This window comes from Benincasa hispida, chromosome 10 (genome assembly GCF_027475165.1).
Source record: "Benincasa hispida cultivar pf3 chromosome 10, pf3_genome.v1.1, whole genome shotgun sequence".
NCBI classification, from domain to species: domain Eukaryota; kingdom Viridiplantae; phylum Streptophyta; class Magnoliopsida; order Cucurbitales; family Cucurbitaceae; genus Benincasa; species Benincasa hispida.
The window spans coordinates 28,800,178-28,931,219 of NC_143487.1; the positions used below are offsets into that span (position 1 = coordinate 28,800,178).

Consider the following 131,042-nt stretch of genomic DNA (forward strand, 5'->3'; position numbering starts at 1 on the left):
GTTTTTGAAGCTGATTGTAACAGTTAGGTTTTTGTTTTTGTTTTTGCCAAAACTAAAACCATATCAGTCAGTGTTTAATTATTTATACATTTGATGTATGTTATAATTAAATAAATCTTGTATGTGCATATAGTATGCCATTTAGATTTAAAATCTCACCATAGAAGTATGTTACATGCATTGAAAGTATGTTATAATTGTTATAATATATAGTATGCATGTTAGGGTTTCTTGTATTTAATATAAATGTTATATTAAATGTTGAATGCCTCATGTATGTTATGGATGTATAGCACGTCTAAAGTTTTATAAGTTGTTATAAAATTTGGTTAGACATTTAAAATCCATAAATAACAGCTGCATGCTCACGTAGATTTACCACCTGTTTTAATTGTTAAAACTTATAAAACCTAGGTTACAAACTCAACCGGTATATAATTCTGTCTAAGACTGGGGGTACTTAAGTTGACGGTTTACAGAACACCTCCTACCTAGGGATTATGGCCGAATTATTGAGCATTGGTAATCGGTTTTATGAGCATACATGAGTGATGTGAGGTAATAAAATGGTTTATCACCTAGACATCATAGGTTAAAATCCAATTATAAGAGTTACATTTGGATAAACTACTTAGACTTAGGGTTATTTTATTAGCCGAAAAGAACCTAAGTATAAATTTACCCAAATAGAACACTTCAGTGGCAGTTTAATAACTTCTATATGATAGAGTTATTAGAAAACTTCAGTGGGAGATTAATAACATATATGATACGTTATTTTTAGCTCTCACGTCTCTAAGAGTTCACAATCCAGATTTAAGCGTTACTTCGTGTCACCCTGGGTGTGACCTCTATTCGGAAAGTATTTTTTAGCTTAAATCTAGATTTCGGTGAATAAAAGGAAGTTGTTCAAATTTCTTCTTTTATACGATATATATATTTCAACTACCACATCTCCACATAGTTTACACCGTAAGATTCATATGACGCTTGTGTCACCCTGGGAGTGACCTCCATTCAGAAAGTGTTTTGTATGAGTCAATATCAAGGTAAACGGAGGAAGTAGTTCATAGTAAGTGGGTGAAGGATATGTGTCAATATATCCTACGGTCTCCTCTATTAGTCTGAATTGTGAGATTCCTATGTTGCGCCTGCTAGTTTGCTTTAAACGGCCCTTTGCTAGTCGTTTAGCAACGGCTATCCTCTCGGAGGGTCGTAACATAGGATTCGGAACAACACAGGATTCAGTAAAATGAATAGGGTCTTATAGTTCCGTCTTGGATGTTGTCTTCTATTTCGGAGGCAAATTCATATCGTTCTATATGATCTGAAAATGACGGGTTACACTTACAAGAATTACTAAGTTGATAGTAAAGATCTTGACCGAAAATGATAACTAAACGACTATAGGAATAAGAGTTATTCCGGAGAAAATAGGAATAAAAGTTACTCCAGAGATAGTGTTTGGTCAAAATTGTTTGTTTTAGTGAAGGAGTATCTGACTATCCCTCGGTAACACATATTCTGACTCACTAAAATATCGTTGCAAATAAATAATGGTTATGGGTACATTATTACTTTTTGCTAAAAACTTGATTTTGGATTTAGTTACAATTTGCTAATTAGAATTTGTTTGAATTTTATCAGCATGTCGTATTCTAGAATACTCGCTTTCGATGTACATAATAGTAAAATCAAATCAACAAACAAATTACTAGCAGTTGATTATATCAAAAGAGTTTTTAACAGAGGATTGTCCTCTATCTCCCAACTCATCTAAAAGTATGAATTATGTAGTTGAGAATGCACAATTCGAACAAGAAGATAAATATGATTTACTTGTTATCGAAGCATGTTTAGTGAAAAACGATAAAATATGGATAATTGATTCAGGTGCCGCCAATCATGTATGTACTATTTCACAGGAAACAAGTTCCTAGAGATAGTTGACCGAAGGTGAAACAATCTTTAAGGTAAGGACCGAGGAGATTGTTTCTCGAAGATATGAAGTTATTTATAGGAGATAAATACATTTATTTGAAAAATATATATTATATTTCTTCTATGAAAAGGAATCTAATATCTATCTCTTATTTGCTAGAACAAAATTATAAAGTTTATTTCGAAAACTGTGAAGTGTTCATCAAAATGGGAAATAAACATATTTGCTCTGCAAAATTAGAAAATACTTGTACATGTTAAAACCAACTGAGGTCAAAATTGTTTTGAATATAGAGATGTTTAAAATTGCTGGGACTCATAAGAAAAGGAAGATTTCTCCAAATGCCTATCTTTGGCACTTAAGACTGGGTCACATAAATCTCACTAGGATTGAGAGATTGGTTAAGAACGGTTATCTAAATAAGTTGGAAGACAGTTCATTACCACCTTGTGAGTCTTGTCTCGAGGGTAAAATGACAAAAAGATCTTTTTCTGGAAAAGGTTTTAGAGCCAAAGAACCCCTAGAGCTGATTCATTCAGACCTTTGTGGGCCTCTAAATGTTAGAGTGAGAAGAAGGTATGAATATTTCATCTGTTTTATAGATGATTATTCAAGGTATGGGCATGTTTACCTAATGCACCAAAAGTCTAAATCTTTTGAAAAGTTCAAAGAGTATAAGGCTGAGGTTGAGAACCAATTACGTAAAAAGATTAAAACACTTCGATCGGATTAAGGTGGTGAGTATATGGACATAGAATTTCAGAATTATTTGATATAACATGGAATTCAATCTCAACTCACAGCCCTTAGCACACCTCAGCAGAACGGTGTGGCAGAGAGGAGAAACAAAACCTTGTTGGACATGGTTCGTTCCATGATGAGTTACGCTCAGTTACCAAATTCTTTTGGGGACACACAGTTGAGACTGCAGTGTATATTTTGAACATGGTTCCCTCGAAAAGTGTTTCTAAAACACCTTACGAGCTCTAGAGAGGACGTAAAGGAAATTTATATCACTTCAGAATTTGGGATTGTCCAGCACATGTGTCGGTGCAAAATCCTAAAAGGTTGGAACACCGTTCAAAATTATGCCTATTTGTAGGCTACTCAAAAGAAATAAAAGGTGGTCTCTTTTATGATCCTCAAGAAAATAAAGTGTTTGTATCGAAAAATGCAACCTTCCTGGAAGAAGATTATATAAAGAACCATCAACCTCGAAGTAAGCTAGTAATAGAAGAAATGTCCAGAGAAACAACAAATGTATCAACACGAGTTGTTGATCAAGCAGGTCCTTCAACAACAGTTGTGGATAGAGCAGGTCCATCAAGTTGATGAAATTGATACTCCACATCCTTCTCAAGAGTTGGGAATGCCTTATCGTAGTGGGAGGGTTGTGCAACAGTCTGGCCGATACATGGGTTTAACTGAAAATCAACTCATCATACCAGATGATGGTTTAGAAGATCCATTGTCTTTTAACTAAGCAATGAACGATGTAGACAAAGACCAATGGATTAAAGCCATGGACCTTGAAATGGAATCTATGTATTTCAATTCTGTTTGGGATCTTGTAGATCAACCTGAAGGGATAAAACCCATCAGTTGTAAATGGATCTACAAGAGAAAACGAGACCAAGCTGGTAAGGTACAGACCTACAAAGCTAAACTTGTGGCAAAAGGGTTTACCCAAAGAGAGGGGTTAGATTTTGAAGAAACCTTCTCTTCAGTTGCCATGATAAAGTCTATTAGAATACTCTTGTCCATAACCACATTTGATGATTATGAAATATGGAAAATGGATGTTAAGGCAGCTTTTTTTAATGGCTGTCTTGAAGAGAGTATCTATATGTCTCAACCAGAAGGGTTTATACAGTAGGGTTAAGAGCAAAAAGTTTGCAAACTTAATTGATCCATTTATGGATTAAAACAAGCTTCTAGATCCTAGAATATGAGATTTGAGTTGTAATCAAATCTTATGGCTTTGAATTATATTGACAAACCCTGTGTATACAAGAAAATTGTCAACAAAACTGTCGCTTTTTTGGTGTTGTATGTTGATGATATTCTACTCGTTGGGAATGAGGTAGAATATCTAACTGACATTAAGAGATGGCTAGCTTCACAATTCCAAATGAAAGATTTGGGAGAAGCATAGTATGTTCTTGGAATCCAAATAGTTTAGAATCGCAAGAATAGAACATTGGCATTATCTCAAGCATTTTATATAGACAAGATGTTATCTAGGTATAAAATGCAAAATTCCAAGAAAGAATCTTTACCTTTCAGGCATGGAATTCACCTGTCTAAGGAACAAAGTCCTAAGACACCTCAAGAAGTTGAGTAGATGAATCAAATTTCATATGCATCTACAGTTGGGAGTTTGATGTATGCAATGTTATGTACTCGTCCCGATATATGGTATGTCGTAGGAATTGTCAGCAGATTTCAGTCCAATCCTGGTCATGACCATTGGACTGCTGTTAAAAATATTCTCAAGTATCTTCGGAGAATGAGAGATTATATGCTCGTGTATGGTGTTGAGGATCTTATCCTTACTGGATACACTGATTCTGACTTTCAGACCGATATTGATTCGAGGAAATCAACTTCGGAGTCAGTATTCACTCTTAACGGAGGAGTAGTTGTGTGGAGAAGCATCAAACAGAGTTGTATTGCGGACTCCACAATGGAAGCTGAGTATGTAGCTGCAAGTGAAGCAACAAAAGAAGCAGTATGGCCCAGAAAGTTCTTGACAGATCTGGAAGTAGTTCCTAATATGCACCTGCCTGCCACTCTCTATTATGACAATAGTGGAGCAATTACAAATTCAAAGGAACCTCGAAGCCATAAAAGGGAAAAACATATCGAACGGAAGTACCATCTCATCAGGGAAATTGTACACAGAGGAGACGTCATTGTCACTCAGATTGCTTCTCAAGACAACTTAGTTGATCCATTTACGAAGGCACTCTCGACTAAAGTGTTCAAGGGTCACCTAGTAGGACTAGGTCTATGAGTTTTGTATCACTAGGGTAAGTGGGAGAATTTATGGTTATTGTAATACCCTAGTTTATTGTATTTGTACATTTTATTCTCTCCATGTAAACTCAACATTGTATATATTTGTATATATTGATCCACTGGAGTTTTAGTCCAAGTGAGAGTATTGTTGGGTTTTATGTCCTAAAAACTCGCAGTTTGTAAAATAATAAACATCTTCTATTATCAATATACTTGTTATTGATTTCATAAATTGTACGAAAGTCTAAATCCAATAAACTAAGACCCATGACTATTGTATGAGTACTTGAACTTTATGTGGAGACATAAGAGTGGATTAGATTCAAATAAATAGTCAAAATGATCTATGGTACATAAATAAGGTTCCTTATTCTGGTAACACCATTGGATGCAGCCTACTCTGTAGTTGTTACAAAGAACAAAGTGCTACGTACAATGTGATCCTAATTCGTACATGTTATGACATGAGGAGTGGGGGCATCCTATAAAATGAGTTTGTATAAGATCAGGACCAAGAAATAAATCATCTTACTTTATAACGCTATTTACTATTTAAGATTGACTATTTCACCTAGATGACCTAGGTAACTCGATCTTAATCCTGAGCTAACTATGAACTCCTGTTTATTCGGAATTGCCCTTAGATTTGCATAGTTGAGGGTTGGCTCAACAGCGCCAACTCAATAAGACTCCCATTTTAGGGGTAAGACCAGATAGATAGCTGGGGACATGGAGTGCAAGACGGAGTTCATGTGTCGCACCCCGTTCCAGATTTCCCTTCACTTCTAGAACGAAGTGTGAAGACATTAAACGTCACTTCTCTCTATGACATCTAATGTCACAACTCTTAACATATCCTGTACTCAAGATCAAACACAGACTTCCAAACCCATTTCCAAAAATAATCTTCATTGACAAAGTTTAGGAATTTGATTCAGTTTAAATCACAATACTGTTTAAAGAGATTTACAAACCAACAGTAAGGATTATTTTGAACAAAACCTCCCATGACCTGTAACTCACAAGTTTTAGATTCTGAAATACTTTCAAATACATGCACATACAGTACAACAGATGTTTAACAACACTAGTGGCATTTAACGGCTCAGCAGGCACCAGGAACTTGTCGCTACTTGGGGGTGGGGAAAAACATAAAACATGCAAAGCATGAGCTAAAGCCTAGTGAGTGGTAGTTTAATATAAACATAAATTTTCTCTTTCCAAACATCAACGAATTATAAAAAACATTCTATAAATTATTGGAAACGTATATAAGATTCATTAATAGCTCAAACTCGTATTACTTAGACAATGGCATGATCATATTTCATATAAATCACATTATAAAACATTTAAGCGTCATCAGAAAACCACACCAACTCTGTACCCAAATACTTATTTACAACGGCGGGTTACTCTGGACAAAGAATGCCCTCCGCGGTGTAAACCAAATCACAAGGTCATATGTGCACGCGGAGCTGCCTTAAGGCTAAGCATAGATACACACCACAGGCTAAGGTTACTCTGGACTCTCCGATATACTCTGGCCACATTTGACCCCGGTGGTAGCCCCCTGATAGCCTAGGTGGCGCTATAGGTACAGGTTCCTCTGGACTTCTCGGTATTCTCTGGCTACATCTGACCCTGGTAGTCCCCTGATCGCCTGAGCAGTGCTACTAAAACACATTCAAATAGCACAGGAAAATAACCGTCTCTCGGGTACAAGAATTAGTAGTTTGAAACCACTTTCACAAACATTCAACAACCTTGATGCCACCATCAAGAGGTTTTCATAAAAACCATACAAATCACAAGTACGTAAACTCTGATTTCAAATTACATTTTGATAAATCAAGATCGTATAAAACCATCGGGAGTTTAGAAATCATGATTTAAACATTTTTGAAATATCAATCAAGTAAAACAGATCATGCCATCACATTTCTTAAATCATAACATACTATAATATATAATTAGTTTCTATATCAAAATATTCGAAAGTAAACCATTCACTGTTAATCGACTCCTCCTCATACTTTCGGTTTCTCCATCTCCCGTTTATCCTGAAATTATATTGATAATCATCTAGTTATCCTTCACACGACCATAATCCAATTATTTGAAAACTAAACTTCAAGTATAACCAATTTCACTAAAACTTTTTCCCAAATCCCTAATTTGATCCAAGGTAAGTTTGCTTCGTAGTTTGGTCCTTCAATTGCTCTAAAATTAACTCAAGACCTTAAAATTAATCTTCAATAAAAATAAATTCTATTCCAATTTTTCTCATTAATCCTAATTAGGGTTTATTTCAAATTAACCCCTTAATCAACTTCATAGTTGACTTAGGAGCTCAATTTCTTTTAATTTCAGGTTTAAGTTATCATAACAATACCAATTAGATCCCCAATTATGCTTGAGAATACCTCAATTAAACTAAGATTGATTTTCCAGCTTTTAATGGCAGACAGTAGATGACAGACAAAAGTCAAACCAGGAAAGTCAACTCTTTCTTCAACCTCCAGCCCAAAAATTTCCAGATTTGACCTCTGTTTTAACGGTGAGCGTTTTAGACTTAAATTCATCATTTTTCGGCCATTTAAAGCTTAATTAGCCTATACAAACCTTTTACCCATCATCTTAATTAACTTAACTCAAAGTTTGGATGTCTGAATTTCCCTAGAATTCCCAGAATCGACCAAACTCTCCACGGTACCCCTGTTTTTCCGGCGTAAAAATACAGAAATTTCAGAACTTAAAATCCAAAATTCCAACCAATAACGATCAAACTAAAGACCATAGAACTATAGAAGGACCCTATACGTAACTTACCTTTAAATTTGGAGCTTTGAATTAGCCTCTAACTCCACAAATTTGCTTAAAACCCGAGCATCCTCTGTTTTCGCGATAACTATAGCGCCACTATTTTTCTTCGTTTTCCTTACTTCTTCGGCCAAATATCTTCAAATCAAGCCTCCTACGAGATTCTTATTTAATTCCTCTTTAATTTTATTTCATTTTGCCCAATTTTCCTTTACAAGAACGGCTCTAATTCGAAAACAACTCTTTCCTCTTCTTCGGTCGGCCAAACTCAGAAAATTTGTAATTCCCTTTCTCTCTTCGTTTCCTAGCTTCAATTTCCGGTTTAACACGTGCTCAGATGATTAATCCTTATCCTTAAAGCCATCTAATAAGAAATTTCATTAGAAAACACCTTAATTTTTCCAAAATCTCTCAAATTCTTTTTTTTCCTCTTTCTCTCGGTTCTCATAATTTTCCCTTAATTTCTTTTAATTTCCAGTACATTTATGTCCAATAAGTCTTCAACAAGCAATTTACCTTAGAAATTACCAAAATTTCACCACTTTTCAAAATGTTGACTCTTTTTTACTTTGACTTTGACCATATGATCGTTGACTTTGACAATTGACTTTGACCTGTCCCGAGCATGCCAAATTCATCATTGAATTTACTTTACATGCTTAACTAGGTTCATTACCTCAAATTATTCCTCAAACCCTTATTTCCTCTTCCTAAATGAAACAAATGTCAATCCAAATCTTTTTATTTTTAATTATAAATCTTAACAAAAAATCCACATCAAACTTTATCTCGACTCCCCGAGTTTAATCTCAACTATATGCTTCCTAATATTCTAAGAAAGAGTAGAAGAAGAGAGAGCTTACATCACGCCTACCCGATTTAGGGATAGGAGAAAGGTTTTTCTTTCAAGTACTGAATCTAGGTCTTGAACAAGGCTCTACCCTCTCACTAGGCTGATAGAGTTTGGTTTAGTGATTGGATCACAAATCAGTTGTTCATTAAAGGATCAGTAGAGACTTGAGGAATAAGACGTAATCTCGGGGGTAAAACAAATATTTGACCCAGTCGTTATTACAAACAACTTGTGAAGGGTCGACTTGTCGATTATGGTTAAATCATGTGGACATGATATATCTACAGTGAGGGTAGTGCAACTATGGGTTTTAGTGGAGTGACCCATTAGTTAACGAATGGAGATTAATTTGGTCTAATGAGTTTAGCCAATTAATCTCGGATCGTTTGAGCCCATGATCTGTAGGTCCGCGAGATCTCCCTACTAGCTCGTAAGAGACTAGCTCTAGAATAACGTGATAAGTTAATTTGAAACGTTCAAATTAGAATTAAGGGAATTAGTAATTATATGAGATATAATTATGTGTTTAATTTAAGAATTAAACGGAATAGGATAATTTTTATATATTTAAATATGATTTAAATAAATAAAGATGGATATGTGTTAAAATTAATTTAATATTTGATATTAAATTAATTAAGTTTTATTTAATAATTAATTTTTCTTTTTTAAAATCAAAATTGATTTTTTAAATCAAAATTTGATTTTATGATAAAATTGAAAAGGAGAAAAAAAAAAAACAAAACACTAAATTGGAAAAAAGAGATTTTCCATTATCCATCTTTGAAGTTGCTCACACATGAAGCATTCAATCTTGCCTTGTCTTCTCCAAGTATGAGCTGCAACTCATGCAACTCTTTTCTTTGTATGTTGATATGCAGTATAATGAAGAGATTGTAGTGAAAATCGGGCATGCAATCTATAGAGATTTTGAGAGAAAATTTGGTTTGAAGAAAGAGTTCTTCAGCTAGTTTTCTGCAGTGAGCATTTCTCCTTCTACCTTGATTCAAGCTTGTTTTGAGTTCCACAACTCAATTTAGAGCACCAAAAGAATAGTGGGTCTGCAACAAGATTCGGAGAAGATAGCAGCTGGAGAAGATGTTCTACAAGAGGTATGTCTTGAAACTCACTTGTTTTATGCAAGAACATGCTTTATATTTTGTGAAAATTAGTGGATTTGAATGCTTAGATGATCTTTGTGCTTCCGTTGTTGCTGATACAATCCTACAGCTTAGAGATTGAAATTTTATATTTGCTTGTTTGTTACTTTGGTTTGATTCAAGGTTTCGTTGGGCAAGGAAGAGGCTAAGCTTGCTAGTTTCTAGAGTTTGCGATTAGAGGTAAGTAATCTTACTACTGGAATAGCTCACGTGCCAAGCAATATAGTTATGACTTATTGAGGATTGTTGATGGTTTGATGTTTATGTATGTCTTGCTGAGGTGAGGATTTAAAAGATTAGATACGCTTAGAGATATTTGAATGCTAGCATGATTTGAGTATATTATTATTCTATGAGATTATATTTGATCTGAGGATAGAACCATGTTATAATTATGTGATGTTGAAATAGTAATAGTGTCCTCAATATTAGTTAAATACCCACTAGAGGTTGTGTTTCCTTCGGAATTCACTAGAGATGGTGATTTCCTTCGGGATAATCCAGAGGTTGCATTTCCTTTGGGATTCACGAGAGGTGGTGCTTTCCTTCGAAATTCACCAGAAGTTGTGTTTCCTTCGGGATTCACTAGAGGTGGTAGTTTCCTTTGTGATCCACTAGAGGTTGTGTTTCCTTTGGGATTCACAAGAGGTGGTGTTTTCCTTCGGGATTCACTAGAAGTTGTGTTTCCTTCGGAATTCACTAGAGGTGATGTCTCATTCGGGGTTCACTAAAGGTTATGGGTCTTATGGGACTTACTAGAGGTAGTGGGTATACTTAACTACAGTAGGATGAAATTCAGATATTCATGTATATTGTGTCCCATGAGGACTAGGGGAGTGCTTACGTCCCACCAGAGGTAGGCATCTAGAGGACATAGATGCCTAGTCTGACCCTAGTAATGGGGTTACTTACTGAGTATTTTATATTCATCCTTTCTCATGTTGATGTTTTAGGTAAGAGCAAGGACGCGCAGGCGAATGACAAGCGGAATCCATGATCAAGCCACTGGGACCAGTTCTAATGCTTCTACTCATATTTTAAGAATTTTTTTATGTTTTTACTTTCATTCTTGTTCTTTGTGGAAGCTTATTGTTAAGATTTGTTTTCAGACCCACTTATTTTCATTTATGATTTATGGGTACCCTATCATTCGATTTTAATATTCGAATTTAATGAAGGTCTTTTAAATTTAACTTATTTGTTTAGCATTTATTTCTCTATAAAAAGGGTGTCGTTTTAAGTTCCACGCATGCATGTATTTAGTAACGGCCTAGCTTGAGTCCCAGGGAGTGGGGTCGTTACGACACTATTATTCTATATGAAGTTATTACATCGAACATGTGACAACAATTTTGTAAATGTAAGATGCCTGAGAGAAGTTTAACATCATGTCTTTAAAACCTGTATTTGGACATCTAATATACAAAATCATTTCAAATCAACCATTTGAAATTGGTTAGATAATCAAACTTTATATTGAAATTTTACTTCATTCATAATGATTAAATATCATATAAAATAGATAAATACCCACTTTTCATTTTCTTATCTATACAAGAACATTTTCATTTTCTTATCTATACAAGAACATTGTCATTGTTCAAAGTTATGGGTTATGATACTATATATAACCCTTATATTTAAAGAACCTAATTGTGTAAGTCATTTCTCAAATAGACTTATACAATTCTGCAAACCTTTTGCTATTAGATCTTTGAAAATTTTCTTGATTTGTGTAGATGCATTGAACTTCTTTTCACAAAAGCAATCATTCATTTTTCCATATCTTATATGCAACAATAAATCTGGTTAAAGACTTCATTCAAGTAACAAGAGTAAGAAAATTGACTCAAAGTCTAATTTCTCTTACTGGTTGTGGCGATGGTTTTCACCCTTTGTCAAGAGTCTTACTTTGAAGATTTGTATCTTCTATTCCATGCTTTTAAGTTTCTTTTGTAGATCAATTTATATCCTATAAGTTTTACCTTATCAAGAAAATCCACAAATCAAGACTAAGATGAAGTACACAGACTTTATCTTTTGGTTCATGACTTTGACATGTTGCCTTCTTTCAACACCCTTCAATTCTTGTCATTAAATATGAAAACTTTGACTTCCATTAGGTCATTGTAAAGGTTGAGTTATTTCATAACTCTCCCACTACTTTTGAGGTTAATAAGTCTTCATCTTGTCATCTCACATAAAAATGTTAACTTCAAGTAAGTATTTGTAAAAGTTGATTCATCTCATAACTCTCTCACTACGATGAAGATTTATCTAATTGACAATTAATGTAGCATCCCGAGTTTTTAGGAAAATTTAAGTTATTATCTCAAATTGTTGAGCTTTAGTTTCCCTAATCTTTGAAATTTTGAATCAAATCGTTCCAGTTGAAGAAGCTTTATTGGTTAATGTAACTTTTTTAGTAGAGTTTTAAATTAATTGGAATGGATAATTGAATTATTTGGATAAGAAATTTTGAGATTTTGTGAAATTTAGAAGGGAAAAGGGAAAATTGTGATTTTAAAATTTTACCCTCTTTAATTTTGAAATTTTGATCCAAAATATAAGAAAAGAATTAGAAAAAGATAATTGGTTTATTTGGAAGTTATTAAATCATGTGTCTAAAAAGATTTGTAAATTTGGATTTAAGTTAATTTGGAAAAGTTGAATTTAATTCTGGGATTTAGAATTTTTGGAAAGAAGTGATTTAAAGTTAGTGAATTTATTTTAAGGTTTATTTAATTAATTTGAAAATAGATGAAATATTTGAGTTTGATGTGATATATAATAAGGAAAGGAAAAAGAAAATATATGTCAAAATTAGATTCAATTTGGAGGAAAAGTAGTTAATTTTGAATTGGAATTAAGAGATTGGATGGTTATAAGTGTATTTGGAGTTATTGTCAAACTTAAATTCAAAATTATGCAGGCTAATTATCGGGTTGTTATAGATGAGAAGAATATAACATCCCGTGTATTCGTAATTTTGAATTAAATTCACATGAATTTATGTCATGTGGTTTTAAAATTGGAGTATTAAATTCACATGAATTTATCTCTTCCCTCCATCTCTATCCCTCACACGCGGCACAACCCTCCCCCCCCCCCCCTTCGAATTCTCTCTCTCTCTTTTGTCTTCACGAAGTTCCCCCACCCTTTGAGATTTTTTCCTCCCCACCATTCATCCCTTCGCCTCCAGCCAGTGCCTCGCCGCAAACTGGAATTTTGATTTAATTATGATAAAACAAAATAACAATACAAACAAATGTAATTTCAGAATTTAAAGAGTGTTCTAGGGTGTTTGTTGTCATTACATACTATGAACAATACTTAGGTCAATCATGGAATTAAGCAATATAGTTTATCTAAGTCTAGAAACTAAATTCTGAATTATTGTCTTTCAAAAACAATTCTTTCTCATGTGATCCTAAATGATATCTAACGTCATGATATCAAATTAAAACCCAGGACATTAAACATTGTCATCATCAACTTTTACTACTCTCCTAACTACGCACATGATAGGCTAATAGTGATTTAATGTTATAAGTCCGATTAAAAATGCAATCTACCGAATTGAACATTCAATCTAGATTTATTGATGCCAACCAATATAGATTAAAACAATAACATTAAAAGATAAAGAGTTATGCAATTTCATAAATTTCCTAAGTATTAATTCAAATCCATACGTAATTCCAACAACACTCTACAACAAAGAGTCTGGTTACTCATGGTTCTCAAAAACATATTTTCATATAGTATTGAGGCCATTCAAATAGAAAGAAACATCTCAAAGAAAACCCCATTCGAAATGCTCCTCCTTTGGTAGAAATCGTCACTCTTCTCTCTGTTAGTACGTCGGGAACTTAAACACTCTGCACAATCGGTCTTCATTCTCTACTCTTCGACAAAAGCTCTCTTTTTTTGGTCTCAGAATTAGATTTAAATGTCTTCTTCTTAGGTCAGAATCGTCCCCCTCAGTGTTTAGAGACATCAATTTAATTAAAGGATTGGAAATTTTGAACAAAATCCTTTCCAAAATTATCAAAATTTTCAAATAAGGAAAGCCAGCGCCACGACGCTTCGACACAGCATTATGACGCTAGTCTAATTTTGTGGTAGCATTGTAATGCTCATACACATCGTTGCAACGCTGCCTCCTCAAATGTAGCTATTGCCTTCAAGCGTTTATCATCACTTCAAGGCATAGCATTGCAACGCTCCTCTGCCTTATGGTACATTAGCATTTTTCCTCTCTTTTCTTCACTTCCTTTGGTCTATTACTCGATTTTGACTCCTTTAAGCCCAATTTTTAATTTGGCTTATTTTGAGTATAATTCACTCCTCGATCATAATTCTTGGAAATCACTAGCAAACACATCAATCTAATAAAAACACATTAAAAACAATCCTAAACCTAAGACAAATAATGCACATTTTGTGTTTCAATATATAAGTGAAGGTATCCTATAGAGTGAGTATGTATAAGATCGACTACGAAATATAATCTCTTTTTTTTTAACACCGTTAATTGAAGAGATTTATATTTCAAACAATAACCATGTAACTCAATCTTAATCCTAAATAAGTTATGAACTCCTATTCACAGGGGTCATCATTTGATTTGTATGGGTGAGAGTGGCCTTAGCTACTCTAACGACTCGACCCCCTAGGACTTAAGTTAGGCCATTACTAAATACATGCATACATGAAACTTAAAACGACAATCTGTTATGGCAAAATAAATGCTAATTAAATAAGGTAAGTTCAAAAGAGTTTCATTAAATTCAAATGTTAAAACAATAGTAGGGTACCCAGAAATCATACAGGATAGTAAATAAGTCTAAAAACAATTCTTAAAAAAGTAAGTTTTAAACATCAAAACTAAAAGTTAGGAGAAACATGAAAAGAACTCTAAATTTCATGATGCGGAAGCGTAAATACTAGTCCCAGTGGCTCGATCACAAATTCCGCTTGTCCATCGCCAGTGCATCTCTACCCTTACCTGAAACAACAACATGAGAAAGAATGAGTATAAAATACTCAGTAAGTAACCCCACTACTAGGGTTAGGCTGGGCATTTATGTCCTCTAGATACCCACCTCTGGTGAAACATATTGCCACACCCCGCTCAAGATTACCCTCATAACTTGGATGGAATGGTGACTGCAGCAGTTACCAACCCTTTTGCTGGCACTTACTGCCTATCTAACCGGTTAAATTTTTCTCAAACCCTGAATACGTATATATCATCAATATACGAACATATTAACTCAGAATTTAACACATTTACATTACACTATTTCGCAGCATTGTTCATACATGAATATTACAACTTAGTGAGCCCCATCAAGAATACTAGTCACTAGACAGACACTAATTAATACAGATCTTCAATTACGCTTCCTTCAACCTTTCTTTAAATGGCAGAGCAGCAGCAGAAAAGTCTTTTGGGAACTGACCGCTACCTGAAAGGAAAACATTTGAAAACATGAGCTAGAGGCCCAGTGAGTGACTTAATAAAAACATAAATCTCATGCTTAAATTGAAAGCTTGAAAACATAATACTGGAACTAAAATATGCCAAGCAAACGTGTATATAAAACCTTTAAAACCATTGTATCTGAAACCTGAACCTTAGTTGAGAATGAACATTCATCGCTATAATTCCCAATGCCAAGCCACGGACAGATGAGACCCCTATGTCGATCTCTTTAAATATACCGATGGGCATCTCAAGCAACTTCCTCTAAACTTAAACATGATAACTACTCTTAAACACCATTAAACGTCATTATTCCCTAGTTGAGAACGAGAATACATCGCTCTAACTCCCAACGTCTGTTACCGACCAAGAGACCCATACTTCGGCCTCTCATGATAGTGCCTACGTGCACGGGGAGTTTTTTTATGTACCGTCAACACCTTAGGTACATTTATTCAGATACCTTCCTTAGCTTTAGTATCCAGCTCACTTAAGCTATCAAGTTCTCGAAGAGCATTAAAAGAATAGTTCTCAAATATAGCATAGAAAACTCTTTAGGATACCTTCCCTACCTTCAGTGTCCTTATTTATTATATTTAGGAATACTAACGCATGTACTTTGACAATCTTAGGTATTTAAAACATAGTACATCAAGCTTCATTCAACCTTAGCTTTAACCCTAATGCATGCTTCATACTTTGTAAAATAAGTTTGCTTAAATCATGTTGAACTAGCTTGTAAAAACCATTAGCATGCGTTAGACATGGAAAACATACTTGGAAAACTCATACATTAGTAAATACCATGTGTTGATCATGCTTTCAATCATAGAAATAAGTTGCTTGGAACCACATAAAATTTAGCATGAGAATAACTTTTCTCAATCCCTCGACGTCATATTACTTACGTGCACATACTTATAACTGAGTACCGTCATATCTTAGGTACTTAACTAGGATACCTTCTCATTGTTCTTCAGTATTCTTAGGATACCTTCTCATTGTCCTTCAGTATCCGTCGTATAACTAGTCATAAACATTTAGTTGAAAACTAGGCTTAGTGCTCAAATCATCATACTAGTTCATCGTGAAAATGGAGTTACTAAAACATGCTGAAAGTATTTGAACAAGATAGCATACTTAAATCATGTCAATTTTCATGGAAAACATGCTTTACTTAGCATGAGAAATAGCTTTAAACATATGTTGCTTGGCACTCCATGTAAACACTTAGCATGAGGAATAACTTCAAAGAAATCATGGTTTCTAAATCATTAAAAAAATTAAATAATCACATAGTCACTCACAGCTCGTCGGGGCTCTTAACGGTTTATACGCCTCTCCTAGCTCTTCTTGGCCTGAAAGGACATAATTCCTAGTTAAATTCCTTAGAATTCCTAGCAGAATACCTCAAATAGTTTGTTTACTAATGGAACTTTCCTCACCAAAACAACATTGCTAGCGAGATAACCATTATGAGTGAATTCATCCTCATGAGCGAGATCAAGCATATCATTAGCAAAACTTCAACCTAGCGATACTTACCACACCAACGAGATTCAGCCCAAATTTCCAACAAGATTTTCTTCTTGAGTGAGATCCTCATGAGCGAGATCCCCATCCTCTTATCTCGCTCTCGCTCTCCACGGTGAGCTGTTTGCTTGTTCTTCCCAAGCAGCTGTCTGCTTATGCACAGATTTTTTGCTTCAACTTCAAAAATTCATAACTCAAAATCCTGAACTCTTTTTAAGAAACATCCTTCTACAAACTTGTTTAGAATCAAGTTAGCAACTTTATCATAAAATTTCAGCTCAAAATTCTCCGTCGTTTGATCTGGAGGTCTAAACTTTCATCATTGGCTCCAATTCAAGCAGCTGCCTACTTGTTTAACAATTTCCAGTTCAAACTTCAAAAATTTATAACTCGATTTTCAGGCCTCATCTTAAAAAGTTTCATTCTACAAAGTTGTTTACAATATTACCTCAAATGTTTAGCTCAAAATGCTTCGTAATCCTTCTTGGAGCTTCAATTCTTCACTGATGGCCTAGATTTACCCGAGAAACGAACCCTTCGTATTTATTTTGCCCCTTCGGCCTTATTCCGTCGATTTTTCCCTTCAGCAGCACAACCACAAAAAATAGACACACAGAAATTTTGAATGCCATTGAAATTACACAAATAGCCTAAGTAGTTTGTCCAAACCGACCCAATGAATTCGACCTTCTTGCTTATATCACCGCCCAAAATCCTGCATGAACCCTCCTTGTGCCACCTTGCCCACTATTGGTGATGAAGGGCTAGGATTTAGAAAATTTTCTTTTGCTAACTACACTCACAATATTACTTCAGCACTACACCTCATTAGATGGTATGGTCTCATCCATATACTTATTATGCATTCCATCATCAAGCATGACCTTCCTTAGCCTAGCCGAGTTTTGTCCTACTTTTACACTTAGCTATCCAAGAGCTTATTTCTTCTTGCTTCCATCTTCTATCCTTCCTAAGACATGACTTCATTTAGCTCATTAGAAAACATCACATTACTTACTCTTACTTAAAGTAATTAGGGTTCAGGTTTTACACATGTAAACTGCTCTAGTCCTCATGGGACACATATGCACATGAAACAAGGAGACTGAGTCCTATCCTACTGTAGTTAAGTATGCCCACTACCTTTGGTGAATCTCGAAGGAGACACAAATTGGTAAATCCCAAAGGAAATACAAACTAGTGAATCCCGAAGGAAATACAAACTGGTGAATCTCGAAGGAAACACAAACTGGTGAATTCTGAAGGAAACACAAAATCTAATGGACATCTAACTAATCAGTAAGGACATTTGCACAGTCTCAACATCATAATTATCACTGTATGAATCTATGACATAATATAAACCTCAACATCATAGCTCTACAACATACACATATACCTCAACATCATGGTTCTACAACATACATGTGTACCTCAACATTATCAGATCAAATACAACCATATGGAAGCACAAATTATCTCATACTAACATTCAAATGTCTATGTGTATAAATAAATAATTCAGATCTCATACCAGAACATACTTTGATCATAGTATACTATCATTCTATCATGCTAACATTCTGCCATAACGTACATTTATCATGCTAGCATACATCTAATGCCTGGCCCGTGGGCAGTTCCAGTAGTAAAATTACTTACCTTGATATTAGGTCAAACCAAAAAACAATTGAATCTTTGTGAAATTCTTGAATCCTTAATCAAGCCTAAACATATACCAAACTTTAAAATTAATAGTTAAGGCCAAATTCCAAACACCCAAATATTACAAAATATTTCCAGATAACCCTACCTAAGGTGTGGTCCAATTCGAATTCACCTTACAAACTTCCAATTTTAAGCCCAAATAATTAGCAAACCAAACTCTTCTTCATCTTGAATGAAATTCTTGAATCAACCCCTTAATCATAATTTAAAATTAGGTTTACATGATTAAAGGTTGAATCAAATACATACTTCACTACCAATGTCTCAAATAAATTATCCATATGTAGCTTCGTCAAAAAAATCACTTCCAAATGACTTTACCAAAATTTCTCAACAACCAAAATTAATCCACAAGAGGGTCATCAAAGCATAAAACTTACCAAAACTCGCTAAAACAAACTCCAACTTCACTGAACAATACTTCAATACCTTCACAGACTTGAATCCAAAGTTGAAACACAGTGGGTATCAACCAATTGATGCCAAAAGTAAATGAATATTCAAGAATCAACCGAAAACAAACCCAAACAGCAGAAATCTTACCCAAATCGATAGATCCAGTGACGGCAAAAGCGAAAAACGCTTGAGCAGTGGTGAACGGAGGTCATGAAGAAGAAACTGACGCGACGGCTTTGAGCGGCATCGGACGGGCTCACGAAAGTGAGGAAGAAAAGGAGGGTGAGGTTTGACTTTTTATAAAAAAAAAAATAATTATTATAATTAAAAAAAAGAAATAAATATAATTACATTTAATTTCTTTCCGTTTTAAAAAGAAATTAATTCCTACCATAATTTCCAATTAGAATAATTTCACGCCAACAATTAAATTCCCGCACTTACACTTGAAGTCCAAAATTCCAAAAATGCCCTCCAACTAATAATAATTACTGAAATTCCAAATAATAAAGTTACTAAAATTACATTATTACTAAAAAAATGTACGGGGTGTTACAACTACCGACTAAATATGCCTAATATTTTGGGAAAGATACCAAGTGAGGAATTGGAAATATAGCTTCATTAGATGGAATTCACCCCTTCCTGATTTAGGGAAAGTAGACAGATTGTTCTAATAAATGCTGACTCCGGAACTTGAACAATGAGGTCTCACTCTCTCTGGCCTGAGAAGGACTTTGTTTATGTTATGACCATAAATAAAATTGTTCATTAGAGGATCAGTGATACTTAAGGTACAAGAGGTAACTACAGGAGTAAAACATTAGTTTGACCCAACTATAATTACGAACAATTTGTGAAAGATTGACTAATAAAATATGGTTAATTTATTGGACACATAAATATATTACAATTCATAGAAGTGCAGTTCTGGGTCTTTAGTGGAATGTCTCATAGTTAATGAATAACGATTAACTTAATTAAAGAGTTTAATTAATTAATTATTGAGATAATAGCTATAAGTCCATTAGGTCTCTCTGTTAGTTCACAGACGGATTAAACAAAGGTCTTAAGTGGAAAGAATTTGAAGAGTTCAAATTATTGAAAGGGGAATTGATTGCATATGATACAAAAATAATATAATTCCATGTGATACAATTAATATAATATATGGTTGATTTTAAATTAGCTTCAAAATTAAACTATATAACATGAGAGTATTAATATTTGAATAAGATTCAAATATTCATTAATATAAATTAAATTTATATTAAAACTATAGGTTATGTGAGAGATACATATTTAGAATATGATTGAAATTAATTAAATTAAATATTAGATATTTAATTAATTAATTTTAATTTAATTTAATTTAATTAATTAATTAATTTTATTAAATTAATTTTTTTTTAACTCTCCTACATTGCAAGAGAGTGGGATAGAGGGAAATAGGAGAGGGACAGTTACCTCTCCTTCTTTGCCTTTAATTGTAGAGGAGTCTACATTTTTTGGAAAAGACTCTTACGTGAAATTTTGAGTTGCTCTCTCCCCCTCAGCTCTCACACAAACTCTTCATCATTCACACAAAGAGAAAGGGTTCTTTGGTATTTCCATCTCTTCCACAAATGATATGGAGGCTCCGCATTAGTCAACTTCCACAAATTATTTCCTTCTCTCGTACAAACTCTTCATCATTTATGTTCTGTTATCGAGTCTGTAAGTCCAAGTCATGGATTGAGCATTAATGGGATGTAACTACAAATTCCTAATTTCTCATCATCCCACAAAAGTAGTAATTCTTTCCCTCTCTAGTATTTAGTAGTAGTGTAAAAATAATATTATTTTAATAAATAAAGACAAAAATGGGTTTAATTTAATGTGAAACTCGTGGACCCTATCCATGATTTCCAACATGACATACTCAAAGTCTAGATACACGATTTTGACTAAAAAATTATGGACTTGGTATACGTTTTTCCATAATCGTATATTAGGTTCACCATTCCTTAATCCTATTTTTTTTCTTCGCATTAAATTAATATTCTTTTGAAAAATAACTCAAACTTACCATAAAGAGAAAAGGATGGATAAAATGTTGAAGTTGCCAAGAATCTTGAAGACGAGGAGAGCTTGAGCGACGAGAAGTAAGAGAGATTACAAAATGTGTGTTAGCACAAAAGGTTAGGTTTTTTAACAGCCTAAAATTTGTCCCATCTTTTGCAATTTGCCCATCGTCTTGCCCACTTCAACTGATTTTCTGCTGAATTTCCATGGGAGAACAAACAGCCATATTTGCTCCATTGCTGAAGCCGTCACGGTGCGCATTGTTGTCGAACTTCACTGGAAAACGCATTTACTAATGCACTTCTCGAATATCCACTCTGGTTTGAGGCTTTCCAATTTGGTTTCAAAAATCAAGGACGCATCAGCTTGCGGAAAATGGCAAGAAGCTCTCCAAATTTACCACGAAATCAGATTCTCTGGAGATCATTTGGCAGAGTCTTGGGTGCTCCCTTTGATTCTCAAAGCATGTTCGAACATTTCTTTCAAACTTGGAACCGCTATGCACGGATGTCTGATCAAACAAGGATGCGAATCTTCCACTTCCATTGCTAATTCCACTATTGACTTGTATATGAAATGGGGTGATTTGGATTCTGCACACCGTGCTTTTGATTCTCCGAGCAACAAGGATTCAGTATCTTGGAATGTGATGGTTCATGGAAATTTCTCAAATGGGGGCGTAATGGCAGGTTTTTGGTGGTTTAAGAAGGGTAGATTTGCCCATTTTCAGCCCAATGTTTCTTCGTTAGTACTTGTAATTCAGGCCTTCCGCGAGCTTAAAATATACAGTCAGGGCTTTGCGGTTCATGGTTATATAATTCGATCTGGCTTTTCTGCCATTCTTTCAGTTCAAAATTCTCTGTTGAGCTTGTATGCTGAAGTCAATATGTATTTTGCCCACAAGCTGTTTGATGAAATGTCTGTTAGAAATGATGTCGTTTCCTGGAGTGTGATGACCGGAGGTTTTGTGCAAATTGGGGAACATGAATATGGGTTGCTGATGTTTCGAAATATGGTGACAGAGGCTGGCATTTCACCAGATGGGGTAATTGTTGTAAGTGTTCTTAAAGCTTGCACCGACTTGAGAGATATTTCACTTGGAACAGTGGTACATGGGTTGGTGATTTTTAGAGGCTTGGAAGATGATTTGTTTGTTGGGAACTCTTTGATAGATATGTATTCCAAATGTTTTGATGTTCATTCTGCATTTAAAGCTTTCAAGGAGATACCTGAGAAGAATATCATCTCATGGAATTTGATGTTGTCGGCATATATCCTCAATGAGAAGCTTTTAGAAGCTGTAGCATTGGTTGGGACAATGGTCGAAGAAGGGGCTGAGAAAGATGAGGTGACCTTTGTGAATGTTCTTCAGATGGTTAAGCATTTTCTGGACTCATTACAATGCAGGTCTGTCCACGGTATGATTATACGGCAGGGATACGAATCAAATGAATTGGTATTGAGCTCTCTAATTGATTCTTATGCAAAATGCAATCTGGTTGAGCTTGCAGGCACACTTTTTGATGGCATGAAGAAGAAAGATGTAGTTGCTTGGAGCACTATGATTGCAGGCCTTGCCTGCAATGGCAAACCTGACGAAGCAATATCGGTCTTCAAGCAAATGAATGAAGAAGTGATACCAAACAAGGTTTCGATAATGAATCTTATGGAGGCTTGTGCTGTCTCTGCAGAATTGAGACAAGCGAGATGGGCTCACGGTATAGCTGTTAGAAGAGGTTTGGCTGGTGAAGTAGCTGTTGGAACTGCCATTATTGACATGTATTCAAAATGTGGAGATATAGAAGCCTCCGTTAGAGCCTTCAACCAAATCCCAGAAAAAAATGTTGTGTGTTGGAGTGCCATGATATCTGCCTTCGGCATCAATGGTCTTGCACACGAAGCCTTAATGTTGTTTGAGAAAATAAAACAAAATGACACCAAGCCAAATGCTGTGACTGCTCTATCATTGCTATCTGCTTGTAGCCATGGAGGATTAGTGGAAGAAGGGCTCTCTTTTTTCACATCCATGGTGAAGAAACATGGAATTGAGCCTGGTTTGGAGCATTACTCTTGCATTGTCGACATGTTATCCCGAGCGGGGAAATTTAACGAAGCATTAGAGTTGATTGAGAAGATGCCTGAAAAAATGGAAGCAGGTGCTAGCATTTGGGGGACACTCTTGAGCTCTTGTAGGAGCTATGGAAACATTGTGCTTGGTTGGGAAGCGGCCTCTCGTGTTCTCCAACTCGAACCTTTGAGCTCGGCTGGCTACGTCCTTGCATCAAACTTGTATGCGAACTGCGGGCTAATGATTGATTCTGCAAAAATGAGAAGGTTGGCAAAAAAGAGAGGAGTTAAAGTTGTTGCTGGATATAGTTTGGTGCATATTAATTCACAGACTTGGAGATTTGTGGCTGGAGATGAGCTCAATCCAAGAGCCGATGAGATCTATTTAATGGTTGAACAATTGCATAGTGTAATGAAGATTGATTGTTTGGAACTTTTTTATGAACTTTTCAACGTTGAGTATAATGGCTAAGAGCGATTAAAACAACACAAAGTTTGAAGAAATTTGAAACGAGGTTTAAATTGTAAAATATAGATTCAAATGAACATGTATTGAATACTCAGGTTATATTATTCAATTAAACAAATTACGAAAACCCATTCAAAATTTTCTAATATATCAATTTTGTGTACTTAAAAAAAATGTTGTTTGGAAAAATATCAAATTTAAATCCTTTGTGACTAATTGAATAATTTTTTCACAATGATTGCAGATTAAATTTTGACAAGTATTGCAATAGGGAAGTGTTTGTAATTTTTAACCTTAAGCGTTTTTAAAGTTGGGCGGTGGGCTAATAGCCCACCCAATATTTGGGGTTCCAACTAAAATAGTTGGAGCCTAAACACCCCTCTTAAATGTTCGATTATTTTGGTCCGTTTCCTTATTCCCCTCATTTTCCTTACTCCTATGTGCTCGATTATTTTACTTCGATTATTCGATCCTCGATGGCTCGTCACACATTTCTCGATGCATGGTCACTCGATACAGCTGCAATCGACACGTGTATACTCGATCATATCGACATCATACCCGATGTTCGATTACTTTATACTCGACTATTTTGAATTCAAAACACGTTTGAAGGTCACTCGATATGCCTGCAATCAACATTTGTATGCTCGATCATATTGACATCATACTCGATGCTCGATTACTTTATACTCGATTATTTTGAATTCAAAACACATTTGAAGGTCATTCAATACCCAACTAGGCCTGCAATCGACATGTGTATACTCGATCATATCAACGCCATATTCGATGCTCGATTACTTTATACTCGATTATTTTGAATTCAAAACACGTTTGAAGGTCACTCGATACCCAGCTTCATGGTCACTCGATATGCCTACAATCGACACGAGTATACTCGATCATATTAACGTCATACTCGATGCTCGATTACTTTATACTCGATAATTTTGAATTCAAAAACGTTTGAAGATCACTCGATTCCCAGCTTCATGGTCACTCGATACGCCTGCAATCGATACGTATATACTCGATCATATCAACGTCATACTCGATGCTCGATTACTTTATACTCGATTATTTTGAATTCAAAACCTGTTTGAGCATGTGACACGATACTCGATTATTTTTCCCCTATTTCGATTATTTTCCTTACTCTCCTTCGTTTTCCTTACTCCTATTAGCGCTCAATTATTTTGCCCTGTTTCCTTCTATCTTTTCTCCTTAGGATTTCACCATTGTTCCCGATCGGCGTCGTTCCTGGTGGGTTTTGAAGCTTCCTTTTCTCCGTTCCTGCCAATCGACTGCCATTGTGGTTCTCTTTGGTCGAATTGAAGAAATCCTTCATAGATCTAGACTACAGTATGTTTGGTAGTCTAGATCTGTGTTTTTCTCTAGATCCGTTATCCGTCCTCTTTCATCTTGCCATTCCGAACTCCATTCTTTCGGTTCTCTTTGCTCTCTTTACTCCAAACGAGGGTTTCCCCTTGCCACTTCTTTCAGTTCTCCAATCTTTTATGTTGTTCCTCATGTCTATCTGAGTCCAAATCATACAACCATGTTGGAGCTCAAATCTTGCTTGGTAAAGGATGGAGATCCTCGTTTGGAGCATGGTAGGGGATGGAGGATGATGTTCGGATCTTGGTAGGGTTACTAGATCCAATGGTAAGTCTTCTTTCTCTTCACCAGCCGATGATGAGCCACTGTATATTTTTTTTCCTTTTTTTTCTTTGACAAAATGTAAGCTTATTTTACTCTATGCTTGATTTCAATGTTCTGTTATTGGTCTTTGATTATCAGTCTCTGATGATCAATGTATCTATTCTGTTTAATGACTGTTTTGTCTGATTATCGCTCTCTATGCTTGATTTCAGTGTTTTGTTCTTGGTATATAATTATTGGTCTTTGATTATCGGTCTTTGATTATTTTGTTCCTATTTCGAGGACTCCTTTTGCATTGCTACTGTTTTTGGTATTTGATTATTGTTCATTGATTATTTTGCTCATATTTTGATGACTCTTTTTTACATTGCTACTAATCTTGGTATATGGTTATTGGTTTTTTATTATCGGTCTTTGATTATTTTGCTACTATTTTGACTGTTTTTGCATTGACTCTAGTAATCAATCTATCTGATTTACCATGATACATCATATTATCCGAAATTCAGAACAAACTTAAGAAAGAATTTCATTGTTTTGAGGCTCGTTCTTACTGTCTAAGAAATACTAGGATAGTTATTGGCTTCCTTTTTTTTTCCAATCTCATTGTAACTATGTATACAGTGGAAGCGAGGAGGATCGATAAGCACTCCAATTCATTAATTTTGGCAGAAAAGAAAATATGCTCAAACAGAATTTAATGAGTTTCAAGAACATACCTTTGAAGAACCGTTGAAATCTTGATTTCCAGCTGCAAGGTTTTTGCAGACCACCACAAGATCTTCCCTACTATTCTCTTGGTGCTTTAGATTGAGTTGTGGAACTCAAAATAAGCTAGAATCAAAGGGAATTTGGAGAAAGCTCACTGCAGCAACCCAAATAAAGAACAAAGAGATTTGCTGCATGGGATGCAGCTCATGCTTGGAGTTATTGAAAGTTGAAGATAATGGGTTCTTTATAAGCGACTTTGAAGATGAAGATGAAAAATCTAATTTTTCATTTTGTGTAATTTTCTATTTCCAAAATATATATTTCGATTTTAAAATCATATTTTATTTTCTAAAATCAAAATTTATTAATTTTATAAATTAATTTCATAAATTAATTTTCTAATAAAATTAATAAATAATTATTTAAACAATTTAAATAATTCTAATGAATTTAATATCCAATACTAAATTAATTTTACACAAATTCATCTTCATATATTTAAATCATATTTAAATATATATTCTCCAATTGCATTTGATTCTAATTTGAATATTTCAAATTAACTTATCACGCTACTCTAGAGCTAATCCATTTTCGAGCTAGTAGGGGGACCTCGTGAACCTACAGATCATGGGCTCCAACGATCCGAGATTAATTGACTAAACTTATTAGACCGATCTAACCCCTATTCATTAACTAATGGGTCACTCCACTAAAGCCCATAGTTGAACTCCCTTCATTGTAGATATATTATGCCCACTCGATATAACCATGATTAGTAAGTCAACCCTTCATAGATTATTCGTAATAACGGTTGGGTCAAGCATCTGTTTTACCCCCGAAATTACCTTTTGTTCCTTAAGTCCCCACTGATCTCCTAATGAACAATTATTTTGTGATCCAATCAACAAAACCAAGCCCCTCTTGGGCCAATGAGAGGGTGAGACCCCCATTCAAGACCCAGAATCAACACTTAAGGGAACAACCTCTCTACTATCCTTAAAAGCGGGTAGGAATGAATTCCATCTTGTACCCTATGTCCCTAGCTATTTATCCGGTCTTATCCCTGAAATGGGAGGTTTATTGAGCCGGCGCTGTTAAGCCAACCCTCACCTATGCAAATCTAAGGATAATTCTAAATAAACAGGAGTTCATAGTTAGCTCAAGATTAAGGTTAAGTTGTCTAGGTCATCACTTTGAAATAGTCAGTCTTAAATAGTAAACAACGTTATAAAGTAAGAGTGACTAATTTCATGGTTCGATCTTGTACAAACCCTTTTGCACAAGGACACCCTCACTTCTCATGTCCCAACATGAACGAATTAGAATCACTTCGTTTGTAGAACTTTACAACTCCTTGTAACAACTACAGAGTGGGTCGCATCCAATAGTGTTATCAGAATAAGGTACTCAATCTTATTCATATACTATAGATCATTTTGACTATTTACTCGAACCTGATCCACCTTTATGTCTGCACATAGAGTTCAAGTACTCATTCAATAGTCAAGGGACTTTTAGGTTTATTGGATTTCTATCAAGCAATACATCTATTCAATAACACCTTTATTGAATTTTTAGAATAAGTTCCATTATTTACAAACCACGAGTTTTAGGACATAAAACCTAACACTATGTTATAACTCTTATTTGGTTCCCAGTTTGTTTGGTTTACTCTAGTTTGATTTCAAGTAGTGGTTCTTAGAGTAGTGGTTTACAAGTATTTTTTTTTATGTGATTGACAGTAGTGAATTGATGTGTTTGGTTCCCAATCTCAATGGTACACTATTCACTTTATTTCACTAGGTGGGGTTTCCAAGGTGTACTTATTACCTCTTTTCCTACTCATGACCTACCCATGAATGAGACATAAACTTTATTTCTCTTCTCTATAAATGAGACATCTTTTCCTTACAACTATGAGGAAAACTCCATCTTCACCACACCATTGTTGTAAGTCCCTTCCCCCTCCTTCTCTTTTGTGTTGCTTTTCACAACTCCTGTTAAGTCACTTTCATTTTTTTCTTTATATTATTACTAAAGCATTTGTTTATTGATTGTCATAGTGTTCAACTTATTAGAGAACAAGCGAAGCTTCACATTTCCTCCTTCTATTGTACGTAAGGTGGTACTCTTCTAAAGCATCTTATATATTTAAAATATTTGTTGAGAATATACTAACTTTTCATTTAAATTTTTTATCTTGTATATTTATAAACTTAAAGTAATTTAGTTATATATTAATTATGCTTTTGCAGTTGATTTTCTTTCAGATATATATTAATCTTTTCTTTCAATTGTTTGTTGATTTTCTTCCTAAATACTTATTAAGCTTCATCAAATTTTTCTTTTTATTGATTTATTTTTCATTGAAAACTCAAGATTTGATCATGAGCCTAAAATGAAACCTACTAAAATCAAGACTATTTTATCAATGAGAATTTTAATTTCCGTATTCATATTCAAAAATGGAATTATTCGACAACATTGCGTGAAATTGAATATGGTTATTGTTGTTGATTAAAAAAAATAATAAGTTGGGTTGATCGACCCGTTTCAAGAAGATTCATCCAAGACTAACTTGATTAAAAAAAATAATAAGTTGAACATATTTGATAAAAATACAAACAAAATTTTATAGCTTCATTTGATATGGTTGAATATATTTGATAAAAATGCAAACAAAATTTTTTATTGATAAATTATTAGTAAAGTAACAACTACTAATTATATCTAAATTAACTGTCTTTAAGGATTAAGGTGAACAAACTTAAAAGTCCGTAGATAACGATTTAAACTTATTTGTTAAAAAAGTAGAAAAGAGAGAATAGTAGTAATAGTAGTAATAGTTCCAAAATAGTATGTAGAGAATATACTTTTACTAATGTACTTTTAAATTTTAGTTCCAAACTAATGTACTTTAGATTTTAGTTCCAAACGCCCCCTCAATTTTATTCAATTACACTCTAAATTTAGATAAAAGTTTCAGTGCTAACATTAAACATTAAACAGTATTGCAAACTACTATTACTACTATTACCAAGCTATATCATACAATGTTGCATACATTTAAAATTCCATGATAAGTATATTCTTGTTTAGATTAAAAGTACATTAGTTTGGAGCTAAAATTATGATATAGCTTAGTAATAGTAGTAATAGTTCCAAAATTGTATGTAGAAAATATACTTTTACTAATGTACTTTTTAATTTTAGTTCAAGACTAGTGTATTTTAGATTTTAGTTCTAAATACCCTCTCAATTTCATCCAATTGCACTCTAAATTTAGATAAAAGTTTTAGTGCTGAAGTTAAACATTAAACAGTATTGTAAGCTACTATTACTACTATTACCAAGCTATATCATACAATTTTGTATGCATTTAAAATTCCATGATAAGTATATTCTTGTTTAGATTGAAAGTACATTAGTTTGAAACTACTTTAGATTTTAGTTCCAAACGCCCCCTCAATTTCATCCAATTGCACTTTAAATTTAGATAAAAGTTTCAATCTTAATGTTAAACATTAAAAAGTATTGCAAGCTACTATTACTATTCTTACTAAGCTATATCATACAATTTTGTATGCATTTAATTATATTTTGTGTAAATTTGAAAAACCCACTCATGAATAAATGTTTCAGGAGTCAATTTTCGTAATCTAGGGTATAATGGACCCCCAAGAAGTAGCAACCATACTAATGGTGTTCACAACTACCCAACGTCAATTACTGCTAATACTAGAGCTGTTACTCAACGACCATAGGAGAATAGAATGCCCGCCACATCACATGCACCATCATATTAGCCAATTAGCATACTTTCGGCTAATCCATGAGTTTGATTTAAGTTGTCGTGAAAGCACGCGAATGGATAGAAGATGTTTTGCCATTTTATGTACTTTACTAAGGACAACTGGTGGATTAGTGGGAACTGAAGTTGTAGATGTTGAGGAGATGGTTGCCATGTTCCTACATATCTTAGCCCATGATGTTAAGAATAGAGTAGTTCGTAGACAGTTCGTTAAGTTGAGTGATACAGTTTCTAGGCATTTCAACTCCGTTCTCAATGTCGTTTTGCGACTACATGAAGTACTGTTGAAAAAACCTTTGCCAATCATAACCTCCTGTACAGATCCGAGATGGAGATGGTTTGAAGTATAGTGAAAGTAAACAAATGTTGGTGCGCTATCGATGTCTAGTTTAGATAACTTATGTATATGAATATTTCATACATTGTGTTCGCACAGGATTGTCTAGGTGCATTAGATGGTACGTACATAAAGGTCAATGTGAATGCCACTGATCGACCAAGGTACAGGATGAGGAAGGGTGAAATCACCACGAATGTTCTTGGTGTTTACGACACGAATGGCGATTTCGTGTTTGTCTTACCTGGGTGGGAAGATTCTACAGCTGATTCTCGTGTTCTTACAGATGCAATATCACGACCTAATGGATTGGAGGTTCTGAAGGGTAATAACTTTCACGTACAACTTTTTGTCGTACATCGTAGTACTCAATGATTGTGATTTCATACAATTGGACATTGTATAGGGTATTATTATCTATGTGATGTTGGGTACCAAAATGTGGAGGGCTTCTTAGCACCATATAGAGGAAAACAATATCATCTTTCAGAATGTCATGGAGGAGGGAATGCATCAACAACTACAAGAGAATTTTTTAACATGAAACACTTTTCTGCGAGGAATGTCATCGAGACGGCATTCGGGCTGTTGAAAGAGAGATGGGCAATACTCCGCGGATAATCATACTACCCCATGCAAGTCCAAACTCGGATGATCACGGTGTGTTTCCTTCTTCATAATATTATTAATCGGGAGATGAATATTGTCAAAATGCCCGAGGACCTAGACAAGGTGGACTCACATTCTGCTACCATTGGTTTGGACGAGATCAATTATATTGAGAGTTCAAACGAATGGACACAATGGAGAGATGAATTGGTACATAATATGTTTTTTGACTCGGAGTTACGTAACAATCAGTAGCTTCATGCTTAGTTTGTGGTTTTTACAATGTATTTTTTCAATTTCATGCATGCGATTTTGTAAATCAATTTCCAAATTTCTTAATATAATTAGATTTACTACCTTATATATTGTAAATAACACTTTGTAAATAACACACTACCTTACAATTTCTTTCTTTGCTACTTAAATTGTACTACAGTGTACATGAAGCAGAATGGCAAGTTCTTCTAGAGCTCCAAAGCACACTTGGATGAGGGAGGAAGAGTCGAAGCTGGTGGAGTGTTTGGTGACTTTGGTTGAATCTGGTGGATGGAGATCAGACAATGGGACTTTTCCCCTTGGGTACCTGGCACAGTTACAGTGTATGATGGTATGATACCTGGCTGTAGAATACAAGGGACCCCCACCATAGATTGTAAGGTAAGGAACCTTAAAAGAACATACTAAGCTGTAGCAGAAATTCGAGGACCGGCATGCAACGGGTTCGGTTGGAATGAAGAATTCCAATGCATGAAAGAGAAGTTCGATGATTGGGTGAAGGTAAAATTTCATAAACATTTTTTTCATTCATCGTCACCCGTTATATTGATCAGTCATACTCTCCATGTAGAGCCATCCTGCAGAAAAAAGGCTTCTGAACAAGTCATTCCCATATTTTGATGACTTAGCCTACGTCTTCGACAAGGACCGGGCAACTGGAGAAGGGGCAGAGACACATAGTGACTTGGCCTCAAATGTGCTAGGGCGTATGTATAAAGGTGCTTCTACTGATGATTCACAGGAACATGACCTGTCACAAGATGAGTTTCATGGAACCTCGACTTGTTTTGGTTCCAAAGGAGGCAATTCATCAAGGGATAGTAAAAGAAAGTATCATGGATATCAGTCTAAGTTGGTTGAGGTTTTTAAGAATACAATGGACTTTGCAAATGATCAACTGAAGTTCATTGCTGAATGGTCGAAAGATCAACGTGCAACAGTGGTTGAGCTACATGCCAAGGTTGCGAATGAATTTAAAGATATTCCAGAACTGCAAACCCGTCAGAAGGTGAAGCTTATGAATATCATATTCCGCAGTGTGCATAATACGAAGAGTTTTTTGTCTGTTCCAGCGAATATGAGATTGGAGTATTGCAAGCTTCTTCTTCTAGACAACGCCTAACCAACTATTTTCATCACCTGCTTTTCCATGTTTAATTTGGACATATCTAAATTATGACTTGTACTTTATAATATTTTTTATGTTTGACTCCGTGCTATTTGATGAACATGAATGTGATTTGGTTTTCTTTTTTTGTTGTTTGTGAAATTTCTCTATCTCTACATACATTAATGTATTGGGCAATGATTAATATCCTTTAAAGAGAATGGAATTGTATTTGTTGCATGCTCACGAAGTTTGATACGCCAAACAAGGTTAAAATTGGTGGAATGGACAATGCAACGTTCAACACATTTTATACAAATTGGTGGAACAAACAATTTTATTAGGTTTATGAAAATATGATATTTCATTTAAATTTTTTTCCTTTGATATACGAAAAAGTAGAATCAATTGTGATATATACTAAGATAGCATGCATTTAGTTTACATACTGTTATAACCTACTATTATAATAATCTGCACCCCAAACACAGATACAAGGGCTACAGCCCTCAGTATCCAATGGTCAACCTGAGAAGGAACATATTTTCACCAGTAGACTTAAAATCTCACCATAAATGAACAAACTAAGAGCAAATTTTTCATAAATTTGAACTATCACATAGACAACAAAATAACAATTAAAAACTAGGAAAGTAAAAAAAAATCAAAATCACATTCATATTATGAATACCCGAGGAAAGTTCTTAGTTAAGTATCCCTTACCTGCAAGTTCTGCAGTAAATATACTTACCAAACCCACTAGTAAAAAAATGTAGGATGTAAAGGTTAGTACTTGGTGGAATGATCATTCACCCATAACTGTAAAACAATAATATCACATTGGGTTGTTTCACTTACCAGCTTAAAAATCAGAACAACAATAAACAAAAAAAAAAAAAAGGCCTTCTTCATCATATTAAGTTTCATTGAACTTTGTATATAAAGTTGGAAAATTTGAATGTAAACTTTCTAAGAAGTTCCCGTGATCTGCAGTCAAGGGAAGGATAACACAGCAAGGATCGTACATGTCCCAAAATCTTACAACAAATTTAAGTGGTAGTGAAACTAAATGCAAATAAGGAAAGTACTTGATAGAAAAGTAGCCAATATCTTAACATTAACAAAACTAAGATAGAAGACTAACAAAAACAAACTTTATTGGAAAAAAATGCATGAATATAAACAAAAAAGAAACTTATAAACAACTAATAGACATACTATTTAGAGTTATAGTATGCAGTCCAATAAATGATGACCTGTATATTCAATCTCATGTATAAATCCAACAAAAAAAGCATAATATACATATTAGTTAGAGTTATATCCCAAAGATAGAGTATTGACAAGAGCATAACGATCAAGCATCATTTTATTTCATTTCTTGCCATCATGTTAGCAGCCAAATAGACGAGCAAAACTGAATACTAAAAAACATTTGAGAGATAGATAAGGAATAGTTGAGAGACGAGAGGAAAAATGAATCTTTAAAGAGCATTTAAGAGACGGAGAGAACAAAAAGAGGGAATAATTGAATGAAGATAACACGATCAACGTGCATTATGGGAAATTTGGACCAATGACCTAATATTTCAGCCCATAATACCAAATGATCCCATTTTTCAAAGAACTGTCAATTGACCCTCTGCTTACGTCATCACGGTATGAGATTACAAAAATGCCTCTCTAGTCTATATGATACCCGTGCGCTCAAACTCAATGGTCATCCCACGCTAAAAATTTTCGTACAAGTGTCGTTCAATCTAGCTCTGCAAAACCATCGTCCATCTACTTCCGTAGTCAAAGTTCTCTACTGTCGTAATCGAAGTTCTCTACTGGGTAAGTGAATTTAATTTTTGTCTTGCATGTTTTGTTGCATCTATTTAGGTGGTTTCGTTTGATCGGTCGTCACGTTTCGGATTGCTAATCCGTTGTACGATTTTTTTGTACCGAGGGTTCGAATCCCTCGCTTCTTTTTGGGTGTGAAGCAGTGTCAAACCAAAATAGTTTTGGAGTTTAATCGATCGCATCTATTTTTTATTTTGGGTTTCGATGTGTTCTGCATTGGTTGAGGATGAATAAGATATAGTTAGAGTCAGATAAGGTATTGGACGAGTTTTACGAGAGCGAGGCGGACGAAAGCAAGATGGGCTAGAGCGAGATGGGTGAAAGCGAGATGGGCTAGAGCGACATGAGATAGAGCGAGATAGGCGAAAGTGAGATGGGCTAGAGCGAGATGGGCTAGAGCGAGATGGGATAGAGCGAGACGAGCGAAATCGAGATGGGCTAGAGCGAGATAAGAGAGAGCACGATGTGCAAGAGCGAAATGAGTGAGATTGCTGAGAGCGAGACTTAACAGTATGTTTTGTTAGTGATTTTTTAGTACGAACCTGTTAACTAATAAATTGATTGTTCATACAATGCAGGAGTAATTTAAGATGTCAAAATCTTTGAAAATTCGTGAAGTTAATAGGTTTCCCGGGTAAGTAACGTGTCTGGCTCACGTTGCCAATGCCAACAAGATTGTAAAGAAGAAGCTTACTGAAAGGCAGTTAGAGATGTTCAAGAGAACAGTTTTTGGTCGCTTTGTAAACACTAACTTGTATTCAACAACCCACTAATACACTATATGTTATTGAGGGAAGTAAAGAAGTCGGAGTGGACTCGATTAGTTTCTTTGTCATAGGAAAGATCGTCATATTTTCTAAGGATGACTTTTTATTGATCACTGGTTTGTGGCGGTCTCCTACGCGAGTTGTATGGAGTGAGGAGTCCTCATAAGAACTTTTGACGAGGTACTTTGGTAATCGGTCGACCTCAGACGCATTCCACTTGAATTTACTTGAAGAAGAGTACAAAATTTTGGTATTTGAAAATGGCGATGATGCTATTAAAATTAGCCAAGTATATTACACAGAGGTTGCAATGATGGGTAAAAACAAGCAAAAGAATGTTGTCGATTGTACTCTATTTGATGATGTTGAAGACATAGATTACTACAACAATCTTGATTTGGGTATAATTATTTGGGAAAGGACACTCGACGCCCTGAAGACTGCACTGAATGACAAGGTTGGTTTATACAAGGAGAAGGTGAGGGGAAATAAAAATTATGTTGTGAAGTATTCGCTCCGTGGATTTCCCCAAACATTCCAGGTAGATGTTCCTTAACTTAACTTTATCTTTGTTTTAACATTAACATAGTTATAAATACGAGTTTTTTGGATTTAGATATGGATGTATGAGATCCTATCATCAATAGTAGGGAACATTGCCACTCGAAAGAGCAAGGTAGTTGTGCCTCGTATATTACGATAGTCATGCTCCCACTTGGTGTCATTCAAAGCATTCGAGAGAGACATTTTTTAGTCTCAAAATGTAAGTGTAAACTATCTAGCCACAATATGTTTATTCGGTTGTTAAATGTATACTGACCCTCTTACGAGGTTCCTTAATGCAGACAAAAGCCAAAGAGGGTCTTGTTATGTCCGATGCTGAGAAGGAGTTTTGGAATACCCCAATTGATAAACGGGCCGTAAGACAAGCACACTCCAACACCGAGAGTTCAGAGAGCTCTAGCAATTCAAAGAGTGGCAGTAGTTCAGAGAATAGTTCAGAAGGTGGGGAAGGTGAACAACAGGGTAATTCAGAAGGTGGAGTGAGGGACGACGAATCTGATGGGGACCAAAACATCCATCAGCCTACTTACACTCCTAACAAGGATATGTTTCATGATGTGCTAGTGGGTGACGTACGTCTTGAACCTAAGAAGGAGTGTTTTTTCCTAGAGGAGGATCATTCTGAGCATGAAGTTTCGGGTCGTAGCGAGGGAGGCAATGTTGATCCTAATGTATATTCGTACCTGCAGAGCATTGACAACTCAATATCGAGCTTGGATGCTCGTGTATCGAACCTGGAGATGGACACGAGACATCAAAGCACAATTTTCAACTATCTTTTCTCTATTATAGTCTATGAAGGGTTCCACGGTGTTTGAGGCGACGAGGTCCCCCACTCCACAGATAGGCCATGATGCCACCATGTCCCCCATCCCGACTCTATCTCGGTCACCCACCGAACCTGTATGTAGATCACTTACCTCACCTCCAGCTAAGGCACCTACCCCACCTCCACCTAAGTCACCTTTCCCACCTCCACCTATGTCACCTAACCCACCTCTACCTCTCAATTCATCTGTACAGTTTGATATCATGGCCTCCTCTGACATCATACATCCCGATTCACAAGTATGATCATTTTATGATTCGAAAATTTCTTTCTTCATATTTTTTATTCGAAATGTTCACCATTTTGTTATATTTTTGTAGCTTATGGTCGAGAGTAGAAAAATAACACGTAAGAGAAAGGCCGTTGATAAATACACACCTCCCATCGAACCAAAAAAAGAAGAAAATTAAGGTTCAACTTCCTTTAGATCGTCAAAATATTAAGTACCCTCTCCCTGAGGTACCTACGATACAGTTTAAAGTGAAAATCCAATACTCCTTAGAGCATAAGGTTCCAGTTGTATTGAAGGAAATGATGAACTGGATTGCCGATAAGAATACGAACAACGAGGTTTGAGAAAATACAGTTTGTGTTAGAGTGTAATAACATAAAGCGGAAGTAACAAGGATCAATAAGCATTTAAATTCACTAATTTTGGTAGAAACTAAAGTATACTCATCTAAATAAGAGGGTTTTAGATCATACCTTTGTAGAACTCTTCAAGATCTTGATCAAACAACAACAATCTTCTCTAAAGATCACCATGAACCGCCTCAAGATCTTCCCCACTATCCTCTTGGAGCTTTAGACAGAGTTGTGGGACTCAAGAACAGCTTGAAACAATGTAGAACAGATGGAGAAGCTCACAACACCCAGTTTTGAAGAACTCTTTAACCGAAATTTTCTCTAAAAAATTCTATAGATTGCATATCCAAATCATTCCATTCTTCTTTATTTATTGCAGAAGAACATGCAAAGAAGAAATGTGCATGGCTTGCAACTCATACTTGGAGTTTAATGAAGAAGAGGATGTGGGCTTTGTGTGAGCATGAAGAAGATGATAATGGAAAATCTAATATTTTCATTTGTGCATGTAATCCAATTTTCCAATTTTTCTCAAAATCAAAATTTGATTTCAAAATCCATTTTGATTTTAAAACTAAAAAATTAATTTTCTAAAATTAATTTCATAGAATAATTTAAATAATACTAATTAATTTAATATCAAATATTAAATTAATTTTTGCACATAACCATCTTCATATATTTAAATCATATTTAAATATATATTCTCCTATTCCGTTTAATTTTAATTTGAAAGTTCCAAATTAATTTCTCAAGCTACTCTAAAGCTTAACCATGTACGAGCTAATAGGGGGACCTCACGGACCTACAGATCATGGGCTCCAACGATTCGAGATTAATCGGCTAAACTCTTTAGACCGATCTAACCCCCATTCGTTAACTAATGAGACACTCCACTATAGCCCATAGTTGAACTCCCCTCACTATAGATATATTATGTCTACTTTATAACCATAATTAGTAAGTCGATCCTTCATAGGTTGTTCGTAATCACAGTTGGGTCAATATAACCGTTTTACCCCTATGAATACATCTTACTCCTTAAGTTCCCACTGACCCTCAAATGAACAATTCTGATTCATAATCTCTATGAATCAAATCCTTTCTCTATCATGAGAAGGCGGAGTCCCGATTGTTCAAGACCTGGAATCAGTACTTAAGAGAACAACTTATCTGCTAACCCTAAATCGGGCAGGAGTGAATTCCATCTTGCAAGGCTATGTCCCCAGCTATTCATTCCGTCTTATCCTCAAATAGGAAGCTTATTGAGCAGTGCTGTTGAGCCAACCCTCACCTATGCAAATCTAAGGATAATCCAAAATAAACAGGAGTTCATAGTTAGCTCAGGATTAAGATCGAGTTACTTAGGTCATCTAAGTGAAATAGTCAGTTCGGCCAGTATCCAAGTCCTTTTTCCAGGAGTTGACCAAACCAAGTTCATGGGTTGAGTGTGACGTAATTTACGATCCTTGTCCTTTTTACCAAGTACATATAGTATACTCCCCTCTTCTAACATATATCTTGTTCTGGATGTAGACCCTAAATATCCTATTTCAGTTCATAAAAGATAAATTCTATAGGCGATCAAACATGTGTATGACCAGCTTCATCATCTTGCCAATTAGAATAACAGTAACCATTTATTGCACTTCTGAATAGGAATACGTTGGTTGACTATTATGTGTTTTTAATGTTCTTTTCGCCATGTAGAGTCACCTAAATTCTTGAGATGGAGTCTACAAATATATTAAAAACAAGTCGACTTTGCATGCTGCCGTAGCATGGGAGGAAGAAACGTTTCCAGATTATGTCATGGGTAAATTCGATGTCAAATGGTCAGATGTGGACTTCGTGTATACGACAACAAACATCGACCAACATTGGATGTTGATTGCATTCGATCTAAATAAAGGCTGGTTGTTCGTATTTGATTCACTACCATCCATGACATTGAAGAAGAAGCTGGAGTCTTTCCTTGAACCGTTGACTTACACCCTACCATCGCTTCTTCACTACTGTGACTTGAAACGTTGGAAGCCAGACATAGAAATGTCTCATTGGAAGATATCCCGACCTGCCTCTACGAACACATAATAGGGGTCGTTAGACTGTGGAATATTTGTTGTAAAATTCTTAGAACATTTAGTGACTAGTAGTGCTCCATTTGTAATCACTCAGGAGAAGATAAGTGACTATAGGATGCAATTGGCATGTCAATTGTGGACGAACACTTCATATTATTGACGTACATGTATATTATGTATATTATGTATATTATTGATGTAATTTTACTAACATGTTATTTAAATTATTAATGAATTACATGAGAAGTGGGGGCATCCCTGTGCAAAAGGGTTTGTATAAGATTGGACCACGAAATCAGTCACTCTTACTTTATAACACTGTTTACTGTTTAAGACTGACTATTTCAAAGGGATGGCCTAGGCAACTTGACCTTAATCCTAAGCTAACTATGAACTCCTATTTATTCAAGATTATCCTTAGATTTGCATAGATGAGGGTTGGCTCAATAGCGCCAGCTCAATAAACTCCCATTTCTGAGGTAAGACCGAATAGATAGCTGGGGACATAGGGTACAAGAAGGAATTCACTCCTACCCGATTTTAGGGATAGTAGAGAGGTTGTTCCTTTAAGTGCTGATTGAACGAGGGACCCCATCCTCTCATTGGCCCGAGAGGGACCCGGTTTGTTGATTTGATCACAAATCAATTGTTTCATTACGTGGGACCCCAAGGAACCTCTCAAGGCTCGGAGTAGGGACCCGGATTTGTTGATTTGATCACAAATATTACGAATAACCTGTGAAGGGTTCAGTGGGATTAATTATGGTTATAGTCGATCTGGAGTAAAACAGAGATTTGACCCAACCGTTATTACGAATAACCTGTGAAGGGTTCACTTATTAATTATGGTTATATCGAGTGGACATAATATATCTATAGTGAGGGGAGTTCAACTATGGGCTTTAGTGGAGTGACCCATTGGTTAACGAATGGGGATTCATTCGGTCTAATGAGTTTAGCCAATTAATCTCAGATCGTTGGAGCCCATAATCTGTAGGTTCGCGAGGTCCCCCTACTAGCTCGTAAATGAATTAGCTTTAGAGTATCGTGATAAGTTAATTTCAAACGTTCAAATTAGAATTAAGGGAATTAGTAATTATATGAGATGGAATTAGTAATTATATGCGTTTAATTTTAAGAATTAAACGGAATTGGAGAGTTAATATTTAAATATAATTTAAGTATATGAAGGTGGATTTGTGTAAAATTAATTTAATATTTGATATTAAATTAATTAGAATTATTTAAATTATTTAAATAATTATTTATTAATTTTATTAGAAAAATTAATTTTTGAAATTAATTTTTGAAATTAATTTTGTAAAATTAATAATATTTTCAATTTTAGAAAATAAATTGATTTATGAAATCAATTTGAAAAAGTTGAAAAGTTAGATAAACACACAATGGATATTTGGTTTAACCCATTATCACCTTCAAGTTGCTCACACAAAACCCATTTCTTTGGCTTCAATAACTGATGCGTTATGAATATGATGAAATAATGGTGTATATTGCGATGGTGGTGTATGCGTTGCACATGCAAGTTTTCCTAGTAAAATCCAAGGCTAAATCCTACTAGGTTACCTAGTAAGCCCAGGGTCGAACACAGGGTCTACTTGAGACGATATGCGACGGCAGGTTTGATTCCTTTGTGGTGACAAACAAAACTATAAGTTGGTTGGAATGTTTGTTTAAAGTATAAATCCTATGCAGCGGAATTGAGAAAAGAGTTAATAACAGCGAAAGTTACAATGAGTATGCGGAGAACGGATTGAGAAGGGATTTACCTAACACTTCCTAAGATTGCATTCAAGTTATGCGATCATACTACACACATTCAACAGCTTATCATCTCTCAATGCAAATGCTATAGTTCCTAATTTTAGGACTCATGCGATGTATATGATAGCAACTAGAACTTATCTCTAAGTTTCTATCTTTTGCTTATGCGGTTCTAATCTGACTTTCTCAAGCCTAGATTCTAACCTAACTCTCTCAAGTCTAGGTTCTTTCTTTAGACTACTCTATCAAAGTATCTCTAAAGGGTGATGGACGCATACATAAGACAAGATGATCGCATAAAATGAAGATCTTAGGTCATGCTAGTTAAGTGCCTCTAAACCCATTCGAAAGTTTAGTTACTCATGCGCATTGTGAAGAGATTAAACAAATGTAGAGGTGCAAATTCTATTTTATAATTAAAATCAGAATACATAACAAAAATGAAAAGTAGGGATAGTGAGCCTGGTAGCAATGTCTTGCTTCCCGAGGCTATTACACTGTGTTTTACTCTACTCTGCCCAAAATAATGTTCTTGCTTTTGCAAGAGTCGGCCCTCTCTTTGTTCCCAATGCTTCCCGACAGTCTCTCGAGCTGACCAGGAACGATTTTTCAGCATCTTCTCTCTTCGCTCACCTCCGCCTCCTAAGTATAAGAATTATAGACTAATAGCTATCTATGAACTATCTCTATGTATATGGCAGATGGGAACTTCAAAATTCTGAACTCTTTTAACGAAGGTGGCCTTTGGTATTTATAGAGCTTCAGGGTGAAGAGCTTTTCTCTCAAATGATTGCAATGATGGAAAGTCATTAAATCTCTGTCTGATACATCGATTAATGGTCACCGAAAAGTTGAGTGTACTTGCTATAATGTGTCGTTAATGGCTTGTCAACTAAATTCGGATTCGACCGTCATCAACTTTCTGTTCCATCATGATTTATTAAGCTTTCACCTTAATGCGCCGTCTTTATGCAGCCGCTTTCTTGAGCAGATCTTTGCTTGCATACGATCGTATAACTTTGCGGTCGCAATCTTCTAATACACTCAGGCACTTCATTCCTTGGATCGAATTTTGCTTTGCGCCAACGCATTTTCCTGCACAAAAATACGTAAATTAGCTGCTTTAATGCGATGGGCGCATGCGATCGCAACGTTCTCAACTTAATGCTTTTGGACACGATTTTACATATTTTTACCGTCGCAATCCTACATTGTTTTATATCTTTGCATTGTAATAACGTGCATTTCTGCCTGTTATCAATAACTCCAAGCATGAGCTGCATCTCATGCATCCATCTTCATTGCATGATAGTTTGCAATATATTGAGAAGATTGGAGTGAAATTAAGGTAATTCAATCGATAGAATTTTTGCTGAAAAATTCGTGTGAAGAAGATGTTCTTCAAGTGGGTTGCTGCTGTGAGCTCTTCTCCAAATTCCCTTTTTTCAAGCTTATTTTGAGTCTCATAACTCAATCTAGAGTACCAAGAGAATAGTGGAGAAGATCTTGAGGTGGTTTACAACAAGATTTGGAGAAGTTTGCAGCTGAAAATCTTAATTTCAACTCTAATGACTCCAAATAAATTATAGACTCTTGAGAACACATAAAAGCTCATCAAACAAGAGCCAATTACAAATTTAATTGAGAAATCAAAGAGAAATAAAATGCCAAAACACAGAAAACCATATCACTACACCCGTTTCATATATATCATGAAAAACACCCACTAGCACCAAAATTAAACCGAATTGAATGCTTAAATGATGCTCTGATTCCAATTGTTGGATTGTATCAGCAAGCAGCGGATGTAACAAGCATTAATAAACACTCTAATTCATTAATTTTGGCAGAAACTAAAGCATGCTATTGCAGAAATAAATGGGTTTCAAGTCACCTTTATAGAACTCTTGAAATCTCTGAAAATGTCTCATTTCAGTGAAAGGGTACTTGACCACCCTACGGTGACATTTGTCCTGCCTCACTTAAACATCATTGCAAAATAGATGTCACTAAGGGTACATTAGACTATTTTGCTAAAAATTGATTGGTTGTCTTAGTGGTTTAGTGCAAATAGACTAATATAAATAATTTGTATGTTTTCAAAAAATTTATTTCAATGGCTACCGCTACTTTGAATCTGCTCGCTGCTGATAAATTAACGGGCGAAAATTATGCTTCTTGAAAAAACATGATCAACAATTCTAATCATTGATGACCTTCGTTTTGTCCTTATGGAGGATTATCCTCCCATTCCAACTCCAAATGCTGCTCGAAATGTTCGAGAAGCATACGAGCATTAGACATAGGCAAACAAAAAGGCCCGAGCGTATATCTTGGCTAGTCTTATTGAAGTCTTGACCAAGAAGCATGAGTCCATGCTCACGCACTACAAGAATTCTGGGCTTTAATGTCGGTTAACTGACATTAAAAGGCTTTAATGTCGGTTGACAACCAACATTGAAGATCGTGTTATAAAAGGTCTTCAATGTTGATTGTATTTAATGTCGGTTTAAAGCTGACATTATAGATGACCAAGATTTTAATGCCAATTATCTTCAATGTCAGTTGCAATTGTCTGATATTAAATGTCTGTCATCTTTTTGTTATATATATATATATATATATATTCTACTTACTTGCAAATCAATATACCTTTACATGCACAAAATAAAATCGTAATCGCTTCAATCATTCACTATTACATTATCTATTCACCTTGTTTGATGATACAATACAACAATACAAGAAGAAATGAATTTTTTCCCTACTTATTTCCGCTTAAGCCTCCACTTGTCAAACTCACTACTCTCTACTTAATCAGACTCATCCAAAGCTTGCACTCTTTGAAATTCTGTCTTAGCCTTAGCTGACAGGAACTATTGAGCCCTCTTCATTTTACCATTTTTTATGATGCATAAGCTTGTGATTGTTTATTAGCTTATGATGTTGATTCAGCCTGCTCACACAAGTCTAGAAGATCCAATGTCTGCACCACCAACAAAAAAAAAAAAAAAAAACTTATAAAGAATATTTTAAACTTACCAAGCATGTTTGTAATTAGCAAGGGAGGAGTAACAAAAATCTAAAAGTGAGTCAGTAAAAATTGAACCAATATTAATCTAAATTACTTTCTTCAACCAATTTGTAGTCAAATGGATTTAACCATGAAAAAATTTCATAAATAGCTAGGGGAAAAAAAAATTCCCCTAGGACTATTTCTTGTAATCCAGTGCTAGCTACCAAAATAATTGTATTTAACTGGATTTAACCCTTAAGGGCATTTTTGCTATTTAAAATATAAAAGTATTTTCTATAATTAACCCGAAAGAAAAATATGTTTTAAGATAATAATATAGAAATCCTAAATTGGGCACCTCTATAAACTACAAAACAATATACAATATACTATTTATACTTTAAACAAAATGGGCTATAAGAGGGATGGTTTATGTCCTCATTTTATCCTTACAATTTTTCATAATTTCTATTTTATCATTCGTCACAACTATCTAGGCTGAGGTAGTTATACTTGAAGTGGTGTATTCTTTAATATATGGACGTGATCTAAACTATAAATGTGAAACTTCACGATCTAATAGTAGAGATTTGTTTGAAAAAACAATCACGTCTTACAACTATTCGAGTTAAAATAGTATATCTTTTCATGTAGGAGCATGATGTAGACCATAGATATGAAGAATCACGAGCTAATTATAAAGATATGTTTAAACAAATAGTCATGTCAAGTGTAACCTTCGGTTGAAGGAGTATAACTCATGTATGAAGTGTGTAATATATATGAAACATCAGTATCTACTGTGGAGATATGCTTAAACAAATAATCACGTATTTTGTATTTAAAAATTTTATTTTATTTTTTATTTTCAAGTAGTTACCTAAAACCATATGAGTAAATAGTGTTAAAAAAAAAACTTGATAAATTAATTATAATTTTTGTTAAAAAAAAAAAAAAAAATTATGATCTTTTTAATCTTTTTTTTTTTTTTTTACTAAAATAAACTATACATTTCAGTTTATATATAAAGATGGAAATTCAAAGAGTAAAAATAATGGTTTCTCAGCTCTCGCAACCAACAAAAAAGTCACCTCCGTCCCTCATTTTCTTCGCTTCATCTTTCTTCTTCCCATCAGTCTCCCAGAAGCAGAAGACTCGACAGCAAGCATCGACCATGTTTCTCACTCGAGGAGGAGGGATGGCCTCTCGTTTGCGTTTCTCAATTTCCATTTTACTGTTACAGGCGAGCTTGTTTTTCCTTCTCTTGCGTCTTTGATGGTTTTTTTGGCTCTTGAATTTGACTTCATGTTCGGGGATTAGGTTTAAAGTGATTAAATCTTTCAAATTCCATCTCATCTTGATTCTAATGGTTTCAAATCAGTATCCGAGTGCTTATTTCCGAATTGTACTTTAGTGATCTCTTACTTCACTTGATGATCATTTCTCCTCAAGTATCAATGGATCAAGTAAACTTGACTTGGAAGTGAAAATGGATTATGGGAGTGTGTGTTTATGGGGGAATTAGAGGCCACGTGTGCTTTATGATCTTTGAAATAATTGATCGCATTCTTCTCTCGGTTATGGTGCATATTATTTGGTGATGCTTCACCTGGTTGGTGTGTGTATGTGCGTGCTTTCAAGTCGTTAAAGTGGATATAATTCTTTTGTTGGTGTAGATGATCTTCCTTGCATCTATGCTGATAGGAGGGGAGGCTGATTTATCTGTCCATGCGCGTTCCGGTTTTACTTCCGGGTAAGGTCATCATTATCAGGCCACCGACTATATTACAAGTCAATAGGGTACCCGTGTAGAATGTGGATTTCTGTTTTATTTTGTAAATTTCCCTTTATGCTCTTTTTAGTTTTTGAGATCCAAGGTTTAGTTGATGTCTACTGTTGATACTAATTTCCTAACAACAGAGTTGGTATGGGATGAATTTGACTTTATGTATTGGCAAATTGTTTCTGCCAGGGAGAGACATGCAGCAGAGTACTGTGCTATGTATGATATATGTGGAGCACGCAGTGATGGGAAGGTTCTGAACTGCCCTTATGGTTCGCCATCCGTGAAGGTCTTTATCTTTAAGCTTATTTAGGATATCCGTGCAGAACTGTTCTTAAATGACCCCTGTATTCTTTTCTCTGCAGCCTGATGAGCTGTTCTCAGCAAAAATTCAAAGCTTGTGTCCTACAATAAGTGGAAATGTTTGTTGTACTGAGGCTCAATTTGAGACATTACGGTCACAGGTTCAACAAGTAGGGCTCATCTCCCATATTTGAAATTTGATGATACATTGCTGCATTTAATGATCATTTCTTAATGAAATTGAGATACAGAATTGTATGGACGGATCAAAAAAGGTGTGGTGAAGGAATTGATTATTTTTTAGCATCAGAATTTTTTGGGCATGATTATCTCCTGTTCCTTGATAGTTTAGGAGCACGAGGCATATATATGAATATGATACTATCTTCAAGCTTTTCTTAATTAAGCGACTATCCATCTCTTTGAATGTACTGTTTCTTGTCATGTTGTACTCTTGTGTGCAAAATGCTAGCTGCTTTATAGCTTGTAGATGCTTGCCACCTGATATAGAATGGGTTTGCTAAGTGTGTGGCTTCTGTTTTTTCCCCCCTCTCTTTCATAAACACAATTGTTTCCATTAACTGCAGGCTATTCCACTTTTTGTGGGCTGTCCAGCATGCTTGAGGAATTTCCTAAATCTTTTTTGTGAGCTTTCCTGCTCTTCAAGGCAGAGTTTATTTATTAATGTGACGTCCATTGCTGAGGTAAAGCATGCTGGTTAGCTTTTACTGTAGTGCTAGCAATTGTTCAATAGTATCATTACTGATAGGACAATATAATTCTGAAATAAGAGCATTGATGAATGAATGTTTTCCATGGCTAGATGGGCAGTTTCACTTTTATACTAGTGTGTTATCATTATGAAAACTCAAAAGTCAGTCATGAACCATAAAACTTTCTTCAGGTTTATACATTATGAATTGAGATATTTCTAGCTGCCTTCCTTTGAATTATGATGCAATTAGTAACTAGGTAATGAGCTATCTTCACAAATGATGACTATGCATAGGTTGGTGGAAGTATGACTGTGGACGGCATTGACTACTATGTAACTGAGAAGTTTGGAAAAGGTCTTTACGATTCCTGCAAGGATGTTAAATTTGGTACAATGAATACGCGGGCCTTAGATTTTGTCGGTGGTGGTGCTAAAAGTTTTGAAGGTAATATTTCTTGTTTTGAGATCATCATCATAAAATGTGTTCTTTATATATTGATGCGTCTGTTATCTATTTAAAAAATTGCTCACCTATATTTGTTTTACATTGTTTGATATTATTTTTTCCTTTGTAAAGGGAAACAATTTCATGAATGAAATGGGGAGAATAAAAACTCCTAAAAGCACAAAGAGGTACATTAAAATAAAGCTTTCCAATTGGAAATTACAATAGTAAGACTAATCATCAAAAAGACAGAAACTTGTGCACCAGTAAAGAGCATGAAATACAAGTCCAACGAACCATCAAAATTTGATGAAGAGTCCTTGAAATCTCCCATTGCTTTCACATCAAAGTGTGCAAGAAAAAACCATGTTGAAAGCCAACCACAACATTTTCTTCACACCATGGAAAGGATGACCCACAAAGATGGAAGCAACAACATCTATTACTGGACAGTCATTGACCAAAAGCATCCAAAATTATAAACCAATAACGAGAAGCAAAAGAGCAGGGGGCAAAAAGATGGCATGGATATTCATCACTAGGAAGACACATCACATACCAAGAAGGAAAAAGGAAAATATAAGACATTCTCCTTTGTATGCGATTGGCGGTGTTGGTACTTCCATGACTAAGTTCTCATAAGAAAATTTTAATTTTCTTTGTATAAGGTTCCCTCCAAATCATCAAATAAAGGTTATAAAGAGATGTATCTTTAGCATGTTTTAAGTCCTCCATCAATGAAAAAACTGTTAAAGGTTTTATAGGATCTGGAGGACATATCTATGAATCATTAATATTCCTTAGATTAACTAAGGAGAGAAGATGAGGAGGGAGACTGGCCCATTCATCAACTACATTGTCATTTAGGTTTCGATGAAAACTCAAGTTCCAAAATGAGTCATTACTCCTACAACAATTTGATATTATTAATTTACTTTATCAATTCATTTTTCATAATAAACCAAGCTTTGTTGATTGTGTTATAATTCTATAGTTTGGGTTTTCCATTCTTGTAAATATTTTGTGATATTTTCCTTTTCTATGCTTTGTACACTTGTATATATTCATATCTTTGGTGAATGAATAATGCATTCTGATTCTTTCTCAAACCTAAGAGTTTTACATGGTATCAGAGCTTTCTAAATAAACTTAGGGTTTTGTGAACCTTAGGGTTTGAGAATTTAGAACCTGTTTGTGATACGTCTAGGGTTTTATGGAGAGGTGAGTTTACACTTTTGCTCACAGTTGTCGTCGTTAGTCGCCGCTGCCGAAAAAAAAGCTGTTTTTTTCGACACCGCCCAGTCCAACGAGGAGCCCAACCGCCGATCTACAAAACCCCAAAGTCCGGTTGCCATCTGACGCGCTGTTGTTCCATCTTGCCGTCCGTTCACGCGCCGGCGCGTGTAGGCGCGTGCGCCGTTGTTTTTCGTCTGTCTTTTGTGGGTTTCCTCAGTGTTGTTGGCTCTTCTTGGTGGTGTGTTTGTTTGGGATATATAAATATACTCACTGTTTGTAAAGACATCTCTTCGGTAAATTAGGGTTTGATCCTCTGCTGTCCGGTGTCTATTTTTTGAGGTAATGGCTGATAAGAAACCAGTAATGTCTGAAATTGTTCCAATGGTGTCAAAAGTAACTGAACACAAGTTGAATGGATCCAACTACTATTCATGGAGATCAAATCCAGGAGGTGTTGTTTGCTATTATTGTCATAAACCTGGCCATACGAAATGTGAATGCAGAAGATTGTTGAATAAGGGTCAGAGGATGTCATCACCCTCTGCATATGTCGCCTCTACTCCTGATAATCTTGACAAGTCAATTACGATTTCTGCAGAGGAGTTTGCTAAATTTCAGCAGTATCAAGAGTCATTGAGGGCATCATTTTTTACTCCCATTACGACCATCGCAGAGACAGGTAACATTTCTAAATGTCTTCTTTCCTCCACGTCAAAATGGGTCATTGATTCTGGCACTATAGACCATATGACAGGTAACCCCAGTTTATTTTCTAACCTTTGTACATCTACCTCTTCACCTAATGTCACTATAGTCGATGGAACTTCCACTCCTGTTTTAGGATCAGGAACCGTCCATCTCACTGAATCAATTTCTTTGTCATCAGTTTTAAATTTACCAAATTTCTCGTTTAATATGATTTCGGTCAGTAAACTCACTCGTGATCTTCATTGTTGTGTCTCATTTTTTCCTTGTTATTGCTTATTTCAGGATCTTACGACGAAACAGACTATTGGTAAAGGGCGGGAATTTGGAGGTCTTTACATCTTTGAACCACAAACACCTACGGCCATCACATGCTCTAGCGTGTCGTCTCCCTTTGAAGAGCATTGTCGTTTGGGTCATCCATCTATCTCTGTGTTGAAGAGTCTTCGTCCACAACTGCAACATTTGTCTTCTTTAGATTGTGAGTCATGTCAGTTTGCTAGATTTCATCGTTTGAGTTCGTATCCTCGAGTCAATAAACGAGCTAGTGCTCCTTTTGAATTAGTCCATTATGATCTTTGGGGTCCATGTCCTGTTGAGTCCAAAGGGGGGTTTAGGTATTTTGTTACATTTGTCGATGACTATTCTCGTGTTACGTGGTTATATTTAATGAAAAGTCATTATGAGTTACTTTCTCATTTTCGTAACTCCCATGCGGAAATTCAAACTCAGTTTAGTGGTACTCTTAAAATCCTACGGAGTGATAATGCTAAGGAATATTTCTCTCATACACTCAAGTCTTATTAGATGCCCATGACATTCTTCATCACTCTTCTTGTGTTGATATTCCATCTCAAAATGGGGTTGCAGAACGAAAGAATCGTCATCTCCTTGAGACAGCCAGAGCTTTGATGTTTCAGATGCATGTTCCAAAATCCTTTTGGGCTGATGCTGTTTCCACAGCTTGTTTCTTAATAAATCACATGCCCTCTTCTATTCTTAAGGGTGAGATACCTTTTCGTACTTTATGCCCCAAGCAACATTTGTTTCCCATTCCACCCAAAATATTTGGTTGTACCTGCTTTGTTCGGGATGTTTGACCTTAGCATACCAAGTTGGATCCAAAGTCCTTAAAATGTATTTTCCTTGGTTATTCCCGTGTTCGAAAGGTGTATCGGTGTTATTGTCCTAGTCTAAATAAATATTTAGGCTCTCCTGATATCACGTTTTTTGAACATACCTCATTTTTTTCACCACCGTCTTTCTCTTCGAATAAGAGTCATGGGGAGCATAAGGAATTAGAGGATGATTTCCTTGTCTACACAGTTATTTCTCTTTCCGATCCTCTTTCTGATTCATTTCTACTTGTGGCTACCTCTACTCTTCCTCCCATCGTTAAGGTCTATACTCGACGACAACCTCCTCCAGTTCCATGCCTTGTACCAGAGTCTTCTTCGTCATTGGATCTAGAAACGGGTGATGATCTTCCTATTGCTCCTTGTAAAGGTAATCGTACATGTGCTCATCCTATTTCCTCTTTTGTTTCATATAACCATTTGTCGCCTTCCACATGTTCATTCATTACATCCTTAGAGTCTATATCCATCCCGAAAATTGTTCACGAGGCTTTGTCTCATCTTGGTTGGTGTGCCACAATGGTGGAGGAGATGACTGACTGCCTTAGATGATAATTGTACGTGGGATTTAGTTTCTCTCCTTGCAGGAAAGAAGGCTATCGGTTGCAAATGGGTGTTTGCAGTTAAAGTCAATATTGATGGTTCTGTTGCTCGGTTAAAAGCGCGCCTCGTAGCGAAAGGCTACGCACAAACTTATGGTGTTGACTATGCTGATACTTTTTCTCCTGTAGCAAAAATGGCATCTGTGAAGTTGTTTATTTCATTAGCTTCAATCAATCATTAGCTAGCCTTTACACCAACTTGATATTAAAAATGCATTTCTTCATGGTAATCTTCAAGAAGAGGTGTATATGGAGCAACCACCAGGGTTTGTTGCTCAGGGGGAGAATGGAACGGTGTGTCGCCTTCGTAAATCCTTGTATGGATTAAAGCAGAGCCCACGAGCTTGGTTTGGTAAATTTAGTCAGGTGATTGAAAGCTTTGGAATGCGGAAGAGCAGGTCAGATCATTTAGTCTTTTTTAAGAGATCTGAGGGTGGTGTCATCTTGTTAGTTCTATATGTGGATGATATTGTGATTACTGGTGATGATGCTTTAGGTATCCAGTCTCTAAAGACCTTTCTTCATAGTCAATTCCATAAAAAAGATTTGGGCATGTTGAAATACTTCTTAGGAATTGAGGTAATAAGAAGCAAGAAAGGAATTCTATTATCACAGAGAAAATATGTACTTGACTTATTGATTGAAACAAGAAAGCTAGGGGCTAAGCCATGTAGTACCCTAATGATGCCCAACTTACAGCTCACAAAAGATGGAGAATTGCTTAAAGATCCTGAATGATATAGGAGGTTAGTGGGAAAACTTAATTACCTTACAGTGACTCGACCCGACATAGCCTATTCAGTAAGTATTGTGAGTCAGTACATGTCATGCCCTACAGTTGATCATTGGGTTGCATTGGAACAGATTCTTTGTTATTTGAAGGTTGCTCCCAGGCGTGGTTTATTATATAAGGATTATGGTCATACGAATATTGAATGTTTCTCAGATACTGATTGGGCAGGATCTAAAGAAGACAGAAGATCAACCTTAGGGTATTGTGTTTTTGTTGGTGGTAATTTGATTTCTTGGAAGAGTAAGAAGCAAAATGTGGTGTCACGTTCAAGTGCAGAATCAGAATAGAGCAATGGCACAATCTGTGTGTGAATTGATTTGGATATATGAACTTCTTGTTGAGTTGGGATTTGAAATCACCACACCGACAAAGTTGTGGTGTGATAATCAAGCAACACTTCATATTGCGTCTAATCCAGTATTTCATGAAAGGACTAAACATATTGAAGTTGATTGCCATTTTGTACGTGAGAAAATTCAGCAAGGGTTGGTATCTACAGGATATGTGAAGACTGGAGAACAATTAGGAGATATTTTCACGAAAGCATTGGATGGAAGACGTATAGATTATCTATGTAACAAGTTGGGCATGATTAACATATATGCTCCAACTTGAGAGGGAGTGTTATAATTCTATAGTTAGAGTTTTTCATTCTTGTAAATATTTTGTGATATTTTCCTTTTCTATGCTTTGTACACTTGTATATATTCATATCTTTGGTGAATGAATAATGCATTCTGATTCTTTCTCAAACCTAAGAGTTTTATAGATTGAATTGAGAAAAAACAGAAAGGAGAAAAACCACAACTTTAAGAGTTTACGAAAAACTGCTGCAGGAGGAATTAACTACAAAATGAGTAATTTCAGGAAGAGCTGGCTAGCGAACGGACCAGGGAGCTGATATGAATTAAGTTAGTGCATAAGTTTTCTCCCATTCTCTTGTTTGTCCTCAAACAGTTCTATTGTTCGTTCTAGCCATACTTTTCAGTTTTCACATCAAAGCTTTGGTTGCATTCATCCAAATATTGTGGGTTCTTCCTGTGATTGGGCCACCCAAAGACCCCTCTAAATTCTCCTTAATGTTGCTATGAACAACCCTGGTGAATCCAAATTCATGTAGCATACCCGTTCAGCATGTAAAATTTAGTCAACTGTGGAAGATGTCGTGCTGATGATCTCCCAAGCTGTCTAACATGTAGAGTTGACATATTGACATTGGCAATACTAAGATTTATGTATGAAGAATTCTTTTTTGGATAAGAATTTATATATGAAGAATCAAAGGCCAAGTTGAGTTTAACTAACGTCTCTAACCCCATCTTGAGGAGTGTTGATGATCGGCTTGTCTCATCTATATGAGCACAGGTGATGTCTTACGGATTTCTCACTGTTTTTCCTTCTTCATTGTTTAGTATACATTATATTTTCTCAGATTCTTTTAACCTTTTGTACCACTGTTCCAAAGACTGATTACTCATGTTATTGTTGAGTGTGATAGTGGATTATCTGCCAATGTTACTCTTGGTTAATTATTTCTATGTATAAAAAGTGATGTTACTGTTATTAGTGAGTGCTATGTTTCTAATGTAAGGCAATCAAGAAAGACAGTATTCCAAGTTTCCAACTGTTATTTGCTGGTTATCAAATTTAAATATTTGTATCATGCCACCAATAGGCCGTCCAAGTCACCCGTACATTTTATATACATGCTAGGAGGGGTAGGAGAAAGATCACTGATGGTTAGTTGAGGAAGGATGGGAATGTAATCCTAATTATGTTAGCGTAAGATTGAGTTGGGATCAGTTTCAATTGGTTTAGACGATTAGGACACAGAAGTGATGGGCAGAAAAGAGAAGGAACGAGAATTAGAAAGGTTTAAATTTGGTGTCTGAGAAGGCTCATAGACTTTTGGATATCCTGTAAGATAGTACCCAATAGCTGAATCAGTATCATGTTAAGTATCCATAGGCTCGTAATCAATTCGACTGAATAGATTTCTGCTGGTTATTTTTCTGATGCAGAATGTAGAATATTTTTCTTTGTTTCTGCTTGATAATGAAGTCTTAAACTCTTATTAACATTTTGTATGCATTTTTTGTCAGAATTTTTTGCATTTCTTGGTCAGAAAGTAGCCCCTGGTTTTCCTGGATCACCTTATGCCATAAATTTTAAAGTGAACCCTTCAAAGTCATCTCAAATGGAGCTTATGAACGTGTCTGTTTATTCATGTGGTGACACTTCACTGGGCTGCTCCTGTGGTGATTGCCCTTCGTCTCCTGTGTGCTCTGGCTTAGAACCTCCTCCACCAAAAAGCAATGCCTGCACCATCAATATTTGGTCTCTTAAGGTTGGATTCAAGTTTTGATATCCTAACTTTATGTTCACATATCCTAAATTCATTGGACAATAAACTCAGATACTTGGGCACTAAAATTATTGCAGCTTTTGGAACTTTGGAGTATGGACAGCAACTGTACCATATAAATTATTTCTGCTTAGTGTACTAACTTCTAGCATATTGTTATGAATTTAAGTATCACGTTGATTTGTGCAGATCAGCTGCATTGACTTCTCAATCACAATACTTTATGTTATATTTATTTCCTCATTCCTTGGATGGGCTTTGTTTCATCCTACAAGAGAGAGTAGGAGGTCTTCAGCTAGGGGAGAACCCTTATTAAACATTGGAGACGATGGTGAGATCCAGTCTGTTAACTTGGAAGAGAATGAGAATGGTGCAACAAAGGCAAGTTTCACTGTCATGTTTAATTTAATTTCTTTTATTTTCCATTTCACCTTGGGCATTAGATTTTATTTGTGGTTTCGGTTTGCACAATTACACCACGTTGTTTCATCTTTCTGAATCTTTTCCAAAATATCGTATGTGCGCTGTATGTTTGATAAAACTCCACCCTCCCAAACCCCCAAAAAATAAATTGCTTTAACAATTTTCTTTCGTGGAAAAAACTCCCCATACCTTGGGTGTTATGACACCAGTCAGAATTTTGTTCCAATATTTGAAGATCTTTTGTTCTTTAGGGTCACTATAACATTTGAATTATTTTTAGCATATATTCATTAAAACATTTAGTTGAACGCTTTTGGTTTCCTTAGCAGTGCTCTTATTGTGAATTTTCAGTATTTAATTATTCTAGGCAACAGAGAACCTAGCTTGTGATCTCCTTCTCACAGTTTCTTCACAAGATGGTTGTTCATAGTTTTCGGTGTGGTGTTTTTCATGAATGGAAAGGTCTGTTGCCAATGTTCTATGTTCTAATTTGCCCTTATTCATTTTTTACTTGTATCTTCAGGAGCATGGGGTGCATCTTACATTGAGGAATGGTGTTCAACTTTCCACTATTCAAGGATACATTTCTAACTTTTATAGGTGAATGTCTTGTCCTCAGCTAGATGGTGAAGCATAAAACTATTCTACTCTCTTATATCCAATCTTATATTTTTAGGGAATACGGAGCTTGGGTTGCTCGGAACCCTATCCTAGTGCTGTGTACCTCTTTATCAATTGTTCTTATTCTCTGCATGGGTCTGGTTTGTTTTAAAGTTGAAACCCGGCCAGAGAAGGTATCATATTTTTTTTTGGCACATTGTTAGGGGATGTTGAAGTATCTAGCTTTAGATATTTACTAAATTCATATAATTGTGGGATTTCTTCCAGTTTGCTGTATTTTATTATGGTCTTGTTATGGTAGCAAGTACACGTCCAATCTATATGTATTTGTTTGTTATACAACTATATTTTTTGTCTTGAACTTTACATAATTGTTCTATATGGTCTCTTAAACTCCAAAATTTGATAAATTATCATTGAACTTTTGATTTAAATTATCATTTAAATTTGTCAAAGATGTGAAAAACCTCACTACCGATTTCATCTATAAAGGAACTTGTCTTTGACTTTGGTAGCCATTTTGTCAACTGGAAGTGGACTTCGCTTCCCCTCCTCTTGATGGCCTCAGCATAGTTGCTTTCAAAAGAGGAACAATGGCCTCCTCCTAGAATGATTGCGGAGGCTTCTATTCTCAGATCAAGCTCAAACTCAGGCTTCCTTATGAAATGCCTAATCACAATAAAATTTGCTAGCTAGTGCCTTGTTTCCTCTCTTCCTTTATGTCTTTGCATGTGCGTGTATAATTTAGCATTCTAAATTTGATGTAGACATAACTGATTTGAGATTGCAGTTATGGGTAGGTCATGGGAGTAAAGCGGCAGCAGAGAAGCAATTTTTTGACAGCCATCTTGCACCTTTCTACAGAATTGAACAGGTAACGGGGTTGTTTATTCTATAGTTTTTCTAACTCTTAAATATTTAGCCATTTGATGTCCAGTGTCCACTGAGATATCTCAACCTAAGATAAAAGGAAACTAAAAAGTAAACTCGATCATGTTATAAAGAGACGTTGATTATAATTCTGTATATGACCCAACTTACTCAGAGGACGTCGTACAATTGACAAGTAAAAGGGACTAAAATTTCAATCTAAGTGAACAAAAGATTTCCTTTGATAACAATAATAGCACGAGTATAGTGACAACATTTGAAGTTAAACTTCTGTGAGTGTTTGGTTTTTCCATGGGTGAACTTGAAGGCAAGGATGCAGACATCTCGATTTGCAGTGCAATGCCTTGGGTGTGATATTGGGTAGAGTGAAACTGTTAATTTTTAAGGATCAAAAGGTTTTTGTGATATTCTTGAAAGTGTTGACATGAAAATCTTAGGCCTGTTTGGTAGAGTTCAGCAAATATGTGTTTGACAGACAACCAGATTTTGTTTCTGAAAAGTGTTTCAGATTTTGTGATCCAAACAGTGCAAATTCAGAAAACAACACTATATGTTCTCATTGTATTCAGATTTTGAATTCTAAAATTTAAAATGTAGAATTATATTAAATAAAGATTAAAATATTTAGAAATACAATATGTCATGTTATAAACTCAATTATTTTCTTAAAACTACAATATATATTATGTAATGTATTATAAATTTATAATATTACAAAATAAAAATTATATAAATTTTTTTAACATAAACCATATTCATAAATAAATTAATTAACAATAATTTATTGTAAACTCAATATTAGTGGGTAACTACAACTTGTTTTATGTAGGATCAAACAAATTATTTAAAATTTGTTAAAATTAGAATTCAATTTCTGAATCTGCTATTAAACACATATCTGCAAACATGAAATACAACTTTGTTTTCATTAAATCCCTTGTTTTCAATTTCTCATTTTCAAATTTTCTACCAAATAGGCCCTTATAAATTCGTTTCCAGAAGAAAAAGTTCTGAAATCGTCCTACTTTATTCATTTATTATCTTTAGTATGTAGTAGTTTTTTATGATTATGGCCACATTTTCTTCCCAGTCTCTTTCCCTCTCAAATAATAGTTAAAGTTCTGTGTTATCCACTATTGATAGTTAATGGCAACGTGTGTGGTGCTCGGATGTGTTTCAGTTGATAATAGCAACCAAGCCCGGAGGAAGGCAGGGCAGGGCACCACGTATAGTTACGGAGGATAATATTCTATTACTCTTTGATATACAGAATAAGGTCTTTTGAGCACTTGGTGCTTCTTCCGTCTATTTGTTCCTGTTTTCTCACTTATTTAGTCTGAATTGACGTCTAAGTTCTTTTCAAATTTATTTCTTGCTACAATTTCAATAGGTCAATGAACTTGTTGCAAACTATTCTGGCTCAGTTGTATCCCTAAATGATATATGCTTGAAGCCACTCGGTGAGGATTGTGCCACACAAAGTATTCTACAGGTTTTATGCTATTTCAGTTCAAATTGGATAAAGTTTGTTTCACTTTTCTTCATGCTATGGTGCGATGAAATTGACTGTCCATTGACGTTTTACATTTCCAATTGGCATCTTGGTTAACATATGCTAGATGCCATTTTCAATTGGGCATTATTCTTGTAATTCATTTCCAATTGGAGTTTACTCTCTTTGGCACATGTCCAATTGGGCATCATTCTCGTAATTCGCCAATGAAGTGTTTGGAGTTTTACTCCTTGATTTCATTTATCAATGGAATTGTTTCATTAAACGAAAAGGAAAAAAACGACCGTCCATTGACGTTTGACATTTCCTTTTTTTCCATACCATCTTCATTTTGGAAGTGAATGTTTTATCATACTCAGTTTGTCAAATGAATTTAAATCTTCTTTGTTTGTTTATTCGTTTTCCACATGTTCTGTATTGAAGAATCTTTCTTATCTTATTTCATTTTATGCATTAAATTTGTTTTATGATTAGCTGCAATGGCATAATTTGAATAAAATATTAAAAATAATAGCTGAACAGAACGATTTTCAAATATAGCAAAAATCTGAATACATGTAACTTAGGCCCTATTTAATATTTTGTTTTCGGTTTTTGAAAACTATGCTTATAAATACGAGTTCCACGTATGAGCTTCTTTGTTTTTTTATCTACTTCTTCTCAGTGTTTTCAAAATCCAAGTGAAGTTTTGGAAACTAAAAATGAAATGGTTGTTAAACAAGGCCTTAATGATTATTATAAATAATATTAATTGCTGTAATTATAATTCATTAATATCTATGTTAATTATTGATTTATGCAAATTAATCACTACCATATAAAAGTAAAACTACATTGGTTGTCCTTATTAAAGTTGGTCAGTGATTAAAAGCTTAAATAATATGTTTGAAGTTATTATTTAAAAAAGAAATGCTAAAATTAAAATAATTTCTATAAAATACATGTTCATGAATATTTTAGAAAATAAATTTACGCATCCATTTCCCTTTGTCTTATAGTACTTTAAAATGAACCCTGAAAATTTTGATGACTATGGAGGAGTGGAACATGCTGAGTATTGCTTCCAGGTAAACTTTTATCGTCGTCATAATACTTATTTTTCTTATTCTAGTTTCACCGCCTACAAAGTGTCTAGTTGATATTTTAAAATTGGGTTTCTTTGTTTACACTTTTTAACTGTAAACATTTTAACCTTGAGCCTGTAAAATGTTGTTTTCAGCATTATACCTCCACAGAGACGTGTTTCAGTGCTTTCAAGGCTCCGCTTGATCCCAGCACATCCTTGGGTGGATTTGTTGGGAACAATTATTCTGAGGTTGTATTTGCTCCCATACATTTAGATGTTTTTACTGCGTTTTCCTAATATTGTCTTGATTCTTTAATGTCAGGCCTCTGCATTTGTTGTTACATATCCTGTCAATAATGCAATGGATTCTGTTGGCAATGAGAATGGGAAAGCAATAGCGTGGGAAAAAGCTTTTGTCAAATTAGCTAAGGTTTGTAACTTTGAACAGTTTGCTTTCTTAGTTTCATAGTTGCTAGAAACGCTGGATCAGTATTCTAGATTGACGCATCACCTCACATTTTTTACTCCTGTAAAATATGTAGTTGTTGCACTCTAAGGCTGTTCTGTTATTAGGTTCCATGCTATTGCATTCTAACTTATGGTGCTTCCTTTTTCTTTTATATTTATGCAAAATGCACAACTGGAAAATAAATTTTTCTACATGAACAGATATATTATTTTTGTTATAATTCTATAGTTAGGGTTTTCCATTCTTGTGAATATTTTGTGATATTTTCCTTTTCTATGCTTTGTACACTTGTATATATTCATATCTTTGGTGAATGAATAGAGTATTCCGATTCTTTCTCAAACCTAAGAGTTTTACATGGTATCAGAGCTCTCTAAACAAACTTAGGGTTTTGTGAACATCAGGGTTTGAGAATTTAGAACCCGTTTGTGATATGTTTAGGGTTTTGTGGAGAGGTGAATTTACACTTTTGCTCACAGTCGCCGTCTTCGGTTTGTTCGCTGTCGTTAGCCGCCGCCGCCGCGGGAAAAAAAAAAAGAAGCTATTTTTTCGACACTGCCCAGTCCAACGAGGAGCCCAGCTGCCGATCTATAAAACCCCAAAGTCCGGTTGCCATCTAACCAGTGCGTGAGGTTCACGCGCTGCTTGTTCCAACCTGTTGTCCGTCCACGTGCCGGCACGTGTAGGCGCGTGCGCCATCATTTTTCGTCCGTCTTCTGTGGGTTTCCTCAGTGTTGTTAGCTCTTCTTGGTGGTGTGTTTGTTTGGGATATATAGATTTACTCACTGCTTGTAAAGACATCTCTTCGGTAAATTAGGGTTTGATTCTCTGCTGTCCGGTGTCTATTTTTTTGAGGTAATGGTTGATAAGAAACCAGTAATGTTTGAGATTATTCCTATGGTGTCAAAAGTAACTGAACACAAGTTAAATGGATCCAACTACTATTCATGGAGATCAAATCTAGGAGGTGTTATTTGCTATTATTGTCATAAACATGGCCATACGAAACGTGAATGCAGAAGATTGCTGAATAAGGGTCAGAGGATGCCATCACCCTCTGCACATGTCGCCTCTATTCCTGATAATCTTGACAAGTCAATTACGATTTCTGCAGAGGAGTTTGCTAAATTTCAGCAGTATCAAGAGTCATTGAGGGCATCATCTTCTACTCCCATTACAACCATCGCAGAGACAAGTAACATTTCTAAATGTCTTCTTTCTTCCACGTCAAAATAGGTTATTGACTCTAGCGCTACAGACCATATGACAGGTAACCCCAATTTATTCTCTAACCTTTGTGCATCTACCTACCTCTTCACCTAATGTCACTATAGCTAATGGAACCTCCACTCCTGTCTTAGGATCAGGAACCGTCCATCTCACTGAATCAATTTCTTTGTCGTCAATTTTAAATTTACCAAATTTCTCGTTTAATTTGATTTCGGTCAGTAAACTCACTCGTGATCTTCATTGTTGTGTCTCCTTTGTTCCTGGTTATTGCTTATTTCAGGATTTTACGACGAAACAGACTATTGGTAAAGGGCGGGAAGTTGGAGGTCTTTACATCTTTAAACCACAAACACCTACGGCCATCACATGCTCTAGCGTGTCCTCTCCCTTTGAAGAGCATTGTCGTTTGGGTCATCCGTCTATCTCTGTGTTGAAGATTCTTCGTCCACAACTTCAACATTTGTCTTCTTTCGATTGTGAGTCATGTCAGTTTGCTAAATTTCATCGTTTGAGTTCGTATCCTCGAGTCAATAAACGAGCTAGTGCTCCTTTTGAATTAGTCCATTATGATGTTTGGCGTCCCTGTCTTGTTGAGTCTAAAGGAGGGTTTAGGTATTTTGTTACATTTGTCGATGACTATTCTCATGTTACGTGGTTATATTTAATGAAAAGTTGTTCTGAGTTACTTTCTCATTTTTGTAACTTCCATGCTGAAATTCAAACTTAGTTTAGTGGTGCTCTTAAAATCTTATAGAGTGATAATGCTAAGGAATATTTCTCTCATACACTCAAGTCTTATTTAGATGCCCATGGCATTCTTCATCAATCTTCTTGTGTTGATACTCCATCTCAAAATGGGGTTGTAGAACGAAAGAATCGTCATCTCCTTGAGACAGCCAGAGCTTTGATGTTTCAGATGCATGTTCCAAAATCCTTTTGGGCTGATGTTGTTTCCATAGCTTGTTTCTTAATAAATCGCATGCCCTCTTCCATTCTTAAGGGTGAGATACCTTTTTGTACTTTATGCCCCAAGCAACATTTGTTTCCCATTCCACCCAAAATATTTGGTTGTACCTGCTTTGTTCGGGATGTTCGGCCTCAGCATACCAAGTTGGATCCAAAGTCCTTAAAATGTATTTTCCTTGGTTATTCTCGTGTCCAAAAGGGGTATCGGTGTTATTGTCCTAGTCTAAATAAATATTTCGTCTCTCCTGATATCACGTTTTTGGAACATACCCCATTTTTTCCATCACCGTCTTTCTCTTCGAATAAGAGTCAGGGGGGGCATAATGAATTAGAGGATGATTTCCTTGTCTACACAGTTATTTCTCCTTCCGATCCTCTTCCTGATTCATCTCTACCCGTGGCTGTCTATACTCTTCCACCCACCGTTAAGGTCTATACTCGATGACAACCTCCTCCAGTTCCATACCCTGTGCCAGAGTCTACTTTGTCATTGGATCTAGAAACGAGTGATGATCTTCCTATTGCTCTTCGTAAAGTTAAACGTACATGTGCTCATCCTATTTCTTCTTTTGTTTCATATAACCATTTGTCGCTTTCCACATGTTCATTCATTGCATCCTTAGAGTCTGTATCCATCCTGAAAACTGTTCATCTCATCCTGGTTGGTGTGCCACAATGGTGGAGGAGATGACTGACTGCCTTAGATGATAATTGTACTTGGGATTTAGTTTCTCTCCTTGCAGGAAAGAAAGCTATCAGTTGCAAATGGGTGTTTGCAGTTAAAGTCAATATTGATGGTTCTGTTGCTCGGTTAAAAGCGCGCCTCGTAGCGAAAGGCTACGCACAAACTTATGGTGTTGACTATGCTGATACTTTTTCTCCTGTAGCAAAAATGGCATCTGTGAAGTTGTTTATTTCATTAGCTTCAATCAATCATTAGCTAGCCTTTACACCAACTTGATATTAAAAATGCATTTCTTCATGGTAATCTTCAAGAAGAGGTGTATATGGAGCAACCACCAGGGTTTGTTGCTCAGGGGGAGAATGGAACGGTGTGTTGCCTTCGTAAATCCTTGTATGGATTAAAGCAGAGCCCACGAGCTTGGTTTGGTAAATTTAGTCAGGTGATTGAAAGCTTTGGAATGCGGAAGAGCAGGTCAGATCATTTAGTCTTTTTTAAGAGATCTGAGGGTGGTGTCATCTTGTTAGTTCTATATGTGGATGATATTGTGATTACTGGTGATGATGCTTTAGGTATCCAGTCTCTAAAGACCTTTCTTCATAGTCAATTCCATAAAAAAGATTTGGGCATGTTGAAATACTTCTTAGGAATTGAGGTAATAAGAAGCAAGAAAGGAATTCTATTATCACAGAGAAAATATGTACTTGACTTATTGATTGAAACAAGAAAGCTAGGGGCTAAGCCATGTAGTACCCCAATGATGTCCAACTTACAGCTCACAAAAGATGGATAATTGCTAAAAGATCTTGAAAGATATAGGAGGTTAGTGGGAAAATTTAATTACCTTACAGTGACTCAATCCGACATAGCCTATTCAGTAAGTATTGTGAGTCAGTACATGTCATGCCCTACAGTTGATCATTGGACTGCATTGGAACAGATTCTTTGTTATTTGAAAGCTGCTCCCGGGCGTGGTTTATTATATAAGGATTATGGTCATACTAATATTGAATGTTTCTCAGACGCCGATTGGGCAGAATCTAAAGAAGACAGAAGATCAACCTCAGAGTATTGTATTTTTGTTGATGGTAATTTGATTTCTTGGAAGAGTAGGAAGCAAAATGTGGTGTCACGTTCAAGTGCAAAATCAGAATATAGAGCACTGGCACAATCTGTGTGTGAATTGATTTGGATATATGAACTTCTTGTTGAGTTGGGATTTGAAATCACCACACCGACAAAGTTGTGGTGTGATAATCAAGCAACACTTCATATTGCGTCTAATCCAGTATTTCATGAAAGGACTAAACATATTGAAGTTGATTGCCATTTTGTACGTGAGAAAATTCAGCAAGGGTTGGTATCTCTAGGATATGTGAAGACTGGAGAACAATTAGGAGATATCTTCACGAAAGTATTGGATGGAAGATGTATAGATTATCTATCTAACAAGTTGGGCATGATTAACATATATGCTCTAACTTGAGGGGCAGTGTTATAATTCTATAGTTAGGGTTTTTCATTCTTGTAAATATTTTGTGATATTTTCCTTTTCTATGCTTTGTACACTTGTATATATTCATGTCTTTGGTGAATGAATAGAGTATTCTGATTCTTTCTCAAACCTAAGAGTTTTACAAATTTGAAATATTATAAGATAATGAACTAGAGCTTCATTAGGGGATTGTTAAGAGGAATGGGGAATTTTAGTATATCTATGCATAACACACTTTAAATACTGAGGCATGCTGGAGTGCGTCCCTTAGTGATGGTGCCTTGCTAAGCTTTTCTCTGAAGCAAGCTTACAGCGTTTTTGAGATCACTGGTCTGATGCATGTTTCAAGTCTTGATCATTTGCATGTTCACATGGTTTATTGTTTGTTAGAATATGTTTTAGGAATGATCTTATGGTGGTTAAGGATATTATTTGAGCATCAAGGGTAGTACATTAAGAACTAGTTAGGGAAGTTGCTATCAGTATTGAAGTTATAAGTAGAGTAAAGTGTGTGGGAAGTAGGGTAAAATGTGTGGGAAAGTGTGAAGATTAATGAGTTTAGTGCCATTTAGGCTTGAGTAAGAATACTCAAGAGGGGGAGGGTTCTAGTATCTAGAATTACTTGGAAGTTATTGTGTTCTTTCATCTTTATCTTTCAATATTGTTTGAGCTATTTGGATTATATCAACATGATATCATTTTCAGGTGTAATTAATTTTCTTAGAGCATTGTAGATTACCAACACAATAACTGCTACCAAATATACAATATAATATCTAAAAACTGTCTTTGGATGTGCTATTTCAGAAAAGTGAAGGGGATGTGGGATTCCCGGCAATATAAGAGGGATAGTTTTTCCTTTATGGTTAATATTTCTTTTTTAGATATTATTTTGTATATTTGGGAATCAGATGTATTACTTTTGTTCCAACCTTATTCTTTCTTAAGGCTATGATATTCTCCTTTTATCTGGCAGTTGTAACGATATATATTACCCTTCCTTAATAATAATTTTACTCTAGCTCATCTTACGGCTTCAATTCAGTGAATGATAAAACATGTTTCTCCCATACTTAAACAGATGCAAAAATGAAGAAAGGATCATAAAAGAGCTTTAAATTTTTCCGTACTTTGTTCTGTGTTTTTATTTTATTTTATTTTATTTATTTATTTTTTTCACTAAAAAAGATAGAACCCTTATAAGTTCATAACTAAGGGAACATATCTACAATAACTGAAGAGGAGATTTACAAATGAAGAACAGATTTATATTATTTGGTTCTTTCGTTCGAGGAGGGTTTAGCATTATGTGGATTGTTATTTAGTCCCTTTGTATTCCTTCTTAGTTCTTTTATTTCCTGTTTGAACATTAGTCTCTCTTCATTATATCAATAAAATTTTCATGGTTCTTGTTTTTTTGTTTTTGTTTTTTTAAATGATAATGAATTTTATACTTGAATCATGTAAGAAGATGGGTTAAAACATCTGAAATTTTAATTTTGGTCATTGAACTATTATCCACTTTCTATGTTGGGTCTTGGGATAATTGAATGCACATTGCTCCAACTTACATTGACAGGAGGAACTGCTGCCACTAGTGCAGTCCAGGAATCTTACTCTTTCTTTTTCATCTGAGAGCTCAATTGAGGAGGAACTGAAAAGAGAAAGCACTGCAGATATCCTGACAATTGCTGTAAGTCAGTGAAGAGTGGTATCTTTTTGGTTTAATTTTAGGCAAGATATGATATTAAGTAATGCAGTTGTCTTATTTCTCAACCTGTTGTATTTTAAGCATTTATTTAATTGAATCACCATGTTTAATTTAAGCCTTTTTCTCTAAAATTTATCAGGTAAGCTATCTCGTTATGTTTGCCTATATATCAGTGGCTTTGGGAGATTCAAATATTTCGTCTTCTTTCTACCTCTCATCCAAGGTGGGTATCATATTAATGTTTGATTGTTTTGTCTCTTAAAAGTGTGGCTGACTTGTGGTTTACTTTCACTTGTGCAACTTGCTTCTGTTTATGGAACCTGGTAACTAACTGGTCATTATTCTATGTCTTTAATAATTACCAAGATCTTTGCCTCTAAGGGGGTAACAAAGGTAGCTTGAGACGTTAGAAGTCCTCCGAGAAGGAGAGAGATGTTATTTACTCAGTAATTAAAAAATTTATAAAAGAAGAAACATATGAAATTGAATGATAGTAAAATTATTAAAAAAAGAAAAAGGAACAAAGAGAATCCACCATCTCTTCAGGAGAGGGGTCAGTCCAACATAATATACAAATAAAAAAAGTGAAAAACCCTAAAGACATGGAAGAAACTAAAGAAGGGAGAATGAAGAATTTGAAGCACAAAGTTGTTTTTGATTGTCTTCATTCCACACTCCATTCTCTCATGCCTGCTGCTTAAAATGAAACTGGAGAATTTTTTTTTTTCTTTGAATTTATATTTTGAATGGGAGGGGGACTGAATTTCTCCTCATCACCTTGCCAAGCCCTTTGGTCGTTCCAATTCTAGCTGTGTCTATACTTGGCTTACGTTTGTGGAATTGATGCACACTTTCTAATTAATGATCCATTAGCTTTATAATTGCATGAGTCTGCTAGCTTTTAAATCTATATTTTCAGGTTTAAATCCTATGTTGGTCTTGGAACTTTGAATCTTGTTTTATTTTTGTCTCTAAACTTTTAAAAAAGTTTGCTTTAGTCCTTGAATTTTTAAAAAGTGAGTGTTTATTTTGGTTCCTACTATTAAGATTATGTTAACTCTTTAGAGGTAAAATCTATTTAAGGATGAAATTTCATCTAGCATGGGTTGAGCAAGATGAAGGTGAAGTAAAATGTCAACAACTAACATGACTGTTATTCTATAATTAGGATTTTCCATTCTTGTAAATATTTTGTGATATTTTCCTTTTGTGATATTTTCCTTTTCTATGTTTTGTACATTTGTATATATTCATATATTTGGTGAATGAATAAAGCATTCTGATTCTTACTCAAACCTAAGAGTTTTACATGGTATCAGAGCTCTCTAAATAAACTTAGGGTTTTTGTGAACCTTAGGGTTTGAGAATTTAGAACCTATTTGTGATACGTTTAGGGTTTTGTGGAGAGGTGAGTTTACTCACAGTCGCCGTCTTCGGTTCGTTCGCTGTCGTTAGTCGCTGCCGCCGCAGTCATCAGCCGTCGCTGCCGCCCGAAAAAAAAGGGGCTGTTTTTTCGACACCGCCCATTCCAAAGAGAAGCCCAGCTGCCGATCTACAAAACCCCCAAAGTCCGGTTGCCATTTGACCAGCGCGTGAGGCTCACGCATCGCCTGTTCCAGCTTGCTGTCCGTCCACGCGCCGGCGCGTGCGCTGCCGTTTTTCGTCCGTCTTCAGTGAGGTTTCCTCAGTATTGTTGGCTCTTCTTGGTGGTGTGTGTGTTTGGGGTATATAGATATACCCATTGCTTGTGTAGACATATTTTCGGTAAATTAGGGTTTGATTCTTTGCTGTCCGGTGTCTACTTTTTGAGGTAATGGTTGATAAGAAACTAGTAATGTCTGAGATTGTTCCTATGGTGTCAAAAGTAACTGAACACAAGTTGAATGGATCCAACTACTATTCATGGAGATCAAATCCAGGAGATGTTGTTTGCTATTATTGTCATAAACCTGGCCATACGAAACGTGAATGCAGAAGATTGAATAAGTGTCAGAGGATGCCATCACCTCTGCACATGTCGCCTCTACTCCTGATAATCTTGACAAGTCAATTATGATTTCTGCAGGGGAGTTTGCTAAATTTCAGTAGTATCAAGTGTCATTGAGGGCATCATCTTCTCCTCCCATTACGACCATCGCAGAGACAGGTAACATTTCTAAATGCCTTCTTTCCTCCACGTCAAAATGGGTAATTGACTCTAGCGCTACAAACCATATGTCAGGTAACCCCAGTTTATTCTCTACCCTTTGTACATCTACCTCGTCACCTAATGTCACTATAGCTGATAGAACCGCCACTCCTGTTTTAGGATCAGGAACCAGCCATCTCATTGAATCAATTTCTTTGTCATCAGTTTTAAATTTATCAAATTTCTCATTTAATTTGATTTCGATCAGTAAACTCACTCGTTATCTTCATTGTTGTGTCTCCTTTTTTCCTGGTTATTGCTTATTTCAGGATTTTACGACGAAACAGACTATTGGTAAAGGGCGTGAAGTTGGAGGTCTTTACATCTTTGAACCACAAACACCTACGGCCATCACATGCTCTAGCGTGTCCTTTCCCTTTGAAGAGCATTGTCGTTTGGGTCATCCGTCTATCTCTGTGTTGAAGATTCTTCGTCCACAACTTCAACATTTGTCTTCTTTCGATTGTGAGTCATGTCAGTTTGTTAAATTTCATCGTTTGAGTTCGTATCCTCGAGTCAATAAACGAGCTAGTGCTCCTTTTGAATTAGTCCATTATGATGTTTGGCGTCCTTGTCTTGTTGAGTCCAAAGGAGGGTTTAGGTATTTTGTTACATTTGTCGATGACTATTCTCATGTTATGTGGTTATATTTAATGAAAAGTCGTTCTGAGTTACTTTCTCATTTTCATAACTTCCATGCCAATATTCAAACTCAGTTTAGTGGTATTCTTAAAATCCTACGGAGTGATAATGCTAAGGAATATTTCTCTCATACACTCAAGTCTTATTTAGATGCCCATGGCATTCTTCATCAATCTTCTTGTGTTGATACTCCATCTCAAAATGGGGTTGTAGAACGAAAGAATCGTCATCTCCTTGAGACAGCCAGAGCTTTGATGTTTCAGATGCATGTTCCAAAATCCTTTTGGCTGATGCTGTTTCCACAGCTTGTTTCTTAATAAATCGCATGCCCTCTTCCATTCTTAAGGGTGAGATACATTTTCGTACTTTATGCCCCAAGCAACATTTGTTTCCCATTCAACCCAGAATATTTGGTTGTACCTGTTTTGTTCGTGATGTTCGGCCTCAGCATACCAAGCTGGATCCAAAGTCCTTAAAATGTATTTTCCTTGGTTATTCCCGTGTCCAAAAGGGGTATCGATGTTATTGTCCTCGTTTTAATAAATATTTAGTCTCTCCTAATATCACGTTTTTTGAACATACACCATTTTTCTCATCACCGTCTTTCTCTTCGAATAAGAGTCAGGGGGAGCATAAGGAATTAGAGGATGATTTCGTTGTCTACACGGTTATTTCTCCTTCCGATCCTCTTCCTGTGGCTACCTCAGATCATTTAGTCTTTTTTAAGAGATCTGAGGGTGGTGTCATCTTGTTAGTCCTATATGTGGATGATATTGTGATTACTGGTGATGATGCTTTAGGTATCCAGTCTCTAAAGACCTTTCTTCATAGTCAATTCCATAAAAAAGATTTGGGCATGTTGAAATACTTCTTAGGAATTGAGGTAATAAAAAGCAAGAAAGGAATTCTATTATCACAGAGAAAATATGTACTTGACTTATTGATTGAAACAAGAAAGCTAGGGGCTAAGCCATGTAGTAACCCAATGATGCCCAACTTACAGCTCACAAAAGATGGATAATTGCTAAAAGATCCTGAAAGATATAGGAGGTTAGTGGGAAAATTTAATTACCTTACAGTGACTCCATCCGACATAGCCTATTCAGTAAGTATTGTGAGTCAGTACATGTCATGCCCTACAGTTGATCATTGGGTTGCATTTGAACAGATTCTTTGTTATTTGAAGGCTGCTCCCAGGCGTGGTTTATTATATAAGGATTATGGTCATACGAATATTGAATGTTTCTCAGATACTGATTGGGCAGGATCTAAAGAAGACAGAAGATCAACCTCAGGGTATTGTGTTTTTGTTGGTGGTAATTTGATTTCTTGGAAGAGTAAGAAGCAAAATGTGGTGTCACGTTCAACTGCAGAATTAGAATATAGAGCAATGGCACAATCTTTGTGTGAATTGATTTGGATATATGAACTTCTTGTTGAGTTGGGATTTGAAATCACCACACTGACAAAGTTGTGATGTGATAATCAAGCAACACTTCAGATTGCGTCTAATCCAGTATTTCATGAAAGGACTAAACATATTGAAGTTGATTGCCATTTTGTACGTGAGAAAATTCAGCAAGGGTTGGTATCTACAGGATATGTGAAGACTGGAGAACAATTAGGAGATATCTTCACGAAAGTATTGGATGGAAGATGTATAGATTATCTATGCAACAAGTTGGGCATGATTATCATATATGCTCCAACTTGAGGGGGAGTGTTATTCTATAATTAGGATTTTCCATTCTTGTTAATATTTTGTGATATTTTCCTTTTGTGATATTTTCATTTTCTATGCTTTGTACGCTTGTATATATTCATATCTTTGGTGAATGAATAAAGCATTCTGATTCTTTCTCAAACCTAAGAGTTTTACAATGACAAAATAGTGAACGGCCAACATCTTAAACGCAAAATGATTTTTGATTTCCTATAGAAAATCACTTTACCACCTAATTCAAAATTGGCTAACTTATTTGGCAACCTAAAAAGTCATCTCACCATTCTGGTTAAGAGTTAACATAAATTTAATAGCAGGGACCAAAATAAATATTTTTTAAAAGTTCAAGGACTAAAATATGTTTTTGAAAGTTTATGGACCAAAATAGAACAAGATTCAACGTTTAGGGACCAACATAGGATTTAAACCATATTTTTATCTTTAAAATTATTGTTAATATATTAAAATTTGGTTAAATTATATAAAATACCCTTGAACTTTGAGATAGATTTCAATTATGCCGTAGGCTGAAAATTTTCATTCAACCCTTGAACTTTGAAATTGTTCCAAAATATACCCTTGGAGTGTTTTTCTTTTCGGTAGAACGTAGGCTGAAAATTGATGTCACATAATTTTCAACTAATTTTTTACTTTACAGTTATTTAGAATTTTATTACCATAATTGGTGTACTTTCAGTAAACATCCCCTTCCTTCCCCCCAAAAAAAAAAAACAAAAAAAGAAAAGCTCTCTCCTCTCCTCTCCTCCTTCTTACCTCTTCTTTCTGACCACTCTCCGACGCTTCTCTCTCTCCCCTACCATCATTTTCCTCCATCGGAGATTTGCTCTTATTTGTGCCATTCTATTGAAATAGGGAAAGAAGACGACACAAGGAGTTTACGTGGAAAACCCTAATTCAGGGAAGAAAAACCACGGTAGAAAAGAACTTATTATTTTTTATGTCTCATTTACAATAGACCCAACCTCAGATATAAATAGAATAATGTGAAACCCTAATTTAGCAAATATAGTAAAAAGACAAAAATGCCCTTAGGGCTAATTTTAACGTATTTCAACACTCCCCCTCAAGTTGGGGCATAGATATCAACAAGACCCAACTTGCTAATACAAGCTTCAAACGTCTGTCTCGATAACCCTTTCGTAAAAACATCGGCAATTTGTTGGACTGAAGGTACATAGGGAATACAAATAGCTCCGCGGTCTAACTTTTCTTTAATAAAGTGCCTATCAATTTCAACATGTTTGGTTCTATCATGTTGTACGGGATTATTCGCAATACTGATGGCAGCCTTATTATCACAATACAACTTCATAGGCCCAGGACTACTCTCGTGAAGATCAGATAAAACTTTCTGCAACCAGATTTCTTCACACACTCCCAGATTCATAGCTCTATACTCTGCCTCAGCACTACTTTTGGCCACTACACCCTGTTTTTTACTCCGCCAAGTTACCAAATTTCCTCATACAAAGGTACAGTACCCTGAGGTTGACCTTCTATCAGTCACAGATCCGGCCCAATCTGAGTCAGTATATGCCTTGATGCTTCGTGTGTCATGTTTCCTGAATACCAAGCCCTTCCCAGGGGTGGACTTTAAATATCTCAAAATTCGAGTCACAGCTTCTATGTGCTCCTCATATGGACTCTACATGAACTGACTTACTACACTCACAGCATAGGAGATGTCGGGTCTAGTATGAGACAAGTAAATCAGTTTTCCTACTAGGCGTTGATACCTCTTCTTATTCACAGGAACTCCTTCTGAAACACTTTTCAGTTTGCTATTGACCTCAATAGGAGTGTCAATAGGTTTGCATCCGGTCATTCCTGTTTCTTTTAACAAGTCCATAGTGTACTTCCGCTGAGAAATAGATATTCCTGCTTTTGATCTTGCCACTTCCATCCCTAGAAAATACCTTAAACTACCAAGATCCTTAATTTCAAATTCACTTGCCATCCTTTGTTTTAGCTTAGGAATTTCTGCCGTATCATCCCCTGATAGGATGATGTCATCAACATACACTACCAACACAGCAATCTTTCCTAAGGGTGATTTTTTGGTAAACAAGGTATGATCAGAATGCCCTTGAACAAACCCTTGGGACTTAACAAACACGGTGAACCTGTCAAACCACGCCCTAGGAGACTGCTTCAACCCATATAAAGACTTCCTGAGTTTGCAAACATGATTCCCAAACTTAGCTTCAAAACCTGGAGGTGGACTCATATAAACTTCCTCTTCCAACTCACCATTTAGGAATGCGTTCTTTACATCTAGTTGATGTAGGGGCCAATCTTTATTCACGGCGACAGACAGAAGAACACGAATCGTGTTAAACTTAGCCACTGGGGAAAAAGTTTCTGAATAATCAATCCCATACGTCTGAGTGAATCCTTTAGCAACTAACCTGGCTTTATACCTCTCAAGTGTTCCGTCAGACTTATACTTCACTGTGAACACCCATTTGCAACCAACTGTTTTGTGACCTCTAGGGAGAGCTACTAACTCCCAAGTCTTATTTGCCTCAAGAGCTTTCATTTCCTCTATTACTGCTGCTTTCCATTCGGGAACTTCCATGGCCGCATGTACACTGGTAGGTATTATTAGAGCATCTAGCTGAGTAGTAAAAGCCTTAAAAACAGGAGATAAGTTACTATAGGTCAGAAAGCTATGCAAAGGGTATTTTGTACATGACCTGGTTCCCTTTCTCAGAGCAATTGGCATATCCAGAGTGGTATCATAGTTGTCAGTTTTCGTCTGTCCCTCTTCAGTATCGGACTTTTGAGACAATTCTGCATCCTTTTGAGGATCTTTCAGCATCTCATCCCTTCTTGAAATTTCAACCTTCTCTGAGCTCATTTCGTCATTTTCTATGTTCCCAGACTTTTCTTCAAGACTCTCCTTTGAAACAACGGGATCTTGAACTTGTGCTGGTTCCGACGCTTGGACACTTTCTGATGGAACACCAGAGGTTTCCTGAATTTCCTTTCTGAGATTCCTCCTATAATATGTTATCCAGGGCACTTGTTTAGTAGGAAGAACCGACACGGGAACAACAGGAGCAGAATTAGGTTCAAGACTAGGTAGACTAGGTCCAGGAATATTGGGACTAAGCTCAGGTTCAGGAATATTCGGACTAGGCTCAAGGTTGAGGCTAATGGGTATGGAGTATGTGGAATTGTTAGTCTCTTCACTCGTGGTCTCCCCCTGAAGATGACTAACGGGAAAGAACGGTTTGTCTTCAAGGAACGTGACATCCATAGTGACAAAATATTTTCTGGAAGATGGATGGAAGCATTTATAGCCTCGCTGATGAAGGGGATACCCGACAAATACACATGTTTTAGCTCGTGGAGCAAACTTAGTCCGGTGTGGACCATGAGTATGAACAAAGGCTGTACACCCAAACACACGAAGAGGAACCTCAGGAATAAGACGGGTAGACTGATAGGACTCTTTGAAGCACTCAAGAGGGGTTTGAAACTTTAGAACTCGTGAAGGCATTCTATTAATTAGATGAGCTGCGGTAAGAATCGCATCTCCCCACAGGTACGAAGGAAGAGAGCTGGAATTATCAAGGAACGAGCAACTTCAATGAGATGGTGATTTTTTCGTTCCGCTACCCCATTTTGTTGTGGAGTATATGCACACGAGTTTTGATGGATGATCCCTTTTGACACTAGGAATTCCTGGAAGGTGTGGTGACAAACTCATGACCATTGTCACTTCGGAGAATGGCAATCTTTGTGTTAAACTGTGTTAATACAGTGGTATAGAACTGTTTGAAGGTAGATAAAACCTCAGACTTATCAGCAAGGAGATATACCCATGTAAGTCGGGTATGGTCATCAATGAAAGTTACAAACCACCGTTTACCAAACAGGGTAGCGATGCTCGAGGGACCCCAAACATCACTGTGGACCAGGTGGAAAGGCTGGGTAGGCTTATAGGGCTGAGAAACAAACGACACGCGAGGTTGTTTAGCACGTATACAGACATCACAAGATAATGAAGAAACATTCACATTATGGAATAAATGAGGAAACAAATACCGCATATATTGAAAACTAGGATGTCCAAGATGAAAATGCCACAATAAATAATCTGTTTCAGATATAGCAAACGAAGATAAAAGACTAGTCCTAAACAAGCTTTTGTAGGAAGCATCTGTAGAAAGGAAATATAGGCCTCTGTCATATCGGGCAGTGCCAATCGTCCTCCCTGAGCTCAAGTCCTGAAACAACGCAGTACCTGGTGAGAAGACAACTCTACAGTTCAAATCTTTTGTTATTTTGCTTATAGATAATAAGTTGTAAGAAATTTTGGGCACATGTAAGACATTTTGCGGAGTTAACCCTTGAAATGGTGACAGTCTGCCTTTTCCAGCAACAGGAGCGAAGGACCCATCCGCAATTCGAATCCTCTCATTTCCAGCACTTGGATAGTATGAGAGAAACCGGTCGGATGAGCCAGTCAAGTGATCGGTTGCTCCTGAATCTAGAATCCATAACTCATTCCCCTTAGCAAGGAAACTAAAGGATTGAGGGTTACCTGATTGAGCAACTGTTCCGATTCCTACGGTACCTGAATCACCAGGATTAGTCACTGGAGGCTGTGTCTGAGGTTGTGCAGCCCCCTCAACTGATTCACCCACTAGAGCACGCCCAGATTTCGACTTGTCATTCGGAGGGCGACGTTTACCATTTGGAGGGCGACCATGCAATTTCCAGCACTGATCCTTCGTGTGCCACTGTTTTTTACAATGCTCACAAACTGGGGGTGTTTTACTATTCTGCTTGTCACCATCAGCTCCAGTGGACTTCAACCCGAAGGCAGCTGACTCTATAGTGGTAACACTTGGTCCGTTCATTGCACTCGATCTATCTTCTTCCAATCTAACCTCTGAACATACCTCCATGAGAGACGGAATTGGTTTCTGCCCTAGTATTCTACTGCGAACTGTATCAAATTTGGGGTGTAGCCCGGCAAGAAAATCATACACACGCTCAACCTCTTCTATCTTGGAGTATTGAATTCCATCTTGTGGGCAGGTCCAGATGATCTCCCAACATAGATCCATTTCTTGCCATAACAATGACATCTTGCTGAAGTATGACGTTACATCCATGCTCCCTTGTTTGCATTCGTGAACCTGTTTACGTAAGGTATACAGGCGGGATGCATTCTGACGCCTCGAATATAACCTTCGGACTGCATCCCAAATATCTCGGGCAGTGGCTGAATAGAGTAAGGGTTTCCCGATTTGTGGTTCCATACTACTAATTAACATTGAGCGGAGCAAAGAATCCTCTGCCTTCCAGACACGCTCTTGAGGATCCCCAGGATTCGGTCGTGATATCTCTCCAGTTAAATATCCAAACTTATGGCGTCCCTCAAGAACCATTTTAATGGTTTGGGACCAAGAGAAGTAATTTTGCCCATTCAACTTCTCTCCCGTGATCATTCCTGCAGAATTTCCAATTGTTCCAGATAAAAGATTAGAAGTTGGAGTAGGAAACATTGATACCGGATTTTCTGAATACATCGGGGACGAATCATGGCCATTCAATCGGGCTCCCAGGGCGACCATCTGTTGCTGAAGACTAGCTAATTGTTGTTGGAGTTCCCCATGAGATTCAGATCTGGAATTTTTCTGTCTAGATACCATGGGATTTTCTTCAATGGACTCACCCATTCGAAACTGGGGCTGAACTGGATATACATGAGGAAGAGGCTGTCCACCATGATACTGTGAAGAAGCTACTACCGGAAGTCCACCAGCAACAAAGTTCGGCAACCCGTGACCGGCGCTGCTCCCAGACGGCTGTGATGGTGCGTAACGGACAAACGGCTTGGCGATCTGCTACGAAGCGGAAGAAATCGCGCCAATCTGACCCGACCCGGCAGCTGGAGCAAGCCCATGACCGTCTGGTGTAGATCCGATTCTGTGCGACGCCGAGATACCTACCGGCTGTAGATCGATCGCGTGCGCCGGCTGGAGAACGTGCGAGGCTGAGACGGTTGTGTGCGAAGTTGAGGGTTCGATCGGTTGTGACCCGATCGCGTGCTCCGGCTGGAAGGCGTGACCTTCCACCACCACCTGCTGTTCGGCTGGAAAGATCCGATCGATGGTGTTCAGTTGGAACGGCTGAGACTGGAAGCTAATCGGCGCGCCAGCTGGAGCAATCCCACCACCTGCTGTTCGGCTCGCCAGCTGGATCTGTTCGGCTGAGCCACCTGGGATGATGGTTCGGAGATAGCGGTCAACCGCTACTTGAATCACAGCCTCATTAGTCAGCGTACCTTCACCTATCAAGTTTGATGACTGAGTTTCTTCTACCGGAGCTAGGGTTTCATCACCTTACTCTGATACCATATTGAAATAGGGAAAGAAGACGACACAAGGAGTTTACGTGGAAAACCCTAATTCAGGGAAGAAAAACCACGGTAGAAAAGAACTTATTATTTTTTATGTCTCATTTACAATAGACCCAACCTCATATATAAATAGAATAATGTGAAACCCTAATTTAGCAAATATAGTAAAAAGATAAAAATGCCCTTAAGGCTAATTTTAACGTATTTCAACACATTCCATGGAAGTTGAAAATTGCAAAGTGAATGGATATTTCTTTTGTATTCGATTCTTCATTGAGGATATGGAAATTCGTAAGGTTCTTCCCCTCTCAAGGTCGCAATTGAGTTGGTTTGTGGAGCAAGCCTCAAAGCTTTTAGTAAACTTTTTTCCTCAACAGTGGCAGAGTGTGTGATGGAGTCACAAGGTTATCCAAGTTTAAGGATTTTTTCGGTTGGGTTTTGAGATTTGTTGTCTGGCCTTCTACTGGAGGTTGCTTTTATATTCATGTTCCAGAAGGTCCTAAGCAGAAAGGATGGCCTTCATTCATTGAAATGCTTAAAAGTTTTTTTAAAAAAAGTGAGGAGGTACGTCAGTTATCAAAGGAGCCTTTAACAACCCTTGCTCATTCCACCAAAGTTATACTTGAGCCAAATTCCCAAAGAAAACAAGGAACAAGTTTTGCGGACGTGGTAAAAGGAAAAGGAGGTATCAAGTTCTTTGCCCCAAAGTCATCAATTAAGAGCAATAACAAGCAGATGCAGTCCCAGTTCCGCAGATGATAAAACAGAGCAAGAAAACCTTTTGGGTTCAGAAGAATTATGATGTTCTCAAGGAGGATTTCAATAACTTATGGATCATTTTGAGGCTTTTTGTGTTCAACGAATGGAAGGAGATAGCAAGGGTATTGAAAGAGGCCTTTCATTCTATTGTCATTATCAATCCCCTATTTGCAGATGAAGTCTTAATCAAAGTTGACCAAGGAAATTTGGAAGAGCTGATCGAAGATCTGGGTAAATGGCAGTTAATTGGTCCTTGCCACTTACTATTTGAAGAATAGAATAAGACAAGACACGGTAGACCTTCGATTATGAAAGGTTTTGGGGGCTGGGTATCAATAAAAAAATCTTCCATTGGATTATTGGTATAGAAGCACGTTTGAAGCAATTGGAGCTTACTTTGGAGGTCTCGAATCCATAGCAGCTGAAAGTCTTAATCTCACAAATTGTGCTGAAGCAAAAAACCTAGTTAGAAGAAACCTATGTGGTTTCATGCCGGTAACCATAGAAATAAAGGATGAAACTCGCGGCAATATGTTTTTGAATTTTGGTGATATAGAGTGTGTGGATATTCCAAAATAACTCATGCTGATTTAATTGTTAATAATGCTTCCAATCCAATTGATTTATTTCATCTGAATCAAGTTATGAAGGATGAAGGTACTGGAGTACTCAAGAAACCCTTATGCCTTCTTGAAGAAGGCTCTTCTACAGATGCTGCAGAAGACGAAGCATCCTTCATCAACGGTTGGCGCGAACTCATCAGAGGAAAGTGAAGAGTCACTTTTAATGATGAAGGAGATAAAAGCAGGCATTCCGGTTTTCAATAGTCTTCCTTCATTGGTACTCGAAAACTCTAAGAAGGTAGAAACTACTTCAGCACAAAACGTTTGGAATTCCCACTCTTCTCAAGACAATGTCGCATTAAATAACAATTTGGATGCTGGAAGTTGAAAAGTCTTTATCCTTTCAAAAGATTTTGCAAACCTGAAAACCTCCCTGTCAACTCAGAAGTCCTTGGAAAGTAGAGATTTTGAAGCTCCCTCAATTGCTAAGAGGTGTTTGCATCTTTTCAAGCCATTCCCCAAGAACTTTGCACGAAGGCGAAGATCTCATATCAAATCGTGGTCCTTTATCGCAAACTGGGATCTTCTCGAGGATTGTTGTGTTAGACTTCAACTCCCATTTAGCAATCCAGAAAGGTCAGTAAATCATAATTCTAAATGTTATTCTTATGTTCATTTAGTTAACATGAATTCGATGAAGAGTCAGTTGCAAGTGTGAGCAGTGAGGAATTTGAGAAAGATTAGGAAGATGAATACAAGGCAATTGAAGATCTAGTTGGGGATGAATACAAGACAATTGAAGATCTAGTTGGGGTTGATTTGGCATTGGATCTTTTATTTCAAGAAGAAGAACAGGGGTTAGAAAAGTTTAAAGATTCTACTCCTGCCCCTCTTAACAATACAGACATTCCTCAGAAACTGCACTCATTTTTGGTAGATTGTGACATTACCCAGATAAGCAGAGGTCTTACGTTGGTTGCTCCAGTAAAGTCCTTCGAAGTACGTGGATCACATGAAGATTATCTCGTGGAATATCAGGGGGCTTGGTGATAAAACAAAAAGATTAGCAATTAAAAGATTCTTGAAAAGAATTAATCCGGATCATGTACTAATTCAAGAAACAAAGAGAGATGGGTTTGATTTACCATTCATAAAAAGTATCTGGAGTTCAAAGGACGTGAGGTGGGCCTTTGTGGAGGCTTTGGGCGGGTCAGGAGGCATTCTGACAATGTGGGACGAAGATAAAATCTCAGTCTCAAAGGTATTTAAAGCTGAATTCTCTTTAACAATAAAATGTCAAACAGTTTGTAAGAAAGTGTGTTGGATAACAAACGTGTACGATCCAAATAACTATAGAGAAAGAGAAAGACTTTGGACTGAATTGTCTTCCTTAGTTGAACGTTGTGAAGATCCATAGAGCCTTGGTGGGGATTTTAATTGCATCAGACGAAGGCATGAGAGATTTCCAATGGGAAGAGCAACAAGGGAAACCAGACAGTTTAACAACTTCATCAGTGAATCTAATTTGCTTGAACTTCCTTTGTCCAATGGTAGATATACATGGTCAAGAGAAGGTGAAGTGGTGTCAAGATCTCTCATTGATAGATTCTTTATTTCTAATAATTGGGATGAGATCTTTGAGGATTCAATCAAGGCAAATACGTATAATTTCAGATCACTTCCCCCTTTTGTTTGAAGCTGGGGCTTTTGAATGGGGGCCATCTCCATTTAGATTTTATAATAGCTGGCTGATTAATAAGGAGTGTTGTCGGGTGATTGAAAGATCTTTGGAAGTAGTGGGACAGCAAGGGTAGGTTGGGTTTATTTTCTCTGCCAGACTAAGAAGACTAAAACAATCCCTAAAAAGATGGATAGCAGATTAGGAGAAAAACCAGAAAATTAAGGAAGATTCTTTATTGAAAGAAATTAAAAGAAGAGACCTACAAGCTGAATGTTATGAGGATTTCTCAGTGGAAGATGTAAGAATTTCTCTGAAGGTAGATCTGATGACTCTATATCAATCAGAGGAAAGAAATCTCATGCAAAAGAGCAAGTTGAAGTGACTAAATTTGGGAGATGAGAATACAACATTTTTTCACCGTTTCCTTGCAGCCAAAAAGAGAAAAAGTTTAATTGCAGAACTAATTAATGAATAAGGAATTCCAACCAAGTCCTTCAGAGAAATAGAAGAAATTATTTTGGGGTATTAGTCCAATCTCTTCCCAAAATGTTTTGGTACTCGCTCTATACCCTTGAATTTGGACTGGCCAAGAGTTTCTATCGAGCAAAATAGTCAGTTGGTGACCAGATTTAGTCCACCAGAAATTAAAAGTGCAATCAATGCACTGGGAAAGAATAAAGCACTAGGTCCGGATGGCTTTACCATTGAATTCATCCTTAAATTCTGGAATTTGCTAAAGGACAGTCTTATGGACATATTTGAAGAGTTTTATCGCAATGAAAAGCTTAATTCATGTGTCAAAGAGAACTTCTTTGTAAAGGATTTCAGACTCATCAGCTTAACCACTCTTGTCTATAAGATAATAGCCAAAGTTCTTGCGGAAAGGCTTAAAAAGATCATGCCAAGTTTAATAGGCCCTACACAAAGTGCATTCATTGAAGGTAGACAAATTCTTGACCCGGTTCTTATAGCAAATGAGGCAATGGAGGAGTATAGAGCCAAGAAGAAGAAAGGTTGGATTTTAAAACTTGGCCTCGAAAAAGCCTTTGATAGAGTAGACTGGGAGTTTTTTGAAAAAGTTCTTCAGGGAAAAAGCTTCCACCCCGATGGATTACTTGGATTATGGGTTGTATTTCTAACCCAAGATTCTCCATATTCATTAATGGAAGACCAAAAGGGAGAATAATAAGGGGAATTAGGGAAGGGGACCCCTTTCTCCTTTTCTATTTCTTTTAGTTAGTGAAGTTTTAAGCACTTTGATTGCCCGAATCCACGAAAAAGGAAAGTATGAAGGTTTTGTGGTAGGAAAAGATAATATTCTTGTTTCCATTCTTCAATTTGTAGATGACACTTTGTTGTTTTGCAAATATAACGATGAAATGCTTGATAACCTTAGAAAAACTCTTGCACTTTTCGAGTGGTGCTCCGGTCAGAAAATTACTTGGGAAAAATCTGCCCTTTGTGGAATTAATATTGAAGAAGACAAGCTGTGGACAGAGCACCTCTCTTTTTCATACCTCGGCCTTCCTTTGGGCGGCTGCCCTTAAAAAATAGAGTTTTGGCAGCCGGTAATTGATAAATTGCAAAACAAATTGGACAAATGGAGAAGGTATAACCTGTCAAGAGGAGGAAGAGCAATACTTTGTAAATCAGTTCTCTCTAATTTTCCAACTTACTATATGTCTTCCTTTTTTATGCCAGAAAAGGTGGTCTCAACTCTAGAGAGAATCAAAGCCACCAAAAGTCATAATAAATTTGGCAGTTTATATTCATTTAGATATTTAATACTAGATGTATCAATTTATAACAATGTATTTATGATGAAAAGTAAAAAGAGAAGGAAGAAGAAAAGCATACACAGGTATACGTGGAAAACCTTAATACAGGGAGAAAAAACCACGATACAGAGTTTTTCTTATTATAATTTGATACACCAGATACACAGAGACTACATGCTTAAATAGAAAAAAGAGAAACCCTAGGGTATAGTGAAAAGACAAAATTGCCCCTAGAGCTAACACCCTAATTTCAACATTCCCCCTCAAGTTGGGGCATAGATATCAATGAGGCCCAACTTGCTAATACATGAGTCGAAATATTGTCTGGGAAGCCCTTTTGTAAGAACATTTGCAATCTACTGACTGGAAGGAATATAGGGTACACATATGTTGCCACTGTTAAGTCTTTCCTTGATGACCTATCAATCTCCACATGTTTTGTTATGTCATGTTGTACATGGTTATTTGCGATACTTATTGTGGCTTTGTTATCACGGTAGAGTTTCATCGATCCATCATGACCTTGATCGAGATCACTTAAGACCTTTTCCAGCCAAATTTTCTCAAATATCCCTAGACTCATGGCCCTATATTCAACTTCGGTCCTACTTCTGGCAATAACCCATTGTTTCTTACTCCTTCACGTCACAAGGTTACCCCACATGAAGGTATAGTATCCCGATGTCGACTTTCTATCTACTACAGAACTTGCCCAGTCGGCATCTGTGTATGCCTCGATGCATCGTGTGTTAGATTTTCTAAACATCAACCCTCTGCCCGAAGAGGTTTTCAAATACCTCAGAATGCGCTCTACTGCTCTCATATGTTTTTCATAAGGAGATTGCATGAACTGACTAACTACACTGACTTCATACGCAATATCTGGTATGGTATGGGAGAGATAGATTAGTTTCCCAACAAGTCGCTGATATCTCTCCTTGTCAACCGGAGCACTGTTACTCAAGTTACTGAGTCTAGCATTAGCTTCCCTAAGAGTGTTTATTGGTTTACAGCCCGTCATACCTGTCTCCTTAAGTAAATCCAGAGTGTATTTTCGCTGAGACACCGAAATGCCTTCTTTCGATCTAGCCACTTCCATTTCGAGAAAGTATCTCAACTTCCCGAAATCTTTGATTTTAAATTCCTCAGCCATTTTCCTCTTCAATCTGTCAATTTTTGGAGCATCATTACTTGAAATAACAATGTCATCCACATACACAATCAAAATTGAGCAAGAACCTCTCTGAGAGTGGTTCTTGCTCAATTAGAGGTAGCCCTAAGAACCTCTCTGAGAGTGGCCATCTGTTGCTGAACGGACTCATTCTGCTGTTTGATCTATAGTTGAAGTTGAGCAAACTGTTCCTGAATATAATCAAATTTTTGTTTCGGATATGAGAATGATCCACCCATCTCCAATCTGCCACCAATGGGAGGTCTTTGGCTGAAATCACTTTTCGGCTGGAAAGAGGATATGGTTGGAATTGAAGTATTTGCAGGCGTGGCTGGGAAGACAAGTTGGCTCGGGTCTAAAGCAGTTTGGCTGGTTGGGATGGTAGAGCTGGAGCCGACTGCCTTGGTGGCTTGCGCGTGGATCTCTGCGCTGGAGCCGAGCGGCGGTTGGGGTTGAATGGGTTGCTGCACTCGGCTGGAATCAACCTAGAATACGCCGACTAGTTGGGTTTCGTTGATCGGGTGGCCGCCGCTCGTGGAGGGATCGACGCAAACGAACTGGTGGCTGTTGCTCGCAAAATGATCGACGCGAACCCATCTGATTTCCGGCTAGCTTTCGATCGGTGCTGTTTGGTGGTCGATCCAATTAGTCGGCTGGGTTGGTTGATTTTTACCCAGTCGGCTACTTGTCCTCCGGGTTGGGCTGCTCCAATCGACTGATGAAGGTGTGGTAACATGGTCTGAAAGTATCGTTCTATGGTTGTTTGTACGATAGTTACAATGTTCGTAGTGCCAGATGGCACTTGTGATTCTCCTGTTTGATTTTCCTTGATCGTGGTCAGGGTTTCATCTCCTTGCTTTGATACCATGATGAAAAGTAAAAAGACGAGGAAGAAAAGCATAGTGGAAAACCCTAATACAGGGAGAAAAAACCACGATACAGAGTTTTTCTTATTATAATTTGATACACCAGATACACAGGGACTACATGCTTAAATAGAAAAAGGGAAACCTTAGGGCATAGTGAAAAGACAAAACTGCCCCTAAGGCTAACACCCTAATTTCAACAATTTACATTTATGGAGGTACATGTATGTAGTTGAAGGGTTTTTGTTGAACCTAGTCAATTAGGTGAAAGGTTGTGCCCTTTCAAGTTGTCTTTTCAATTAGTATAAATACCTATGTACTTTTGTCATTTGAGAACAACACTTTGAATTTGAATGAAATTTCCTTAGAGTTTATTCTCTCAAGTTTTATGCTTTTTCTTCGTATTCTTGTGTTTAAAATGCATGTTTTACGACTTTCAATCTAGTTTGATCAATTAGATTGTGGAAAGTTCGAAATCTCAAAGTTAGGAACAAGTTCTTCTTTCTTCTTGATCATCGATCAATTTTCCAAGTCAAATATGTTTAGCTTTCTTGGGGTTGCTTACTAAATAGTTAATCGGGGTTATTCTTATTACTGTTGTGGGGGTTCACTTTGTTTAGGGGGGAGTTCTCAAACGTGATTGAGGTGGTTCCCTTTATCAGTTTGACTTCTAGTTTACCTGTCTCAGACAATAAATCAAGTACGTATTTCCGTTGGGATAGTAAATACCTTTCTTGCTTCTCATTGCTTCAATACCTAAGAAATACTTCAATGACCCCAAATTTTTAGTATGAAATTGACCCTAGAGTTGTCTTGAGAGAGGATATATTTGATACATCATTTCTAGTGATAACGATATCGTCAACATATACAACAAGCAAAGTAATACCATTGTCAGATCGTCGATGGAATACAAAATGATCAGACATACTTTTCTTCATACCAAACATTCTAGTGCTGGACTAAACTTAGCAAACCATGCACGAGGACTTTGTTTCAGTGCATACAACGATTTTTGAAGTCGACATACCTTATCATTCTCCCCCTGAGCAACAAACCCAGGTGGTTGCTCCATATAGATCTCCTCTTGAAGACCACCATGAAGAAAAACATTCTTAATGTCAAGTTGATGCAAAGGCCAATTGTGAGTAGCAGCCATCGATATAAATAGTCGAATGGAAGTCAATTTAACAACAGGAGAAAATGTGTCAGAATAATCAGTCCTATAAATTTGGGCGTAACCTTTGGCAACAAGACGAGCTTTGAATCGAGCTACTGTTCCATCAGGATTAACCTTTATAGCGAACACCTATTTACACCCAATAGCCTTCTTTCCAGTTGGACGCGAAACGAGATCCCAAGTACCATTATCATCCAAAGCAGTCATCTCCTCAATCATTGTACTATGCCACCCGGAATGAGATAAAGCTTCACTGACAGAGTTAGGGATGGAGGTGGAATCAAGAGATGTAATAAAGGAATAAGTGGGAGAACACAACTGGTTATACAAAACAAACGAAGAAATATGGTAAGTACAAGACGTTTACCTTTTCGAAGGGCAATGGGAAGATCATCACTCGGTCTCGGATTAGATGTCGAAGAAGCCAGTGGTAGAGGACATAGGTTTGAAGGTGGCTATGGAGGATGCCTGGAGTAGACTCGAGTAATTGGAGGGTCATAAGTAAGAGACACAGAGGAAGGTGAAGGAGAGGATGATGTAGAAGATGTAATCTCACAGACAAAAAGATCTTCATCTGTCCTCTGACACGGACTCAATTGTGATGGACTAAAGGGTATATCTTCAAAGAATGTAACATCAGGAGATACGAGATACCTATTCAGAGTAGGACAATAACAACGATAACCCTTTTGAACATGCGAATAGCCTAAGAAAATGCATTTCAAAGATTTCGGATCTAATTTGGTACGATTTGGACGAATATCCTGAATAAAACAAACATAGCCAAAGATCTTAGGAGCAACAGGAAATAAAGATTTCGTAGGAAAAAGAGTACGATAAGGAATCTCTCCATTTAGGATAGAGGAAGATATAAAACCTCCTATAGTATACACCTATAAAAGGAGGGGTAAAAAGGGAAGTTCACAAATGAATTCGGTTAAGGGAATAGTTGAACGGGGTGAAATGGTTTCAACAGAAATAAGAAGAAAGGAATTCGTTGGAGTAGGGACCACGGGAGAGTGAACAAAAAGGGAAGGAGGACGTCGTTGAGAAGGGGAAGAAATATTCTGAATTAGGAAGAGGCCTTCTTCATGGAGGGATTTCCCCAGCATCTCTCGAAAACCAGCGGGGTTGTTTGATTTCTTTTTATTTCCGAAGTCTTACTCTGTTTTTCTTCTTTTCTTGCTGAAGGTGAACCAATGTATTGTAGTTATCTGAACGTTGGGAGATTAATAAGAAGTTTGGAATATATTTTGTCTATCGATTCTTCTTTTATCTTCGTTATTCTCTAGCCTATTGCCTGTGTGGATTGATCGAAAGGGAGGACCAGTTGCAGGAACCTAACACAGTGGTATCAGAGCTGCAATCCTGGAGAAAACTCGCGCGATGACACAGAAACAATTGAAGGAGAGGATGGACACCACAGAGAAGGAGATGGCGGGTTTGAGAGATTTGTTGAGTGGTTTATGCAAGAACCTCGAAAAACTTACTGCGGAAGTGCGGGAGAGCAATGCTATTCGAAGGAAGGAAGAGACGACGATCGCCGAGGGAAGTATGATCAAGGCGAAGGGGAGAGTCGATGAAGCTGAATCATCTCAATCCTTGGGAGCAGGAAGCACGGATAAAGGTAAGTACAAACGACTTGAAATACCTCTTTTTACAGGGGAAAATCCGGAATCGTGGGTCTACCGCGCGGAGCATTATTTTGAGATACACGAACTCTCTGATGCCGAGAAGGTTAAGGTGGTAGTGATCAGCTTCGCACCCGATGAAGTCGACTGGTTCTGCTGGAGCAATAACTGACGGGCTATCACCACCTGGGACGAACTTAAGAGGAGGCTGTTTGAACATTATCGGAATGTGGGAGAGGGAAGCCTCTGTGCACGATTACACAAAATCCGACAGGAGGGGACTTACCCGGAGTATGTGAAGAAGTTTGTCACTTATTCGACACCTTTACCGAACCTATCTGAGGAGGTGTTGAAGGATGCTTTTATGAACGGGTTGGAACTAGTGCTGCAAGCTGAAGTTATTAGCCGAAATCTCAAATCCATAGACGAATGTATGAAGGAGGCTCAGCTTGTCAACGATAGAAACCTCGCTTTGAAGTTGGCGTTAAAGGAAATGGGCATTAGTGGGCTGAACCACAGAATGGGCCCGCACGAGAAGAAAGAATTGGGCGATAAATCCCAAAGTCAAATCCAAGAGAGCCCCCCATGAAGCAGGTCGCGATACCGGTAAAGTCGATTTCCCCATGAAAAAAGAAGCTCCCCTGAAATGATTGACTGATGCAGAGTTCAGAGACCGGTTGGATAAGGGACTATGTTTTCGTTGCAGTGAGAAGTATGCGCTCGGGCATCAATGTAAATTCAGCGAGAATAGGCAGCTGATGCTTTTCATTACCAATGAAGAGGATGATTCGGGGGTCGAGGAGATTGCAGAAGAAGAAGAAGCACTCGAAATGAAGAACACCAAGGTGAGGAAGAAGGCATAGCTAGCCTTGAATTCACTACTTGGATTCTCGGCGAAGGATACCATGAATCTAAAAGGAGAAATAAGAGGTAAAGAAGTGTTAGTGCTCTTAGATTCCGGTGCGACGCATGATTTTATACACCACGACACAGTGAGGGAACTAGAGATACCGGTAGAACATCATAAGAAATTTGGAGTGGTCATAGGAAATGGAAGTGAGATAGAAGGTAAGGGAATATGTAAGGGGGTAGAACTTAAGCTGCCGAATTTGACACTGAAGGTTGACTTTTTGGCAATGGAATTGGGGAGAATGAATGTGGTTCTGGGAATGCCATGGCCATGCACGACTGGGTTTACGGGTATTCATTGGCCATCTTTAACAATGGATTTCTGGTCAGGGGAGGCTTATGTCACGTTGAAGGGGGATCCGTCTCTCACTAAAGCTGAAGTGTCATTCAAGACCTTGAGTAAGCAATGGGAAGAAGAAGATTTGGGGTTCTTGGTGGATTTCTAGCATCTAGAGATAGAGTGTGAAGAAGGAACAGAAGGACGAAGAGAAGGCTAAGACCGAGACCGGTTGCCAATTATGATTCAGGCTCTTCTGGATCAAAACCAAGACATCTTTACCATGCCAGCAACCTTCCCACCTAGGAGAGCAGTAGATCATCGGATCACCATCAAGGAGGGCCAAAATCCAATCAACGTTAGGCCATATAAGTATGGCTATGCACAGAAAGAAGAGATAGAGAAGTTGGTCCAAGAAATGTTGCAAGCAGGGTTCATACGGCCAAGTCGAAGTCCTTATTCAAGTCCGGTACTAGTGAAAAAGAAAGACGGAGGTTGGCGTTTTTGTGTAGACTACCGAAAGCTAAACCAAGCTACAGTCGCTGACAAATTCCCAATTCTTGTAATCGAAGAATTACTTGATGAGTTGCACGAGACTGTGGTCTTTTCTAAGCTCGATTTGAAGTATGGTTACCACCAAATCAGAATGAGGGAGGAAGACATTGAAAAGACGACATTCAGGACCCATGAAGGACACTATGAGTTCTTGGTAATGCCTTTTGGGCTCACCAACGCACCCATGACATTCTAGTCCCTCATGAATTAGGTTTTCAGACCTTTCTTACGTCGTTTTATACTTGTGTTTTTTTGATGATATTTTGGTTTACAGTCCAGATATCTCAACCCACGAAACTCACTTGGGAGCAGTATTAAATGTACTAAGGGACAACCAACTATTTGCCAATCAGAAGAAGTGTCTTTTGTCAAGAAAGGATCCAATACTTGGGCCACTGGATCTCACAGCAAGGGGTTGAGGCAGATGGAGAGAAGATTCAAGCGATGGTGAAGTGGCCTTGTCCCACAAATGTTATCGAATTGAGAGGGTTCTTGGGGCTGACAGGTTATTACCATCGATTTGTTAAAGGGTATAGCACTAGAGCAGCTCCTTTAACGAGACTACTCAAGAAGAATGGCTTCAGTTGAGATGAAGAAGCAACCTGAGCCTTTGAGGACTTGAAACAACAAATGATATCGTGTCCTGTACTAGCATTGCCGGACTTCAACCAACCTTTCATTATAGAAACTGATGTATCAGGTATAGGGGTGGGTGCTGTGCTAACTTAAGGGGACAAGCCAATTTCTTACTTCAGCCAAAAACTTTCACACCGGGCTCAAAACAAATCTATATATGAGAGGGAATTGATGGCAGTAGTATTGGTAGTCCAGAAGTGGAGACATTATCTTCTGGGAGGGAAATTCATGGTCATTTCAGACTAAAAGGCATTGAAGTTCCTAATAGAGCAGCGAGAAGTACAACCACAGTTCCAGCGTTGGCTCACCAAGCTCTTGGGACGACTTTGAAATCCTCTATCAGCTTGGGCTGTTGAATAAGGCCGCTGATGCCCTTTCACGTGTGCCTCTGTCAATCGAACTACTTAGCTTGTATTCCTCGGCGGTGGTAGATTTGGAGCTCATCCTTAGAGAGGTAGATCAGGATGAAGAGTTACAATAGATCATTTCCTTGTTAAAGGAAAATCCGGATGGCAAACCCAATTATCAGTTGTCGAAGGGCAGGCTGCTCTATAAAGGGAGGTTAGTGATTCCGAGGCACTCAACTTTAATACCAGCCCTTCTACATACATTCCATGATTCGATACTTGGGGGTCACTTGGGCTTCTTGAGAACATACAAACGGATGAGTGGGGAGTTATATTGGCCAGGGATGAAAACCAATATAAAGAAATATGTGGAAGGCTATGACACTTGCCAGAGGAACAAATCGGAAGCACTAACACCCGCAGGACTGCTACAGCCTTTCCCCATCCCCGAGCTAACCTTGGAAGAGTGGACGATGGACTTCATTGAAGGGCTACCGAGAGCGGGGGGTTCGATTCCATACTAGTGGTGGTTGACAGGTTAAGCAAGTATGGACATTTTATCCCATTGAAACACCCGTTTTCAGCTAAACAGGTAGCAGAAATCTTCATACAGAAAGTTATCAAGCTTCATGGCATGCCTAAGTCGATTACCACGGATAGGGACAAAATATTCTTGAGTAACTTTTGGAGGGAGATATTCACAGCATTGGGAATCAAGTTGAAGAGAAGCATGGCATTCCACCTTCAAACAGACGGCCAAACTGAGTGTGTAAATCACTGCCTTGAGACATATTTGAGGTGTTTCTGCAATGAACAACCAACCAACAAGGTGGAACAAGTGGTTGGCCTCGGCAGAGTATTGGTACAACACTACTTTCCATGTGTCCATAAGAACCACACCTTTCCAAGCAGTCTACGGACGCACCCCCCCACCTCTAATGCACTATGGAGAAGCAAAGTCCACTAATGATAGTGTTGATAGACTCTTGAAGGATCGGGACCTGGCTTTAAATGCGCTAAAGGAGAACTTGGTAATAGCGCAAAACAGGATGAAGAAACAAGCCGATCAGCATAGGAGGGAGTTGCAATTTGAGATAGGGGAAGAAGTATTCCTTAAGCTAAGACCTTATTGACAACGTTCGTTGGCAAAAAGGAGTGAGAAGCTGTCTCCTAGATTCTTTGGGCCTTATCAAGTATTCGAGAAGATTGGGGAAGTAGCATACCGTTTGAATTTGCCGCCCGAAGCAGCCATTCATGATGTGTTCCACATTTCTCAGCTCAAAAGAAAATTAGGCAAAACTCAACAAGTACAACACCTACCTCCGATGCTCACCGAAGAGTTTGAACTCCAAGTTGCCCCTGAAGTAGTGTTAGGAGTGAGGTGGAATGGAGAATCGAGCACACAAGAATGGTTGGTGAAGTGGAAGGGTTTACCTGAGAGTGAGGCCACTTGGGAATCAACACCGAACATGAGACAACAGTTTCCATCGTTTCACCTTGAGGACAAGGTGCACTTTGAGAGGAGCGGTAATGTAAAACCTCCTCTAGTATACACCTTATAAAAGGAGGGGTAAAAAGGGAAGTTCACAAATGAATTCGGTTAAGGGAATATTTGAAGGGGATGAAATGGTTTCAACAGAAATAAGAAGAAAGGAATTTGTTGGAGTAGGGACCACGGGAGAGTGAACAAAAAGGGAAGGAGGACGTCGTCGAGAAGGGGAAGAAATATTTTGAATTAGGAAGAGGCACTCTTCATGGAAGGATTTCCCCAGCATCTCTCGAAAACCAGCGGGGTTGTTTGATTTCTTTTTATTTCCGAAGTCTTACTTTGTTTTTCTTCTTTTCTTGCTGAAGGTGAACCAGTGTATTGTGGTTGTTTGAATGTTGGGAGATTAATAAGAAGTTTGGAATATATTTTGTCTATCGATTCTTCTTTTATCTTCGTTATTCTCTAGCCTATTGTCTGTGTGGATTGATCGAAAGGGAGGACCAGTTGCAGGAACCTAACAGAAGACATTCTATTAATAAAAAACAAGCAGTAGACACAACAACAACCCAAAAATGCTTTGGAACATGCATTTGAAAGGATAAGGCGCGGGCTGTTTCAAGGAGGTGTCTGTTCTTTCTTTCAGCAACTCCATTTTGAGATGAAGTGTCTGCACAAGAGGATTTATAAATAATGCCATGACCACATAAGTAAGATCCAAGTACATGAGAGAAATATTCACCAGCATTATCAGTTCGCAAGGTTTTGATAGAGACATTAAATTGATTTCGAATCTCGGCATGAAAAGCACAAAAATGGGACAATAACTCAGAATGATTTTTCATTAAGTATAATCAAGTTACACGAGAATAATCATCAACAAAAGTAACAAAGTAATGAAAACGTGTTTGGGATACGACTGGACAAGGACCCCAAATATCAAAATGGACTAACTCAAAAAGAGTACTAGCTCGTTTATGAACCCCCTAGGACTAGAACCTAAATGATGAAATTTAGAAAACTGACATGAATCACAATTGAAAAACGACAAGGAATGAAATTCTGGATAAAGTTGTTTCAACACAAACAACGATGGATGATCCAAACGACAATGAACTTCTAACGGGGATTAACTCCAAAACAAGCCACAACTTCCGGTATCTGATGGTAAAAAATGTAAAGACCCTCCCGACTCATGTCCTCCACCAATAATCTTCTTCGTCATACGATCCTGAAACAAGCAATAACTAGGAAAAAAAAACGAGACAAAACAATTAAGGTCACGAGTAAGTTGGCTAATAGAAATTAAATTAAAAGACAATTGAGACAAATGTAAGACAGAGGACAAAAAAAATGGAGTGAGAGAAATGATGCTGGATCCAAGAACAGAGGAGGTTGATCCATCTGTCAAAGTGACAGATGGAGATGAGACAGGAGATAGAGGCATAGAAAATAGGTTAGAATTACCTGTCATATGAGTGGTGGCACCAGAATCTATGACCCATTTGGTAAATGATGTAAGAAGACATAACATTTGAGAATAAGGAACATTGTTAGGTTGATTGATCTGGATTAGTATTAAGTGCTTCAGAGTGGTTTTCTTTATCTAAGAATTGTTAATTTCTCTATCCAAGATATTTGTTTAAGTTTGGATATATATATTCCCATTTAATTTACTCTGCTTTTTTCTTTCTTTTCCTTTTTCTACTCTCGTTCAGAGTTTTAATCTTTGAACGTTTGTTTCTTTTCGGTATTTGAATGGAAAAAAGATACTTTTCTGGTAAAAAAAAAAAAAGTTTATTTAAAAATTATAAATCAAATTTAAAACTTCTTTTATTTTAAGATATTTTATTAAAATTTGTAGATATAATTTTCATGAGGTCATTAATTATCATTTAAAAAATAAGGTTTATTTTAGCTTTAGAAATGTTATGACCGGTATAAATGAAAATTAAAAGTTTCTCTTTTTAAGCTTTTTAGTGTAAGGTATGCATGGCCATAATTTAAGTTGAACTTCAGACTAATTGGTGCAATTTAACTTCTCATCATATTTTTGTAGTTTTCTTTTAATTTTATAGTTTTTTTTTGGGACGATTTTATAGTTGTTACGTTAGGACGTATAATATGATCTCTCCTTGTTACAGATTTGATCTTAAACTACCAACTGCATGTTGCTGTTTTGTTTGATTGTGCTTCCTCCAGTCTCAGACCGAGTACTCTATTTTGAAATCTCAGGTGTTGCTTGGCCTCTCAGGAGTTATACTTGTTCTGCTGTCTGTTCTAGGATCTGTTGGATTCTTCAGTGCCATTGGAGTAAAATCAACATTAATAATTATGGAGGTTATTCCATTCCTGGTCTTAGCGGTAGGTAATTGCAATGCTTTGAAGTTTCTACTTTTCTGTTGATTTTCTTGAGGTCAGTCTTTTGTACATAAAATGGCATAAAAGTACTATTATAACCATTTTGTTTTTGTTTTGAGTTTTCCCATTGTCAGAAAGATGGGATGATGGCGTCCTGTATTTGAGATTAAGATCAATGGTTATAATCAATGTGGAGTATACAAAATTTGTGCCCCGAGATAATTCTCTTATGAAATACATATTTTGGATTAATAATGTGAAACACAAACATTTAAAGGGAAAAGGGCTGATGCTTGCCAAAGGAGCTCTGGTGGTCTGAGTGGTCAAGTCAAAGGGATGGTTAAACTAAAGATAGTGGAAAATTTAGAAACGCTGCTAGGGAAATATATCTATAAAGAATATTACAGCATGTGTAGGGTTTCAGTTTTTCACTAAAGGGATTGCATGAATTTTTATTATGTAAACAATGTCCCCTTTAGTTTTAGAGAGTTACAGGAGTCCTTATGAGTTATGGCTGGTGACAATGCATTTCCATTGGGCCTTGTCTCCGGTTGATTATCAGACTGATTAACTAAATGATTATTTTTGTTGCAACTAGAGACACGCGAGTAGTTGCATGTGGGCCTCTGAGAACCATGTCGTGTCAAGTGTGGATCACATTGGATGAGTTAACCTTTGACCCTGATAGGTGTTTACATGGTGGGAATCGTGGGTATCTAGATTTTTATATTTTATTGTTATTATTTAAATTTTTGTGGGGAGTAGATGGGTAGGCATCCAAGAGGCTTTTTATCCCCTCTAGAATGGTGGGTTGTCTTGAATTCTTAGGGCATTGGCATCATACTTGACTTAGTTAACTCTTGTCTGTTAATTTATATACAGATCATTTAATGTAATAACTAATTAGTGTCACTTTGCAAGAAAAAAGTTCTTATTAATATCCTTGTACAAATGTACAACTCTAGGTTTGACGTGAAAGAATTGGCCAAATATGATAAGACAACAACGGTAACAAGAATAAGTGAGAGAGGTTATATGACGGGGAAAGAAACAAACAAAAATAATAGGGACACAGATTTACAAAGAGGGGATAAAGAGAAGCGAGGGGAACTTTTCCATTTTCAATAAGTAGCATAAAATATCAACTGAAAAAATTGACTTAGTATTTTTTTTAGGGAAAATCACGCTTCTGGTCCCCAAGGTTTGATTTAGGTTACATTTGGGTCCCTAGGTTTTCAAACTTAAAATTTTACTTTTGAGGTTTGCATTTGGTTGCGTTCTTTATCTCTATGTCTATTTTTCCGGTAATTACAAATGGAAAGCTGATGTGGCACTTATTTTTTATTAAAAAATATTTTTCTAATTTTTTAATTATTAAACCTTAAAGAACATTATTAATTAATTAATTAATTTTTATTTTTTCTCTCTCTTTATTTTTCTTCCCTCTTCTTTTTCCTTTCTCTATTTGAGCAGCTCGGCCATTATTGTGGATAACTGCAATTTTTTTCTTTTTCTCCTGCCTTTCCCCATTCCATTTTCAAAAACAAAAAAATCCAACCAAGGGAGGTTTCTCCCTCGTTCCACATCTGAAACGAAGGAGAAACCCCATTTCATTATCTTTTTGTCGAAAACGGCGAAGAAGAAGAAAGGAAGAGAAAGGAAAGAAAAAACTGCAAGGAAACAGTGATAGGTGGTGGTGGATGCTCTGATTGGAGAAGAAGTTTGATAGAGGAGAGGGAAGAGAGAGAGAGAAAGGAGAGAAAAAAAAGAAAGAAAAATAAATGTTATTTTAAGTTTAGTAACTAAAATATTTGAAAAATTATTTTTTAAAAATAAAAAGTAGGTGTCACGTCAATTTTCCATTAGTAATTAATGGAGGGATCCAAACCAAGGATGCTACCAAATGCAAATGATGTAGCCTAGGATAATAGGAGATAAATCTCCAAGAACAAAACCAAAATTTTTATTATGAATAAAAAGTTATCAACACTAGAAGAAAATTTTTCTATTTATAGTAAATAGAGAATCAGGAAGCAAACGAATTCTAATCCTAATAAACCAAGGAAACTAATCCTAACCTTAATCGATCAACGAAACTACCAAGATACCTTAATTTATTTTAATCTTAGTACATCAGTAAACCTCTCAGAAACCCAAATACAACTTAAACGAAACGTTGGAGACCAAAGGTGTAACATAGTCTTCTTGAATTTTTTGTTAGTACCAACAGAGGGGTGCACTATATCCAATGCATGTTCATTTCACGCTTTATAAACTAATGGAGTAATTTTGATTTCTTCTTTCCTTGTAATATTTGTTTACTAGGGGAAGTCATTACCTCAAATTCGCTCTTTGTTGCCTTAATCAGGTAGGAGTTGATAACATGTGTATATTAGTACATGCTGTGAAACGACAACCATATGAGTTGACTTTAGAAGAGCGCATAAGCAGTGCGCTGGTTGAAGTTGGTCCTTCCATAACGTTAGCTAGTTTGTCAGAGATCTTGGCTTTTGCTGTTGGAGCTTTCGTTCCCATGCCAGCATGTCGTGTTTTTTCCATGTTTGCTGGTGAGAAGATTTTTTCCCATCTTTGCCAAGAAATACTTGTTGTCTTCGTCATCCCAGCTAACTGCCTTCTTTCTTTCTCTCTCTCTTTCCTTTTTATTTAGCTTTGGCAGTGTTGCTCGACTTCATTCTTCAACTGTCAGCATTTGTAGCTCTTATTGTGTTTGATATTTTGAGAGCTGAGGATCACAGAGTCGACTGTTTTCCATGCATAAAAGTTCCTCCACATTCTGATGAACCTAACCAAGGTTCTCGTGAAAATTTTCTGAAACTGCTTCATTCTACAAGTTCTCAGTTATATTATAATCTATGGTTGCTTGTCTAAGTTAGATCTACTTTGGTTACCACCTGCGAGTCTTTTTTAGTACTGATTAAACAAATGGAATAAATTTTAGGCTTCAATCAGGGGAGACCTGGGCTTCTTTCTCGGTACATGAAGGTACATTTGTGGGGTGTATTTTTTTTTTCTAATTTAATTTTTAGGCAAAAGTACGTTTTTAGGTTGTATCAGAAATCATTTTACGGTAGAATATTCATTTTAAGATTTGAGCAAATAAATATTTGTTATTTATTCTGCCATAGATTTGGAACACTGATGCATTTTCACTTGTGACATTCCCTAACTAAACATTAAATTGTTATTCTGTTGTAGGACGTTCATGCACCCCTTCTTGGACTTTGGGGAGTTAAGATTGTTGTTGTTGTCATCTTTGTTGGCTTAACTTTAGGAAGCATTGTAAGTTTCTCGTTTCCCATTGGCTTTGCTTATGATTGGCCATATAGTGAACGTGACATTGGAATAGTTTTTGTTAATTCATGCGTGCTGATGCAAGAAGAGTTAATGCATGTTTGTGTATTAGTTCATCAATGTAAACTGTTTGTGATTAAATGCTATACCTGGCATGATTTAACTGCTTTTACTCAAGTATTTTGCGTACTTTGTTTAATCATTATAGGCATTATCTACAAAGATTGAGGTTGGATTGGAACAAAAGATTGTCCTCCCACGAGATTCTTACCTTCAGGTTTGAGCTTCATGTTTGGTTTTCAGAATCTTACGAGTAGTTTTCTTTCATTTCTTTCATGGTTGTTCCTTATCATCTTATTTTTCTTCTTTTGTTATATCAGGATTATTTTGATGAGCTTGCGGAATATCTAAGGATTGGGCCACCAGTATATTTTGTTGTGAAGGATTACAATTATAGGTATCTATCTACGATTTTCCGTGTACCTGTTTCAATTTTATGTATCTGTGTTCTTGTGTGCATAGAAGTGAGAATATACAATTAAAGAAATTTATAGAACAAACGGGGAGAGCGCACAAATAGAGACGTAATAGTTGTCTTCAAACCATCCATAATTCACCACCTAAGAAACTGCGAGAGAGCATTTGGGGGAAGTGGAACAGAAAATAAAAACTGTTATCCAAGTGAAAAATACTCCTACAAAAAATTTGATGTTGCAGATATGTCAAGTATTTTGAAGAATCAATATAGTATTTGAAGAAACATTTCGTTGATAAATGAAAGTGGAAAATCCCAGAAGAAGATTACATTTGGAACGCCAATTACTGACTAAAAAAGATAAGCTGAAATGACTAAAAGGGTGGTTAGTTTTGCACTAAGAAAAAGTAGTAAACAAAACCGATTCCATAAAACGATTGAAAGGGGAAGATGTTCCTTTCGCCCCACAACCTCCAGAAAAAAGCATGCACAAGAGCCAACCAAACTGTCTTTTTAGTACTACCAAAAGGATGACCAACCAATAAGGAAGCCAAAGCATTAGAGATGGAATTAGGGCAAATGAAAGACCACCCAAATGAATATCCCAAAATTTTGCAGCAAACAGACATTGTAAAAACAAATGAACTAATGATTCAACATGTTGATGACACATGAGGCACCAAGAGGGAGAAATACACAAGGAAATTGGTGCTGCAAACAATCAGCAGTATTGATGGCACTCCAGCTAAGCTCCCAAAGAAAAATTTTAATCTTCTTAGGGTAACGGTCTTTCCAAATCATCGAATAAAGATCAGAAAGGTGGAATTCCTAACACCCACCAAATCAATCATAAGAGATTTAACAGTAAAGATCATAGATGAATTTGTAGGTCATATCCAAGAATCGAGGGAGGAGCACAATCTGACAGAAGCCAAGTGATGCGATAAAGTGGCCCATTTCGCAATTTCCAACTCAGTAAGTTTACGCCGAAGATTTAAGTCCCAAGCTCCCGAGGATGGAATCCACACGTTAGCCACAGTAGCCTCCGACTGCTGAGTAAGGTGATAAAGTTGGGGAAACGCTATTGAAAGGACAGCATAGCTAAGCCAAGAGTCATTCCAAAAAGAAGTATTAATGCCATAACTAAGTCGCCGACGGATATGAGCAGCAACCAGACCAATAAATTGGCAAATAAACCTCCAAGGTGCTTTATAAGAAGCACAAGAGATAGGAGTAGGCGAAATATGATCAATAGAATAGTACTTAGCCACAATAAAAGTTCTTCATAATACATCATGCTCAAATAGAAACTGGCAAGTCCATTTTACAAGAAGGGTGGAGTTTCGATGCTTAAAGTTTTCAATATCAAGACCCCGATAATGAAGGGCACTGAGATATCCCCCAATTCACATTATGCATGCCACCATCACCATGAGAACCCTTCCAAAAGAAATCACGAACCGTCTTGTCAAGGCAATTAATGACAGAGGAGGGAGCCCTGAACAAAGATAAGTAATACGTAGGGAGATTAGAAAAGGTAGCCTCAATGAGAGTGTGTTTGCCACCTTTCGAAATATAAGCATATTTCCAACTATGAAGCTTTATCACCTGAACATATGAGCATATTTGCCACCTGAACATGCTTTCACTAAATGTTTGTTCTTTCTTTGACAAGAAACGAACTTTTGCATTAAAATAATGAAAAGATATTTGTTGGAGTTTCTATGTGTACAAATATTATTTGTTAAATATTTTCCTTTATTGTCTTTATTATTTTCCATAATTGTAAGAGGTCTTTCTCCTATATAAGAAGACCTAAGATTGCACATATCTAAAGAGAGAATTTTATTCCCTAAAATTTGACTTGGTATCAAAGCCAAACCCTAAAATTCACCATAATTTGTAAAAGACCCTAAAATTAATTGTAACCTTAGATCTGTCTACGGCCACCGTTGCCTTCTCTGTCCTCTGCCATTGCGTCTGTATTGCAGCTGCCTGCTTGTCGCCAATGCCATCTTGTTTGTTGCCGTGGATCCTCTGTTCGTGAGTTCGTGCGCTGCCGGTTTCGTCTCTTTTGGGTTTGGGTTCTATTGCTTTCCGGAGTTTGATCGTTGCGGGTTTTGGAGGCTTTTTCCAGTGCCTTCCACCACTGTCCATCGCTGGTAGATCTTGCTCGACGTGTGTTACACCTAGAGTTACATCCGTGTTTGTCGCCGTCGTTGTACCACTGCCGGTCACTTCGCCCGTCGTTCCCGTCGCCGCAAACGGGTTTCACCATCACCAACCAGCTTTCTATTTGTGCTTTCTCATGATTGTGGTCAAGGGAGTTGGATTTTTTATGTTTTGGGTCTGGTTCACAATTAAATCCGGTTCGGTTTACTATCCGGTTCGATTTGGTCCAAATCAGAATCTTGCCCAAAATCTAGTATCGGAACAGGTTGCTTTAGGATGGCCTGGGATCAAGTCCTTGTAATGTTATTTCCTCCCCACTTAATATTCATTTTCATTTGCTTGGCTCTTCCTCATATTTCAAGCTCACAAGTGAGGGAGGGTGTTAGATATTATAATTAAATTTACCTTCATCCATCAGCTTAAACTTTTGGATCAATTGGTGATTTAAGAATATTAATGCTTAAAAGAAACAAACTTGAAACGAGCATTTTCATTGAAGTAATGCAAAGATATTAATGCTTAAAAGATACAAACTTTACGGAAGAGTCAGAAAAACTATAAAAAGACAGCAAAAACTAACCATTACAAAGGAAAAATAAATGGCTGTTCTTATAAAACTGATCTTGAAAGTTAAAGACAACTACCGAACAGCCCTTGAAAGCCGTAAAGCAAAATTTATTTCTGATTTCATATTACAGTAAATTTAGTTATATTGCTCTGCTTTCAACAAATTGAGTAGTTTCAATGATTTAAGTTGAATGCTCATCAATCTGATGTTCAATAATTCTATCAGCTCAAAATCTAGACATACAAACCAGCTGTGCTCCATCAGCCAGTGTGATTCAAACTCCCTGTTGAATGAGGTATACTAAATCTGTGGGGTAGTTTACAATTATGAATATTAATTGCATAAAATTATTTTTCCTTTATTTCACCTTTTAATTGGCCGAAAAGCACATTTCAAATGTTGACTTTTGTGTTTCTTATCTTGCTTAATGGTATGACATGCTTCTTTTTCTCTTTTTAAGTATTCATGTATTCACTCTATTACATTCTCCTTTTAGATATCAAGAGCGTCATTGACACCAGAGTTGAGCTACATTGCTAAACCTGCAGCATCATGGCTCGATGATTTTCTTGTATGGTTGTCGCCAGAGGCATTTGGTTGCTGCCGGAAATTTACAAATGGTTCCTATTGTCCACCAGATGACCAGGTGAGAGCTCCATAGTTCTATTTTCTTTCCTTGCCAATGCTTTATTTTACTACTTATGGTTGCACCTCGTCCAACAACTTGAGATTTTCTGCAAGCTCCAACTATATATATTTTCACCTAATACTGCATATAATTCTTCTTAAATGACTATAATTCTTCTGCATGATTCTATATGTCACCCTAACATTGGTTCTCTTTTTAATACAATTGTCCAACTTGACAACACTTCATGATTACTGAAGTATGACAATTTCTTTCTCCAGCCTCCTTGCTGTTTTCCGGATGAAGGTTCCTGTGACTCAAGTGAAGGAGTGTGCAAAGATTGTACAACTGTAAAGTCCTATTTTCTATTACATGGTTTTCAATACTAAGACGGCATTTGGTATTGTGGTATGGTGGGTAAGAAGCTTGAGATTGGATAGATAGCTGTGTTTGGTACCTTGGCTAAAATCTTTGAAGTGTTTAGATCTCTTTTTATGGTCTAAAGTAATCTACTTATTTTCTTTATAGAAAATAATTACTAAAAAATTTAGTTAAATTTATTGGTAATATATAGTTTAATAAGTTAATTCATACTAAATTTAAAATAACTATTTTAATTTAACTACAAGTAACTAAATTAAATAAAGTAACTGGTTTTTATGATATTTTTGGTGGATTTGGAATTGTGGATGCTGTTGAGTGATGCCAAATAATGTGGGTTTCTGAAACCCCATTACCAAATACCAATTACCAAATGCCCCTAAGATGGCTTGCCTATCGTTAAGTTGGATCAATGTTATTAGATAGCCCGTGCATTAATTGAGTGACATGAGGGTAGTTTGATGCCTAAAGAAACGGACATGGGCTAATCTCTGTTTGTTTTCAGTGCTTTCACCACTCAGATTTGATTGGTGACCGTCCAACTACAGTGCAATTCCAGGAGAAGCTTCCGTGGTTCCTCAATTCTCTACCATCTGCTGACTGTGCAAAGGGTGGTCATGGAGCTTATACCAATAGTGTGAATTTGAAGGGTATTGACTTAACATTTCCATTGTTTCTATAACTTCTTTTTTTCCTTTCATAGTCTTTTTGTGAGAAGTTTATTCTCGGCTACTGAATGCATTAAATCCCGGTAAACTCTGTTTATTTTTGTTCTTATCTCAGGTTATGAAAGTGGTATCATAAAAGCTTCTGAGTTTCGGAGCTATCACACACCACTTAACAAGCAAGTATGCCAGTAGAATAGTTTTATTCATGATTTTGAACTCAGTGTTTGCATTTTCTTAGTTATGATCTTCGTAAACCCTTGTTCTTTGCAGGGTGACTATGTAAATGCATTGCGAGCTGCAAAGGAGTTTAGCGCAAAGATTTCTGATTCTTTGAAGGTTTGAAGTGTTTTGGCACCAACCGATTTTCTGAATGCTTAGAGCTCACGGCTTCTGAATAAAATATGCAATAGTTTGAGTCTATACCAACCTACAAGAAATACTAGATGTTTAAAACTATACACTTTTTTTTTTTAACTTTTGTATAAGTTAAAGGTTTCTGTCAAAGAAAGCTGCATGTTATTGAAAGCGATAATACAGAAATACGGGATAATCAGAAGATGAAGAATATAAGAAGCTTGGATGCAAATTTATCGATTGGAAATGGGAAAAAAAAAAATCGAAGCGGTTAGGAGAAGTTTGAAGAGAAAATCAAGTTTATTTATATCAAAGTATAGTGCAAAATTAAATTTAGGCATTTTACCAGCACTATATTACTGCATATACATACATACACACACATATATATAACTGATGAAAAAAACAGAGTAGAGAAAGAAAAATAGCACACCAATATTTTACGTGGAAAATCCTAATCAGGGAGAAAAACCAAGGGATAAAGGGATTCTTATTAGAAAACTGATACACAGAAATACAACAGACCACCAGCTTAAATAGTGAAAAGGGAAACCCAAATGAAAAAGACAAAAATGCCCCTAGAGTACAAAACCCTAATTTCAACACTTCCCCTCAAGTTGGGACGTAGATGTCAATAAGACCCAACTTGCTCACACATGCGTCAAACAACTGTCTGGGTAGTTCCTTTGTTAGGACATCTGCAATCTGTTGATTGGAAGGAATATAAGGAACACAAATGTTGCTACTATCAAGTCTTTCCTTGATAAAATGTCGATCAATCTCCACATGCTTTGTTCTGTCATGTTGAACAGGGTTATTTGCTATGCTTATAGCTGCTTTATTATCACAGTAGAGTTTCATTGGACCGGTATGCTCTTGATCAAGGTCTTTCAAAACTTTTTCAAGCCAAATCTCTTCACAGATTCCCAGACTCATGACCCTGTATTCTGCCTCGGCACTACTTCTTGCAACAACACCTTGCTTTTTGCTTCTCCATGTAACAAGGTGCCCCACACAAAGGTACAATACCCTGATGTTGATTTTCTGTCTACTACAGATCTTACCCAATCAGCATCGGTGTAAGCTTCGATGCATCGTCTTTCAGTTTTCCTGAACATCAAGCCCTTCCTTGGAGAGGTTTTTAGATATCTCAAAATGCGCTCCACTGCCCTCATATGTTCTTCGTATGGAGACTGCATGAACTGACTTACCATACTTAAGAGATGTCGGGTCTAGTATGAGAGAGATATATTAATTTCCCAACAAGTCACTGATATCTTTCTTTGCTCACTGGAACACCTTTTGCTCATATTGCTTAACTTTGCATTTGCTTCTATAGGGGTATCAAATGGTTTACAACCCGTCATACCTGTTTGCTTAAGCAAGTCCAGAGTATACTTTCGTTGGGAAATTGGAATTTCTTCTTTCGATCGCGCTACTTCCATTCCAAGGAAGTATCTTAGTTTTCCAAGGTCCTTGATTTCGAATTCCTTAGCCATCTTTGCCTTTAATCGGTCAATCTCTGAAGTATCATCGCTTGAAATAACAATGTCATCCACATAAACAATCAAAACTGCAAATTTCCCAGATACTGACCTTTTAGTAAACAGAGTATGATCAGAATGACCCTGTTTATATCCTTGCGACTTTACAAACATAGTAAACCTACCAAACCAAGCCCTTGGTGACTGTTTTAGCCCATATAAGGACTTTCTTAATCTATAAACTCGGTGATTAAATTGTTTCTCGAATCCTGGGGGAGGACTCATATAGACGTCTTCCTCCAACTCTCCATTAAGAAAGGCATTCTTCACATCAAGTTGGTGAAGGGGCCAATCCTTATTAACTGCAACAGAAAGGAGGACCCGAACTGTATTTAGCTTTGTAACCGGCGAAAAAGTCTCGGAATAATCAACCTCGAAAGTTTGAGTAAAACCCCTGGCAACTAATCTGGCTTTGTATCTGTTAACGTTCCATCGGGCCTATACTTTATTGTGAACACCCATTTACATCCGACTGCTTTATGACCACTTGGAAGATTGACTTGATCCCATGTTGATTTTTCTCGAGAGCTCTCATTTCTTCCATAACTGCGGCCTTCCATTCAGGACTTTCTAAAGCTGTGTGTATACTGTTTGGTATCACCATTGTGTCTAGGTTTGTAGTGAGGGCCTTGAACTCAAGAGACAAATTACTATAGGATAAGTAACTCTGCAACGGATATTTAGACATGATCTAGTACCTTTCTTTAGGGCAATCGGAAGATCAAGGGATTCATCTCTGTCTTTACTTTCTTCTGACATATTGTACTCACCCTTCGGTTTTGTTATTTTCCCATTCTCAACATTTTTTCTAGCGGGAATAAGAGACGCTTTTTTTCCAAGTTCTACCATGTTCTCAAGAGTCACACAATCATCTGTCTCTGCACCATCATCGACCTCAATCACATCTTTGCTATCATCTTCCCTGCTTTTGCTCTCAACGTTTTCAACACAAGCATCAGTTTTATCACATTTATTATCATGATCAAGGATAGAACTACTAGTACCTGGAATTGATCTCTGTTCAAACTCATGGACTGGAGCCGGAGAGATAACAGGCGGCGCTATTTCCTTCCTGAGATTCTTCCTATAGTACAATCCAAGGGACTTGTTTGGTCGGGAGGATAGGTGCATTGGTACTGATACTGACATCAAGGATGGGTTCAGGTTCAGGTAAGGTAGAAAAACTGGGACCCCAATTAGTTTCTTCACTAGTATGCTCCCTTGAAGAGAACTATTGGGAAAGAATGGATGATCTTCAAAGAATGTCACATCCATAGAGACAAAGTATTTTCGGGGAGAGGGATGATAACACTTGTACCCACGCTGATGTAGAGGGTACCCTACAAAGACACACTTTTGTGCCCGAGGGGTAAACTTGGTATGGTTAGGGCCGTGTGTATGGACGAACACCACACAGCCAAAGACACGAAGGGGTACATCAGAAAGAAGTCTAGTATTTGGGTAAGACTCTTTGAAGAAGTCTAAGAGGGTTTGGAATTTTAGGATCTGGGATGGCATGCGATTTATTAGATGGGCTGTTGTCAAGATAGCATCACCCCATAAATAAGAAGGAAGGGAAGTTGACAACATAAGAGATCGGGCAACTTCAACTAGGTGACGGTTTTTTCGTTCGGCCAATCCATTTTGTTGAGGGGTGTACGCATAGGAACTCTGATGGACAACCCCTTTTGAGACTAGGAATTCTCGTAAGGCGTTATTAAGGTACTCTCGACCATTATCACTCCGAAGAATAGCGATTTTGGCGTTGAACTGGGTTTCTATAGAATTGTAAAACTGTTGGAAAACCGAAGTAACTTCTGATTTGTCTGTCAGGAGGAAGACCTAGGTTAGTCTAGTATGATTATCAATAAAGGTTATAAACCAACGCTTTCCAGTTGTGGTAGTAACAGGTGACGGACCCCAAACATAGTATGCAATAGGGTGAATGGTTTAGATGACTTATAAGGATGAGAAGAGAAAGAAACACGAGGCTGTTTGGCTTGGACACACACATCGCATTTCAACTTAGAAATATTAATATTGTGAAAAAGATGAGGAAACAAATAATTCATATACTGGAAATTAGGATGGCCAAGGCGATAATGCCATAACATATAATTGGTTTCAGAAACAGAAAAATGGGAAGAAAAAAAACTAGTCCTATCACATATTCTTAAGGAGGCTTCTTCAGTAAGGAAATAGAGTCCCTTGTCATGCCGGGCAGTGCCAATCATCATCCCCGAGTTCAGATCGTGAAAAACATCAGGTGAGAAGATGACACGACACTTCAAATCCGTTGTAAGTTTACTAATAAATAACAGATTATAAAATACTTTTGGCACATGTAACACATCTTGGAGGATTAAGCCTGCAAAGGGCGACACTCGTCCTTTTCCAGCGACAGGGGCAAAGGACCCATCGACAATTTTGATCCTTTTATTTCCAGCACCGGGTTGATAAGACAAAAATTGATTAGAGGAACCAGTTAAGTGGTCTGTGGCTCCTGAATCTAATATCCATGGTTTATTACCAACTATACTCACAAGTCCAAAGGAGTGAAAAGTACCTGATTGAGCGATGACACTTACTCCAACTGTAGTAGTAGTGTTTTGAGTGGTGTCCTGATTCTGAGGCTGAGTATCTCCAGTAACAGATTCACCAATAAGAGCCTGACTTGGCTGTCGTTTCTTACCATTTGGCGGTTGGCCGTGAAGCTTCCAGCATTGATCTTTCGTGTGCCAGGGTTTCTTGCAATGTTCACACACTGGGGGCGGCTTACTGCTCTATTTATCTTGTACAGGGCCAGATGTTTTGAAAGCAACGGAATCTGTTGGCATTACAGGTGTACTGTTCATGGCCTTCGACCTATCTTCCTCCAGGCGAACTTCAGAACAGACTTCCATTAGGGATGGTATAGGTCTGGTCCCCAATATACGACTTCGCACTGCATCAAATTTAGAGTTGAGTCCTGCTAGAAAGTCACTTGACACTGTCAAGGTTTTCTGGAGGCCGTTCATGGTGCTGTGGCGGCCGTTCATGTTGCGAAAGAGTTTGTGACCGAGGAGATCATTAAGGACGAGTGAGAAGTGTTCGTGCGATGTTGCGGTCGTGTAGATAGGGCGTTTGAGGTCATTGTTGTTCAAGCGTTCGTGCACATCGGAGCGTGGAGACACATGTGCCATTGTTCGTAGAGTTTTTCTCCTTTATGCATTGTATAATTCAAGTTTTAATTTCTCTGTATATGTTTGCATAACCATTTGTATTCAAGTCAACTGTAAATATTTGTATATTTATGATTATAATTTGGTATAGTCTTGTTTCGCTACTCATGGAAATCCCGCTTCTGATTTCCTTCAATTTGTATCAGAGCCAGGTTTCGATCTTGAGACCTGTGGGTTATGGGCCCACATGATCGCTACATGGGTTTGACTGAAGCCCAAAACGTCATTACGAATGATGGGGTCGAGGATCTGTTGTCTTTTAAGAAAGCAATGGAGGATATTGACAAAGATGAATGGGTTAAGGCCATGAACCAGAAAATGGAGTCTATGTACTTCAATAACATCTGAGAGCTTGTTGATCCACCCGATGGGGTCAAACCTATTGGGTGTAAGTGGATCTATAAGCGAAAGAGAGGTGTAGATGGAAAGGTGCAAACCTTTAAGGCTAGGTTCGTGGTAAAGGGTTATACCCAGGTTGAGGGAGTTGACTATGAGGAAACTTTCTCACCTGTTGTCATGCTGAAGTCTATCAGGATTCTCCTGTCCACAGCCACATTTTATGATTATGAAATATAGCAAATGGATGTCAAGACTGCCTTTCTAAATGGTAATCTTGAGAAGACCATCTATATGACTCAACCAGAGGGGTTCGTAGTTCTAGATCTATAGCAAAGAGTTTGCAAGCTTAATAGGTCCATTTATGGGCTGAAACAAGCATCTCGACCTTGAAACATCAAATTTGACACTGCTGTCAAGTCGTTTGACTTTGACCAGAACGTTGATGAGCCTTGTGTTTACAAGAAGATCATCAACAGCTCAGTAGCTTTCCTGGTACTGTGTGTGGATGATAACCTACTAATTAGGAATGATGTAGGATGTCTGACTGACATTAAGAGTTGGCTAGCTGCCCAGTTCAAAATAAAAGATTTGGGTGAGACACAGTATGTTCTCGGGATCCAAATCATCTGGGATCACAAGAACAAATGGTTAGCCTTATTTCAAGCATCGTACATTGATCAAATGTTGATCAGGTACAGGATGCAGGATTCCAAGAGGGGTTTATTACCTTTCAGGCATGGAATCGTTCTGTCTAAGGATCAATGTCCTAAGACACCTCAAGAGGTTGAGGAGATGAAATGGATTCCCTATGCTTCTGCTGTAGAAAGCTTGATGTATGCAATGTTGTGTACTAGACCCAACATTTGCTATGCAATAGGGATTGTCAGTCGTTATCAGTCCAATCTAGGATTTGATAACTGAACGACGGTCAAGACGATCCTCAAGTATCTTCAGAGAACGAGGGAGTACATGCTTGTGTATACAACTAAGGATCTGATCCTTACGGAATACAACGTTTCTGATCCCTTTACAAAGGCCCTCACGGCTAAAGTATTCGAGGGTCACCTGGATAGTCTGGGTCTGCAGGACATGCGACATCTTGTCTAGGGCAAGTGGAAGATGAAACTGGGGTATGCCCTAGTTTATTGTATATTGTACATTTTTATACATTAGTCTCTCGAGTCATTAGGACAAGTGGGAGATTATTGGGATTGGTGTCCTAATTCTCCCGGAGTCTCGTTGTTTTGTAAAGATATACATTGTTCAATGAATAAAATAAGAGTTATTTAATTCTGGCATTTACTCATATCCAATAAACAAAGCTCCTTGGTTATCTTATGTGAACTTAAGCATGTATATGTGATATACAAGTGGATCATGCCTTAAGTGATAATTCTGGCATTTACTCATATCCAATAAACAAAGCTCCTTGGTTATCTTATGTGAACTTAAGCATGTATATGTGATATACAAGTGGATCATGCCTTAAGTGATAATTCTGGCATTTACTCATATCCAATAAACAAAGCTCCTTGGTTATCTTATGTAAACTTAAGCATGTATATATGATATACAAGTGGATCATGCCTTAAGTGATAACTTAAATCGGTCTGTAGTATAAGGATTAAAGTGGGATACCTGATCCTAGTGACATTACGGATACAACCCGCTTTGTAGGAGTTTGCAAATGTTGTAAACTACTACAGATGTTAGATCCTGACCATTCATGTGGAGATGTGGAGCGGGGGTGTCCTATACAAAGAGTTTCTATAAGACCTGGACCACGAGATGACTAGACTTTGTATATAATATCGTTGATACTAGAGACTTACATCTCACCTAAACGACCAAAGGTGACACGACCTCAATCCTGAGTGTTTTGGGAACTCCTGCCTTTGAGGGCGATTCTTTGATTAGTATAGGTGAGAGTGGCCAGATTCCCAACTCAACATGCCTACCTTTTTGGGGACTTTTCTGATCTGGGAGCTGGAAACTCAATCCACAATATGGAATTCACCACTTTCCTGAAGCAGGGATAAATAGAGAGATTGCTCCTTTCAGGGCTGATTTCGGGGCTTGAATATAGTGGCCATAGCTTCTCTTTGGAAGAGAAGACTCAGTCATAGTAGGACTATGACTTATGTTCATTAAAGAGATCAGTGGTACTTAAGGAAACAGATGTAACTATAGGGGCATAACGACTATTGGCCCAGCTGTACTTACGAGCGATCTGTGAAGGGTTGTCGCACCGCTGATTGGTTAAGATGGAAACATAATATATCTGTAGTGAGAAGAGTTCAGCAGTCGGTCTTTAGTGGAGTGCCTGGCAGTTAACGAATGGTGGATCCCGTGACTAAAGAGTTTAGTTAGTTATTAACGTACCATTGGAGCTTTAGATTTTGTTGAGGATCAGTTCTTGGTATTGATTTGAAATGTTCAAATTGACAAGAGGTATTTTGATTATATATGATATAATCGGTATGATGTATGAGATACATCTAGTGGAGGATTGATGTAAATGAGATTTACATTAAGTACCATGGAATAGAAAAAGAACTATGATTTATATGTTTCATGAGATGAAATATTAAAACTATAGGTTATAAATGTAGTATGATAATTTGGTTATCATTTATATTTATAATAATATTAATTATTAGATAATTAATACTTTTTCTTTTAAATAACCAACGTAGTGGATGATTATTGGATCATGGTAACCGTGAGTTTAAAAGGAAAGTGGTTTCTCATTTTGAAAAGAAGTTTTACAAAAGTTAGAAAAGAATTTTGAGTTTTCTCTCCGCGAAAAGAAACTCACGTAAGTCGTCAAGTAAATACGGATTTACTAAACGACGGCTGGACGAGTTAAACGATCGTGCAGTGTTTACCAAACGATCGCATAGCTTTACTAGACGATCGCTGGCTCAAGGTAAACGATCGTGTAGAGTCTGTAGGCGACAGACCGAGCTAAACGATCGCATAGCTTTTGCTAGACGATCGCATAGCTTTATCTAAACGATCGGGCATCGACCTATATGATAGGTCTCCTCCATCTCCCACTTGCCCAGTCGTGTACAAGATCTGTGTTTCCTCCATTCGTCTGCCTCATGCCAAGTCCGAACAGAGCCCACCCTCTGGATTCTCACACCAAGAATACCAAGGTCACCTTGTTGGTGGTGTTAGACTCAACTTGACACCGTCAAGGTTTTTTTAAGGTCGTTCGTGGTGTTGTGGAGGCCGTTCGTGTTGCGGAGGAGTTTATGACTGAGGAGATTGTTGAGGACGAGCACGAAGTGTTCGTGCGATATTGCGGTCGTGTAGATTGGGCGTTCGAGTTTGCTGTTGTTCGAGCATTCGTGCGCATCAGAGCATGGAGACACATCTGCCATTGTTCGTAGAGTTTGTCTCCTTTATGCATTGTATAATTCATGCTGTAATTTCTCTATATATTTGCATATCCGTTTGTATTCAAGTCGACTATAAATATTTATTGATTCATGATTGTAATTTGGAATAGTCTTGTTCTGCTGCTCATGAAAATCCCACTTCCGATTTCCTTCAGTACTGATATTGATACTAATACTGATCTAAATATCGATGATGTCAATAACCAAATGTGGTACCAACTTAGCAATTTATTTCCATGCTAAGTATCTTTGCGTGCATACACCTCCTAAAGCATGCTTATCTCAACATAGCCAACTCAAACTTCCCTCCTTACTCTCCCAAGGCCAACTTAAGCCTTGCTTCCAAGCTTCTTGACAAGTCTTCACAAGTCACTCCACCTTGGAGAATCCTTATAGAGAGGTTTCAGGAGTTACATCCTCATTTAACATTCCCAAAGTACTCTTATTTCTGTTTGCACTCTTTCTCTTCCTAATATTTGTTAGAGTGTAAAAACATGCAGCGGAAGTATCAAGTATCCATAATCATTCAAATTCACTAATTTTGGCAGAAACTAAAGCATGCTGATCTAAATAAGCGTGTTTTAGATCATACCTTTGTAGAACTCTTCAAGATCTTGATCAAACAACAGTTGTCTTCTCCAAAGATCACTGTGAACCACCTCAAAATCTTCCCCACTATCCTTTTGGAGCTTTAGACTAAGTTGTGGGACTCAAGAACAGCTTGAAGCAACGTAAAACAAAAGGAGAAGCTCATAGCACTCAGTTTTTGAAGAACTCTTCTTCAGCCGAAATTTTCTCTCAAAATTTCTGTAGAATGCATGCCTCTAAATTCACTCCATTCTCCTTTATTTATTGCAGATGAACATGCAAAGAAGAAATGTGCATGGCTTGCAGCTCATGCTTGGAATTTAGTGAAGAAGAGAAAATGGTTTTTGTGTGAGCATAAAGAAGATGATAATGAAAAACCATGAAAAATCATTTTGTGCATGTTATCCTATTTTCCAATTTTTCTTTAAAATCAAAAACAATTTCAAAATTCAATTTTGATTTCAAAACTAAAAATTTAATTTTCTAAAATTAATTTCATAAATTAATTTAAAAAATATTAATTAATTTAATATCAAATATTAATTAATTTAATATCAAATATTAAATTAATTTTTGCACAAAACCATCTTCATATATTTAAATCATATTTAAATATATATTCTCCTATTCCGTTTAATTTTAATTTTAACATTTCAAATTAATTTCTCAAGCTACTCTAAAGCTTAACTATTTACGAGCAAGTAGGAGGACCTTGCGGACCTACAGATCATGGGCACCAACGATTCGAGATTAATCGGCTAAACTCATTAGACCAATCTAACCCTTATTCCTTAACTAATGGGACACTCCACTATAGTCTATAGTTGAACTTCCCTCACTGTAGATATATTATGTCCATTTTATAACCATAATCAGTAAGTCAATCATTCACAGGTTGTTCGTAATCACAGTTGGGTCAAAATAATCGTTTACCCCTATGAATACATCTTATTTCTTAAGTTCCCACTGATCCTCTAATGAATAATTCTGATTCATATTCCCTATGAATCAAATCCTTTCTCTATCATGAGAAGGCAGGGCCCTGATTGTTCAAGACTTGGAATCAGTACTTAAGAAAACAACCTATCTGCTAACCCTAAATCGGGTAGAAGTGAATTCCATCTTGCAAGGCTATGTCCCCAGCTATTCACCAAGTCTTATCCCCAAAATAGGAAGCTTATTGAGCAATGTTGTTGGACTATTTTCATCGTTTGCAGATTAAAGGATAATCCCGAACAAACAGAAGTTCATAGCTATCTCAGGATTAAGATCGAGTTAACCTAGTTTATTTGATAAATAAAATAGTCAATTTTAACAATAAACTATCATTATAAAGAAAAGTGACTATTTTTGCGGTCCAACCTATATGCAAATTCATTGTATAGGATGGCTCCACTCACATGTCTCAACATGAACGATTTGTGGATCACATTGTTTATAGCACTTTACAACTTCTTGTAACAACTACAGAGTGGGCGGAGGATGAGATATCCAATTTCATCCATATATTTATTAGACCATTTAAGTTATACAATGTTAACTTGATCTTGTTTATGTCACTAAATAAAATTACAGTATTTAGACTATAGCCAAGTATATGTTTATTGGATTTTTATAATAAGATGCAAAATCAACATGTCATTATTATTGATAAATAGAATGTTTAACACAAACTGTGAGTTATAGGATATTCCCAACAATATTTTCCTTTCCCCACTTTCTTCTTTTCCAATTGTTATTGTAGAGGGAGTCAGCCAACCATATGTTCACTAAAGTGGTCATGGGATCGCTGAAAAGGAATTAAAGAGGGCCTTAATGTAAGACTCTAAACTTATTTTACTAGTTAATCATGTTTAAGTCTCCTTAATTATGTACTTAATTACTCAAATTATGTGTTCTAATTCTTGCAAGCAAGTAGTCATAATGTTGAGATAGTATGAAGTTATAATGAGTATGCGGTGAGGTAGAGATGTGGACAAACTTTCTAAGTCTTGGAATGAGTGCTCTTGGGTCGTAAAGAACAACCTACACTTAGACAAAATTTGAGGAAGCTAAGGTGGATGAAGGTAGGTGCGACACCAGGTTGAAGGGAAAGTAGGAATTTGCCTAAATGCTAGAAGTTATGCTCTCGGGCAAGATAAGAGAACTATCACTTAGAAGAAAATCAGAAACATAGAAGTGAGAGATGCATGAGCTATGTAGGCTTAAGAGCCTAAGAAATGAAAATTGATTAAGTGTAACAGGAGGTATGCGTCAAGAGCCTTTAAAGGACAGTAAAGGTCTAGGATGGATAGTGTGCGGGGTAGACAAGTCCACCTAGGTGAACACATAGTAGACATCGATGAGTATTGAAGGTTAAAGGGGGTGTTGATGTGCGACAAGCCTAACCAAACGATGGGCTGGTTAGTGATGCATGGAGCCAGAATGTGTGGCGTTAGCTGTGGTAGTGTTGACCGAGGAAGAAGGCTAACAAGGGACGCCAACTTGGGCGTTGGTAAAGGACATAATCATTCAGCTTAATCACCTAATTAGTGGGCTAAGTGGCATGCTTATAGACCCTAAGTAAGGGTTAGTGCGCCAACTATTGTCTTGAAGAAGCATGCGGTCTTAGTATAAAAGGAAGATGTAGTTGAAGAAGCTTAGTTTGAGCATTTTGAACATGCTAAGGATGAAGAGTTACTGCCGAATTAACATTTGAGTTTTGAAGAAATTAATCCATGGCTGCTAGAAGGAGATTTCCATGAAGCAGGCTGAAAGTTGAAGAATTTCTTCAATTATTCAAGAATCTAAGGCCACGCGGATGAGTTGTAATATTTGGAGAATTTTGGGGCAAGTAAGAAAGAATCAGAGGTTGGAATTTTAATGTAAGCTAGTTAAGAAGTTTAAGAATAAGTTCTTAGAAGGATATTTTGTTCACACCCTTTCTGATGTCGTTTAATTCCCGAAAAGTTCTACGAAACAAAAGAAAATTTATAATACTGAACTACTCCTATCACTACTAAACCATAGCAACAGTGGTAAGTCCTAGTCAATCCACAAGGATGCGTGATTTGTTTCATTAAGTTAATTTACTAACTAGAGTGGTGAATAGGGGGGTTTTGTGTGTAAGAGATAAATGCACAAAATTGAAATAAAAGGGGTAAATAGATACTAGAATATGAGTCTATCTAATTTCTAGAGCAAGAGAGAGTTTCCTATTTAATTTCTATCATCGAAATAGATAATTAAACAAACATTCCATTCTATGCATGCACGACTACTAAATTGATTTGACTTAACTAATCTCTACAAAGGCCAACAATCAATTAAATCAAAACTAATCAAACGTTCAATTAAGGTTGGAAAGACCATGCCCTAATTAAACTATATGCTCTTAATTCTACTAGGTTCTTAGCAATCATATAGAATTAGAAAAACATATGCATTAAGAATGAGGATTCAATTACGTCAATTTAAAGTCAGGAAAAATCATATTCGATTAACCAATTTATTCTTCGAAACTGGATTAAACATGCAATACCAAAATTCAAGGACAACCTATAAATCTTAAGCATACACATTCAACCATTGCTACCAGGGTAAAATCAAGCATAGATGAACTACGAGGAAACGTGCGAGCTCGAAATTAACTAGCCGAGACATGCAATCATGGTAGGGTCGTCAATCCAACACGCAAATGAAAATCTAAATTCATCAAGAATCAAAGAAAAATATAGAATTGAACAACGTTACATTTAATCACAAAATTCTTGAGAAATGAGACATAGGGCTCTTGCTCAAAGAAACTAGATAGAAGTTACCTCTTAGTTCATAAACAAATCTGAGATAAACATCTGATCTATCGATTACAACCCAAAACAAAAAGAAAAACTAACCTAAAGACACTAAATTTCAAAGGGAAATGAAGAATAATGAAGGTTTACTTCGGCCTCCATCAATTCAGCCCCCAAAAGTTAGCATGTTTTGACCTAAAGATGAAGAGAGGTATTTATAAAAAAAAAATTATGTAGCCTTGCAACGCTAGAAACAACTTGTAACGCTCGACAAAAAAGACATGAGCGTCAAGGAAACGTTGCAACGCTAGCGTTGCTACGAAACTTATGCCCAGTGAGCAAACTTATGAAAGTTTTCTAGAATATGACCTCTTTTGTGATAGTATCTGCACTCGACTTTTGGATAGTCAGCAAGTTTATGCCCAGTGAGCTTATAGTTTTTACAAAATGGAGCTTCAGAAGTACTAGGCATATGAGTGTTGGCGAGTACAACCTCCAATTACTGGGAAGAAGTGATGCCAAGACGCTTTTCATCAAACAGGATTTCCTGAATTGTTTCATCTAGAGACGGAAGAGGGCTATGATGGAGCAAAGCAGCACGATTCGACTCATTTTCTGGACGAAGTTTCATAAGAACTTTAATTAGGCGAAGGTGATTAGGACTAATTTTAGCTTAATTCAATTGTGTCCAGACTGGCTGAAGTGTAGCCAAGTAGTCATTAACAGATTGCCCTGTCTCCTGATTAAGATTAATCAGAGTGTTGTGAAGTTGATAATAGTGAGCTAAGCCAACAGACTGAAATCGGGTAGATAGGAAATCCCACAAACTCTTGGCATCATCAAACACATAAAACTGAACGTGAATGATCGGTATAGATGTATTTCTGATCCAGGTAATGATTTGATGGTTTTTGTTGTCCCAATCCTTTAACCGTTCAATAAATCTAGCATCTTCCTCAATGGATATCTTAACTGGCTAAGGAATATCACCAGTGACGGTTCACCATAATTGACACCCAATTAGGAAAATCTTCATTTGATTGGCTCAAGTAATGTAATTTGTCCCATCAAGAATAGTACTAATGGGATGAAATACATGATCCTTTTCTATGTGGCTTGGCAGCTTGGAAGGAGAAGAAAACTAGGGACAATAAGAGAGGCTTGGCGGCTTGGTGGCTTGACAGCTTGGCTGAAGGGATCAAGGGTCGAGTTCTGGGGAATCGAGGATCGAGTTCGATCGTTTTGGCTGAAGGGATCAAGAATCAATTTCTGAGGAATCAGGGATCGAGTTCTGGATCGAGAGTAATGGATAGATCAGGGATGGGGGGTCGAGTTCTGCACTGGGAATCAGGGATCGAGTTCGATCGAAGATCGAGTTTTGGATCGGATCGAGTTTTAGACTGGATCGAGTTCTGGATCGAAAATTAGGGATCGAGTTCGATCGAGTTTTAGACCGACGATCATGGGGTCAATTTTTCATAGTGGGGGTCGAGGATCGAGTATTTCACAGAGGCTACAGGATCGAAGATCAATTTTTTCACAATGGGGATCAAGGATTAAGTTTTTCACAGTGGCTTTAGACATGAGATCTGGGTAGTTCTTCTTCACGTCGAAGAGGGATTTTGGGTGGTCAACCGATGACCATACGGCAGCGATGACACAGAATAAGAGGAAGAAACCAGCTAGCAAAGCTATGATACCATGTGAAAGATGTATTTATCAAGTGTATGTTTACAAGAAACTGTACAGGGGTATAAATACCGTATTAACACCCTAAGAATAGAGCCTAAATAAATTAACCAAAGCCTAAAGACTCTCCAAAGGAGACCTAGTATACAGGAGACTTAGTATTCACATGACTTAGTATATATTCACATAGTAAATTTTCATACGCCATATATTCTTAGGATTTTAGGTCAACTTTCAATTTTGACCTGATCCTAATTTGGCCCCAAGTCCTAGTGAGGGTGGCATGGTAGCTCTAGTAGTTGAAGTGTGCATGGGTGTTCGTACATTTTTCTTGGTGGGTGGTTTGGTCATTATATATCTTTTTTTAAGAAGAAAAAGGAGGAGATGATGATGAATGTTGGAGAGGATACTGTATTGGATAATAGTGAGTTTAAATGGGGTAAAGAACCTTGACAATTTTTGTATAGCGAATAAGCTAGAGCAACAAATAATTTTTAAGATGATAAAATGTTCGGTTTATGGTACCAAATTAATGTTGTAGAGCCAACCAACTCGAGAGGACAGTGTCGTGATGTTGTTGTAAAGATAGAAGAAAAGACGCATTTGAATGCGATTTCAAGTCCTCATCCTATATGTGCACAATCAATGGTGAAGATGTTACATAGGGAAATTATAAGAAGTAACCCAAAAAAGTTTTCATCTTTCACTACTAAGGTTGAGATTTCACCAAGAAAGTCCAAAAGAATGGTTGATTTAGATATAAGATGAAAAGATTAGTTTTTTAGTCAAATCTCAATGGCCGATCTCGGCCAAAAAGGACAGAGAAAAAATATTTCAATGCATTTTCTAAAAAGATGCTATTTGTAAAAGATGAAAATATTTTAGAGTTATTTCTAACAATTTCCCATGTTACATATCTGTAACACCAAAACTCGATGCTATCTCGATTTCTATAAATTTGTTGTTATTTTCGTAGGCCTTTCGTTAAAGGTGTAAATAGTGAACGTGACGAATGACAACTTCTTTGTGACTGTGTTTCGAGTCGCCTTCTCCTACTTATCAATTGCCTTTTCTTCTATATTGATGACTCAATAATGGTGCTGTTTCTCATATTTGTAATGCCTCCAACTCTAAAATTGCCTTCATTACTTCTCAAAAGATTGTTTCTTCTTTAGTCTTTTTCTTTCTATTTCTGTTTCGCTTTTAAGCACACCATAGTTGAAGTCTCAATTAGTAAATTTTCGTTCTTTAATATATACTTCCTCAAGAGGTCATAAAATTCTCTTTCAATAGTACTTACATAATGTTTTCTCTAATTTATCATTTGTGCATCAAGAATTTTCAAACAATATATTCAAATAAAGAATTGCAATTTGAACCTACAACCTTTAAGATTGGTTTGCACAAGTTAACTAATTTGGATTGGATAAATGATTTCAGGTCGAGTTAAGTCCTACGAAGTAAACTAGCATGCAAAACCAAGTTTTTATAATCTACAACTTTCGAACAATGTCTTGAGTAATTGATTATTTGTTTTTTAGTGTATTATTTTCCCAAAAGATGGTGTCCTAAGACAAGTTATTGATTGAAGAATAGAAAGAAACTACGGAATGTGTTGCATATGGCACATTTAAATTGAATCTAAGGCAAGTTATCGATCAAGAAACCACTTCCAAAACTAACAAAAATAAACGAGTTATTTGTTATTAAAGACCTCCCAAACAAATGCATCTAAAGGAAAAATTCTTGAATTCTTCAAATATCCTTTGATGGACAATCTTCATGACTTCAAAGAAACAATTTTAAGTTTTTTTTTTCAAACGCAAAACAATTTCTAAGTTCAAAAGCCTCAAAGATAATGGTAATGAAACATACGAGCTAGACATTTGATTTTGTTGTCATATTAAACTCAACTGGGGTACTTTCGAAGTTATAAAACTACGACAAACTAGCTTTCTATGACATAAGAGCCAAGCCAAAATAAGGAGGAAGGAGAAAAAATGTCAATAAAACTAAAAAAAAATAGCCACGCATTTTTGGAAAAAAGAAAGAAAAAGAAAAAGATGGAATTTTCATATATTATGACAGTTTTTCAATGTCATTATCAATGACTATCATTAGTGTCACTATATTTATCAAGAAATTCCTTGTGGGAGTAAGTGTGTCAACAACCACTTCGTGGATAAAGATGTGCAGATGGTCCAATTTGCCTTGACAATGACAAACACTATGCTAAAAAAAGGGAATATTTAGCATAAGCTGCAAATGTCTTCAAATTCTCTCAAAAGAGAGAATCCTACCACATGAATCCTACAAAAGCCAATCCTTTTTTTAACTTTATGTAATTGGAAAGGCTACACGACAAGTTTTACAAAAAAACCTCAACATCCTACTAAAGAGATTGTCGGAATGCCTTGAATATATTATCTGGAGCTTTAAATGACCAAATATGGGGTCTTATTGACCATATTCATATTTGTATTATTTACGTTATTTACGATCTTGGTCCTAGACTTTAGAGAAGTGCACTATATAAACTGTCTAACTTTGTTGGCCTCTCTAAATCTGTAGTTGTAATTTTAGATTAGTTAAGCTTCTGTTATATTTTCTGTTGTATAGATTTGCTTCTATCATATTTTCTGTTGAACATATTTTGTTAGTTTTGATTTTTCAATTACATTATTGGTGTATAAATACTGATGGTGAGGAAATGATAAAATATGGAAAAATGACTTTTCTTTCCTTTTACTGATATATTCAGGTTTTTCCTTATTAATATGGTATCAGAAGTTTTTTAAAAAATTTCTCTTCGTCTTCTTCCCTCGCGCGCCAAACAGCCATGAATCCCTCCCCTCCTTCGTCTGATCTTCCGCCACTTTCAGTCAGTTTTTCAGGCAATATTCTGGCAAATATTCTGACGTCGTCTATCCCGTCAATTGATTTTACCAGTTCCAGCCAAGAATCTTTTTCCATTTCTCATAATAACCCTTACATCCTTCATCACAGCGATACCTCCAACCTTATTCTTGTCACCGAGCCTCTCACTGACACCAATTATGTTACATGGAGCCGCTCGATGATTCTTGCCTTGTCGATTCGCAACAAATTAGGCTTCATTGATGGCTCTCTCGTTCAACCCATAGGTGATCTCCTTCCTCTTTGGATCCAAAATAACAATGTTGTGATTGTCTGGATCTTAAACTCTATTTCAAAGAAAATTTCATCCAGCATTCTTTTCACCAATTATGTTAGGGAGATTTGGCTTGATCTTCAAGATAGGTTTCAGAAAAGGAATGGTCCTCGTATTTCTCAATTAAAACATGGGTTGTCTAATCTGAAACAAGAACAAGATTCAGTAACTATGTATTTTTCCAAAATTAAAAGCTTGTGGGATGAACATATTTCTTATCGACCAGGTTGCACATGTGGCAAATGTACTTGTGGTGGTGTTCGATCCACTGACGACTTCATCCAATTTGAATATTTGTTGTGTTTTCTGATGGGTTTGAATGATGAATATAACCATGCTCGTTCCTAGATACTTCTTATGGACCCTCTCTCACCAATCAATAAGGCTTTCACCTTAATTGTTCAACAAGAACAACATATTTCTTTAGCCGTCCACAAGCATGAAAATAATTCCCAGTCCCAGCTTAACCATAATCCCAATAATTCATCCAAGCAAAACAAGAATTGATCTGTCTGCACATATTGTCACATTTCTGGCCACGCCATTGACAAATGCTACAAGTTGCACGGTTATCCGCCCGGTTACAAACCAAGAAACAAAACAACTAATCAAGTTCATAAGGTTCCAAATTCTACCCCCTCTACTTCAAGCTCAATTGTTGATACTACTCCCACAGCACCTACATCCTCTATTAACCTCAACAATGACACCCTTACTCAGTATCATAATATACTTACTATGCTTCAGTCCAAACTTGCTACTGTTAAGGTTGACAATGATGCTATTAATCATGTAGCAAGTACTTATTCTTCCAATATTCTTTTTGGGGGCTGGATTGTTGACTCCGGTGCTTCTACACATATATGTGTTTCAAAAACATATGTTTTTCGATTTGAGGCCTTTTGTTAGTTCTATCCTTTTGCCTAATAGAACACACATACCGGTTCATTATGTTGGCTCACATGTCCTTTTTGGGTCTATAACTTTTCATCATGTGCTATTTGTACCCGAATTTCAATACAATTTGTTATCTATCAGTGCTCTCATATCTGATAACTCTCTGTCTATTCAATTTTCCAATGGATATTGTGATATTCAGGCCAAATCCACTTTGAAGATGATTGGCAGGGGTAAACTACATGATGGTTTGTATCTCCTAGAGAATCCATATAAAGCTGTTGATTTTGTGCATGCTTCGTCTACCATTAATGTTGTTTCACAATCTTCAACTAAGTTGTGGCATTCCAGGCTTGGCCATCCTTCTCTATCTCATTTGTCTACTTTAAAGACCATTTTGTCACTACCATCTTCATTACATCATTCACATCCTTGTGAAATCTGTTCGTTGGCAAAACAGAAGAGATTAGCTTTCCAATCACACAATCATCGAGCATCCACTCTTTTTGACACTATACATACTGATGTTTGGGGACCCATTTCTACATGTTCATATACTAGTTATAGATATTTTCTTACTTTGGTTGATTATCATAGTAGATACACTTGGGTGTTTTTTTATGAAAAAGAAGTCTGATGTTCTTTCTATCATTCCACATTTTTTTTTTCTGCGTATGTAGAAACTCAATACAATAAAAGAATCAAAGTTTTTCATTCAGACAATGCCCACGAATTATGTTTTACTGAATTTTTTCTTCAGAAGGGTGTTATTCATTAGTTTTCTTGTGTAGGAAGACCAAAGCAAAACTCTGTTGTTGAGAGAAAGCATCAGCATATAATAAATGTTGCTCAAGCCCTTTTCTTTCAGTCTCGAGTGCCTTTTCATTTTTGGAGTGAATGTATCTTGACATCAATCTTCCTCATCAACCGTACTCCATCACCTCTCTTAAGCTGGAAGAATCCCTATGAACTTTTACATGGCACGACTGCTGATTACTCTTTTCTTCGAACCGTCAGATGCTTATGTTTTGCATCTACTTTATAGAATGACCGAACCAAATTCAACCACGTGTCACAACTGCCGTTTCTGTTGGCTATCCAGCTGGTATGAAAGCTTATAAGTTGTTTGATATTGAAACTAATAGGTTTTTCATATCTCGGGATGTTGTCTTCTATGTATCTTGTTTCCCCTTTCATAAAGTTACTTCCACAAATGAACAACCAGTTTTTCTTCATGACCTTGTTTTACCCAAATCAGTGGCTGTCGATTTTTCTTCTCAACCCATATATTGTCCAACAGTCAATGAGCAGGCTTCTTTATACAACACTCCTACCAATGCCCCTACTCCTATTACTTTTCCTTCACCACATAACCAGTCCATCGACAATCCTAGTGATGCAAGTCCTTGTCTTTCTCTTAGCACTGCACTCCCTATAAACCAAATTAAATCACCTCATTTACCAACGTTACAGCCTTCTAGTTCTGTCACTTCACAACCTAGTCTGCCCCTTACCCCTACCTCTACACTGAATACTTCTCCTTCCATCTCACAGCCTGACATCTCTCAATCCCATCCACCTATTTCTAATTTTGAAATCTGAAAATCCTATCGCATTTCTAAGCCCCTTCTTACCTACAAGTCTACCATTGTAGCCTTATTCACTCAACCCCCTTGCCTTCTTCCTCCTCTCGTTATCCCATATCTATGGCCTTATCATATACAAACCTCTCCCCAAATTTTTTAGCTTTTTTCTTGACTATATCTTCTCATTAGGAACCCCAATTTTACCACCAGACCGTCCCTTTTGATCATTGGAAGGAGGCTATGAGAATTGAGATTCAGGCTATGGAAGACAACGATACTTGGGATGTTGTGGTGCTACCTCAAAGAAAACATACAATCAACTGCAAATGGATCTATAAGATCAAGCACAAAGCCAACGGGACAATAGAACGGTACAAAGCAAGGCTCGTTGCCAAGGGCTATACTCAACAAGAGGGATTGGATTTCATTGAGACTTTTTCTCCTGTTGCCAAGCTGGTTACTGTTTGTGTTCTTCTTACATTGGCTGTCTCTCATAATTGGAATCTCATACAATTAGATGTTAATAATGCATTCCTCCATGGTAATTCTTTTGAGGAAGTATATATGGATCTCCCTCTTGGTTACAAGCCTCCGGGTTCTTCTCATTCAAACAGTAAGCTTGTCTGCAAACTCAAAAAGTCCATCTATGGTTTGAAACAAGTCTCGCGACAGTGGTTTGTCAAGTTTTCTGATGTTTTGATTGAGCTAGGCTTCACTCAATCGAAAGCTGACTATTCTTTGTTTGTTCGAGGTCAACTCCTTTATTGCCCTCCTTATTTATGTTGATGATATAGTCATCACAGGAGAAAATTTACAACAGCTCAATCAGCTTAAGTTATTGTTGCACGGTCATTTTAAGCTCACAGATCTTAGTGATCTCAAATATTTCTTAAGCCTCGAGGTAGCACGATCCCATACAGGTATCTCTATTTCTCAGAGGCACTATACTCTTCAATTGTTGGAAGAGGCTGGCTTGTTAAGTGCTAAACCTGTTTCTATTCCTATGGATCCTAATATCAAGTTGAAGAAGTCGGATGCTGATTTGTTCAAAGATCCCTTTTCTTATCGTCGATTGATTGGGAAACTTCTCTACCTCACCATCACACGGCCAGATATAGTTTTTGCAGTTAACAAACTAAGTCAGTTTGTCGCTTCTCCATGTAAAACACACCTTGCCACTTTTCATCATCTATTAAGATACTTGAAGTCATCACCGGGACAAGGTATCTTGATATCTCCAACAAAGACTCTTCGATTGCAGGCTTTTTCGGATTTTGACTGGGCATCTTATCCTGATACAAGAAAATCCACTTCTGGTTTCTATATTTTCTTGTAGACACTCTTGTTTCATGGATATCTAAGAAGAAAAGTGTTGTATCTCGTTCTTCCACTGAAGCAGAATATCGAGCACTTGCCTCCACGGCCTGTGAAATTGTTTAGTTGACTTCTTTGCTCAAAGATTTGTGTTTCCCAATTGTGGAACCCTCTATCATCTTTTGTGATAATCAAGCAGCCATATATCTTGCTACTAATCCAGCTTTTCATGAGAGAACTAAGCATATAGAGCTTGATTGTCATTTTTTCAGAGACAAAGTTGCTGAAGGTTCTCTTAAACTTTTGCCTATTCAGTCTAAGGGATAGTTCGCTGATATTTTTACAAAGGCTCTACCTACTCCTGCTTACTTTTCCATTTTATGCAAGTTGGGTATAATCAATTTATATGGTCCAACTTGAGGGGGGATATTAGTTGTAATTTTGGATTAGTTAAGCTTATGTTATATTTTCTGCTGTACAGATTTGCTTCTGTTATATTTTCTGTTGTATAGATTTTGTTAGTTTTGATTTTTCAGTTACATTATTGGTGTATAAATACTGGTGGTGAAGAAATGATAAAATATGGGAAAATGACTTTTCTTTCCCTTTATTGATATATTCAGTTTTTTCCTTATTAATAATCTGTAATATGATATTTTCTTTCTAATAATAAATTGTTTTCTCCTTATGCCTATAGATGTAGCTAAAACATTATTAGTAAATAATGTAAATCTTTGTGTTGATTCTTTATTGTTTTTCTTTTTTATTTATCTTTGATTGTCGATTTCATGATGGATCAGATTCTGGTTTATATTCACTTAAACTTATGGGTCATCTTTGTAAGAGTATATCAGCATGCAGCGGAAACAACAAGGATCAATAAGCACTCTAATTCATTAATTTTGGCATAAATTAAAGTATGCTCATCAATTAGAAGAGGGTTTGAAATCATACCTTTGAAGAACTCCTTAAGATCTTGATTTTCAACTGTTGTCTTCTCCGAAACTTGCTGTGAACCACCTCAAGGTCTTCCTCACTATCCTCTTGGAGCTTTAGAATGAGTTGTGGGATTCAAGAATAACTTGAACGAAAGGAAACTTGGAGAGAAGCTCACTGCTACAACCCACTTGAAGAACAGTTTTTTCAGCCCGAATTTTTCTTTAAAAACTCTTTGAATGCATGCCTCAATTCCACTCCAATCTTCTTTATTTATTGCAAGTTATCATGCAAAGAAGATGGCTGCATGAGATGCAGCTCATGCTTGGAATTATTGAAACAAATGTAAAATGGGTTTTGTGTGAGCTAGTTGAAGATGATAATGGAAAAATCCATTTTTCTATTTTGTGTAAAATTTCCAATTTTTCATCAAATGAAAAAATCAATTTGATTTTAAAAATTGAAAATTTATTAATTTTGTAAAATTAATTTCATAAATTAATTTTATAATAAAATTAACAAATAATTATTTAAATAATTCAATTAATTCTGATTAATTTAATTTCAAATATTAAATTAATTTTACACAAATTCACCTTCATATAATATCATATTTAAATATGAATTCTCTTATTCCGTTTAATTATAATTTGAATCTTTCAAATTAACTTATCATGCTACTCTAAAGCTAATCCATTTACGAGCTAGTAGGGGGACCTCATGGACCTACAGATCATGGACTCTAACGATCCGAGATTAATTGGCTAAACTCATTATACCAAATTAACCCCAATTCGTTAACTAATGAGTCACTCCATTAAAGTCCATAGTTGAACTCCCCTCATTGTAGATATATTATGTCCACTTGATATAACCATGACAAGTAAGTCGATCCTTCATAAGTCGTTCATAATCACAACTCGGTCATGATCACCATTTTACCCCTATGAATACATCTCGTTCCTTAAGTTCCTACTGACCCTCTAATGAACACTTTTGATTCATAACTTATGAATCAAGTCCTTTATCTATCAAGAGAAGGCGGGGCCTCGATTGTTCAAGACATGGAATTAGTACTCAAGAGAACAACCTATCTGCTAACTCGAAAACGGGTAGGAGTGAATTCCATCTTGCAGGGCTATGTCCCCAGCTATTCATCCAATCTTATCCCAAAAATAGAAGGCTTATTGAGCAGTGTTGTTGGACTACTCTCACCCATGCAGATCAAAGGATAATCCAGAATAAACAGGAGTTCATAGCTAGCTCAGGATTAAGATCGAGTTAACCTAGGTTACTAAATAATGAAATAGTCAGTTTTAACTGTAAACGACCGTTATAAAGAAAAGTGACTATTTTCGTAGTCCAGTCTATATGCAAATTCATTGCATATGATGCCCTCACTCACATGTCTCTACATGAATGATCTGTGGATCACATCATTTGTATTACCTACAAAATGGGCCGCATCCAATAGTGTTACGAGGATGAGATACCCAATTTCATCCATATACTTATTAGACCATTTAGGCTATATACTATTAACTTGATCATGTTTATGTCATCACATAAAGTTAAAGTATTCATACTATAGCCGTGGATATGTTTATTGGATTTTCATAATAGAATGCAAAATCAATAACTTTACTGAATAAATTACTCAATAATATTTTATTGATAAATAGAATGTTTAACACGAACTGCGAGTTCTAGGACATTCCCAACAATCTTGAACTTCATCTCTAAGTAGTTTGAGATATATGGGCTTGATTGAGAGTGATTTTGAAATGAATAAAATCACTTTGTTGTTTTCAAATTCACTCCATTTTGATAATATATATGATAATAATTGCTATTTGAAGTGTAAAATTATATACTAAATTAATTTTTGTGATATTAAACGTGTTTTAGAATGATTTTTAAATACGATAAAATTGATTTTAATAATTTCAAAATCACTCCATGCATATATTATGTGAATCTCTAACTAATGAATACTCTTCTCTAAAGTGTTGGATTCACTTCTTAAAAACTAAACGCCAAATGCTTGAGAGGTTTGAAGGGTAGAAGGTGATGATTGAAAAAACATACCGCTAGAGAAATTATCTAAAAACCTATAACGCCTTAGAATCTTTTGGCGAAGAGTAAGTTAGATGTGAAAGTAATGTTCATAAAATTTGATTTTTCAAAATCAAATGATTATCAAATGAGACTCAAAATACTGAATTGAAAAATTAAAAATAGTGAATATCAATACCAAGATTTAAAATGTCGATTTCAATAAAAATATTGAGGTATTAATTTTATGGAAATTTCAATGAAAATATCGATAAAATGTCAATTTCGACGGATGTTTCTGAAAAATTATAAAAACATAAATTCAAAAAAAAATTAGTAAATAAACGTTTTATGATTTTTAAGCAAGTTAACATGTTTATTGTTTATATTATATTTACATTAGTGACATTTTGTTGTTTATTTTTTATGTTTCATGAATTTTTCTACGATACAATGAAAATATCGATTCTCTCCTCATGTTGATGTTGAACCCGTACAAACGTGGAAATGGCGATGAAAATATCGACATGTCGATGGAAATTTAATACTATGATCACAATTCATTTGTTTATATGTATAAAATTGAAAAATCCGAACCAAATCTTGGACAAATTTTGACATGGGCATGAAAATGATTGAAGTGATAGACTTTATAAGTAGCATCCAAATCAAAATGTCTCCTAAAGTGGGGATTCAAAAAGATTGCAAGTGTTGAATATTAGCTTTGAATTGTTCACAGCTAAGTGCCTTGATTATGGTTTACATTGGTCTTCCCTTGACTCACAATGCCCAGCTGTACCTGCAAAGAACATAGAAATGTGAATAATTATTTAATTATGTGATATTGGATTTTTTCTTTTTTAACCAAAAGATCATATATTAAAACTTCAATCAAATGAGATCAAAATAGGAACGTAGGATCGATATGGCAACCCTAAAAGGGTGAATAAAGTTTATTTAACTTAATGAAACTTTTTCTCATAGTGTGGACCCAATTAAGCAAATCAATATACTCATTACAACACTCGTCATGCAACAAGAATTATTAGCCCTATTCTTTAAACAAAAAAATTCATCTATCAAAGTTTTATTTTCAAGAGATAATGCTCTATACTTCTTTGATAATTTCATATAGCCGAGCTAATTTTTTCTAAATCAAATTGAAGATCTTCAAAAGCATCATACAATTCATCATAAGAAGAGAATTTTTTGATAAGATGCTTAGGTATTTTATTTTCATCATAAAAATATTAATAAGATGCTTAGGTATCAAAATAATATTTGAAAAATAATTTTTGTAGAAGAGCTACTCACTCTGATACCAATTGTAAGAATGAGAAACTCAAACAATGGATATCAATCTAAAATGATCGATATGGTAACCCTAAAGGGGTGAATAGGATTCATTTAACTTAATGAAACTTTTTCTCTAGTATGGGGTCCAATTAAGCAAATCAATATACTTTTGGCTATCAAATAATTTAAACAATAATATCATGCAAAATAATTCATTCCAAAGAAACTAAAAAATTAAAATTAATACTTTAAGTACCCTATTTTATTTTAATAATAAAATTGGTAAAAGATATGAAAATTTAAGAACTACCAATCAAATATGAGCAAGTAATTTCAAGCGCAAATTATAGCATATTCAAATAGAATATATTAACAAATTAATTATAAAAATAAATAGGAGAGTGATAGAAAAATTAACATCGGGAATTTTATAGTAGTTTGGCACAACCGGCTTACAACCACGTCCCAAACTCTTCTTGAGTACTTTGCTAGAAGTCTTTGACTTATCCCACGTCTTAGAGACAAACTGCTACAACATTCTTTTTTCGAGTGCAAGAACAAACTCAATCATTTCTACAGTTGAGGATCAAACCCTTACAACCACTCTTACGGAGATCAAGAGCAACGGTTACAATAGTTTGGAAAAATAAAATGCCACATTTATAACTCTCTCAATAGAGTGGATTTACAAGTTTTGAACTCACAACAAATCAATCCTCACAATACAATAAATCTTTCAAGAATAGGATGAAAGAAAAAATTAAGAGCGTGGAGAGAATAAAAATGATGGCTTCGAGGATAGTAACATATGTAATTATTGTTTTAATTTTGGAGAAGAAGAGTTAAAAAGAGATGGGGTAGGTGAAAATCAAATTTAAATTGGACCATTTGAGGTTGGTAAAAGAAAATTGAATGGTGTAAATTTAAACTCAACAAACCGATAGACACAAAATATAATAATACGTATCTTTTAAAATAATTTCTTTTAAAAACTAACAAAAAAATAAATGTCTACCATGTATCCAAAACTAGTTGCTAAACACCAACATAAAATAATATTAAATTCATTTTCTTTTTAAGACCAATCAAAAATCAAAAGCGCATCATTTTTCACTTCTCCATTGCTCCAAGTGACACATTTCAATGGGTCCATTTTGAGAATAAGCCGCCACACATCACTTGGGTATTTTTCCGTTAAGCTTGTTTTGACCATAATTTTTTCGTTTGAGCTACAATTTAAGTGATTCGAAATGGGTTGGATTTTTCATTTCGAACTCTATGCAGTGGGGACTTCAAAACACTAAAATTATTAGTGAATAAGAGCATGTTATCAAAATATTGTTTAATTAATTAATTTGAGATTAAGGGTCAAAAAGCCAACCTAACGAACGTATCTCGCTTACAACAAAAACTTAACCAAGAAGAAAGATCAGAACTCTAAGCATACGAAACGAAGTTGCACAAGCTAAATTGTGTACAGTTGTGCTCCGTTCGTGTTTAACGTAACATAAATGGATAGAGATAAACGAAGATGTGATACTAATGTAAATGCTCTAACACAAATTCCTCACTTTGATGAAAATATGTCATACAGTTCCTTCTAGATAGGTTTTCTATTCTATTCTTGTGTAGAACAAGTACGACAAGGTTAATAGATCTTGTTCACAAGAGTGTTCAGTTTTCAAAGCTATCATTGAAGTTTTGTTGTTTATTATGAATTTGAGTTAGTAGGGTTTTGTTTATATTGTCTAAGAAAAAAAAAGTGTTTTTCAAACATGCATTTTTATGTTTTTTTTTTTTTGTAAATAATTGTTTATAATTAAAGTGGTCGTCTTCATGATCCAGTCATTGGCTACCAGTCGTCGAAGATCGAGACACAACAATTAAACACGCAAAAAACCTCTATCTAAAATTTGATTTCAAGTGTTTCATACAAAATGACTTTTTTTTTTTTTCCTAAAACTCATTTTTTCAGAAAAAGCATCATTATAGTTGCAAAACATTACAAATTCTTCAAAAAGATAGTTTTCAAAATTAAACACTTGAAAAGTCAATTCAAGCACACTCTTAATTGTAAATATCATCCCTAAACAATTTGTCCTTTGTTAAAAAAGAAACATCTTTTCTATCCAAAGTTACAATTTTAGCATTGAACTTCATAAACATTTCAAATTTGCCCTTGTTGTAAAATGGTGTGACGATTCAAACTTTTGTTCCAGATCACCACTAAATCATTCTAACTATATCCCGGTTTCCATCTTATGTTCTAGAAGATTCATACTCAAAAGGTAGTTTTGAAAAGTCAAAAGCAATGGAGATAGTTTTTAAACAAATAGCAAACTCAAGGGTTTTTTTGTACTATAGTCTTAAACTACTGCTTAGTTGTCCTTATAAAACAATTGGGTTCACACAAAAAAAGAAAATGAAATTTAAGGGGAAAAAAAAGACTGTTATAGAATATAGCTACTTAACCATGTTTCAAATAACTTTGGAAAAAAAAATGTTTTACAGAAATAGCAAAAAATACACATTGATAGACACTGATAAACTTCTATCAGTGACAGACTTCTATCAGCATCTATCACTGATAGACACTGATATACTTTTATCAACTTCTATTTAAAATATTAAAATTTCGCTACTTTTTGTAAATAGCTTTCAATACTTTTCTATTTTTTAAAATTGTCTTTTTTATAAGTATCTTTAGTAAACTTATTATTTTAAAGTATGTTTGGTACGATTTATATTTAGCAATTTTAGAAGATCAAATGGACTTCTTAAATTTCTTTAAAAAAAAAAAAAAAAAAATGGGACCTTCTTTTAAGAAAGGCTTAATAAATAAAGGCATTTCTGAAAAGAAAATACATACATAATACACCTTTCAAGCAAAACTTGAGATATGAATGATTCAAATGACCAATAATCTTCCAAATATTCGTAATAAGGAAAAAAAGAACATATTTGTCATATAATAGAATCACTTTTGAAAATGCAAATAAACAACATATGATAACATATTAACGTCATTTTAAGAAAATATATTTAAAACGTATAACAAACACACTCTCAAATCAAATATGTTTTCACTTTTCATTAAACAAGTAATGAAATGAATCATGTACAATGTACGGGTTTATGAATATTATAGTGAAAATATTAAAAAATATATATTTTTAATTTATAAAACGTACTGGTTCATTTAAGGATAATTTTTTAAAAACTTCTACTACTATATACTTTGAGTAATTATAAGTTTACTCTATAAATGATTATAATGATTTATTCTTCTAAGAACATAAAATAATATTATGTAAAATTGCCCATGGATGCACCCTACATCTGAACAATGGTGTCTTGTTGGCATAAACTGTACTTGTTCGACTTTAAAATTTAAAAAACCGCCTCGATTTTATACAAATAGTTGTCACGTTGGGACAAAGTTCACCTCTATTAACCTAATATCTCTCAATACACAAGGATTATGTCCGGCAAATTAAAGGACATCACCAACGATACATGAATGGATGTACCAAAAGTTGTTTTTTGTCGGCACTTGTGCTTTTATTATTATCTAATGTTTCTCAACAAACACTTAACTCCAAGAGTTGTATCTCGAAGATTAAAGAGTAAAATAGACATTTAATAAAAAAAATGTATGGACAAAAGGAGAGACCTCTATAACCTTATTTATTTAAATTAGGAATTTAAGTGTTTCTTTAACATGGATAAAAATTATAAATATAAAATTAAAAGAAAACAAACAAAAAAACAAAAAAACATTTACTAAACAAGACCTTGAGTATAACTGATTTCGTATACTGATTTCGTAGAAAGTGTTTAAAAGTGTGAGATCAGTGTTCCATCTCACACTTTTAAAAATGATTGTCACATACATAAAGTGATTTGAATTTGTCCAATTTAAAAAGTAATCCAATAAACAGCTAAATAATGGTTTCTTCTCGAGATTACTAGTCGTGTTCATGGATTTCGGATCTAAATCTATTGCAGATTCGTCCTTTGTCTTTGTCTTTATTGATTTTACCTCTTTCTCTGTTGATTCAAGTTTCTTGTTTATCGTATTATAGTTTATATACAGTATTAGTTGAGAAGTTACATATTTTTCACTAAATTATAAAAAATATCATTATACTCTTTTGTTTTTTTAAGGAAAAAAAAAAAAAGAAAACCCTAAACTTTCAAAAGTTTAATCATGAAAATCGTTAGTTTTTTTTTTTTAAAGAATGAATACCCATCAAATTTCACAAATTTATTAATGCCCTTAAGCTATAAAAAAAAAAATACCCTTATCATTAGCCTATGGATGAAAACCGTTAGCATACCTTATTTCAAAAATACTATTCAACTTTCAGAAGTTGCGTTAACATTCTAAATTTTCAAAAGAAAAAAAATTAAAAAATGCTCTCATTAGTGTATAGACATAACCAAATTTAACACCTTTTTTACTTTCTATGGAGTATTTTTAGGAGGTTAAAGCATTAAATTTATATATCTATGGCTAATATAAACCTACATAAACAAAAATGCAATCCTTTGAATATAAAAGTGGCCGACACATTGTCTAGGGTAAAAAACAAAGTCCATTTTTAGGATATTTTCTAAATTACTTTAATGAAAATCAATTATGTAAATTGGCAGGACCCAAGTATTAAATCCTGATGGAACGAAGTATAATAATCAAACAAATCAACATCTTCACATAGTTTGTAACCAAATATTAACAAAGATAAAAATGATTTGGTTGGTAAGTGTTTTGAAAATATATATATATATATATATATATATA

At 36.3% G+C, this 131,042-nt stretch overlaps 4 protein-coding genes and 1 pseudogene across 5 annotated transcripts; all 5 read left to right on the forward strand.

Moving 5' to 3' along the window:
* The first annotated feature begins 20,993 nt into the window (after positions 1-20,993).
* LOC120070775 (Tetratricopeptide repeat (TPR)-like superfamily protein) lies at positions 20,994-23,582 on the forward strand. 2 transcript variants are annotated; one of them, XM_039022659.2, is made up of 2 exons: positions 20,994-21,127; positions 21,234-23,582. In XM_039022659.2, exon 2 carries the CDS (start codon positions 21,307-21,309, stop codon positions 23,548-23,550), a length of 2,244 nt encoding a protein of 747 aa, XP_038878587.1. In that variant the 5' UTR covers positions 20,994-21,127; positions 21,234-21,306; the 3' UTR covers positions 23,551-23,582. The 2 variants fall into 2 exon arrangements, with proteins under 2 accessions (XP_038878587.1, XP_038878588.1); XM_039022660.2 differs by having other exon boundaries at positions 21,035-22,429; positions 22,523-23,582.
* A 6,013-nt stretch (positions 23,583-29,595) lies between these two features.
* LOC120072165 (uncharacterized) lies at positions 29,596-30,695 on the forward strand. Its single transcript, XM_039024574.2, has 3 exons — positions 29,596-30,015; positions 30,174-30,399; positions 30,481-30,695. Exons 1-3 carry the CDS (start codon positions 29,596-29,598, stop codon positions 30,693-30,695), a joined length of 861 nt encoding a protein of 286 aa, XP_038880502.2.
* Positions 30,696-44,590: 13,895 nt separating this feature from the next.
* LOC120070828 (uncharacterized) lies at positions 44,591-100,955 on the forward strand. Its single transcript, XM_039022713.2, has 31 exons — positions 44,591-44,785; positions 45,219-45,295; positions 45,515-45,614; positions 45,691-45,798; positions 46,216-46,332; positions 46,638-46,788; positions 53,363-53,607; positions 53,815-54,006; positions 54,572-54,648; positions 54,725-54,842; positions 55,460-55,543; positions 56,741-56,836; positions 56,951-57,052; positions 58,072-58,140; positions 58,293-58,388; positions 58,462-58,569; positions 64,561-64,674; positions 64,832-64,915; positions 91,720-91,848; positions 94,214-94,412; positions 94,514-94,657; positions 94,805-94,848; positions 95,062-95,145; positions 95,366-95,434; positions 95,538-95,614; positions 98,598-98,667; positions 98,869-99,018; positions 99,282-99,350; positions 99,887-100,031; positions 100,165-100,229; positions 100,320-100,955. The coding sequence occupies exons 1-31, from the start codon at positions 44,597-44,599 to the stop codon at positions 100,389-100,391; spliced, it is 3,444 nt and encodes a 1,147-aa protein (XP_038878641.2). The 5' UTR covers positions 44,591-44,596; the 3' UTR covers positions 100,392-100,955.
* LOC150033250 (uncharacterized) lies at positions 48,234-49,427 on the forward strand. The gene is made up of 2 exons (XM_090305858.1): positions 48,234-48,703; positions 49,015-49,427. The coding sequence occupies exons 1-2, from the start codon at positions 48,367-48,369 to the stop codon at positions 49,041-49,043; spliced, it is 366 nt and encodes a 121-aa protein (XP_090161984.1). The 5' UTR covers positions 48,234-48,366; the 3' UTR covers positions 49,044-49,427.
* A 16,848-nt stretch (positions 100,956-117,803) lies between the features above and the next one.
* Positions 117,804-118,661, forward strand: LOC150033251 (uncharacterized; annotated as a pseudogene).
* The last annotated feature ends 12,381 nt before the right edge of the window (positions 118,662-131,042 follow it).

What these genes read in the sequence shown, in the direction of transcription:
- LOC120072165 (XM_039024574.2), top strand. Translation starts at nt 29,596, where the DNA reads ATGGACCCCCAAGAAGTAGCAACCATACTAATGGTGTTCACAACTACC. An exon ending in TCGTTTTGCGACTACATGAA is followed by an intron (nt 30,016 to 30,173) that starts GTACTGTTGAAA and finishes GTGTTCGCACAG; the next exon opens with GATTGTCTAGGTGCATTAGA. An exon ending in TGGATTGGAGGTTCTGAAGG is followed by an intron (nt 30,400 to 30,480) that starts GTAATAACTTTC and finishes GACATTGTATAG; the next exon opens with GGTATTATTATCTATGTGAT.
- LOC120070828 (XM_039022713.2), top strand. Translation starts at nt 44,597, where the DNA reads ATGGTTTCTCAGCTCTCGCAACCAACAAAAAAGTCACCTCCGTCCCTC. An exon ending in CGTTCCGGTTTTACTTCCGG is followed by an intron (nt 45,296 to 45,514) that starts GTAAGGTCATCA and finishes TGTTTCTGCCAG; the next exon opens with GGAGAGACATGCAGCAGAGT. An exon ending in CTTTTGTCAAATTAGCTAAG is followed by an intron (nt 58,570 to 64,560) that starts GTTTGTAACTTT and finishes TTACATTGACAG; the next exon opens with GAGGAACTGCTGCCACTAGT.
- LOC120070775 (XM_039022659.2), top strand. Translation starts at nt 21,307, where the DNA reads ATGCACTTCTCGAATATCCACTCTGGTTTGAGGCTTTCCAATTTGGTT.
- LOC150033250 (XM_090305858.1), top strand. Translation starts at nt 48,367, where the DNA reads ATGGCTGATAAGAAACCAGTAATGTCTGAAATTGTTCCAATGGTGTCA. An exon ending in TACGACCATCGCAGAGACAG is followed by an intron (nt 48,704 to 49,014) that starts GTAACATTTCTA and finishes TGCTTATTTCAG; the next exon opens with GATCTTACGACGAAACAGAC.